The 144,179-nt window shown below is 35.3% G+C and overlaps 1 protein-coding gene and 1 long non-coding RNA gene across 2 annotated transcripts; both read right to left on the bottom strand.

Annotated features, from left to right (window-relative positions):
- Positions 1 to 58,342: 58,342 nt before the first annotated feature.
- On the bottom strand, positions 58,343 to 133,241 carry LOC149552984 (uncharacterized). Its single transcript, XM_089788508.1, has 6 exons — positions 132,699 to 133,241; positions 91,506 to 91,665; positions 90,732 to 90,908; positions 90,563 to 90,646; positions 59,103 to 59,184; positions 58,343 to 58,986 (listed from the first exon to the last, which is right to left on the bottom strand). Exons 1-6 carry the CDS (start codon positions 133,058 to 133,060, stop codon positions 58,550 to 58,552), a joined length of 1,302 nt encoding a protein of 433 aa, XP_089644634.1. The 5' UTR covers positions 133,061 to 133,241; the 3' UTR covers positions 58,343 to 58,549.
- Positions 73,595 to 74,053, bottom strand: LOC149552985 (uncharacterized). Its single transcript, XR_016353001.1, has 2 exons — positions 73,925 to 74,053; positions 73,595 to 73,791 (listed from the first exon to the last, which is right to left on the bottom strand). It is a non-coding gene; the product is annotated as an uncharacterized LOC149552985 (long non-coding RNA).
- Positions 133,242 to 144,179: the final 10,938 nt, after the last annotated feature.

Genomic DNA, 144,179 nt, shown 5'->3' with positions numbered 1-144,179 from the left:
ACATTTCTGAATGGAGAACTTGAAGAAGAGGTATACATTAAGTGGCTTGAAGGATATCCTCTAATAGATGACAAGGACATAGTATGTAGACTAATCAACGTATTGTATGGACTAAAACAAGCACCTAGAACCTGGAATGAAAGGTTGGACAAACATTTGACAAAACTTGGATACAACAAAGGTATGGAAAATAGTAATCTATATTGGAAAGAAATTAATGATGGTTTGATGATTTTGGTAATATTTTTTGATGATGTCATATTTAAAGGAAATGATGAAGAAAGTGAAAAGTTTTCTAAGGAGATGAAGAAAGAATTTGAAATGAGTATGATAGGAGAGATGAAATATTTCCCAAGATTGCAGATTGCACAGAATAAAGAAGGAATCTTTATATCTCAAAATAAGTACTTGAAAGATTTACTTAAAAAGTTTGGTTTGGAAACATGCAAATGCATTGGAATACCTATGGTAACTGGACACAATTTATCTACAAAGAATGAGACACCTATTGTTGAGCAAAATAAGTATAGATCTATGATCGAAGGATTGCAATATCGAACTCACATAAGACTGGATATAGAAAATGTAGTTGGAATTGTTTTGAGATTCCAAGCTAATCCTAGAGAAGCACATTATGCAGCAGTCAAAAGGATATTTGAATATCTAAAGGGAACATCAAAGTTTTGATTGTTCTATAATAGATCTAATGATTTTACTCTAAATGCTTATACTAATGCAAATTGGGTAGGCAGTATGGATGACAAAAAAAGCACCAGTGGAGGAGCCTTCTTTCTTGGAGGAAGATTGGTATCTTGGTTAAGCAAGAAGAAGGATTGTACATCACAAAGTACAGCAAAAGTAGAGTATGTTGTAGTAGTAAATAATTGCAATCAAGTCATTTGGATAAAATAGATGCTAAAGGATATAAGGATAAAAATCAATGAACCTATTGTCATACATTGTGACAACACAAGCATGGTAAATATGTCTAAGAATCCACTATTGCATTCTAAGGCAGAGCACATTTCTGATAAGTATCACATTTTGAGAGAGAAAGTTGCAGAAAAGGAAATCACATTGGAGTATGTGAACACTAAATAGCATATTGTAGATATATTCACTAAGCCTCTTCCCAAAGAGACTTTTTAGTATTTGTGAGGTATGCTAGGGGTTATGCCCCTACCTACATCAAAGTATAAGCTGCAAGAGCACATCAGTCCAATGTAACAGATTACCATTATTTTTTGGACTGAATGTTGATGGTTCCTGTATGGGGGAGTATCTGTGATGGACAAAGTCATCTAGGACTCTTTTTGGATGTTTTTTTGAATAGTTCCTTTTGACACTCGAGCTAAGTAAGTATCAATTGTTTGATGCAGAGATGTTGGTTGCTAAAACCTTTGATGTTGATTTCAATGGGGGAGAATATTGCATTAAAAAAATTATGCTAAGGAAGATGTTCAGCATGAGTACAGTATGTTTGGCATAAGCACAGTATAGAATGATAGTTGGAAAAAATTACATTGAGGTATATCAATGGGGGAGAATGATTGATAAAGGGGATTTGAAAAGATGAACATTCTTTTGTTGGTATTATTGGAACTAGATGTCTTTTATCTATGTTGCCATCAATGCCAAAGGGGGAGATTGTTAGATGATTGGTTGGAAGCATGAATGTTGATGTTATTCCTATGAGGGAGTACTTTAAATATGTTACTATGATGATATGTTACATTTATGACTGAGTTTTTCATTGATGTCAACATAGCAATTTTTTGTGGTATCTGATAGAAGAGCAGCGAAAAGATCAAGTTGGTACAAATGGTCAATTGAGTACTCTAACTACTTGAGGTTATGGGAGATACTTCTAAGTACCTTGTATATGTAGTTAACATCAAAAGATGAAAGGATGAATCTAGAAGAAGTTATGTAATTTTTGGTGATGTCTATTTTGAGACTGAGTTTACAGAGGCATGTTCTGGTAAACTTGTTATATCTCTTAGCAGGTTTGATATTATGAGATTGAGGTTGAGGACATGAAGAAGACATGTTGATGATGATGTTTCTAAGTCTTCTCATCATAATATTCCATGTATGGAAATTTATTCAAGTTGCAAGGTGAAAGATTAATGTTATCACTAAGTGTAACATGTTCTTTATGTGGTCCTATAATAATTAATTGAGGTCTAACTACCGACTTATAGAATTGTTTTGAGAACTTGGTATAAATGTAGTAAATTTTCCTTTATCAAGTATGACATGGAGTATATTGATGATAAGAAGTAGAGAGTGCAGAATGCAAAGTTGAGTAGAGTAGTGTAGAAGTGAAGAAAACTTCATTGTCGAGGTTTTTCTGAGTGATCTAAGGTTTGATATTTGGATTTGAGGTTCATGACCTAGTCTACAAGGCCTAATAATGATGGGTCTAGTTGATAGGATAGAGAAAAGAGATAACAGTAAATTACTTGTTTGAGCAGTGAGCTCTTCTTGTAGTTGAAATTGCATGTTTGGGGAGTGGGCTCATCTTGCATACATTGTAGTACAATTCTGAATAGGGTTGACACAACTCCTAATAGGGTTGGAATCTCCTAACAAGGATTCAAAGTCTCTTAATAGGGACTCTATGTATTAAATGTTGTAATAGACTCCTAATAGGGTCCATCCTCTAATAAGGAATATTTATATTAGTATATCATCTTGTGGACATCATTCCCATCGAGGTTTTCCCTTTGATCAAGGATTTCCCTAGTCAACATATCTGGTGTAATTGTCTATGTGCATTTTATTATGGTTGTTGTTTATTTTGATTGAATGGTTATATTTTTTTTAAGAAGATAAATGTTTTAATTATTAGATAATTGGTTAAATCACCCCCCCACCCCCAATTATCTCAGTGGACTATTGTTTCTAACATCATGCACAAACCCACTAGAGACAACTTGTTTGAAGCACTCATCATACATGGTGTAATTCTAGACCCCAAAGCCTCATGGAGACTTTGTAGTATGAAGAAACATCATAATGAAAATACATGGTAATGTGATGCAATTTTGGGATTTAGAGTGTTGAATAAACAATGTAACATGAGAAAACCTCAAAATGGAAATGCATGGAAGCATCATATGTTTTTCCTTTTGACAAAATAGACGATGATCTTTTAATATTATGTTGAATCTTTGTCGTAAATCTACACATGTGCATGTTGGACTATTGTTTCTAACATCATGCACGAACCCACTAGAGACAACTTGTTTGAAGCACTCATCATACATAGTGTAATTCCAAACCCCAAAGCCTCGTAGAGACTTTTTAGTATGAAGAAACATCGTAATGACAATACATGGTAATGTGATCTAATTTTGGGATTCAGAGTGTTGAATAAATAGTGTAACGTGAGAAAACCTCAAAATGGAAATGCATGGAAGCATCATATGTTTTTCCTTTTGACAAAATAGATGATGATCTTTTAATATTATGTTGAATCTTTTTCATAAATCTACGCATGTTGTTGGGTTAACAAGAAAGTATTAGAGATGGGACCCTCCACCACATGGCACAATTTTGGACTTCAGAGCCTTGCAGAGACTCTACAACATAAAGAAATGCCAAAATGGTTATGCATGGCAGCATCTCATCTGCATGTGTCAAAATGAGCAAGAGAAAACTAAGACAACTCAGTCAATGAAGAGACTAAGCTAACATGAAATGTTAACTGCCAATTTTAGCATGAGGTTAACCTTCTAGAAAGAACTTATTCATTTAAGGTTTCTTTGATCAAATATTAGTGATGAGCTAAATGGGGGATAAAAATGGCCAACAATAACCATGCTCCTCGAGGCATCATGGGGGATACCCTATTGCTTAGATGGGTACCCCTAACCTAAATCGAAAAAGGGTGTCCCCATTTTCAACTCAAAAATGGGGTGAGTTGTGAAGCCACAACAAATATCCTCAATAAAAAGAAGAAATGACCAAGGCATTTATTTATTAGCAAGCAATCTTTAGATGTGCATCAAGCTTAGACTTGGTTCCTGATGTCATAAAAGCTTGTTTGAAGACCTCAACTTGAAAATTCATACTTTTTACCATCATGTTTAGTGTGTTCTTAGTGTCTTAATCATTTTGACTTTATTGACTACTTGTCACCATAAGAATTCAGTTGGTTCAAATAGTATGTCACTAACTGGTATTAATTTTAAGAATTTCCCTATGAATAAAAATTCAATCCCTATATGACCAGATGTGAGAATCTATATAGAGGGCTCTTGATAGGATATCTTTTCTTTGTATATTTAGATTTCATCAATATTTTGTCAACTTGGGAGAGCTCGTTTGTTTCTACTTGATTCTTCTTTGAAGCTTGACTTTGTTTAGCGAGGCGATAGTTAGGTTATACCAGTCTCGCTTAATCATTATTTGTTTGTCAATGAGGTCCCTTTTGTGATACCATTTCTCACTACCCTTTTTATTTTATTTTCATTTTTACCTTGGAGCATGCTTAGATTGTGCATTCAAGGTGTGATATTTTTATATTTCTTGGACTCTTATCTTTTTTATGTCTTTTGTGTTCCTCTTTTAATAAAATTTTGGAAACTCACATGCCAACAAGTGATCTTGGTGTAATCACGAGTTACTATCTATAGTTCCCACCTACTTGAGTTGAAGAAAACTCAGTTAGTTATCTTTATGAGTTATAGTGTTGAGAATGATTGACCTAGTATCTGAATCAGGGTCAAGATTAGTTGGGGAGGTTCACTTCCCTAGGAAACACCCAGACACACTGATTTCTAACTCAGAATAAAATAAGAAAAAAAATCCACCTCCTAAGTCTCAAACAAGACATTTTTCTATTTTATTTTTTGAATAACTCAAGTTTCAAAAAAATATTTAAGGAATTGGTCATTGATTGGCAACGAAATTCATTCCCCTTCAAGTGTGCATAGCCTAAGAGTATTATCCCCTAGAATTTGGAAAATCTAGTAGGGGATGACACATATTCGTTGGAACTAGGTGTGACTCCCTAGTTTCTACTTTTCTTTATTCCACACAAGGATGAGGTCATAGATCCTAAAATCCTTTATTGTGGCTCTTTTGTTTAACTAGAACTTGACAACCATCTAGTGCTTTGAGATGTGTTCTAATGCAGTTATCCTTTTCTCATAAATTTCTAAAAGGTTCATCAATGTGGCTTGGACTTTATCATCATTTTCAACATATCCCCTCATGAATTTCAATATTGGAACCTTGAGATTGAGGGGAAAGGCAAGGTCTTGACTAAAGAACAACAAATAATGGGATGTGCCAAACCATTCTTTACTCTAGCCCTATTATTCCACAAGGATTTAATTTATGTGTGCCAGTCTCTTAGATTCTTTGTAAGTATTTTATGGCATCTATCAAGTTTTTGTTGGTGGACTCAAGAACTCCACTTCCTTTTAGATAGTAGTTGAAAGAAAATGTGATTATCACCTAATTCTCCAAGGCCCATTAGATAAGGAATATTAATACAAAGGAGGATTAATTATCACATGCCAAAAAGAAGCTATCCCAAACCTAGTCATGATATGTTCTTCAAGAAAGTTAGTAACCACTTATGTTGTGTAATTTTGAAATGTTTTAACTTCGGTGCACCATGTGCAATAATCATTACCTATAAATATGAATGCATTCCTTATAGAAGATGGTGGGTTCAAATTCCCAAAAAATACAGTCCCCACTTTAAAAAGGGCATACCTGAAAGGCTTGTTGCAATGACATAGTTAGGTTTCTTTCTCTATTGGCACTCATTTGATAAATATGATAGAAAAAAGCATTCTCATGTGTGTCCTTCTAAAGAGAAGGCCAATAATATCAAGAACTCAAGGTCTAGTGAGCCATAGCTTCTATTGATCCATGGTCAACACCATATTTATCATGAGATAGCTCCAAGACTCATTTGGCTTGCTCATGATTTATGCATTTCAAGTATATATCTTCCTATTTTTTCTTGTAGAGTTTTTCATCTTGGAGCATATAGGATTTGTGTTTCATATTTAAAGCTCTTTGTTGTTGACTTTTCATTCCCCAGGGACATCAGTTTTGTAGGAGGTAATACATAATAAATTGATACCAAATATCAAATATAATCCCCTTATCTATATATATGTAAGAAACTATTCCTAGCTCTCTACTTTCTTCCATATATTGGTCAACCCTTACCCATGTACTAATTTCATAGGTTGGATTTCAACATCAATTTCTTATAAGATAGCCATCTATTTCCCTCTCATTTTACCTAGCTCATTTTTCACCAACAAAGACTTGACTACAGGGTCAGATATGATGACATACACCTTTCTTTGTAGTATATAATGAAAAAGCTTCTTGATTTCCTTTACCAATGGGAATGACTTCTTATCTAAATTGGCATAATTAAAATTTGCATCCTTCAAAGGGAAACTCATGAATGTGATAGGTCTCTTATCTTCATCATCCTTCTTTTGCATGAGAATGCAAATGCACAAATGTTACTAATGCAAAAGAGTAGACCTCGAATTGAAGTTTATCATTCAGACTGACAAGTACTGTAGTGATAGAGATAGCCACTTTGACTTCTTCAAAAGATTTCTTAACTTTAGGATTCCATTCAATGTTTACTCCTTTCTATACTATTTCAGCAAAGCCACTAATGAACTTTGCGTGAAATTGATCTTCCTAGAGAAAGACTTCAATTCTTTGCGGAAGTTGGGTGGAAAAAAATTTAGTTTTACCTCTACCCATCTGGATCAATTGAAATACCAACTTAAAAAATGATGTGTCAGAGGATATTTCTTTTTGTAACTCCAAATGAACATTTTCTTGGGATGGAGGGATATGTCATACTTTCTACATCAATTAAGTACTTTGTATCAAATCTAAAATGTGATTTCTCCTCTCCTTTGAGAAATATGTAAGGTCATGAATGTAGATGACAATGCTCTTGTTCACCAATCCTTTGAATGTCTCATCTATGGCTCATTGAAATGTAGCTCCTACATTGATTAGCCCGAAGGGTATTCACCTATATATGAATGTTTCCCACTTCATGGTGAATGCATTGTTTATTCTATCTTCCTCATCCACCATTACCTAATTAAACCCTAAATACCCATCTAGGAATGACATCATCTTGGATCGATTCATAATTTACAATACTTAATCAATTGAAGGTACTGGGTAATTGTCCTTTTGAGATGCTCGATTCAAATTTCTAAAGTAAACACAAAGCCAAATTTTATTTCTCTTCTTTCTTAGTGGGTTTAGATTGGCAACCCAAGTAGAGTGTCAAACTAGGAAACTGATCTTGACATCCATTACTTTTTTAACCTCTTTCATTATCAATTGTTTGATGGTTGGGTTCAGTGATCATTTCCTATGTTCAAATAGTTTGGCTTCTTTCTTCAGAGGAATATTGTATGTAATGATGTTGGGATTGTATGTTTTGAGCTCTCCATAACTCTAGGTGATAACATCCTTGTATTCTATGAGGAGACATAACTTTTCATCTCTTTCTTGGGTACTACATGCTTTCCCAATGTTGATCATTTTATAATTATCCTTGGTACCCAATTTGTAAGAGTTGCATTCATCACTCCCTTTCTCTTCAAGGGTTCTCTTATGGTGTATGGATTCACTGTGGTTGAAAATACATTCTAATTCCACCATGCATTTGGGAATAGTATTAGTTTTCATATTTAAAATGTCATCCTTATATTCTCCTTCTTATCAGTCTTCTAGGTCTCCCTTGGGCTTGTCATCAATTATTTATCCTTCGAACAAGATAGTACACATGATGAACTCTAGAATGTGTTGATAATCCTAAAAGACCTAAAAATTGGTGAAATTACTTGGGATAGATGGAGCATCCATGAGCTTGATAGAGAACCTTTTGAGTTTATTCTTCTGTATAGGTTGTAATGCATTGGCCAAGATATAAAGTATATCAGTAACCATATTCCTCCTTCTAGGGATACATTTTATATTTAATGCCTCAAAGTCATCCATTAAGTCCTAAACTCTCTTATGATAAGTCATCAACCTCTTGTCATTGCAGGAGTAAATTATGTTGACTTGTTGAATCACTAGTTTTGGATCTCCTTCTACTACGAGGGCTTTGACATTATTCTCAAGTGCAAAAAGGATTCCCCTCATAGGGCCTTGTATTTCACCATTTTTTCATGCATATGAACTGCAAGGGATAGGATGTGTAAAACACATTTTCCTCTAGGATAATTAGCTCAATTCCAACTCCAGTCCCTTATTTGCACTTGTAGCAATCAAACCTGATGGTCTAGACCCCATCTTCTTTGGGTTCCTTTGACTTATATTTATTTACTTAGACCTTTTTCTTTACTTGATCTTTGAAGGAGCTTTTCTTGGGGACCCATTACATATTTTCTCAAGTTGGTTTGTTGCTAGTAGTTGCCTCTAATATGGAGATAACTTGTTCTTGTTATTTATCCTATATTTCTTCAATCAATTCAGTGATCTTGGAAGTTTGGGGTTCAAAATGCACAACCACTAAGACCCAAACTCGTCCATTCATAAAGAATCACCTTCTACAAACTGGGACTATTCCTTTGGGAGGAAAAGATAAGGCTTTTTCATCTGAGGATGTGTTACTGTATGATGCTTTGAGATTCTCTTTAATTTCTTCTATAACGATATTGTTCGTCATGTTATTCTCATATTGGTGAATCTTATTATTATTTGTGATATTTTTAGGAATTTCATTCACTATCTCATTTTTTGTTACCAAAGGTTATCAAGCTTTGCATCTATAGAATGAGACATTTGAATCAACACATGGATGACAACATCTTGGAAACTTGGGCATTCAAACTTGAAATGACTTATGTGATACTATTTGTAAAAATTAGGGAGTATCAAGATACTTGGATTTGCATCTTCTCTAAGGCATTGTAAGTTGGCAACCATGTCCACAAATTGAGTGAAAAGTTCATTTTATGGAGAAAATCTTTTTAGTCCAATAGTGTGACTGACATCAAACATTTCTATTTAAAATACATCAAGTTCCATCACTCTGTAGGATCCCAAGTCAGACATAAGAAACAATACTTCATTAGGGGTTTTATATTATGTGATCATCATCTTCATCTTGGAATTAGTATCAATATTTATTTGGTTGTTCAATCCCTTCCAACAAAACCATGGTTGAGTAAAATATATAGAAAATAATCCTCTCAAACACCAAGTCTATTCCCTTCATATAAGAATTTTCTATATCTTCGAGATGTCTACCATGTGGATATCGATGATATCTTGGATCCTAGGGTCAGTGGTCAATTGGATGTGCACATCTTTCAAGACTCCGGTGACTTTTACTTATGTTTTATCAAGTTGGATTATGACTTAGTAGGTTTTGGAGTGACCCCTAGCCTTTGAGATATTTAGAGTGGCATGCGTTGGAAATATTCTTATAGGCTAAGTTACTGAGAGGGGAGGGGTGAATCAGTAACTTCTAAAACTTTAAACCAATTAACAATTAATCCTTTATATGAAAATTTTGATCTAACTGCATGCATGAGAAATTGAAAACATGAAAGCATACATAACACTTTGACACAAAGATTTGGTGATTCAAAAACCTTCCAAATAGAAAGTAAAACTAGGGTGGGGATGATACCTACAAGCTTTAGTACTATAGTATAAAGTTGGCCTGCTAAGGCTTACATTGATCACTTTTGATGATCTACCCTGTTAGGAGCAATAAGGACTAGTAGGTCCACCTTGTCAAAGGATTTACAACCATACAATGAAGTATGCACTCAATAAAGAGATTTGCATAAGACTATTAGGTCTACCTTGTTAAAGGATTTGACTGATCCACCTATTAGGATGCAACAATAGTTGATCTCTGATATGCAACTTGGTTTGTTGAATGAGATTCATCTAAGTGTACAAATCACCTTGTTGTGATAGATGAATCTTTGTTACTCCTTATACTATTGTAGCCTTTGTGATTTACTCTTTCTGCTCTTCTCTGACTAGATTCAATTACATTATATTCCTCATATATTCCATGCATACATTGTATGTGATACAATACATTACATATATACCAATCCAATAATACAATTACAAAGTCGACCACAATAAAAATTTACACAAATATTACAAAGTTGGCTCAAATGTAGAGACTCAGGTTTTGAAGACTAACTCAGTGAAGTTCTTATACTCAACATCCACTATCACTGCTCAGCATCATCATGCACTCAGTAGACATAGAATCTCAGTCCATACTAATCACTTCCAAGTAGTCTTGAAGTCAGTCTGCACTGGTGACTCGGCGAATACTATGAAACTCGTCATATAAATTAAATCACTTGGTTACCACTACATAGCTTGGTAAACACTATCACCTCAAGCTTGGTATAAACTAAATCACTTGGTTAACACAAAGTAGCTCAGTCAACACTAGACTAGCATCACATCAACTGCAAACTCAGTAACCATTGCACAACTTAGTTTACATCGGTAAACTCGACATACATTGAGATGCTCTATTTACACTGTTGATCTTTACAATAATTGTAACTACTCAGTATACACTAAAATTTGTCCAAAGGACTCAGTAGCAACTATAGAACTTAGTGACAAGTGAAATGCTTGGTTAACATTGTTAACTATACAATAAGCTTAGTAGATACTTACAATCTAAATAAGTGTATGTCACTAATAACAAACTTGATTGATATGTCAACAATATCCCCCTTTGGTATTAGAGGGAAAAACACTTATTATCCAAAACTGAATTCAAAAAGTTTCTTGAATACCTTTATCCATCACCTTGTGATTCTAGCTCGGTAGAGGATACTATTTTTGAGGTTTTTCAAAATTAATTTTGTAAGATATAGTTTTGTACATGGTAAGGCTCCTATAAAATATATTGTACATTTGAATACATCTCCTTTCTATATACAATATACACTTGCTATACATTCTTCTTTGAATCCTTATTTACATTTATCTCACATCTATCTCCCCCATTTCCTTTTCAATTTATGAGTCAATTCTTACATCTTTCTCCCCCATAACTCATCATTCCCATATCTTCTCCCCCTTTTTGACAATAATGCCAAAGATTTATTCTATATATTTACATATTGATGTCAAAATGAGACAAAAAGTCTGAATGTACCTTGAGTATGATAGCCAAAGTTTTGTCCCAATTATCCTACAAGACCTTACATATGTGTAGTACAATTTGCACTTCTGCTAACAACTCAATCATGTGGTCTGCTATGGAGAAGTTGTTGTCATGGATGAGGGTTTTTTCATGAGCAATATATTTTTGTAGTGCATCCATGTTAGGGAGAATCATATTCTGAATATCTACCAATGTAGATCTGATTCTTGCTTCTTCTCTAAGCAATTCTACCTACATATCCATTCGAAATCTAATCTTATTGAAATGAGCAAAGCTTGAACTAGGGTCAAGCTGCAATTGTTGAGCACTCGCCTTGAGATCTTCATTAATCTTGGACAATTAGTCCTTTATTTCCTTTGTGAAATTTGAAACATCACATAACTTACCAAAAAGTGATGATACATTAGTACAAGAGGTTTTGAGAGAGCCCAAAATGGTAGAGTTTTACTTGGTAGATGGCAATCTATTGAGCAATGTGCTCTAACACTTTATTCTCAAATTTCTTCTTTTCCTTTTGTAATAGTTTATCCTATCCATCTGAATCTTCATTGAACTTCTAGATTGCTTCTGCCAACTAAAACAAAACTAGTTGAGATGAATCAACCTCTATACCTATAGCCTCTACCAAAATATTCTTGGCATTCTCAATGATTTTAAATTCTTTGTCTCCTTCCTCTCTTAGCCTTTGCTACTTGGCTTTGTTTTGGATAATTTCACTGAATTTCTACATTTGATCTAGATTGAGTTTGGATATGTCCCAATTTGGGAATACGATATCCTTATCAAGATCTATTTTCTCCTCCTTTTCTTTTCCTTTACCCAAAAATTGTGTGCTTAGTTGAGGCTTGATCTCAATTGTCTCTACACTTATTTCTTGCTTACTAGAAATAGAAACAATAGTAGACATAATAGGACTAGCCACAAAAATTGATACTACACTTATTGTAGAAGTACTAGGAAAAATACCTGTAGTAGCCAATATTGATGTATCCAAAATTGATGTGTCCAAAACTATTGTACCCAACATGGTAGAAGAGGGGAGAGTCTGTAGCTCGGTAGATGAAGTGGAGGTCACTTCAGTCAATGATGTGCTGAGCTAAACTAGTGCAAAGATTTATTAGCTGTTAGTGTTGTCATTGGTAATCACAATCAATCATGTTGAGGTTGTCTCCATGCTTGATGTTATCACTATTTTACTTGGAGAGTGAGGGAGTGAGGTAATAATTGTTGTAGCAATCTTAACTGGGTCAGTTTCCTCATCATCCTGCATTCTTTCCTTGATAGCCTCTTGCTCCTATTCCTCTTCATTATCAAAATGTGTTGTCTCTTCACCATTTCCTTATTCATATTTTTCTTCTTTATCATCATCATCGTCATCTTTCACATCAACAGAAAAATCACTCAGTTTATGAAACATTCTTCTATGTATTTGTTGCATTCCTTACAACATGCTCAATGTCTTTCATCAGTAGTAGACAAGTGTTAAATTTTAGAGTTAATTTCTCTTCATTTTTCTTTAAGGATTCCTTAACCTCCTTGTCTAATAAGCTTGGCATAAGTTGCCTCAAGGTTTTCCCATAGATGTCTTTTAGAGTTTGCATGGAAAATTCCCATCTTGGCTTAATCTTATCCATCAAAATATTAGGAATCTTAGAAGTAAGCTAGTCAGGTGAGTATTTCCACTTACCCATTTTATCCAGTACCAGATCTTCAATTTACTTTTGTTATTCCTCAGTCCTAATTTCATACTCTAATGCTTTAAAAAAATTTATACCAGCCCTTTCTTGCAAAGCTTTTAATCTTTCTTGGAAGATGGGTTGAGGTTTTTTAAATATTATATCTCCTCCTTCCTTATCAACTTTCTTACTTGAGGATCTCCTAGTAAACACAATAGTGGATGGCTTGGTAGGCTTGGTGATGATTACTTTTCCCTTTTTCTTCAGTGGCTCCTCTTCCTCTGATTCTTCCTCATCCTCTGCTTCTTCATCCTCACCTTTTCCCTCGGTCAACAAAAGAGTAGAACTAGTTTTCAATTTGGAAATTCTTTTCTTGCCTTTATTTACCACCTAAGGGAGCTTGATCTTTAGTTCTATCCTAGCTTTGGCTTCATCATATGTACCAAAATATTCAGCCTTGGGATCAACTGGATCATTTACAAGTGCCTCAATTATATCCTTAACTTCATCTATATTAACCTCATATCAAAGAGGTTTCACCCATGCAATTCTAGGCTAGACTAACTAAATTTATACCTTATCACTATCTACTATGAAACACACATCATCCTTGTAATCTTCAACTAATTTCCTTGGAATCCTATATCTATTATTCATTTTCTCTTTAAATGTATCAAAATAGTTATCCATGATACTATTATAGTTCTCTCTCATCTCATTAATGTACTCATTAATTTGGTAGAGTACTAGCACATATTTTCTCCATACAACTGAATCTTTTGAAGGGAAGAATTTCGTAACATAAAAGAATAAACATGTCAATAGAGAGCCAAACTTACATGGGTTTTTCTTTGACATCTTGATGCTCTCCATGATCGTATTGAACTATTTCAATAGTATCTTGGCAAGGTCAAAAGAAAGATTGTTCTTCACTACCTTGTGTGCAAAGTCAACTATTTCGCACAACACACTATTCAACCTTCTTGAACTATAGACCTTGTGTGCAATGATATGAATACAAAACTTTAATTCCATGTCAATGAAACTACTTATCTTCATGCCTCTATAGTCCCATTCTACTAGGGTTTTATTTTCTAGTTCAACCCAACCTGGGGTTTTGGTCATTTTCGCTTTAGCCAAAATTGGGAGACTAGTGATTCTATGAATCATCTTTTCGGTCATCAAAATTGGTTGTTCCAACCATAACTGTCCATTATACACCCAACTATGAATAAACCTAATCCATTTCACTTGGAATTCACAAGGCATGTGAGGAATATGGGTTAATCCTTTAGTCTCAAGGTGTTGATGCTTGGGTTTCAAGATGCCATTTACACAACTTTTCTAGGGCTTCATCCATTTCCAAAGTACCAATATCTTGAATCATGCATTTAAAATGAGAACGACTATCATTAATCAATAGTATCTTTGGAGGGATTTGTGACTGCACTCCAGTTGGATCTAGGGTTTCAGCGATTACAGGAGTGAGTTTGAAGTTTGGAGCTTTCCATTCTACACCATGAACCAACATATCAAAACCTTGCTTTACCTTGCTACTGTTGGATGCCTTCTTCATTTAGTAGGGTTTGAGAGAATTCTAAAACTTTGATAACAATTTTCTCAAATCACTTGGATGCTCTTGAAGATCGCATTGCACAATAGCCCTTGAAATTTCATGATGAAAATAACTTCAATTTCATTCCTTTTACCAAATTTTACAATAAATGCCTGGTACGAGTGGTAGATCAAATTGACAGACTGTCATCCACTTCCTTTTATTGATTACTCGATAGAGTCTTCCATCATTTGGTAACCATATGAAATTTAGTTACTCCTAATGTCGCTCGGTAAAATCTATGACCCAACCTCACTTGGTAAGAAAAGTAACTCAATAGTAACTGGTACCCTTTTACTCGGTGATCCCTTCATATCTTGAATATAGATATGAATCTTTTGTCCTTTCAACTAGAACTGATCTGGATGTCTTCTTTCGTAGCCTAGTCTCAGTTCTTCTTTGAGAAATCAAGTAGAAATTATGGAGCCACCCAATTCTTGAGTGACTTGTTCATCATTTTTTGGACTTGCATTCTTGGTAGACTTTGGAACCCATTGTTGTCTTATCTATTTTCAGATGTTATCAACCTTTTCCTTCTTTTCATCTTCAATTCTACCAGTATTCATGCAATTCTTAGCAACATGACCAAGTTTGGTACAAATGAAACATCTTTTAGTAGTATCTCTTTTCCTCATATGATGCTTTACACAATTCATTCCAATGTGTCCAAATTCTCCACAGTAATGACATCTGCACTAGGTGTTATAGTCCCAACCAAATATAGCTTTCACAATTTGTTCTGCTAGATTTAATATCTTGGTTTTGCATTCTGATAATTTGTGCCTATGCTTCTTACATTTATGACATTTGCCTTCAAATCTTGGTTTCTCTTTGCATTCATTTCCTCTATGACCATGTTGATTGCAATTGTAGCATTTTCCATCGAATTTTGCTTTACCATTGCTCCAACATTTGTTTAAAGTATAACCTATCTTACCACAGTGATTGCAAGTAGGTCATTGATTCTATTGAACTCCTTATTTGGATGATTCTCCTTTTTCTATATATCCAATTCTTGCTCTCTCCTTTTGTCTATAGAGATTTTTCTCATTCAATTGCTTCATGTCTGCTTGAGATTTCATCATTCTTTCATTGATTTTCCTCTCAAAGTTTAGATCATTCTGTAATCTTTCATTTTCTGATCTCAGGTTCATGATTTCTTCATTTGCATTGTTGAGCTAATCAATGAAGTATGTTTTTTGAAGGGATAGGTGTTGGTTTTCATTGTTCTTTCCTTCGATCTCTTCTCTTATCTTTTTTTCCTCTTCCATAACTTCACATAATCTTACTAACTAAATTTCTTGGTCTCTTCTTAGTTTTCTTACTTCTGCTTGTAGTGAACCATTCTTTTTTAGGAGTTCTTTGATTGTTTCATTGGCTTCATCTAGATTGCTTGAATGAAGGTCTTCAATTCTTTCTTCAATGTAGAGATGATCATTCATTTGAATTACAAGATATTTTCTTCTTTTCAAAGATTGAGAGAGTTGGTCATTTGTTTTCTTGAGTTGGGCAATAGCCATTTCAAATCTAGCTTCTCATTGTCAATAGCCTTGTCAAGTCTGAATATCTCCATGGCCTTTGATCTTTGCTCAAGTTGTTAAACTTTTCTTTGAGAACTAAAAAGCTCTGATACCAATTCTTGGAAATATTTTTAAAGGATAAGTTACTAAGAGGGGAGAGGTGAATCAGTAACTTCTAAAATTTTAAACCAATTAACAATTAATCCTTTATATGAAAATTTTGATCTAACTGCATGCATGAGAAACTAAAAACATGAAAGTATGCATAACACTTTGACACAAGATTTGGTGACTCACAAACCTTCCAAATAGAAAGTAAAACTGGGGTGGGGATGATACCCACAAGCTTTAGTACTACAGTATAAATTTGGCCTGTTAAGGCTTGCATTGATCACTTCTGATGATCTACCCTGTTAGGAGCAATAAGGATTGTTAGGTCAGGATTTAGAAACATACAATGAAGTATGAACTTGGTAAAAAGATTTGCATAAGACTATTAGGTCTACCTTGTTAAAGTATTTGACTGATCCACCTATTAGGATGAAGAAGTAGCTAATCTCTAATCTACAACTTGGTTTGTTGAATGAGATTCCTCTGAGTGTACAAATCACCTCGTTGTGATAGATGAATCTTTGTTGCTCATTATATTGTTGTAGTTGTTGTAATTCACTCTTTTTGCTCTTCTCTAACTAGATTCAATTACATTGTATTCCTCATATATTTCATTCATTCATTAGATGTGATATAGTACATCACATATATACCAATCCAATAATACAATTACAAAGTCAGCCACAATACAAGTTTACACAAATATTACAAAGTCGGCTCAAATGTAGACACTTGATTTTTGAAGACTGACTCGATGAGATTCTGATACTCAGCATCCACTATCACTACTTGGCATCATCATGCACTTGGTAGATGTAGGAGCTTGGTCCATACTGATCACTTCTAAGTAGTCTTGAACTTAGTCTACACTGGTGACTTAGCGAATACTGTGAAAGTCATCATATAAACTATATCACTTGGTTACCACTACATGGCTCAATAAACACTATCACCTCAAGCTTGGTATAAACTAAGTCACTTAGTTAACACTGAGTAGCTCGATCAACACTGGACTAGCATCACATCAACTATAAACTTGCTAACCATTGCACAACTTGGTTTACATTGGTAAACTTGGCATACACTGAGATGCTCGATTTACACTACTGATCTTCACAATAACTATAACTATTCGGTATACACTAAAATTTGTCCAAAGGACTCGATAGCAACTGTAGAACTTGGTGACAATTAAAATGCTTGGTTAGCACTGTTAACCATACAATAAGATTGGTAGATACAATCTGAATAAGTGTACACTAATAACAAACTTGACTAATATGTCAATAGCATGATGTTACATGAGGTGCTTGAATCAATGAGGGTAGTATGAATATTATTTCCAAAAATTTAGATACTAAGTAGATAAGGATGTACTTCTTCCTTATCTTTGAACAAAGTGGGCATAGCTTTGGCAGTAATTGCATGAGAAGTGGTTACCTTTTGAGTGTTGGTGCCAGCATCTTCCATGGTATGATCAAGAGTCTTCAAAAGTGCTTCTCTTTGGCTAGGATAACTTTGTAACATATCATGAATCATGATATTTCCCTTAGTCCTTTTCATATTTTCTATTGCACTATACTTCTATGTTGATCAAGAAGGATTCTTCAGCATGATGGGGACATTTCCTTGTGCCTAAGGTTATTGTGTTTGGGTAGGTGCACATGTAGGCATAGGACTATTTCTTCCCATGGATCAGGAGGAGTAGATTGTAATGCTAGAGGGATTCTATTGGTTAACAATTCCTTCTAGCTATGCAAATTGTAACTATTCCAATTGTCATTGTGAAAAGGTGAACATTTTGGTGGGTTCAGGCTCAACCTCTTGGTTGAATGGGAACACAAATTCTTTAATAGAAAAATCTTCTACATCAGTATGCAGTGGAGTATAATAGGATTTCAATAACATTGTGTTGAACTGAAGGGGAGGCACATCGTTAACATCATGTGAGTTTTGGTTAACATCCTCATTTCATCTTTAAAAAATGTTGTTCTTCTCATTGGGTATAGTTTAGTTCATGTCAACTTGGTTGATTTTCACAAACTGAATAGTGTTGTTGGTATCAGTCAAGATGCTTCCATTGTTTGGGCAAGTATTCCATTGTCATATTTTCCTAAGAAGCCCATTGTTGCGGTCTGATGAGTTGAAATTATTTTTTTGTTGTGTTACTCCCATAGGAATTGAAATTATTTTTAGGGTTTGCATTAGATCGCTAAAAAATTATTTTTTCCTTGTGATAATTGGTGATGGGTGAGCTCATTTTTATTTGTGACATAGTATTCATCATCTACTCTAATTCAACTATCATGTTATTTTCTATCTAAAGGGTTGGTGTAACTTTTTGCTCAAAAAATAATTATTTTGGAGGTCTTTGTCTTGGATAAGTTATGGTAGGGACCAAAATAGCAAGCACCGATTGCACTGGTACATGATTTAGTGGGGGGGATCAATTAGACAACACTTATGTCCCCATGGGATATGGTGGTACCATTGTAGGAGTGTTAACCTGAGGGGTGAGAATCACCATGCTCCCTCCACCATTAGGATTAGCTTATTTGGTGAAAGCAACCACCTCCTCGAAGAATTAATCTAATGTGTTGATGTCTACAACAAAAAGTCTTCATAGAAAGATAGAGGTGAGATTATCTAGTTAGTTTCCAAATTAGAAAATTAGGTTTCCTATGTAATGATGGTCCAATTATGAGAATTTGTAATAGTAATTTAGCAACTAACAAGTTCCACTCCAAATGATTGTGAACCTGTACAATTTTGGCTCTGCATAACCAAAGTTGGTAGGCCTATACCTCACACCATAGAGGCCTTTTAGAGCAGATAATTTGAGGATATTGGGCATTGATTAAAAAGTTGAATAAAAGATAAATGAAGGTTAAAGGTGAATAAAATTCTATATATGTTGTATATATATATGATGTGCAATGATCAGGGATCTTTGTCACCTAGATTTATGCCCTTTTCTGCAATCAGTATGAAAACTCAACCAACAATCATATTTATTGTTGTAGGTTGAAGGTGAGTTTTTGTTACCACCATCAAAAATTATGTCTCATTTGTACCAATAATTATCTACTCTTATGAATCAAAGTGGAATGAAGTATCAGAAAATACATGCATGTCCCAATTATCACATTTTATATGACAAATAACATGAATTTGCAACAAAATGCCCTGATTGTCATATTAGTAGATATCAATCAAATCAAATAACAAAAAAAGTGTCTCACAAGGTTCTTTAGTACATTCTCATTATTCCACATCTTGAACAATTATTTAGGTGCACTAGATTGGCACAATTTATAACCATGCATGCAATAGAAGTCAAGATGACATTATGCAAGTGCCTGTAGACACTTGTGCATTTAAAAATATAGAAGATAGGTGGCCAATATTTAAAGAAAAACCTTGTAATCTAAAGTTTTTATTGGCAAAAAATAGTGTCAATCCATTTGAAGATATGAGATCTCTTTACTCACTATGGCTTATTTTTGTTATTAACAATAACATTCCTCTTTGGATGTCCATAAGAGGGAGCACATAATGTTGTCAATGATTGTACCAAGTATTTTTTTATTTAATATAAGTTCTCTAAATTAATTTATAAATACCAAAAATGGTTATAATAATTATGTAATGTTTTTTATCATTCAACTAGGTAAGTACCAAGTTAAAGATATGAACGTGTATATTGAGCCACTTATTAACAAGTTGTTGAAATTATAGAATGGGTCACTATGTATGATATCTTTAGACCAATAAAACAAAGATAATTTTAATTTCATGCAATGCTTGTATGGACAATACATGATGCCCCTAGGCTAACTCATTTTTATAGTATGTTTTATTGTTAAGGTCAATTATTGTTGGTATGTTATAGTGCGTATACATTATTGTTGCATGTTTAAGTTGCACATGATAATTGTAGATGATCTTTTGGGTCTTCAGAAAAAGCAAAAACTTGCATGTCTAGTTTGTGGTTCGAAGATGAAATCTCATCATTCAAAAAGTTTACGAAAGTAGGTTTTCAATGAGTTTAGGCACTTTCTCTATGATAATCATTAGTATCAAATTAATAAAAAAAATTAATAGGAAAGAAGAGACAACATCAAGGCCACAAAGAATGACACCTCATCTAGGAAAGTTGGAATACAATAGACTAAATCATTGAGGTAATATCATTCCATCTTATGTTTTTTGTTTAAAATTTATATTTTGATATTATCTTTTATTTAGTAATGATGTGATTGATGCTCATGAAGGTCCTCAAGGCATCAATGACCAACTTCTTAGAGGAATAAAAAGTTATGTGACTCAATTTAGTAGGTTGTTGTACTACAAGGATCTCTCAATTGTGCATTTATTTGATGCTATGCATATTGGAAAGAATGTAACAAAGACACTATAGAAAATATTGGATGGAAGGCATGACACAGAAAAATTGCTAAATTTTATAATGACATTCATGAATCCAATTATGCACTAAAAAAATTCATTGAGTCAAACAGTAGTGGAGACCACATAAATACGATTGTCCTTCCTTGGTTATTCATAGAGTAGCAAAGTGATGCATTAAAAGAAGTCATAAAAGAATATCCTATGGGATTTGCTACAAATATAAGCAGTCTTGTATCAAAGAAAGGTGATTTTGGGTCAAGGTTGAAAACACATGATTGGCATACCTTCGTCAAGGTAAGTCATGTTGTCTATTTATAACATATTTGTAAAATTGCATGTATTTTTTATTGCATTATTTTATAATATATTGAAAAGATTATTTTTTAATTATTGTAGTACGTCCTACCTCTATCCCTCCCACACCACTTTGACAATAGTGTTAAACAAATTATATATGATTTTAAAAAATAAATGAGGTTAGAAGTGTTATTTCTTATATCTGTTGTACATATACTATATTTACAACTTGTTTTACTTTTTATATAATTTATTTATTTATTTATTCTAAAATATCATTTATATGTTCTTGTGTGTTGAATCTCTTTTAGGTGGTTATCATCTAAAGAAATTGATAAAAATGATATAAAATATTGAAAGAGAAAAATTCTCCAACTTATGTGTGAAATGTAAAAGTGTCTATCTTCATTTTTTTTCAATGCTCAAGAACACTACTTTATACATCAAGTTGAGGATATTGAATTGTGTAGGTTTGTACAAACTAGGTCAATGTGGATGGTTGAGAAGCAATTGAAATTTATGAACGATTCGGTTCGACAAAGAGCAGGTCTTGAGGTTTCTATAGTGGAGGGATATATGGTATACCATAGTGTTTTTTAGTGAATATCTTCCCAAGTTTCTAGTAGATATCCATGTAGATTGCATTTGGGATCCCAACTCTATTAACAAATTTGAAGGGGAGTACTTAATGGGGAAAGGTAGATTGAGGAAAGTGAAAGGTAATTAAAATATGTTATTGTAGTTTATTAATTCTTATAAATATTCAATATAAGTTATTTCTAAGTGGTCTATTTATTTCTTTTACAGTTGGTTGTGAGTGGGATGCACTACATTAATATATTGCAAAAAATCTTGATTGGATGATGGTATGGATTCAACAATCTCAAGAAAATAGTCACTCATTAACATGGGATGGTGTTGCATCATTGGCTAAAGAAGTTCATCGTAATAGAGATCTCAATATTACACCAATGGTTCTTGATCTAGCATATGGTTTAAGAGGTAAAAAGGTATGTATAAGATAACTAATCATGACCCATAAGTTTAATATCAACTCATGAGAAAATAACCTTGACATGTTTGAATCATTGCACATCAAACTCCACAAAGCTATGTACTACTATGGTCATAAAGTTCACATACAAACATTTAGACAAAATGAAGAAAACTTATGATTCTAAAATAAGTGTAGTCTTCAAGGTCACTAATATTTCATCTAGAAATAGCATACATCTTCAACAATATGAAAATTGATATTATAGCATTTTAAATGATTTACTTGAGTGTGACTTTAACTCATTCAAATTAGTTCTATTTGTTGTCAAATGGTACAAGCTATGGCTGAATCAAAATAATCTTGATAGGATTGTTATTGATCATGATTGTAGAATTACAATGATTAATACAAGATCATTTGAGCTAGTTCGAGATGAGCCCTATGTTCTTCCAAGACAATGTGAGCAAGTGTTTTACTTTAGCATTCCACGTAAATTGGATTGGTCATTTGTTGTTAGACATTATCCAAGATGAAGGTCCATAAAGTATAATATGATGGAAGAACAAGATACTGAAGAATCAGAAGATGAAGTAAATGATAATCACAAATGATTGTTACACAATAATGATGAAGAAGAAGAAGATGGTAATGATTTTGGTGATGTTGATGATGATGGTGATCATGATCATGATCATGTTGATGAAGAGGGTGATGATCAAGGCAATTATGATCATGATGATGATGGTCATGATAATAGTGATGAAGATGATGATGATGATGGTGATGAAGATGGTGGTGGTGTTGGTGTTGGTCACGATGATGATGACAATGACAACGATGATAGAGACAAGTACTATGATGGTGGTGATGATGATGATAGTCACAATGATGACATGGATAAAGAGGATTATCAATGAAATGTATGTCGAGGCATGATCAATGTCACGTATGAAGTATTTATTTATTCATAGAAATTTGTATAACTTGTATGTTTTTATAATTAATTTATTATTTTTTGACCTCTAATGTCATGGAATATATACGATGATTTTGCATAGGTACCACACATAAAGTAGAGGTAACATACATATCATGTAATATTTGGCTAACTTAAGATAAATGATTTATATATGCAAGGAATTTAACACCTTTGACTAGGATCATACATAGTGACATGGATTGATGATAGGTATAAGCCAATAGACCCTATAGATACAATTTATTATTTTTGGTAGACTCTGTATGATCCACATCAACTGTAGTCCTACTATGTCTCTCATTAGATAAATTGCAAGTAGCACCAAATAGGTATTTTTTTATGTCTTCCTTGAGTGAGAAAAATGCAGTAATAGAAAACAAAAGTGAGACATATAGTAGATCTAAAATAGGGAGATCAACTAGAGGTCAAAACATTAGAAAAAAATTAGTAAACAAATGCAATTTTCCCTTGTTGAGGGGGGATCATGTTCTTATGATAATGAGACCAAAGGTGACAGGAAGGTTCCCTTAAGGTACACACATCTTCAGAAAGAATGGGTACCTAAGGAACTACCTCCAATTAAAACTAATTTTTATGTTAACGAAAGGATATATCGCATAGCTCTATCTTCATTACATGGTTTGGGCTTATTTTTCATGGATGCCATAAAGGTCAATTATAATAAAGTTGTTGAATCGATGGAGTTGTTGAAAATAGATTGAAAAAATTTGTTAAAGAGGGAGATTTTTGAAAACAGATTGAAGAAGACTATTAAAGAGGGAGATTGTTGAAAACAGATTGATATAAGTATGATCAATATGCTTCAATCATTATTTTTTCACTGATGTCAAACCGGCTATTTTCTGGTAAGACAATTGCTTATATGATTTAAGTACAATCACTTATTTGATTGATGAAGAGGATTTGTTCAAAAGATGTTACAATAGCACTTAGAAGAAAGGTTGAGTTATGATTATGTAAAGAAGTACAAGAATCAGTTAAAACAGTGATAACATGATGTGTTGATAATCTACTTAAGGTTACAAAGGTTGGTTACACTAAGAAAGTTCAGAAGAACAAGTTACACAAAGTTTGTCTGCCAAGCTTAACCGAATGGATAGTTGGAGCCGAGCAAAGTCAGTGTAAGCTGAGTAGAAAATTAGTTGGATCCGAGTAGAAGTCTATTCTAGTGTATGTCGAGTAAAACTATGGATGTTGAGTAAATTTTAGTTAATGTCGAGCACTAGTAAACTTTAGTTTGTGCCAAGTGATTTTATAGAGGATGTCAAGCAACACAATATGTGTCGAGCATCAAAAGCTAGATAATGCCAAGTGGTTGCATTATTTGAAAGATCATGAATTCAATAGATTTAAGCTGACAAGTTTGTTTTCTTAGATTGTGTGAACTAGGTGGAAGATAAGATTAATGATTTGTTGACATAAAATTCAAGGTAAACCATTTTTAGAAGAATTTAAAGAGGATTCAAGAAGAAGTTTTTAGAGGAGATATGAAATATGCGGTAGATTCATTGTATCCTACCTAATTTGTCCTAACCCTAAATTTGATGATGGAGAATGAGTGGCAAAAGATCTTAATTTCCTATTTATAGGAATGGCTAGTCAGAAGAAAAGGTTAACATGTGTGAGAACTTAAGGAAGACACGGAGTTAAAGGTTTTGCTTCATCAAGTGACCTAAGAGAAGAGTCTGCATTGGCATGTTAAGCAAGAAGGCTTAAGGGTATGAATGCTTGAAGGGTGAACAAGCTATCAGAGCTGAAATGTATGAAGGCCAAGTAAAATGGAAGACTAAAATAGAGATTTGTAATCTGCAAATAGAGTTGTAAATTGTTATTAGATCAAGTCTTATTGTTACTCTCTAATAATTGTATCAATCTAGGGTAAATCTTTTGGATTAAGGTTGACCTAACAATCCTTTAACTGGGTGACATTCAAAGTAAATGATCTAAAGTCCTCTAACAAGTCTCACTCCTAATAGGGTGATTGAAATCCTTTAATAGTGTGTATTGTAACCTTTAACAGGATTAGCCTTTCACAGGGCATCACTTCATAAGAGTGAAAAAGAGTAGCATGTTACTGGTGGTTTTTCTCAAATTGAATTTTCACATAAATCATTGTGTCAAATGTGTTTGTAAATTTGTTATGTTTCATGTTTACATTTCTGCAAGTTGATTTTACAATAACCTACAAGTTTTAAGTGATTGCATAATTTTATTGATGCATGCATGATGATAAATGTTTTATGGATTCACTAAGCTGTGAAAAGTTTTATTTATATATATGGACCTTGGATAACTAATTCACCTCCTCCCCTTAGTTATTCTAAAAGTATTCTAACAATTGTTATCAGAGCCATCTACTTAAGAGGACTAGTTTGAAGGTAGAAGCTACTACTAAGCACGTTGATCCTACTAGAGCCTCAATTGCTGAGGATATGAAAAAGAAGAAAGAACACAACCAGACAATGCTTGAGATTGCCTCTGCCCTAAGATATGTCAAGTTTGATGATATCAAAGGTATTGACAGTGCAAAAAAAAGTGGGATGCCTTAGCCACCATTTATGGAGGAGACGCTAATGTTCTATGAGCCAAAGTTGAAAGTCTTGGAGGTAAGTTTGATGATATAAGAATGGAAGAAGGTGAAAATATTACTCAATATGTTGTGAGGATAGGATAATTTTTTAATGCAATAAAAGGATCTGCTAATAAAATAAATGATGATATTGTACTAAACAAAGTTTTAAGGACACTTCTGCCTATATATGCTATTAGAGTTTCTATAATTCAAGAACTAAAATGCATACCAAAATATAATCTATCACTTGAAGGTCTAGTAGGTAGACTCACTACTTTTGAGCTATCTAGCTTTGATAATTACAAACCTGAGAATATTGAATTTGCTTTCAAAGCTAAGGTGCATTGAAAGAACCTGATGAGAAGAAGATAAAGATAAAGATAATATGTGTCTAGTAATAGTGATATGGATGAAAAGCATGTATAACAGCTTGAAGCACTACTGGCAAGAAGATTCCACAAAGGTAAAGGAAAGTTCAAAGGTAAATTACCTATCATTTGTTTCAATTGCAATGAAGTTGGTCATATTGTTGCTAGATGTCTGGAGAAGGAAAACTATAGAGGTGGTGACAAATACAAAAATAGGAGAGATGAAGACAGCAAGGACTACAAAGACAAAGGCAAAAAGTCATGCTACATTGTTGAAGAGGAAACACTAGATGAATTTGATGAACATGATGATCAAGTGTTGTATATTGATTTCAAGGATGAATTTGATGAAGATGAGGCAACTACACTTGTGACCTATGTAAACAAGAATGACAGATGGATCATTGGTAGTGGGTGTTCACATCACATGACTGGAGACAAAAGTAAGTTCATTACCCTTAATTGTTATGATGGAAATAGTGTAAGATTTGGTAATGATGCACCATGTTTGATAAAAGGAAAAGGTTCTATCAAACTCATAGATAAGATTTTATTTAACAATGCTTACTATGTTGATGGATTTAACTATAATCTCTTGAGTGTTTCACAACTGAATAATTTAGGATGTAAGGTTGAGTTTGAGACAAAGATTGCTAAGATATATGACACAGATGGAAAGTCTATTAGAAAGGGTGATAAGACTAGGAATAATCTATTCTATCTGGATACAGAGGATGCTACTTGTCTAGTTGTAAAATTTGATGATGTGTGGTTGTGGTACAAACGGTTATGTCCTATTAATTTTGATAACCTGGTCAGTATCAGTTACATGAGAAAAGTTATACATTTTCCTAACTTGAAAAAGCCTAATAATATAATGTGCAAAAAATGTCACTTAGGAAAAATTACATAGTCAAATTTTAAGAGTAAAGCTCATACCTCTAAAAGTATACTAGAGATTGTTCATACTAACTTGTGTGGACCAATTGAGGTGCAAAGTTACAAAGGAGATAAGAAAATTATGTTGTTTGTTGATGACTATTCTAGAATGATGACAGTTATGTTTTTGAAACAGAAATCTGATATTTTTCAAATGTTTAAGTGGTACTTAGCAAGAGTTGAGAAGGAAATAGGTAAAAGTCTGAAGTGTCTGAGATCTAACAGGGGAGGAGAATTCACATCAAATGAGTTTGAGATATTATGTAATGACAAAGGAATCAAAAGACAAACATCTACACCTAGAACCCCTCCACAAAATGGAATTACTGAAAGAAGGAACAAATCTATAATAGAATGTGCTAGAACACTCATGATGGAGAGAAATGTTGCTTTGAAATACTGGAGAGAAGTTTTAAGTATGGTTGTCTATACCTTGAATTGTGTACAAGTCAAGAATAGTACTCATTCAACACATTTTGAAATATGGTATAGATACTCACCCAATGTAAAATATTTTAAAGTATTTGGAAGCAAATGTTACATTCTTAAGGACTTCAAGAATGGTAAACTAGATGCAAAAAGTGAAGGTATATTCCTAAAATATTTCACAAGAAGTAAAGCTTATAAGTGTTTAAATACTAAGACTAACAAAGTTGTGGAAAGTGCAAATGTGAATTTCGATGAGTGTACAAAAGAACATGAGGCTAAACCTATGAAAGAACCAGAAGAATAGAAATCATTTGTATACTCTTCTGAAGGTATGCCTACTAAAGAAGATGTAGCAAATCAAGCTACAAACCAACAACAAGTTTTAGTGGCTGCCAAGTCACATACTATGAATGTCAAGTTACATTCAGGAACTGAGCTATATCCAGATGTCGAATTATAGAATGAAGTTGAAACACATTCAAATTTTGATATTAGTGGAGATGTTGAGCTACCTGGTAGAGATGTACATAGTGACTCTAAATTTGAATGATCAAATGAAGAAACTAGAACTGAACCAAGATTGTTCAAATATGTCAAGAGACATCATCTTGTTGCACAAATTATTGGAGATAAAGATGCTAGACCAATGACAAGAAACAAATTGAGAAATGATACATGTTTACTAAGATTGAAGGAACCTAAATCAGTAAGAAATGCATTAGAAGATGTGGACTAGAGTAAAGCCATGGAAGAAGAGATTGAACAAATTGAGAAAAAAAAAATGGACTCTAGTTCCTAGACCAAAAGACAAAAATGTGATTGACACCAAGCAGGTATTCGAAAACAAGCTAGATGAGAATGGTGAAGTCACAAGAAATAAAGCAAGATTAGTCTGCAAAGGATATGCACAAGAAGAAGGAATTGACTACAGAGAGACATTTGCCCCTGTTGCTAGATTGGAAGGAGTAAGAACTCTACTTGCTTATTCTACATACAAAAGTTTCAAAGTTAATCAAATGGATGTTAAATCTATATTTCTGAATGGCATATTAGAGGAAGAAGTTTACATAGAATAGCCAGAAGGTTTTGTTGATGTTAACAATAAGAACATGGTATGTAGATTACACAAAGCTCTATGTGGTTTGAAACAAGTATCAAGAGCATGCTATGAGAGACTTCATAAGCATCTTGTGAAGATTGGATTTGAAAGGACTGATGATAACAGCAATCTATACATAAAGACAGAAAAAGGCAAAGGTATTTTGTTATTTGAATTTTTTGTTGATGATATCATATTTGGAGGTCAAGATTCTTTATGTAAGGCTTTTGCAAATGAAATGAAGCAAAAATTCGAAATGTCTATGTTTAGAGAGACCAAAATCTTTGTGGGTTTGCAAGTATAACAGATGAAATATGGTATATACATCACTCAGTCAAAATATGTCAAGAAAATACTGAAAAATTTTGGACTAGAAGATTCCAAACCAGAAAGTACACCTATGGTGATAGGACACAAGTTGTCAAAGATTGATGATTCAGTTGGGGTGAATCAAACGTTATACAGGTCTATGATTCACAAATTACAATATGTAGTAGATAGCAGACTTGATATAGCATTATCTGTAGGTATAGTTACAAGATTCTTTGTCAATTCTAGAGAGAATCATTTGATGGATGTAAAAAGAATAATGAGATATCTGAAAGGAATAGAGGAGTATGGTCTATACTATAATAAAAATGAGAAATTTGAATTAAGAGCTTATATTGATTTTGATTGGGATGGAAACATTGATGACAGAAAGAGCACTAGTGGAAGAGCATTTTTCTTAGGCAAAAGGTTGGTTACATGGACTAGCAAGAAACAAAATTGCACTTCACAATCTATTGATGAAGCTTAATATGTTGTTGTTGTAAATTGTACAAACATTGTATGGATCAAACAACTACTCAAAGGAATGAAGGAAGAGATCATAGAACCAGTAACACTTTATTGTGACAATACAAGTGCTATCAATATATAAAATAAGCATGTGATGCACACAAAGACTAAGCACATTGCAATCAAGTATCATTACTTGAGAGAATTAGTTCAAGATAAAGAGGTGAAGATGGAATATGTTAACACAAAAGAGCAAGTCGCTGATATTTTTACAAAAGCATTACCTAAGGATGCTCATGAGTATCTAAGAGGTAAACTAGGGGTGATACCCCTATTAAAGGTTGTCTGAGTAACAAAAGGAGTGGCCTACATCAAACAAGCTACTTTTCAGATACTACAAATCGATGTAGAGGATCTTACATTAGGAGTTGCCTAAAGTAATCAAAGAACTGACACTTCAAATCAGTTATAAGCAAGGTGAAAAAGGAAGAAATTAAAGAAGCCTATATTAGGATGTTAAATATGACAAGTCTTTGGTATTATTATCAAAGAGGGAGATAGTTACTAATCAAAGAAAATGCAAGAAAGGGGGAGATAGTTATTGATCAGGAATTATCCAAGAGATTTGAAATTTAACAAAGAGGGAGAAATCCTATACATCTACCTAGTAAGAGGGAGATACATAAAGAAATTCAGAGGGAGATATAAGGAAGAGTTTTGTAACCTATTCAGAAGATGGAAGTTGTTGATAGAGGGAGAGATTTCAATACAACGAATTATTTTCTTTATGGTATTTTGATTGGTCTTAGTATTTTAACCTAGTCAATTTGGTTGTTTAGTTTGGTTTTTTATCAATGCCAAAGAGGGATATTGTTGAAAACAAATTGAAGAACATTGTTAAAAAGGGAGATTGTTCAAAATAGATTGAAGAAGACTATTAAAGAGGGAGATTATTGAGAACAGATTGATATAAGTATGATCAATATGCTTCAATCATTGTTTTGTCACTGATGTCAAACCTATTATTTGCTAGTAAGACAACTGCTTATATGATTTAAGTATTATCGCTTATTTGATTGATGAAGAGGATTTGATCAAAATATGTAACAATAGCACCTAGAGAAAAGGTTGAGTTATGATTATGTAAAGAAGTACAAGAATCAGTTAAGACTGTGATAACATGATGTATTGATAATCTACTTAAGGTTACAAAGGATGGTTATACTTAGAAATTTTAGAAGAACAAGTTACACAAAGTTTGTCTACCAAGTTTGACCAAGTGGATACTTGGAGCCAAGCAAAGTCAGTGCAGGCCGAGTAGAAAATCAGTTGGAGCCAAGTAAAAGTCTATTCTAGTGTATGTCGAGAAAAATAGTCGATGCTAAGTAAATTTTAGTTGATGTTGAGCACCAATAAACTTTAGTTTGTGCTAAGTGATTTTATAGAGGATGTCGAGCAACACAGTATGTGTAGAGCATCAGAAGCAAAATAATGTCAAGTGGCTGCATTATTTGAAAGATCGTCAATTCGATGGATTAAAGCTGACAAGTTTGTTTTCTTGGATTATGTGAACTATGTGGAAGGTAAGATTGATGAGCTGGTGGCACAAAATTCAAGGTAAATTATTTTTAGGTGAATTCAAAGAGGATTCAAGAAAAAGTTTCTAAAGGAGATATGAAATATGGGATAGATTCATTGTATCCTACCTAATATGTCCTAACCCTAAATTGGATGATAGAGAATGAGCTAAAAAAAGATCTTAATTTCCTATTTATAGGAATGGCTAGTCAGAAGCAAAGGTTGCCCTGTGTTAGAACCTAAGGAAGACAAGGAGTCAAGGGTTTTGCTGCATCAAGTGACCTAAGAGAAGAGTTTGCATTGGCATATTAAGCAAGAAGGCTTAAGGGTATGAATGCTTGAAGGGTGAACAAGATAACTAATTCACCCCTCCCTCTCCTTAGTTATTTTTAAAGTATTCCAATAAGAGTATGTAGGATCTTGTTACAATTACAATAATTGGATGCAGGTTGTGCAATATAAAAAAGTATGCATAGGTATGCATTGTCAGCAAATTATATATAATGTAAAGAAAATGATCAAAGTAAAAGGCTCTCTATGTATATTGATGGAAGGCCAAAAGAAACAAGGAATATTGCAAGTTTTATAAATAGTTCTCAACTTGTGTCAACTAATAAATGTTCAAATTTTATATTTGAGGCACGCGAGGGAAATCGTGTTTTTGTATGTGTGATGAAATCAATAAGTGCAAGGGAAGAGCTGCTGATAGATTACAATTTTAATCGTATAGATACAAAAAAAAAAAATTACTATCATAGGACTGGTAAGTATAACATATCTTAAACCAATTCCCTCCAATTAATATTGACTCCAATATACAATCTATTGTTTTACTTTTTAAAAAAAATTGGTAAGTCTATTACTTTCATTTCGTTGTTGATTGCTATGAATTACTAATCTTTTTCATAGGGCAACATGGATCGACCACAAGGTACAGGCGGGATGTTCCTCACACACCTTCAACAAAGGTAAACCTTAATTATTGTAATTGTGCAAATTATATAGAAATAAATGTCATATTATTATGTTCTTTTCTTTATGACTTAAATTGGATTTATTTTGATAGAATTTTACTGATATTGATGTCACAACTTGATATTTATTGATAGGGAAAAGAAAAAATGACAACAAATCAAATGTGATTTGGAATTGAGGTAGCATTTTTAGATGACATCGCATGTAGCATTGACCCCGGCCTCATGGCTAATAAGATTATAAATAAATTTAATAAAGAAATTCTTACCCTTGTCATGAAACAAAACAAAATTGAGGAGACAAAGGCACTCAAAGATGAATTGATACATAGAGTCAACTATATGAAGGTAAGTATTAATTAATCTTCAGCAATAATACAAGTTCAATAGATGTTTATATATTATACTATCTTATGGATCATGATCTAAAATATGATGTGTTCTTCTTACAGGAATGTTTTACACTTGTGAAACATGGTCAACATGGTGAGGGTTGTAGCGGTGCACAACCTTCATGTAAATAATCCTTAAACCTTTAACCATTCATTTAACCTTTGCATGCACTATTGACTCAACTTATGTTTGGGATGCTTCTAGTACCCCATTTGATCTTTATCCATTGCAAATGTCTACGCTAACAATGTATTCTTCAGCTCATGATGAAGTGTGGATGCCTCCTTTGATAACCACTCCGATATTGCCAACTACAATGTCGATAACAAGGAGGTTGCAGACATCTTCGTCTTTACCAAGTACAACTAGTAAAACCTTGTTTTTCTATATTTTGTTATGTTCTAATCATGCATTGATTTTTTTGTTGGCTGCATTTTATTCTTGTGGACCTATTTTGTGCACTAATATATACACGTACAATTGATACAAGAACGGAGACCACTACTACTGAAGTTGAACTATTTCCTAAATCTGTTGAAATAATTTAGATCATTTTTGCAAATGTATTTTCATTGCCATTGTAATTAATGATTTCCAAATGCAGATATGGATCTCATATATGTATAATATGAGAGGAGGAGACATGTCTCTATAGTTAATCACCATTTAGTTTATAAATAACTATATGCATATCTCATCTTATATATATAATATTAATATATTAACCATATATGTAATATAATATAATATTATTAATAATATATAATGCATAATATATATAATACATATTATATAACATATATCATATATTATATATATATATATAAGATATATAATGTATAATATATATTATATATTATATTACATATATAATATATATTATATATATAAGAATCACCAATAACAATTTATTTGAAAAACATAGACATAGATTAATATATCAAATAATTAATGTTTTACTTCTACTGGTGCTAAAACATTAACACTCCCTCTTTAGCAAGGAAGAAGTAAAACATCGTTAGGTTAGAATCAGAATCATTATGCATTCAACACAATGTCACAATGTATACTAAAATCTGTTAGCAACATAAAGTATTTTGTATGATCTCTACTTGCACTTAAGCAATGTCTAGAGATGTCCATGACACACTTGTAGTTCATGATCTCTACTTGCACTTAAGCAATGTCTAGAGATGTTCATGACACAATCATCATCTCTACTTGGACTTAAGCAATGTCTAGAGATGCCCATAACACATTCATGATCTCTAGTTGCACTTAAGCAATGTCTAGAGATGCCCATAACACACTCGTGATCTCTACTTGCACTTAAGCAATGTTTAGAGATGCCCATAACACATTCACGATCTCTAATTGCGCTTAAGCAATGTCTAGAGATGTTCATGATATACATAATAGATTTGTTACCCATGATCTCTAATTGTCTGAAAACAATATCTAGAGATGTTCATGATAACAAGACTATCATTTGTAAGATCGTCACCTTACAAAGATTACCTTCTATTTGTTTGTTATCATGGTGTCCGACAGATTCCGGCCCAAAGAACCATGATAACAGGCCTATCATTTGTAAGATCGTCACCTTACAATGATTACCTTCTATTTATATATGTCAATGAAAGATCGTCACCTTCCATTACATATCTGAAACAACAATTATATAACCAGATATAGATTGAAATCAACATATCAAGTTTTACCTTTAAACTATTTTGATTTAATATTTCCCTTTAGAACTTCTCCTCATAGAGAAGATATCATCCATAAGGGATTGCACCTCAAAATTTCTCCCTCTAAATATTGATCCTAGGATGTCAAGTCCTCTTGTTACTTTCTCAGAAACTCTCTTTTCCCAAGGATGCTTGACAAACTCATCATTCCCTCATGATATACGTAGGAGTAGGCCCATCAACATCATGTAGTCACCCACATGGATTTCTAGACTCCCTCTGAGTATCAATCTTCTAAGCTCTAGTGTTGCCTTCAAAGAAGTGTCACACTTCCTCTTGATGTAGAAGAATCTCATAATTTCAATCATCAAAGATACTTGCATCAAAAGCCACACTTGATCATCAGGGTCTTTGGAACTATTATCATTAGATTTAGTCTACACAATATTTGGTAGCATATTTGAAGTACCAGCCTTCTTTTCCTGTAAGAATATCCTCAAACATAAAGGAAAAGATCAAAGCAAATGACCCTTATAGTATGTATAGAATTACAAATAAATGAATAGATAAATGTAAAAGGTACAAATACTTATCTTCCCATGAGTATCATGGAATATCTCCTTTTCTAAGGATGGTTCAAGTGGGAATGAAACATTGTCTATTATTCTCCCCACAATGTAAAATTCCTACTCTTATATCATTGAAAACTTTTATATCACATCAAATTTGACAACTTTTTTCTAAGTCCCAACTTACTCTTTTTCATTCATTGAAGCTTCAAACATTCATTAAGCTTAATAGTAGAAACTAACACAACCTCATCCATGTGCCACTTGAATGACTCTACAACTCATATATCAAGCTTCATTTATCAAAGAGTGACTTGTAGATAGTTTAATTAAAGTCACAACTTTCTTATGATGTACACAAGGGGTAGGCTCATTCACATAGTTGCATGAATTTTAGTTCTCTTGACTATTACATTTTATCGATCATTGAAGAATTTATCACAACACGATTTACTCCCTCTAAATCAATATGATCGAGATCACCGAAGATTGACTGAATCAAATCATCTATTTGCTCCCTCTCTTTCAAAATTGTCTAAAATAATGTTCTTGAAGGAAAAGATCAAAGCACATAGCTTTTATGTATAGAAATATTAAGTAAGAAAGATATATAATAATTGAAAAATAATTATCTCTTGTAATCAAAGGATAATAATTTTGAGACAATACTTGATCCACTTTAATACTTTTAATTTTCATATATTTTCTTTATTTTCATATATACATATTTCCTTATCAAAATGAATATGAAATCAAAAGATATATATATACCCATCACATATTTTGGTTTATATTATCTCACCATAATATACAAATTAAAAATAAATGATTTTAATGATAATAATCAAAATTAATGTTATTATTCTAATAACAATTATATATCCTTTTAACTATTTACATATATATAATTCTTTCTCCATATATATTCGTAAATGAATACGTTAATGCTATGTTTCTCATAAATTATATATAATGATAAATACCAAACAAGTATTACGATACCTGATTTTACCTTTCTCCATCCACGTGTACCTTGGTGGTTATAATATATCAGCTTTGTTTGCTTCCCACTTGATTTACAAAGGGTCCCGGTTTTAAATATGGCTCAGATGTTTTATATTTCTTCCTTGTCCACATTGTGGCACACTCTTTATTTGCAGACTTTATGAATTATAATACAGAGATCTTCATAGTACATGTAATTTGAGTCACCATCTTCTAAAGAGACGAACATTGTATACTCCAGATGATTCTATCACTGCGCGATATTTCTTACAAGTCTTTGTCTTATCTTGTTTTATCAGGCCTTCTTATTTTAATAGATTCATCATACATATTACTGCTCCATTTATTGTGTTTGACCAGTTTGCTTAATATTGCCCTAAGTCTTGAATATAACACCTTTAATTTGTGATTGCTGTTAACGCTATCTTACAACCTACTATGTTGTTGAGTTTATAAATATATGCCCATTTTCGTTGTTGCTGACTGTGTTCTCTTGTACGGTTTGATTAGATTTTGGATATGGTTGATTCTATTCCCTGATGTGCTGGCAGAATCTACTATCTATATAGCCGATTTATTCAATATCAATATCTATATCTCCTAACTAATGCTTTTCCCTTCAACTTCCTTATTTAACTATATCTGTCGTTGGCTTATGCAAGTATTTTTAATACCATGGATATTGTAATTTCTATGCATCTCCCTGTAAATTTGTAGATATTATAATATTTATTCTAATTTCTTCATATAGTTTGCTTACTTTGTATTTCTTTCCCAAATTATATTCATATACAATCTACAGTACCACGAGCACGCCCTCGCAAAAACTTGGTTTTATTTGTGTGCATCACATTCGGTTTAATAATTTCAAGAGTTTAACCACAAATCCATTCTTTGATAATTCTTCCAATTTTCGCATTCTGTGAGACATAATCTAAGCAGAAGAATTCTATGAAGCTATTTGCGTGTAATGTTTGTGATTCACATTCTATACACGTCTATGCAAGCGGCTACAAATAGAAGAGTTAACAATGTCTTCCGTTCCAACAATCATGCTCTGAGGAACACATGTTCCATATATATTAGATCTCTACACAATCTTGATCCCTCTAAAGTCATCATATTTGCAACTCGCAATGTTGATATAGCTTTATACTCTCAAATTGAAGGAGGGACAATATTTTTGGTTCATACAAACATTGATCCCTCAACATTCGTATATCTGTGCAGATATTGATCATGACAATATTTGCAAATGGCTGCTTTATAACTAGGGGGAATGTTTACTCAGAGTCTCCAATGGTAGTTCTCCTTGAAATATAAGCAGCGTAAAAGATAGCTTGGGCTAGAATCATGTATGGAGTTTATCATTGAACGCTATGACCTTATTTCTATTTGTAATCCTTTCTTCGCTATCACTTCTACAATCTAGCAATAATAATTGGGGCCAGTGTGCACGGGATCCGTGTGATTTCAATCTCTTCCTGGGCAGAGAAACTATTTCCATTGGCAACCACCACAGTTGAAATGTGTATGCAATAGAATATGCATGATCACAACTTACTTAAGGCAGTGGACTCTCCTCTCAACATACTCTTGAACAAGGATCCCAATTAAAAGTTTCTTTGACCTATGCTCACTGTGCACAAGATCTTTGTGGATGTCTCTTATATGTTTCAAAGAACCGTAGATTTTGACATTAGCTTGCCGTGTAACTTTAAATGGTCTTAAAGTTTCTATTGTCCTTTTAACAAAACCATTTTTTGTATTTCTTGCACTTAGATTGAGTATGTTGTTAGTTGCAGAAACCCGCTTTGGTACTATCCATATGGATTACATGTATAAGGAATATGTCATGTAGCTTGAACTTACATCCTTCCAACCACTTAAATCAATTCAATATCTAGACCATACCCCCTCTCTGTGGTACTTACTGGTGACCGAGGATAGCGGAGAACTTTTGCCAACTTGCGATCAAGCCATTTAGTGGTGAGAAACTCTGCAGTTATTCTGGGCCAGTGATTTCTCATATAATTGCGACCATTTCTTGTTCACTACTGAAACTCCAATAGCACATATCGACAACTTGATCTACATTGGCTTCCATTGCATTGATTCAATCCAAATATTGAACGCCAATCTCTTCTTATTCATTTATACATTTGCAAGTAGGCTATGATACCATGTTGAAATAACTTTAGATCATGTCTGCAAATGTATTTTCATTGCCATTGTAATTGATGATTTCCAAATGTAAATTTGGATCTTATATATGTATAACATAAAAGGAGGAGACATGTCTCTATAGTTAATCACTATTTAATTTATAAATAACTATATGCATATCTCATCTTATATATGTAATATTAATATATTAACCATAAATGTAATATAATATAATATTATTAATAATATATAATGCATAATATATAATACATATTATATTACATATATCATATATATTATATATATAAGATATTACATATATAATATATATTATATATTATATATATTATATATATAAGAATCACCAGTAACAATTTATCTGAAAAACATAGACACAGATTAATATTTCAAATAATCAATGTTTTACTTCTATTGACACTAAAACATTAACAAAGTCAACCCGCGTTACTAGTACTGGTTCGTTTGTGGGTCATTGTTGTTGAACAAAAAAATTATATTTCCGTTAAAAGTACCAACGCTTTCAGGTGCTTTAAAATTATTATTATTTACATTGTAATTGTAGTTTACTTATACATAACTCATTTTGAATTGATAATCCCATGATTTTTTGTTGGAAATGATGTTTTTTATGATACTCTTTTTGAAAAACATTGAAGCTATTTGGGCCCACCATATGTAAAAGATATGTAGCTTCATATCAATGGTACAATATTTTCTTTTCTTCCATTTATTGTACTATATTAAAGTTATTGATCTAACAATTTTATTTTTTCAAAAAAGGTAGAATGAATTAGGTCCTAAATTAAAAAATCAGCTCATTACATTTTTTGAGGACTTCTTTGAAAAAAAAAATATTTTTGACAGTGCCCTACTTCTTAAAAGAGCATCCAAACATATAAAGACTATGAGGGACCAATATAGAAGGGCTCTAAAGGTTAACCCAATGTACAAGCATCCTCCTATGATCTCAACGATGGAGTGGAATGAAAGAATAGAAGATGCAAAAGAGAAAAGGCTAGAAGATAAAGGAATTGAACTAGAAGAGGGCAAAAGAAGGTATGTCACGATAGTATTAAGTAGAATGTAATCATGCACTAATTAGTGATCTTTGTAAATATATAGTCTAACATGTTTAAAACTTTTCATAGACTCATGGACACATCAAAAGTTATAGAAGCGAGAGTACAAAAGGTTGTCTAACACAAACTTAGCTCTAGTAGCTATATGAAACTTCACGCTCAACTTGTAAGTAAAAGCAATGGTTTTTCATATCATTTTTTTATATAAGGTTGCAACCAATTTTGTTTAATCAAATCATACATGCAAAAATGACGATATTAAGCAAAAAATATATGGCACAAAATTCAATGTAGATCCCATGGATGAAGACAAAAAATTGCCTTGAAAGAAGGCTATAAAATCGTGGCTGCACGTCTATGCTAAGAATCTAAAGGCCATACCTAAGACTCTAGTGCACCAGATGAGACACAAGTAAATTGGTCAAATGAAAAGTAAATCAAATTGAATAGTTGAGAAATTTCATATTTGGTGTTAATTTCCAATATAAATTGACTATTTTTGTTTTATATATCAAACAAAGATGACAATGTGCATGACATTTCACTACAGCCTTCAAATCTTATCATAGAACCTATGCATGACAAAGGCCATGATGTGCATCACAATGGTGGAGGCATTAATTTTCTATTAGAAATAAATTATGTAATTAGTAATAGAATTAAACATCTTCAATTGCAATTGGTCTTATGTGTAACTTTTTTTTGAATATTTTAGAGCATGTTGAACATCATGGTGAACAAGTGGAGCATGTCCGAAGTGTTCAACATATTGAGGTGGTGGTTGATCAAAATATTATTGTACATGATGTGGCATTGTTAGGTAAAGAAAAATGCATGTTATGTTCTACTGGTTAATGAAATACTTGTAACAATCCAAAAAAAAAAAGTGCAAATTTAACCCATTTAATTGTTATTGCAAGAGACCCCCCTTTAGTGCAGCAGCCTCGTGCTCCTCAAAGCAGGAGGAAGCATCATAATTTGACATTACAACCATGAGAGGAGGAGAATGAGGAAGATATTGATGCTCCTATAAGCCTTTTCCTTAAGAAATCTAAGAAAAACAAAAAACAAAAAAATTGTAAAATGCTTTTTGATAAACCTTGTTTAATAAGCTTTGTTGGATAATGAAAAAATGTTTTTTAAAGTAATCATCTATGAATGTTGTGTAGTAATATTTAATTTTATGTCATGTTAATGAATATTGTTGTCTTGGTGAATTCTTGATTAGTGCTTAGTATTAATAAATTTTATATCATATTAATGAATTTTATGTGATTCGATTGATTGAATCTTATAGTTCATAAATGGATGAATGAAGTATATAATTAGATGTTAATGGGTAATTTAGATTGATGTTAGGGGGGAGGGTGAGTGAGGCTAAATGAGCTTCCACCTTCACGTGGTTGGCCTTGTTAAGTAGAGAATATTAAACTATTTTTAGAACCAAGTGAAGCTCAAACTAACGTACCTTCATTATTTAATCAATTTCATTCATTTTAGGTCTTTGCTCATAAGTGCATTTTGAACGTGTCATTGTCGAACAACTATCAAATAAAAAATTGGAAGGGCCAATACTCAATTTGTCTAGCATGATTTGGCTTCATTTTGTGTAAGTATTCTCCTCTTGAATGTGTCAAATATGTACGATTTATGAATCATTTTAGATCTTATTAGTCTATTTCATTTTTCAAAACTCCCTTTGCTTCTAAAAAGACTAACATTAAAATCATATTATATTTCATATACAAATAAATTAGTATATGGACACATTGACAAGGCTTGCATATAGGGGTACTCTTTGTTTAATATTGAACAAGTAATTTGTGCTTAGTGATGATGCTTGAGTCATTTTATCTAAATTTGACTATATATACTCTATTCACACTTATGCTATATTGAACTAATTTTATTAGCAAATCATATGAATGATGCAAACACCATAGTAGTTTGATAGAGTTTTAGATTTGAGTAGATTAGTTTAGTAGCTACTTTAATCAAAGAATATGTCAAACCAAAATCACAAGAGTCATGAAAGTAGTTTTAGTTCATTCATATTGAAATTTTCATTACATTTGAATTCAAGCACATATATGATAAAATCACTTTCATCTTTGCATATAGGTATTTAATGTAAATTTGAAGCAAGCTGCATGGTTTAGTATTATTCCATGGGGGGCAATGACAGTTGCAAGGTATGGTGTTGGTGTTGTTTTAGACTTTTTGGTTCAATTTGGCTATTCATTCACTATGGTACGCAAAATCATGTACGTCAGTTAAAGCTTATTCTGGTTATAGCTAAATTGCTTATGTATTCATAAGATTTTCAAGTAAAAACCTTAAATTGTGACAATTTTAAATAATGTTTTTGCAATGGGTTTGGTTGATTTACACTGTTTTAAACAAATAGATTAACTTATTTGTTGGATTTCATAAAAAAACATCGGTGAATATTTTATTGATTGGAATTTCACAAAATTTTAAGTATTCATAAAACTCCATGCCTTCAAATCTTATGACTATTTTTAGTTTTTTGAAATTGAGAGCTTCGTTAAATATTTTATACATTTAAAAGTAATGAAGCTGGGAGTAACTTCTCCCATGTCTCCAAAAAATGTAGCATAGGTTAAGGGTCCCTTGGCTCCCAAGAATTCAATTAACCCAATAAGATAGCAATAGAGATTGAGCAATCAATACAAAATTATTGTTTAACAAATACTAAAAAAATTTACAGCATCAATCAATTAAACAATCAATCAGAGTAAACTTGAAGTTTAATCTAACGAACAAGATAAATGAGACAGAGATGATATCACCAAAAGATCAAACGAGAACATATAATCCTTGTATTGAAGTTGATATTGTACACCACAAATACATGTGTTGTTCGTGCATACAAATAACACAATCTAGAGTGGACAAGAAAATCTAGCTTTATATTGAAAAAATGTCTATATGAAAAAATATGGTTGTTTTATCTCCAAATTCGGTCTTTATATTTATAGACAACGAATTGGTTACAATATAAAAAGGCATGACTTATTGTTTACAAAATAAACTAAATCAACTAATTGATAAACCCATAATTATATGCAATTTCATCCCTTGAATAGCGATATGTTTTACTTTTCACACTAATTTCTATAACAATAGCAATAACCCTATCTCTCATCGCTATTTAGGAAATCCCCTTTCTATGACCTCTGATAGGTGTTTTCACTATAGAGTATAGCGATCACAAGTTTCAGTCTTCATTATGATTTTTCATCTTATCGCCATAATACATAGCGATATACAAATGCCCATCGCTCATTGTTATGTCCATTATTCTCCAAATGTGATCTATGATCAACTCTAATCCATCGTAATAGGCAATGGCGACCCCTTCTAAAAATCACACTACTTTATCATTGTAACACAAGGCGATCGACCGATCTTATCGCTAATCGCTACAACACAAACTTCCTTTCTTCGATCACCGAAAGTACTTATCACCACATTATATTGCAAATCAACCCACTTCATCGTTGATCACCAAAAAAATAGCTCAATTCCAACTAGCGATAATGTCATTGCCCATTGTCATAACCAAAACCTCATCTCATCGGTGATCGATGAAGGTTATAGCAATACACCTTTCTTTATCGCTCATCACCACATTGACAATATGTCTTCTCCACATAGTGATAAACTTGATCGCTATATGTTATAGCAATATCTTGCTCGACTTTGAAGATGACCCTATTGCTATCACCACAGTATACACAAATACTTTATGCTTCATCGTTGTAGCTATAGCAATATGTATTTTTTAAACCTTTTATATTCGTCAAAATTTTGACCGATCTGGATCAAAACCTAACAAAGTTTAGTCAAACTTTCGACTAGACATGATTGAACTTCTGACCAACGCACTGATAAGGTCATCGTCGTGGGTTTGGCATCCTAGTCGAATGGGCCACCCTTTTCGACCAACATTGGTGGAAGGTTCAACAACAACATATAGCAAAATGTTGGTGTTAATCTCTCAACCTTAACCAAGGTTGGTCTAAAGCTCAACCAGCCTTTGTCACAATTTTGAAGAAACGACCGACTAGGATACCGTCATCGGTTTGGCATCGTGATTGAATGAGGCACCCGTTTCGACCAGCAATGGTCGAATTTGTGACGATCACAATGGCCAAATGTCAGTGCCAATTTCAACGAGGACTTGTGTCAAAAGTTTGATCTAAACAAGGATTCATCAAAATTGTGATGGGAAAAATAACGACAAGGCCATTTGTGGATCATTCGACCAACTTGGGTAGAAGATTTGACCAATTTTTGACAAAAATAGAGGCCAATTCTACTAGTGTATTGTAGATCTATGTGTTATCTATGTAACCATAAAATTTATTTTGAACTTGGACTATTTTAAGCCTTTCAACTATAATTTATTTTCAATGTATGTCCATTTTCCCTCTAAAACCAACGTGTAGTATTTGGGAGTTAGATTTTAGCTCCTTTGTTCAATTTTGCAGCAAGTTAGTTTTAGAAACTAGACTCCATTCTACACACTTTTTTTTTGAAGTTTTGATTTTTGATTAGTTCTCAATGATTTTTAGGGGGAGCACACAGATATTTCAAATTTTTGAGATGTATTCACTTACAAAAATCGTAAAAAAATGTATACACTAAAAAATTACCTGAATAATATGGGATAAACTACATGGTGCTAGCTAACCTCTAACCAAAGCAATTAAATAATTTCCAAAAAAAAAGGATTTTATGGGGACTGCACTTCGCACTATGTTATGTTTTTACAGAAAAAGAAGTAACGCTTTCTGTGGCCCCCTTTTTTGAGAGCCTTAAACTCCACCATTTAAAAAATATATAGTTTAGAAACTAGATTTGAAGGACCACAACTTTTGTTTTAGTCATATCTTGAAAATTTTAGTGTAACTATCTTCAAATTGTCGTCGAAGTTCAAAAATTGTTGATTTCGAAAAGAAAACAATTGCAATTTATTCCCCCCTTTTGGTACCACTACTCTGTGCATTTACCCACTTGATGACATAAGAAGATATCCAAAAGGAAATTTTGATGATTAGTGGTTATTTAAAGTTGAGGGAGCTTGGCGTTAAAACCCTTATGTGCAAATTGTTCTTTGCTTGTTTATTGTATGGTTGTGTAGTGTCGCATGCTAGCTTTTTTGAAGTGTGATTACTTTTGTCATACAACATTCTATTTTGACAGGGGGAATCTTCTTGTCTTTTTTCCCCTTTCTTGGTTTTTTCTTCGTTATGCCATATTTAGTGGATTCTCTTGAGTATCTTTAGTTATGGTTTTAGGTCCCCACAAAACCTACTTTTCAAAGAGTTTTGGGTCCCTTCAAAAACAAATTTTTCACTTAATCAAAAATATTTTTTAATACTTAATTTTCCAAATAATATTGTAATAGGTAATTTACTATTACAGCATGCATCTTCCTTAGCTTAGTATTCCACATCACTCTTCATGTTCATCTATCCCACCTTGTCATTGCTCATGCAAAATCTCGATCATGTGACGTAGACAACTCAAGATGCATGTGCACCACAGAGACATTTGTGAAGTGCACGCTCGTGTATGAATCTGCAGACATATAGAGTGGCATTGAGGTGTTACAAATCATCACCCTATATTGTAACATCCAATTTCATTGCCTATAGATGCCTAGATTTTCCTTCTAACCTTTATAATCCCATTTTGAATAGTTTCATTTGGTCTTCTTGACAATCTTGGCATTTTTCTTGGTTATTCTCTCATGCATTCTCTATTTTTCACAATCATATCGTTACATTTCTTAGCTTCTCACCACTTTGGGATTGTTTAAACGCATTGGCTTGATCATTTTGTCACTCGACTTCCATCTAAATGAGCTCAAGCTTCCTGATTTGAGAGTCTCTCCACTTCATTTCCATTTGTGCTTTTTCTAGTGTATCACATTCTTTATCGATTTCTACCACTTATTGTTTATCTATCTTTTTTATACATTTATATATTAATTTTGTATCATGTCTATATTAGTTGTTGTGGAAGTGGAAACACCAAAGCAATGATCTAACTATGGTCGGTCTCCAATAATTACCCAACATTTTCATCTATCTTTCTACGCACAGATTTGTAGAAGTATAAGAGTTGGTTGTCAACTTCATAACTTGTAAATGTGGTAAGATCAATTCCTTATATTTTCATAGCATAATCATGTCCTTTTACATTTTGTTATCATAGTTGGTTTCCTATTATCTAGCTTAGATTATTTCTAGCTATATTATTTCTTTCTCATTTTTTTATCGTGATCTCTACACTCTATCAATACAGGACAAATATGCTTCATATATTCATCCTAAATCCACATTGTCTTCATTGACCCACCCTAATAACCGAGGCAATGAGTTTGCAAATTTAGTTGATTAGCTATGCTAATTTTCCTTTTGGTTTTCAATAATCAAAACCTCATTATATGTTAGTCTCTTCTTCATGGGAGAGCCCATCTCTACCCTACCAATAATGTCTCCTTACTAACTGATACATGATTGCTTCTATTCTTTACTTCTCTTCTAACTGATAGCATGAATGTTGATGATATTCCTTTGGGGGAGTATCCTAAGCATTGCTGAAACATTTGGGAGATTAACATATTGCATTCATGATTGTGTTTGTCATTGATGTATACATAGTATTGTTCCTATAAAGACTGGGAAACTAGAAGACAAAGAACGAGGTCATACAGATTGAGTATTGATGATGAGGTCAAGTGCAATTGAGGATATGTTATGTAATGTGTCCTGATGACATGGACAAGTGCACATGCAGGAAGTCAAAGACATGCGAGAATTATTTGTGATTCATAGAAGACACTATGTAGACAGAGTACCTAAGAAGTGGTTTCTAGTGTTCGAATTGTATCTCCTAACAAGGATAGAATCGTGATGAGTGAAGTTAGATAGTGACAATAGACAGTCAGATGATGACATCAATGAATGCACAAGGTCTGAGGTCGCACATGTAAAAATTTATGAAGAAAATGAGCTTACAATGTTTTGTATTTATGAAAAGATGTAATGAATTGTATTATCTTAATGAGGTCCTATTGTAATTAATTGGGAAAGCCTCAAGGCCAACTCAATGAATTATTTTGAAGACATAGTATAAAGGAAAGTTATTTTCCTTGTGATAGAGTATGAAGTATGTGTTGTAAGAGAATTGTATTGGATGTGTGAAGTTGGTAAATAAGAGGTCCTATTATAATTAACTGGGAAAGCCTCAAGGCCAACTCAATGAATTATTTTGAAGGCATAGTATAAAAGAAAATTATTTTCCTTGTGATAGAGTATGAAGTATGTGTTGTAAGAGAATTGTATTGGATGTTTGAAGTTGGTAAATAACAGTAAGTGATCAAAGGGATCATTGTGATGTGAAGTTGGAGATCTTATATTGAGATCTGAGAAGTATTTGGTGCATTATTGGCACAATAAGAGGATAGAGAAAGAGCTTAAGTTGCAGAGATCAATTGCATTTCTATTATTCTAAAAGATGTATACAAAGACCAATTAGACAGTGAGTTCGGCAGTCTTGCCCCTAAAGTTGTTTGGACAATGGGTCTATCTACCTTCTACAACTCCTAACAAGGTTGGCACAACTCCTAACAGGGTTGGAATCTCCTAACAGGGACTAATATGTACTGAATGTATTTCATTGACTCCTAAGAGGTTTCATCCTCTTACAAGGAACTTATTTATTAGTACATCATTTGTGGGTACCATCCCCACTAGGGCTTTCCCTCAGATCAAGGTTTTCCCTAGTTAGCACATCCGGTGTTATTGTGTATGTGTATCTTCTTATGGTTGTTGATCATATTGATCACATATTTATGATTTAATAAAGTTGATAAAACTTATATTGATATAATAACTGATTCACCCCTCCTCGCTCTCAATTGTTTTGGTGAACTTTACTTTCTAACACTAACAACTACTATCATATGTCGAGAGAGAATCTTATGCAGGAGTATCCTAGGCTCTCTTGCAATCTTGCATGTTGGAGGAGTTCTGGTCTGTGATCGTGGACTTGGTCACCAAAGAATGGTGCTCAGTCATTGTTGGGTATAGTTTGTGCCTGGGATCTTGGCATACTCTATGAGCTCCGTTTAAACTATGGAGCCCAGCATGGTCTTGGAGCTCAGCATGGTCTATGGTGCTCAATTTGCACTGTGAGCTTGGCGTCGCTTATGAATTTACTAGTGCTCAGCTTGGTCTTGTTGACACTCAGTTTGGTTTTGGTCCCTGTGGGTGTCAAGTTGTATGTGCGCCGACTTTTGGCATTTAATTTGTGTATGGGTATTTAATTTAGTGTTTTAGTTGACTTGTGGCTCAACTTATATTTAATGTAAGGGATTTAATTTAGTTTGTAATAAATCGGGCCGACTTGTGACTTGGTTGGGCATAAGTTAGGGGTCTTGTAGAGTCTTTAAAAAAAAAATTTGGGAGAGAAGTGTGGTCATCCAGCTTGGAGAAGAGGATGTGAATTTTGAAGAGCTAGGGTTGCGGCTTGAGAACCAAAGGATTACTTGGTGGACCTAAGGGTACAAGTGTGGATTCTTCTTGGTGTTCTTATCCAGTTATGGATCTAGACTAGCTAAGATTGGGATTGGATTATAAGTTGGATCTTGTTGGATCTTGCAAAACTGATTTGTAGTTGTCGTTTGTATTTGGCCTTAACCCAAAAGGCCTTACAACCGGGCATATTGCATGTAATCAATTAGAGCTATGAATAAAGAGTTGTGATTTGGTATCAAATCTTGCATTATTGTTGCATTGTTGTTGTGTTTCATTGTGTGGTTGTTTGTTGGGGGTTTGGACATCTCCTTTGGGGATTCTCATGCCTTGTACTACATCAGAAATAGACAATAGGGTGCTAGGAAGATTCATTGCAACTAAGCCTAGGGGCATGATACAGCACCCCTTTGTCCACACATGGTAGCAACTCTTGTCCATCCAACAATGGGTGGCCTACTTAGATGGGGAACTAGTCACTACCCTCCCAATCATGTCTCCTTTCTAACCCATGTAGGATAATTTCTAATCTTTAGTTTCACTTCCAGCAACCAACCATCGAAGGGGTGGAGAGGAATGCAAGATAGAGTGCCTAAAACATTATCCACAACTAAGCCCAAGAGTATCATATAACACCTATTGGCCCATAAGAATTCTTGTCCATCCAACATGGGGTGGCCTACTTAGATGGGGAACCCATCTCTACCTTCCCAGTCATGTCTCCTTGCTTACCTATACATGATTGCCTCTATTCTTTGGTTTCGCTTACAACAACCATCATAGGGGTAGAAGAGGAATGCATGATAGAATGCTCAAAACATTTGTTGCAACTAAGCGCAAGGGCAAGATATAACACCATTAACTCACAAGTGGAAAGAACTCTTGTCTACTCAACAAGGGGTGGCCTACTTAGCAATGGAACCAATTCTTTCCCTCCCAAAAATATCTTCTTACAAACCCCTACATTATTGTTTACAAAGAATAATAGATTAAATAAATACAAGAATCTAGATAGATTAGCAATTCTCATTATTAACTAGATCAAAATACATAAGAGATTGCATATTAAACAATTGAACTTTTGTTCGTTAATGATTGATGAGTGATAACAGAATGGTTGTTGCTTGATATATTGGTGAATGGTAATTGAATGAATGTTGAGTCAATAAAGAGATACTTGATTGTTGAAATGCTTATTTTCTTGATCCTAGGATGAAGTGATGATTGATGTGGATTTGATGAATGAAGGATTTTTTTTTGATAGATTCATGAATAACGATTGATAAGTGATCCTTCAATGCTTGGAATAAATTCACATTTATAGTAATATTGGTGAAATGGTCACCAACTTCCTTAAGACTTCACCACCTTTGAGATATCCCTCAAATTGATCTCCCTTCTGTCCTTAAATGAAAGCTTCTCATGTTTGTATCTTCCAATGTAAGGGAGGGTTTTTAAACCTTATTATTATATCTTCCAACCCTTCAAAACTAATTATATTCAAAATAATAGCCCTCTTAGAGACAAGGATTCCAATAGTCCTAACAGTGTGATTCTAAGAGTAACTCAAAGATATGCCACTTTTTTAACTCTCTAATGAAGCAGCAGAGATGTGAATATATGATTTTCACTTGTTATATTCAAATGGATATAAAATAGAATAATGTCATAGATTAATATTATATGTAGCTAAATTTGAATGGACCTAAATTACAATTGTTGATCGGACCAATATCCAAATTACTCCCTTAAGCACTTCCCTTCAAATTTTTTGGGTGTCCTTGAACTTCATTGTGAGGAAAGTGTTACAACCTAAAATATCTAAAATACATCTTAAGATATGAGAGTTCAAACACCAACTAAATAATACAAGAAATTAGCCCCAGCCTCGCAACATATGCAGCACGTTTCATGCCTTATCTACACCAATCATGTCTAGAATACCCTCAACATTGGATCATTCAACTAGTGATAGAGGCAAATGCATATTAATAGTATCAGCCTCATTTGCATCAATAGCACCACACAACACAAAAGATATCAGAGGACCTATAGCACCTGCCCACTAAGTTCAAACCACTAAAGATGTTATCATATGGTGTAAATCATTTTATGAGGATCTATCTACTTGAGTATGTTGGTTATCTGTGTGACTATTTTATGATGGTAGAGAAATTGAACCATTCAAAAAATTAATGGCAAGACAAATTTTGGATTCTAATAATTAGCTGCAAAAATTGAATTCAAGAAAGTTAGAAACCATAGGAATCAGAAGGCAAGTAGACAACAAAAAAAGCATATCTTATTGTTGTGCAATGTACTCTTATATATTTGATGCATATGAGAATAACCCAGCATCTTCTTCAATGCGCCCTCAAGATTCAGACTGTGTGTAATTAGAATGCCCAATGTAAACCTCCAAGAATAAATTCTCCTAATCCAAAAAATGTTGCTACTCTCCATAACCAAAAAAATTGTGTGATTACTATATAAGGGCCCATTTGGTAGCGAGGATAGGAATTGACAATTGGGAATTGCTATTCTAGAATTGTTATTTTGGAATAGGAATTTAAATTCTCTATTTCGTTAGACAAAATAGAAATTGGAATTTGATGCAGTCATGTCCCTATCATTTGTGAAGTATAAAAATGAAAAGTTTGTCTATGCATTTCCATGTTGGTCATGGCCATTAGCATCAAAGAAAATCACTTTTATTGTGCCCATAAAAGCAACTCACACTTTTTTGTATTTGAGAGACCCAATGTAATGGGTAACCCTCCATAAGTTGCCCAAACTTTGAGAGAACCAACGTAAATGGAACCAAGAGAATCTTAGACCATATGTAAGCATATCATCAAGCCGAGACAATTTTAGAGGCAAAACCAATTATACAATGTGATTGGTGAAAAAGAGAACATAGAAATTGTTGTGGTTCAAGGGTTGTGTGCATCAGGAAAGAATACCATGAATACCCTGTGAGGCCTCACCTTGACCCATCATAGCTAAATTGTTACTTTTGTTTTAATACATTATGATTCAATATATTGAGATATTAATCAACGGAGTAGACATTGATCCATGTTTTCTTATATCATGTGATGATTGCTCTAGTATGCTTCACTTATGGTGATTTATGGTAGTTTATGTAAATGCATGCATTATGATGATTTGTTTCGGTAATTTAATTCAAACTAGTCAATATGTTCTGGTATTTCAATTATGTAATTAGTTATATTTAATCAATGTGCAGAAAAAGGAAAAGGTTAGTGGAATGAAATTTAGAATGTTTTGGTTAAATTTGATTATGCAAGTTAAGTTTTATATATGTGATTTTTCTCGAACTATTCATATTTGAATTGAGTGTACAGGAAAATTAACCATGGAATTGATTGTACAACCAGGAACCAAACCTATGAGCAAACCGTTAAACCAAGGTTGAATCTAATGAAGAGATTTGAACATCGTTGTCATGTAATTTAATTTGTAATCGTAATTTGAATGTATGTATTAGGTTAATTCATATTGTTATTAGTAACATGTTAATTGTTTTATGTAATGTAATTTGATGGTGTCACCTGACACTTGTCATGTGTATGTGTAAAATGACATGTCAATTAGGGTTGGCAATGTGACCCTTAACATAAAACTAAACTTAATTATAAGCCTAAGTTAATCCTCTTGTTCAAAGATATCTCATGAAGTCTCATCAAAAAATAATTTGGATTCAAATTTTAAAGTCACTTTGAAAGGCCAGAAAGTGGTCCTAAGAGCCAAAATTAATGGAATCTAAGTGCGTAAGTGATAGGGGTATGAGTTGGGACCTAATTAGCACCACTTAAAGGCTCGCATAACTTTACGAACCCTCCAAACTTCTCATTTTCCAGTACCCACACTCATCAAAATGGAGTGGTCTTATGACTTTACCCATACCCACACTCTTGGCCAAACTTGCATTAATGGTATGGGACATGTATGATGGCCAAAGGACTTAGGGTCAACTCAAAAGTTATTGCTTGTAGGTGGTTGGGATTTGGAGGCCTTTTTAGAGGCCCTTGAAGAACTTAGGGGGTGTTCACACACTCTCTATCATTAGAGGCACTAGGGTTTGGAATTGGAGCAACAAAAGGATAGGTCTCTTCTCAACTTTCTATTCCATAACACATTTGAGTGAGGTTGGTCATTTCTTCGACATGGATGTTTTCCAGTCTTGCAATAGAGTAGTTTGTGTTTGAAGTTCTTGTTGTTGCATTCTTTCATTGTATGTATTGTTGTATTATGTTTGTGAGGGTTGGAAAAATGGTGATTTCAACCTTGTTTCTTGTTTTTTCTTGCATGTGCTTGAGGGATTGTCCATGTGTGTGAAGGCATTACTCACCTTTGGATAGGAAAGAAGTGGCCTTGTAGGGTGAAGGGGTTAGTTGTGACTCCATGGAAGTGTAGAGTCTCTTCTTGTGGAGAAGAGGGAAAAAGGCAACGTGTGTATGCTCGTGTTGCCAATGTATTTTGATATTATTTGTCTAAGATAAGGAGAGTATGTTTATGGAAGATGTGTGTAATTATAAGCCTTGTGAAGGCATGTTTTTGTATGCTTGTCATTGGCATCTCCTTCATGGATGTTCCACCTTCACCCTTTGTCATGGGTTTATAAGTGTAACTCATTGTCAAGGCCTTGAATGGGTGTTTCCTGTGATGTTCATGTTTGTAGTTTGAGTTTGAATGTGACTCAGTCGGTATTGGTTCTCCTAGCTTGGTGGGTGCCCCCCTTGAGGCCTAGGTTGGGAGGTGAGTTCTCCATAGTATTGTTCATTTGTATTTGCAAGTTTTGGTGGATTCAAATGTTGGAGAAAGCTTTAAAACTTGATCTATTGTTGGTGTCATTGTGAAGGAGAAAGTTGATGTTTTACCAAGTCTCATTATGTTACCTGTGGATTGGAGAATTCTCTGCTTGTGTCCACCTTGTTGCATTGTTGCATTCTTGTAATTAAAGAAATGATTGTAGGTCCATTGCAATGCATTGGATTGACCAAATATGTATATGCATATCAATTAATAGGAAATGTAGTTCATGTGAAGAAAGTTGTAATGAATTGATAATACTTCTATAAATACCTTTATTGTAATCCTTGATCTCAAGTTGAAATAAAGGGTATGTTTGTTTGAATCTTTGATTTAAATCATTGTGGAAATTCATTCCTTTGCATCTTGTAATGATAATGAAAGAATGAAAGATTGCTCCATTTAGTATCTTATGAATTTCTATTGTAGATTGAAATTTCAAATTTAAATGAGATATAATTCAAGGAATAAACAAAATTGCAATTGTTACATTGCATAGTTTCAATACTATTTAATCCAATAGATTAAATGGATAAACTACTAGTTAATAAGGTTCCTATAAAACATTATGATTATAGCACTTAGCTGACAATACCTAGCCTAATTAGAAATTCAATACATTAACAAATTGAATTGAATATAAGAATACACTCATTTGAAAGCAAAAAGAAACTAGTATATTATCTCCTAATTGAGACCTACAGGAATTTGTATGAAGAAAAATAGATTCCTATCCATACAAATTCCACACAGTCAATTAAATAATATATTTCATAAGCCATGTGTACTATTAAATATTATTTAACCAAATAGTCATTAAGAAAATAAAATAAATCTAATCATTAAAAGAAAATAGGAAGAAGGAATTTCATTCAAAGAAATTTTTTTTAAATAAAAATAAACAAGTGGAGAGTGTGGGATATGACCCATGTGGGGCCCACACCCCCACAACCTCGCCTTTTTCCTAAAACCCATGCAACATTACCCATTTTGAAATGGCATTAAAGTGTGATATTGTTATTTGTGTGATTTTGAGTCGAACTCATTTACCCATGTTTCATGAGTAGTAATTCAACATGAATCCATCGCTCATGAAAATAAATGGAACACTAAGCACTCATTGGATCTAGGTGATGCTCACATGGGTGAAGCATCGAGACTTCCTGAGAGGTCACCCATCCCAGTACTACTCCAACCTGAGCACACTTAACTACAAAGTTTTCTCCATGGTTAAACCCAAAGCTTGCAACCCCATTTGCAAAACCTTCACCAAGTGTTGTGCCTATGAACCATTCATTAGAAAGCCCCTTAAGCTCATCAATTGATAAGTAGGAGATAATTTCCACAACAAGTCAGCTTGTGATATTGCTATCAGGATTTAACTGTGATTTTGAGTCAAACCCATTGACCCATGTTTCATGAGTAGTGATTCAATATGAATCCATCGCTCATGAGAATAAATGGAACACTTAGCACTCATTGGATCTAGGTGAAGCACCAGGACTTCCCAGGAGGTCACCCATCCCAATACTACTCCAACCTAAGCGCACTTAACTACAAAGTTTTCTCCATGGTTGAACCCAAAGCTTGCAACCCCAATTGCAAAACCTTCACTAAGTGTTGTGCCTTGTGAACCATTCATTAGAAAACCCCTTAAGCTCATCAATTGATAAGTAGGAGATAATTTCCACAGTAAGTCAAATCGTGATATTGCTATCAGGATTTAACTATGTGATTTTAAGTCAAACTCATTGAGCCATGTTTCATGAGTAGTGATTCAACATGAATCCATCACTCATAAGAATAAATGGAACACTTAGCACTCATTAGATCTAGGTGATGCTCATAGGAGTGAAGCATCAGGACTTCCTGAGAGGTCACCCATCCCAATACTACTCCAGCCTAAGCACGCTTAACTACAGAGTTTCCTCCATGGTTAAACCCAAAGCTTGCCACCTCATTTGCAAAACCTTCACCAAGTGTTGTGTCTTATGAACCATTCATTAGAAAGCACCTTAAGCTCGTCAATTAATAAGTAGGAGATAATTTCCACAAGAAGTCAAATTGTGATATTGCTATCAGGATTTAACTATGTGATTTTGAGTCAAAATCATTGACCCATGTTTCATGAGTAGTGATTGAACATGAATCCATCGCTCATGAGAATAAATGGAACACTTAGCACTCATTGGATCTAGCTAATGCTCACTGGGGTGAAGCACCAGGACTTCTTGGGAGGTCACCCATCCCAGTACTACTCTAGCCTGAGTGCACTCAACTACGGAGTTTCCTCCATGGTTAAACCCAAAGCTGCAACCCCATTTGCAAAACCTTCACCAAGTGTTGTGCCTTATGAACCATTCATTAGAAAGCTCCTTAAGCTCATCAACTGATAAGTAGGAGATACTTTCCACAGCAAGTCAAAATGTGATATTGCTTTCAGGATTTAACTGTCTGATTTTGAGCCAAACTCATTGACCCATGTTTCATGAGTAGTGATTTAACGTGAATTTGTCGCTCATGAGAATAAATGGAACACTTAGCACTCATTGGATCTAGGTGATGGTCATAGGGGTGAAACATCGGGACTTCTGGGAGGTCACCCATCCCAGTACTACTCCAACCTGAGTGCGCTTAACTACGGAGTTTCCTCCATGGTTAAACCCAAAGCTTGCAACCTCATTTGTAAAACCTTCACCAAGTGTTGTGCCTTATGAACCATTCATTAGAAAGCTCCTTAACTTCATCAATTGAATCACTACTCATGAAACATGGGTCAATGAGTTTAACTCAAAATCACATAGTTAAAATCCTGATAGCAATGTCACAATTTGATTTGTTGTGGAAACTATCTCCTACTTATCAAGGGCATTAAAGTTTTATGCAAAAAAAAATTATGGAGGTGACCCTTCTTGGATGGTACCCAAACTTGTCCCATACTCCTCCCTTCCCTTCCCAAACACACCACCTCCCTTCTCATGCTTTGGGAATACTCATAGCTCAAGTACAAAACATGGCAGTCTTTGGGCAGCACACTTGGGGTTGGTCTACCCACTTGGCAAGTGGGCTAAGGGGAAGGTAAGGACATAGAAGGCAAGGTAGGGTGGATTAGTAGGGGTATTTAGGATATTTAAGTTAGTATATAGTAATTTTATAATTTATTAATTAGGATTTAAGTTATCAGTTAATAGTTAATGATTTTGTTTAGTTGAAAATATATGTTAGTAGAATATAGGTAATTCAGATTTTGTGTTATAGTTAGCTAGGTAAGATTCATTATTTAGTTTGTATGTGTAACTAGGATTTTGAGTATTTAGAGAAACGTGTTTAGAGATGGGTTTTTAGTGTAATAATAAGTAGATTGTTATTACTCATGATCTTTCTCTTCTTCTTTTTGTTAATTAGTAGCTAGAGGATAGGTTTAAGGTATAATGTTTATAGGTTTGAATGGTTAGGATAGTGTATAAAGCACATTAATGTAGTAAAATTATTTATTGGTTATATGACTTAAGCTTAATGTATATAGGCATATGAATAGTCTAATTGGGTTTAAGTAAACTTATTAAAGCCAAATATCTCTCTCTATATTCAAATAGAATTTCTTTTCATAATAGTTAATTATATGTTGATTTGTAGTAAGGTTTATTTAAAGTTAGGACATGTATTCATAATTTGTTGCGAAGCATACATGAACTTAATCTTTTAAATGTTAATCTAGTGGATCGAACATTCTAAAATGAAATTGAAACCTAATTATTTCCTCGTCTTAATGGTGTACATATAATTCAAGACATAATAGTTTAATCAATTAAACCTTAACAACCTGTATCAAGTGTTCATGTAGCAACAACATTATGGTTGTTCCAACTAGTAAAGTATGTCTTCATTATCAACATCAGAATCATAGAGAATGTGTATTTGAGTTAAATAGTATGTAAAACCTAAAAAATCGAGAACGATGTTTTTTTAATCATACCTTAAATTCACCTTGTAACTGTCACCTTTAACGCTGATGCGAATTTGAAACTTAACCCTAAACACTTGATGACCTAATCGTGCAACCTCGAAACTTGAAACTTGTAAACTTTATCATTCCATTATCTTTTCTGCAATCCTTGCAACGTTAACATGTAGACAACTTAGTTATAACCGTCCTTTAAAAAAAAAAAAATTTGTTGCTGTATTTTTGCCCTCATTTTCAGGCATGACATATTTGTCTTGCTTTGAGATGGATGCAAAGCAATATCGGTGGAGTGTGGGTAGTTACCATTGTAATCACTAGGGAACAAAACAGAGCTGGCGATACAAAATTTGTCACCATTGGGGATGACGCTGAAATAAAGAAATAGCGGATGGTGACAATTAACAAAAATGGATGACAAAATGCTTTACAACAATTTAAAAATATTGTTTCTCGGCTACAGCTCTTTCATCAAATGGTTCAGCAGATTTCAGATTTCAATCAAATAATCATAAGTCAAAATGAGAATAGGAATAGCTATTCCAATAACATGTTTTTTTTAGAATGGACATATGCTCATTTTGGGGCTAAAATGGGAATATGTATTCCTAATCTCAATTCTGATTTGGCACATCAAACAGAGAATTTAAAAAAATCATAATTTCCTATTCCTATTCCAGTAACCAAACGGGCCCTAAGGAAGTAAGACAGGATTATAGAAGGTGGAATCATCCGGTTGTCAAGTCCTTGTATGAGCAAGATGTGCTTGACAGTTGAGACAACAAACAACAAAACACCCAACGTACAAAAAATGAACCAGAACTCTCATGACCAAAAAAACCAAACCTCTCATCCAAAAAGAAACTAAACCTCTCATCACAGAAGTCAGGAAGGAAGCATTATAGGATTAAATAGACGAGTCAATTTCTTGTATGAAAACATGCTTGACGGATGTGATGCCTGTAATCTTTACAAGGTGCAAGTAGCAGACGTCTAGGTATAAAACAATATAGATATCCCAGAGGTTGAAAGAATTAGAAAAAATTTAGTTAATAGTAAAGTATTCTCCACAGAAAAATGTGAAAAAGAGATGAAAAAAGCCACCAGATACAAACCATCTAATCCCAGATGCACTTGTGAATTCTATTTACAGAACATAATAACATTATTGCAGGGATCATATACTATCACAAAAAGCAAATGGCTGCCAAGATTAACTAACAATTCAACCCTACTTTACAACAAAAGTTTAGTCACTCGTATGGAAGTAAACAATTTTTCTGGCAATCCCTGTAAGAAATAGCCAAAAGTCTAGTGCCTCAGACGTTTATACATTTTCTGGATTGTTTTGCATAATCCATCAGTTAATTCAGATACATGAGGCATTGTATGTTTTGCTCTCAGAGGTTGTTTGTGCCTCTTCATTTTTTGTGCATTGACCTGTTCTCCATATTTTTCACTCATTTTTCTTTAAGAATTACACAAACCAACCTTGAACTAAATTTTAAGATCCATTGACCTTTGATTTTCTCCTGGTATTAGTGTCTCTAATATTGGTGAAGATTATGTCACGGTGTCTTTTCATCTGCCAGGTTCCGTCTAAGTCTGGATCAAAGGTTTCTTCTGATATTGTTGGGCTTCACTGCAGATTGAAAAGATGTTTGGCATCTAATTTGGAAAGAATTAAGTGGCTTTTGTTCCTGTAGGGAATGGAGTTCACCTCTTACAGAGAAAATAAAGCCATAAAGACATGCATAATAGCATGAAGATTTCCAGAGGGTTTGTTAAGTTTGACTAAAATTAATACATCCTATCAGACAAAACAAGCCCTTTGATTCTGATTGAGGGATGTGTAAATGTTGGCGCTAATAATTGCTATAACTATTGATTCTTCAAGTTCATCATGAGATGACTCAGAAGGTCATCTATTAAAGAAATAAAGGTTACAAATCATGATGCTATTCTCAAGGAAACAATGATTCATCTTATTTGTAGGAAGAAGAAGACAAATTTGGTTGTTTTTCCCCTCAAATTTTCAATCAAGAACCAAATCTAGTTTGTGTGGGAGAAATTTAGATATGAAAAATCAGCGACAGTATGTGGTATAAATAAGGTAAGACATTTCTAGTCCAGTTCGTTATCTATGGTTCCAGTGATTTAAAGACTAGAATAATCTCAACAAGTTGAATCAAATGAGAATTCATCCAGCTATCATTGATTTCTCAGATCAACTATAAGTTGTTCACGGAGAACCCTCAAGTCCTAGAAGCAATTTTCAGTGGTTGCAAGATTTGGGTATTTTTCACTGTAACTATAATGGAGTTTTTAAAATTTGTGATCTATCTAAACCTATGTTACATGATAGTTTAGCTTTTTTTTTCTTTTGTCTGTAGTGTGAAGGGTCAGAATGAGTCAGTTCCCTTCCACTCATGAAATGATATAAAGATATTTTTGTGTTTAATGTAATAAATCAAGGGAAATAAAGACAAAAAAGCTAAAGTACAAAAATGTTTGAGGAGCATCATAAGAAATAAATGAATATCACCTTTCAAGACTTCCCAACATCAGAGGACTAGAAAAGTGGAGATTGTGTTGCATTTTTGGTTCAGATAATGGTTACCTGAACTGCTGATACAATGACCAATATGCTTTACTTTACTAGCATAGAGGATACGGTTGCAAACAAATTTCAAACCAAAATCTCATCGTGACCTTCCAAGATTCCCAAACCTTCTTGCTACTCCAAATATCAATGCTTTACTTACAACTCCTCTATCAAGTCCACATGCAAGAGCCACTGCCCCACCAACAATAACCCATCTCCAAGCAATCCCTCGCCTGTTTTCTGCAGAAGCGTCAACAAGTTCCTCTGCATCTTCTGAGGGAATTTCCAAGGTTTTCAAGTTACTTGGATGCACCTTTGAATTAATTCGGGCCATGAATGCACTTCTTGATAATGGAGCATCTGACTTGCGAGCCATCTGATAGGCACGTACTCCAGGTTCTATCTTCTTGACAGCTCCCCACATGCCCTGGCGAACTCCAATCTTTGCAACTTCCCTTGGGATTCCCATGTCTTCATTGTGAAATAATGTGACCTCACAGGCAGTGAATTGTCCATCACCCTTTCTTGATTCAACTATTGTTTGCACACAATAAGAAGCAACAAATAAGATATGATGTCCAGGAACCCAAAAAGCAATTCTAATCATAACATAAAAACAAGAAAGAAAACAGACAGAGACTCCCAGAAACCTGCTCGTATTCGCCAGCTGGAATGGTATAAATCAACACGTCTTGGCTTATTGTGCCTTGGAATTGATGGGTATGGAACTCCCTGAAGATGTAACCAAAATGCAAGCATCAGTTTGAAAGATGGCACAACAAGGAAAGTTTTTGAAGCATGAAAGGGACTACTACCAATAAGACAAGTAGAATCGGGTTAGAATGATGCAAAGAATAAAGAGTTAAAATAGATTATTTACTGTAAGATAGTCATCCAAAACAAGGATCAAACCCAAAACCATACATATTAATTTTTTCCAGTTTCTATTAATTCTAATTTTATAAGACCAATATATACTCATAAATTGCCCACATAATAATATGCGACTGAGCAGCTAAATGCTCCATGTATTATTGTGGACTTACAAAATCATACACAGACAACTTATAAAATAAATGATTATGTCTAGGATTTGATTTCATTGGTTGTCAGTTAATGTGGAGTAGGATTAAAAACCAAGAAGCTATTGTTTTCTTTGATATCATGGAAAACCTTGCAATAATGAACTGGGATTTCATCAACTCGTACATATTAATAAATGCAGTTATCCTATAAATGTAACATCCTACAGAAGCTTGTCAACATCTATAAAATTTCGTAAATTATAGCCACTATTCAATGATAATTTATTATAATTTCACACTTATGTACATCTGTTGGCCGTTTTTCAGTATTGCCTACTAGCAATACTTTTCTACGGCATCCTCTATGGAGACTCATTGTATTTTGCACTCAATCATGTTACTGTATCAAGGAAAACTGTCTTCCATTATCATCTCTTCTCAGAGATATTTTTATTTTCCAAATGTGCATGATTCCAAGTTACTTAATATTTGGTCATCTATCACATTTAATTGTCCATGCCAAAGCGACTGAATCAGGGGAAAAATAGTTTGTTTCTGGGTACAATTCATCCTGGTATTCGATTTAGGAACAAGTGAACTATGGAATCAGGCATGGTTCAACTTTTTTGGGTCAGAATAATGAAGAGCCATTGACGGACATATCCAAGCAATTCCACATTAAACATGGTGTTTCCAAGACATTTCCAACACAATCCAGCAGCAGGCAGAATTTACATGCTTTTTGAACTTTTTGACCATTTGAAACCGTAAACAACTGTCATTTCATATGCTGGACAACTCATGGGAACAAGAGAATGCTCTGCTTGAACAACAAAGTAGAAAATACCACCCTCTTGCTGCTGAAGCCAGACTCGGAATAAGTAATGAAGCTTGAACTGTAAATTTGCAATTTAATTCATAACATATGGTTTACCACTGCTCGTGATTCACATCAAGCTTTAAGGCAAAAAGGATAAAATCATTGTGATATTGCTATCAGGATTTAGCTGTGTGATTTTGAGTCAAACTCATTGACCCATGTTTCATGAGTAGTGATTCAACATGAATCCATCTCTCATGAGAATAAATGGAACACTTAACACTCATTGGATCTAGGTGATGCTCACAAGGGTGAAGCACCAGGATTTCCCGGGAGGTCACCCACCCCAGTACTACTCCAGCCTGAGTGCGCTTAACTACGGAGTTTCCTCCATGGTTAAACCCAAAGCTTGCAACCCCATTTGCAAAACCTTCACCAAGTGTTGTGTCTTATGAACCATTCATTAGAAAGCCCCTTAAGCTCATCAATTGATAAGTAGGATAAAATCAGCTTAAGGATAAAATCAGTTCAAGCTAAGTTTTTTTTCCTTCAAATCAAGTGTTTTAAGTGGTATTTGTGCTTTACAGTTGAACTCTAAATATTAAAAACTGTTTCCAATTTCAGGATGCCTCTAAAACTATAATTGAAGACAATAGTTTGTTAAAATAGAAAGGAAAGTATTTTGTTATAATTTTAAACTAGAAAACACTGGTAAATACTATATATTAATTTATTTTATATTTTTATTTTTAAATATTATGTTAATGATTTTTTTATGATAACTTATTTATGATTATGGACATACCCAGAGTATATCCAGCCTCCAGAAAAAAAATTGTCCCAGTATACCATACCCACATACCCATATCCATAGGGCCATACCCAGTTCCAATTGCCAACTTTGATTCACTGTCAACACACTTAGAAAGTATTTTGCAACCAAACCTCCTTTCTTATGTACAAGGCAGGTCTACAAGCTGATCCGTTACATATCATTGTCAACATGTATTTCGGTTACCCTCTCAGATATTGCATTCTATAATAATAAAATATTGCTTGCAGTGGAATTTCAAAAAGGCCCCTCAGACACATCTTCCAGCTACCAAGAGATTTGAAGAATGTCACAATTAGTATAAATCTTTTTGTAACAGTATCTGGGTGTGGACAGTCACGTCACCCTGTTCTACACATAACTTTTAGCTAAATAAGAAAAGATTTTCCACTCACAAACATTGATAAATGCCATCCCAGTGACATCTATTGGCATGCAGTGTTAACACAAAATCACTTACATGCCTCTCAGTCATAAAATACTGGATACTATGATGGATCAAGCTTAGAGACATTCTTTTCTTCTTTGGAGTGGCTCACAAGTACCCTTGGAATTGTAAAGAAAATTGCAAGACGCATGAAATCTGAGATGCATCACCACTCACTGGTCAATATACTGCTTGCATTCTAGCCTATATACCTAAGCCATATTCAGAAAAAGACATTCTTAACAATTATTCACAGTATAAGAATTGAATACCTTACCACAAAAATCAGGAAGGCAAATCTTGTTGATTATGATCAAATAAGGTCTTCCCTAGCACTACTCAACATTCATGTTGTTATTCAAAATTTGTTCTCAAAGGTAAGCAAATCTAGAAGAAGTAAATTTCATATGCAACAATCCGTTTCCAAGAGATGGCTCTAAGCAGGAAGAGGAGTGGGGAAGGTATTTCAAAATCTGGTATTGCAGAGGGGGAGGATGTTGAGGATGATGACAATCCTGGTGGCTTGGGGGGTTTGGTTTGGTGGTGGTGGTTTATTGTGTCCCACCTGGACCTCTATGTGCATGCATTGGCTGGTTGTACATGGTTAAGGCTTCTTTGGTCCCAGAGGGATGGTTGTTTACTGCATAGATTAAATGATTAATGCACACAGATAATGAACATGAACAAAAACATTACTCCTTTATTCGCATATGCCAACAGGTTACATACAGAGCATAAGATGATTTACAATGTACCCAGACAGGGTATAAATACTTTCCACCGAACCTTCCCGAAGGGGTCCGTCGGCTACAAAACAAACCTAATCTACCCGTCAACTACCAAATACACAATCTCCGACAGCATAACCCAGTCGGCTACAAATTACAAAATCTGCCGACGACATCATCCCCCCCAAAAGAAAAAATCGTCTCCAGACGACAATTACAAAATACAATTACAACATATCCAAGATAGATTAACAAAAGAGAATACACTAACTAGTCTCCAAAATGTGTTGCATCTATAGCCTCTGCGAACACAATACTGTTCCTTAATCAAGCTGACCTTGATAGCCACCCGTGCTGCTTTCTCTGCTTCCAACTTCTAGGTACCCTGAGCCAAGCATCACTGAACTGCCTTCAACTGGATGATCAACTCCTCCTGAGCTCTTTGTGCATCCACCAAGACAGCCTCACATCCAACACCCACTCCAAGTGCCTCTGGTACATAGACACTCCATGCCTGGAGCAGCTCCAGGTCTCATCAACTGGTCACACTTTCCACGACTAATAACTGCAACGACTGGGGAACACACTATTTTTGCTATTTCTTCTGATCTCACACTCTTTCTGGCAACCACTAATGCTTCCCCTTCCTTTTGGCATCATCCATTACTCATTCCGAACTGCCCCAATCTATTGTCGTTTTTTTTTTTTTTTTAGAAAACCCGTGAGCCCGAAAATAAGTAGTAGAGTGTTGATGGCAAACTTGGAGAAACTGCTGCAACCCGCTCAATATAGCGCCATACATTATAGGCTTGCATCCCCCAGCTTGCTGTTAACTCATCCCATGAACTTCTATCGGCAGTTGCTCAAAAACCAATGAAGAGCAGACTGGAGCCGTGATGTTGGAAAATCAAATGTTGCAACCCGTGGAAGAGGAAAAAAAAATCACGCGCAGGGATATGGACTGGTGAAATCCACAGAAGCCAAACTGTTACGCGGTGATCAATAGAACTAAGCCATGCAAACAAGAAGGCTCCCACGGAAAGATACAAGTTTGCCCTCGGAGGTTAGAGAAGACGCACGGAAGATGAAAGAAGTCGCGCGGAAGAACAAAGAAAACCCGCGAAGAGCCAAAAAAACACGCGGAAAAATGAAGAAGTCCGCAACAAAAATAGACTCCGCGTGCAGAAAAGAAGAAAGTCCATGAGAGAGTAGAATGGGAGGTTCGCGGAAACAAGGGACTCCACAATCGCCGCCTGCGGGAAAGGGAATAGTTCGCGAGGCATCAACCCGTAGTAATGAAATACCCACAGGGCCACCAACAAATCACATCCGCGGAGCATCCTTCCGCGGGGGGTTGCTCGCGAGCACAATTTTTTTTTTTTTTTTTTTTTTGGGGGATAAAAAATACAACTCAATTTTGTCTCCAAACTTCGCCATTCTGCAACAACGAGGGAGTCATTCGAACTTTCTCCAACAACGACGCAATCTTCCTCGTATGGTATATCTTCAACATCGACCCATTGACTGCCTGAGGCACTTCTTGCCCGTCCAAGGTCAACAATTTGATCACTCCATTATCGCCGACCTCCCGAATCTGGTATGGCCCAACCCATCTAACCTTAAACTTTCTCGGCTTGATTTCATTCCGCCCATCATACTTTAGTACCAGCTACCCTGGCTGAAACCTGCTGAGTTTCAGATGCTTATCATGCCAGACCTTATGCCTGTTCTGTGTCACTTTTGTCGCCCATTGCGCCAACAATCGCTTCTCCTCGAGCTTATTCAAATTATGCAGCCGCTCCTTTAAGCTTTCCATGTCACCTAGCTTGTTTTCCAGTGCTATTCTCAGATTCGGGATCATGAATTCCGCTGGTACCACTACCTCCTGTTCGAACATTAATTGGAATGGTGCGTGCCCTGTTGTCACCTTGTACGTCGTGCGGTAAGCCCAAAGGGCGGCGGGTAAGTTTTCCTCCCAATCTGCCCCTTCAACCGCACAAGATCTGTAGATGATTGATACCAGGATTTTATTTGTAGCCTCGGCCTGTCCGTTTGCTCTTGGGTAGTACGGACTCGACAGTGAATGACAAATCTTGAATTCGGTGGTGAGTAGTCGAATAACATGATTAACAAAATGTCCTCCCCTATCACTTGTTAATTGTAACGGAATTCCATACCTGGTGATGATCTGTTCATAAATAAACTTTGTTGTGCTGATGGCCAAGTTATCTAGTAATGCACATGCCTCCGCCCACTTGGTCAGGTACTCCGTTGCGACAATGATGTACCGGCACCATCTAGCCCTGCTCATCTTCAAGGGTCCAATGAAATCCAATCCCCACCGTTCAAAGAATTCTTGTGCGTGGGAGGGATTAAGTGGCATGAAGTCTCTCTTCAGCAGCTTCCAGGCCCGTTGGAAAGTGTCACACCCGACGACCCATTCCAGTGCGTCATTGTACACTGTCGGCCACCAGAGTCCTGCAAGCAATATCTTTCGCACAGTGGTGTCAGGTCCCATGTGTCCTCCTGTTGGACCTTCATGTGCTTCTTTTAACACCCACAGTATCTCTTCCTCTAATACACACTGGTGCAGGATATGATCTGGCCCCATCTTGTAAAGCAATCCGTTGATCAATTGAAAGGTACGGCTCCTAATTATCAACTTGCGCCTATCACTTGGTGGCATCCCAGTGGGAAACTATCCTGTTGACAAGTACTCTCCGATACTCCTGTACCATTCCAGCAGTACTGCAATCTGAAACAGCTGCGCGTCAGGAAAGTCATCATTCACACCCTCCGCCGGTTCCCCTGTTTTGATCTGCAACAGATGGTCGGCACTAACATGTTGCTTCCCTGGCCGTACAATGATTTTGAAGGTAAACTCCTGCAACAAAAGTAGCCATCTGTTGATTCTTCCTTGAATGACAGGTTTATTGATCATGTACAATAGAGCCTGGTGATCAACATAGAATACGAACGGTGTGCCGAGCAAGTAATGACGAAATTTTTGCACAGCGTAGACCATTCCCAATGCTTCCCGTTTGATCGTATTGTAGTTCTCCGCTTTTGATAATAGTCGACTGGCAAAGTATATCGGGTGATCTAACCCGTGGCTGCCTATCGATGCCAGGGTTGCTCCAATCGCATAATTTGAAGCATCAACATGAACATGAAAATCCTTATTCCAATCCGGATACGCCAAGATGGGTGTCGTAGCCAGTCGTACGTTCAACCCTTCAAATGCCTCGTCCTGCTATTTGTCCCATCTGAACGATTCTTCTTTGTAAGTTAACCTGTCTAGTGGTTATGACACCTTGGCAAAATTTTTGATAAATCTTCTGTAATAGCCTATATGTCCGAGGAAAGACTTTACCTCTGTCACATTAGTAGATGGCTGCATTTCCAAGATGACTCTCACTTTGTCTGGGTCAGTCTTCAATCCTTACAGAGAATGTGTTCAAGCAGTCTTCCCTGTGGAACTATGAATCTGCACTTCTTGGGGTTCAACGCCAACCGCACCCTGCGACATCTCTCCATACATTCACTAAGTGCTGCCAAGTGTCTATCTTCCGCGCTAAATACCGACCAATCGTCAAGGAACGCTTTGAAGTTTCCCACGGACATCATGTCAAAGATGTGCAGTATAATCCGTTGGAAGGAGGCCACCGCGTTGCACAAACCAAATGGCATCCGATTGTATGCATAGACCCCATCTTCGACGACAAAAGTGGTCTTCAATTTGTCCTCCTCCGCTATAGAGATCTGATTGTATCCGAAGAACCCATCCATAAAGGAGTAAATTTCATGTTCGGCGACCTCCAGAATGCTGTCTGTGAATGGAATCGGGAAGGGATCCTTGATCGTGACTGCATTGAGGCATCGAAAATCCACACATATCCGGATCTGGGTGGTGTCTTTCTTCAGTGAGATAACTATAGGCGACACCCATTCACTTGTCTGTACCTTGAAAATAATTCCGGCCTCCAACATCCTGTTGATTTCCTCCGTAACCAGTGCCACGTAGTTCTTGTTCATCCTGTAGGGTCGCTTCCATACAGGTACTGCTCTGTCAATCAACGAGATGCGGTGCACACAACTCCAGCGGTACGCCCTTCAGGTCCTTGGATGTCCATGCAAATACATCTTTGTATTCCAAGAATATCTTGAATGCTGTCGTTTTAAGTACTGGGTCCCAATTATCTCCAACTAATATGTTCTTCGGCTCTGCCTCATCCCCCAAATTCATTGTTTGCAGCGTGGCTTCATTATACTTAATTATCTCCCCCTTACTGAATGTATGAGTAGGTGTAACATCCAACGGTGCCTCCCCCTCCTTTACCTCAGTAAACTCCTTCGAGAATTCATTCCCCCTCGGACCTTCCTCAATTGACAGTACATTGCAGCTGTGAAACAATTCGTAGTCCTCCATCTACCAGTGGAAGAGACCATTCACTGAGTCTAGATCGTCATCTGTTGAGCCTCCGTCCAATTGCAAGACTCCCTCCTGATCTGGTTCCATATGTTGTCTGCCTTCATCCTCCTCTTCTTTGGAATCTAATGATAGGGCCTCTTCCCCGACCATTTGAGTGTGCAAATCAATGACAAATCGGGGGCCTTTACTTTCCAATGATAAGGTGTTCTTCCAGTCGTGTCTGACTCTTGCTTGAATAAGCCATCCACGGCCCAGGATGGTGTCGTGTCCTCTTCTCTTCAACCGAATCACGACGAAGTCCAACAATGACTGTGTGTCGATCGTCACCGGCTAAGCCATCATGACGCCTAGGGGTTTAATGCTATGTTGATCCGCTGTCAACAACTGAAATTTAGGAGGCCACAACGTCAGTTGTCCCAGTTTTTTCCAGGTCTCCGGTAAGACATTTACGCCAGACCCTCCGTCGACTATTGTGTCCGTGAGAACATGCCCGAGGATCCCCATCTCGACAACCATTGGATGTCGTCCGGATGTGAGGACCACCAACAATTGGTCTTCCTCGCCTGTGGTAATTTCCTTCCCTCGACTTGGTTCTCCCGATAACTTAGGAACTGGTGTAATATTTGTGAGGGCGGATCGGAGCTGAGGCATCGTGAGAAGCAAATCATTTATTTTGACCGGTACCTCCGTCTGCAAAATTTGCCCTATTATGTTTTGTTCTGCGGAGTTCCTCGCCGACGTGGCGATGGTGTCCTTCAACTAAGATGTTTCCGCCTACGATGCCTTTTCAATCTCCGCCCGTGCTTCCGCAAATTTCCTCTTTTCTTCGGTAGGGTCCGAGTATTCTTTTGCTTGCTTCCGCGTAATTGCCAAAACCTCTTTAATTGCCAAAACCTCTTCCTCATCCATCCCGACAGTGATCAAGTTTACTCCGAATTATGGACACTTGGAATTTTCATGATCGTCGAGTCCGCACCATCTACATAATAGTTTGGGTGTATTCGCTGTTGGACACTCCCACACAAAGTGCCCCCACAAATTACATGCGTGGCATTGTACGATCGGCCGTCCATTCGCATCATACTGGATTCGGCTTCTGCTGGTATTGTTATTGTTATTGTTTGCATTGTTATTGTTGTTTTGCCCACATCTATTATTCCTGTATCCTCCGGATGTGGCACCTGCATTATTGGTGTTCCCGCTACTGCCCAACGGGGAAGCCTCCTGTGCAAGAAGCACCTGCGGATATCCTCTGGTTTTCATGTTAAAAGGGCATTCCTTTGTCGAATAGCCCATGCTCTAACAAATGTCGCAGAATTGGTTCTTTGGACAGGATCCTCTAGTATGACCATCTGTCTTACACTCCATGCACCACAACTCACTGCCCTTTGTCTCCTGCATATTTTTAAACTCCATCATGCGAATCATGTCCTTCTGTAGGGCGCGGACATTTTTGCTGCTGCCTTCATCATCGCTACTATCTTCTCCGGAAGGCTCGTCATCATCAGAATCAAATAAGCTAGTCTTCTTCTTCTGTCTTCTGCTCACTTTCAAGGTTCAATGCTCTGTTATAAGCTTCCGTGTATGACGGCGGCACAATTTTCATTTTCTTCCGCAAGTTTGGTTGTAGACCTTCCACAAACCATCTTTTCTGAAGTCCATCCGCTGGCTTATTTTCCATTTTGTTTATCAAGTCTTTTAATTTCCTGGTGTAGACGCGGACAGTTTCATTCTTCCCCTGCTTAGTATTGAAGATCTCTGCTACAATTTCATTATCATCGCGCAACAATTGAAATTCTGCCAAAAACTCCTTTTTAATATAATCCCAACTGTTCAACTTTTGTGGATCTGTACTAGTAAACCAATCAATTGCCGCACCCCGTAGGGTTGCCAAAAATTGCCTCATCCAGTCGTCTTCATCAGTTATGCCATTTGCCCTCCAGATCGTTTCACATGTTCTACAGTGTTGAATGGGATCGGCCGTACCATCGCCATCGAACTTCGGCAACTTTTCTTTTAATCCCGCCATCACTCCTGGATTTTGTACACAAGCGTTGTTTGTTCCTGCAAGACTGGCGCTATTCACTCCCACACCATGGCTTTGCACTCCCACATCGGCAATCTAGATTCCCACACTGACGGTCTGCACTCCCACACCGGCGATCTATTCTCCCACACTGGCGGTCTCAACAGCTGTGAACGTTAGTGAAGAAGGATCTTCGAAAGTTGTCCCATGCGGAAGTGTATCCCGGATGAAGAGGTCACTCCATGCTCGTGCTCCCTTGGCACTCCGAGCCATGTGAGTCGATGCTCTTCCGTCTGGATTCTCTTCCCTCGGCGAACACCAATTCAAAAACTCCTCCTGTGCTTCTTCCACCAACTCCACCCGCTATCGAGTCTCCAACAATTCCTCCATGCCCCTATTTCCGTCGGCAATCTTCTGGAATCTCCTTCGGCACTCTGCCTGCTGTGCCAAAATTAAATTACCCTGAGCTGTGCGAATTTCATCTTTGTCCTTCACCTTGTTCTTATTTTTATTCAGCTGATTCAGCATTTAGTCTTCATCCGTCTGTCGTTGTACCAAGTCCATCAAGCAACGGCACCAAATGTTTACCGCATAGATTAAATGATTCAATAATTAATGCACACAAATAATGAACACGAACAGCAACAGTACTCCTTTATTCGCATATGCCAACAAGTTACATACAGAACATAAGATGATTTACAATGTACCCAGACGGGGTATAAATACTTTCCGCCAAAGCTTCCCGAAGGGGTCCGTTGGCTACAAAACAATCCTAATCTACCCGTCAGCTACCAAATACACAATCTCCGACGGCATAACCCAGTCGGCTACAAATTACAAAATCTATCGACGACAATGGGGTCTGGGGTTTCACTGTTGCAAATGATCATGATGAAGTTGGCATATTCCTGCTATTTGTGTTTTGGCTATGGTTGCTTCAGATTGGCTTCATCTGGAAGTCAAAATATTCGCGAAAGGGTGATTTGGGACTCTGTCTGGTGCCCTTTCTACCTTCTGCGACAGCTCCCTCTTGATTTTGTCAAAAGGTTTGTGTGCAGCAGATCCCTTCTGTCATTAGAACTCCATTTGGCTGGTTGTACATGGTTAAGGCTTCTTTGGTCCCAAAGGGATGGGGTCTAGGGTTTCACTATTGCAAATGATCATGATGAAGTTGGCATTCCTGATGTTTGTGTTCTGGCTATGGTCGCTTCGGATTGGCTTCATCTGAAGTCAAAATATTCGCAAAAGTGTGATTTGGGCTTCTGTCTAGTGCCCTTTCTACCTTCTAGGATGGCTCCCTCTTGATTTTGTCAAAAGGTTTGTGTGCAGCAGATCCCTTCTGTCATTAGAACTCCATCGTCTCTTTGAGGATTCTCTCTCTTGTAGTCGTTTATGTGTTTCGGTGGGATGGGGGTTTTGGATACCTTTGTGCTTGGAACGGATTGATGGGTGGACGGCTCGTGTGTGGAGGTTTCTACTAATCACTCCCTCATCATTGCTTCTAAGCTCTCTTTCAAATGGAGGCGATACCTTGGACGATGCCCTGTGTCTGTGCACTTAAGACGCCCTATGTCTGCGAATGGTTTTGCTGACTTGTCGTTTGTTTGGTTTGCTACAGCTATTGCCCCTATTGTGGATGATGCTTAAGTTGGTGCCAGATGTGTCCCTGCCATGGGCTTGTGTTGTGGAAGAGGCTTGTTATAGTTTGCTTCATTGTTCACGCAGCCTGCACTGGTCACCCAGTTTCTCTTTTCTGTTCTGTTCACTAGGGTGGAAGAGGCTCCTGTGGACCGTGCCTTTGTTCTTTTGGATGCGGTTGTTCTCAGACCATTTTCTTGGCCTTCTCAGTGTGCTTTTTTTCTGCATTCTATGAGGTTTACTAGGCTCTTGTTCTGCCTGGGGATGTGGTTTGGGTGCCAGTTAACATATCATGTGGCCCCTACTGTTGATCTCAACTTCTACCCCATCCTCCTCTAGCTACGGCGTTAGAAGTAGACTCTCAATGAAAGGTTGCAATCTTCTTTGTTCCATAACAAATTTAGTGTTTTCCCGTCCTTTGATTTTGGTGAGAGACACTCACTATGTGAGCTTCCCTACAGAGGTGGGCGGGGTTTTTCTTGGTGCATTGGTTTTTTTCGGTTGGCAGATCACCATTCTGCTTGTAAGCCCATTAAAATGGTAGGCTATTTGCAGCTTGAGTGTACGTTCTTCCCTCAGCATGTGAGGGTGACTTTGGTCTTCAACGGCTGTATGTTGTGGATAAGCCTTTGGATCCTGTCAGGTTTTTGCTAATGGAAGCCTACAGTCTGAGTGTGCACTTGTCCCTCAATCTATTGGAGTTTTGTGGAGTTTCATTGCTGGTATTTTGTGCCTGCCCCTCTTTCATTTTGCCACACGTCTGGGCACTTGTTGACTGTTGTTAACGGCGTCCTTTGGCCTCTGTACTATAAGTGACCAGTGTTGGCCATTTGTTCTTTAATAGGCCTTTTTAAAGAAGGCAGGTAAATCTATTGACACTGTGCCCTTTGTGGCCTTGACATGTAGCAGCCAGCACCTTTTGTAATGTGTTGTTGATCTTTTGACAGCCCTTGGGCTGTTGTTGTGTAAAAGGTCAGCCACTTGTGGCTGCTGATTAAATAGAAAAAAACATGCTCATGAAACAAGTAAAAAACACCAGCATCAGAAATTATTACATAAGTGATGGAAATACATTGGGTTATACAATCACAGTACCATGAAAGATAACATATTCATATCACAAAGGAATATGAGTTGTGCACATACATACACCATAAATAATAACAACTTAACATTCTTGTTTATCTGTCTCCAAATTGCAAAAATCCATATTAAATAGAGAAACAGCCATAACAAAGCTTGTAAGGAATTGAATGTTGCAACATTCATCAAATACCTATTGCGTGCATGCAAACGAATGTGGTGAGAGAGAATTTAAGCATAGAATTCCATACAAATCTACAACTGGATCTACATAGTGTTCAAAATGTGGATCTACCTCAGTTAGACTATTTCTTTAGGAACCTTGCCCTAATACCAATTGTTGAAAACGTCTAATATGAGATCAGGTGCATCAGCAAATATTAAAACTTAACCATTTAATAACCATTCATTCCAATTAACACACGTAGATGTAAATAACTGAAACAGAAAGAACACACAACACCAAGCATTTACATGGAAAACTCAATGTGGGAATGACCATTGTTTAAAACTCTCACTAAACAAAAATTCGAATACAATGTTTTGGGTTCTTAGCCAAAGGCGCTAACCGCTCTTCATCTAGACCTGCAAGCTTAGGCGCACAGCCCTAGGGCAAGATGACTTGTGATTTCATTCGTTCCATAGTATCCAAATCTTTCTCAGATTCAAACACTGTTCAAAACATGCATCTACGTTAACTGTTAGACTATTTCTTTAAGAGCCTTGCCCTAATGCCAATTGTTGAACACTTGTAATATGAGATAGGGGGTGACTCAGCAACTATTAAAACGTAACCATTCATTCCAATTAACACATGTAGAAGTAAATGATTGAAACAAAAAGAGAAACACACCACACCAAGATTTTTACATAGAAAATACAATGTGGGAAAAACCATGGTGAAAACTATCTCATTGCAGAAGAAGATTGAATATTATTTTTTGGGTTCTTGGCCAAGGATACCAACTGCTCTTCCTCTGGACTTGCAAGCTTAGACACGCAAAATTAGGGCAAGATGACTTGTAAAACACTAAAGATCATTTCTTTAGGCCAAGATACACTAGGTTTGATTACAATGCATTATTGTTGTAGAACTGAATAGAAGGGCATCCTCTCTAATGATGATTATTGTTCATTGTTCTAAACATCTGAAACTGACTTCAATACTGCTCATCTACACTCTTGCACCTTCGAACTTAATAAATCACATTTGCAATGTCTTTTATTCTAAGGAGTCAGATGCTGATTCCAAAGAGGTGACTTCATCTCATATGAGTGTAGGTAACCTAAAAGAGGCCTTTGTTCAGTCGTGCTTAGCTGACTTTGATGACAAAAGAGAACCTACACTGGGTGTTCTCCAAACAGCTAAAGCCGAATCTCTCTATTACTTCAGGCTGGACAGGTGGATTTTTCATGAAATCAAGAGCCTTAACCTGAAGTATTGTGCCTTGTCTGCTAAATTTAAGAATCTGCAGCAACGCATTGATAACAGTGGTAATGTTCCTTTGACTTCTCCTGATAACTTTGGTCCTTAGAGGAAAAAAAAGAATGGTGTTGGACCATTTATCTGCAGAGAGAAACGTTCTGGAAGAGAAGCCGGAGAATCTGAACAGCAAGGTGGAGAAAATGGGCACTACTCTAAGGAAGATTCTCCAGCATAGTCATGAAAGCATTAAGGTCTCGGCGGATCATCTAAAAGATCTTGTTGCTAGCCTGGAATGCACTTGTCAGCATAAGGCCATTGTCAATGTTGATCCTGATACTGAGGTAGTTGGTCTGATTGTTGGACCGGGCAAAAGAACCCGGGCAAGTCTCAAGAAGAAAGCTGCTACTATCCTGAAGTATATCCAGGAGCTGAAGGCCACAGTTCAGAAAATGAGCACCCTGGAAGAAGATTCCTCAGTGACCTTCAAAGATCTCCTAGGCTTATTCTGTTGTGTGTCTCTTGTCCTATCTCTTGCTAAGTTGTGTTGTTTTTTGTTGTGTTGATTTTTTTTTGGTCTCTTGTTGGTCTGTTGGTCTTCCAGCAGTGTTTTGTGATGTGGAACTTAATGCTTTATCTTTTCTAAGCTGGTTGTAAAGGGTTTCGGGTCCCTTCAAAACCTGTTTTTGCAATTAAAAAAAAGTCTTCTATTATTTGAAATATCTTTTGTATTATTTATCCTCCTCAACACATAATAACATCAATTAGGTCAGCATAATTAGATGTAATGTGCAAAACATTAACAGTCATCCCCAAATTCTTTCTCCAATACATGCAGAATGAAAACAAGATGTGTGAAGCATTGCACCATGTATCTTGATCCTAAATCAACAGCATCAACTCTGCAGACATCAGCACAGATCAAAACAACTCAAGTCAGCTCCGGAAGATAGTACCACTAATGCAAGCCAACCAAACATACTTAAAATTTGATCAAAGCTCCACAATGCCTATACATGCACAATGTAGCATCACCTTACACCAAGAAAGCTATATCAGAGAGCTATAACACCAAATCTGCTGAAGGTGGCGAATACAAACCACTCCTACAAACTGATGCACCATCTCTGCTTGACCAAAACTTAGATCATCACCAAATTAGCTGCAAATCATATGGGAACATGAAACCTGAGATCTAACATTCTTCTACATCCACCAACATCGCATTACACCAGCAAGATAAAATGAATCAATGTGCCACAATGCAGACCAAAATACAGAACCCTGTCTTATAGATTGTTCCCCAGAACAGATTGTTCCCCAGAACAGTTGGCCAACTTCTGCAGCAGACACCTGAATACTTCTCCAATGCTCCTAAATAGACCTAAAACATCTATATAGGAGCATTGCAAACTTACAAGAGCAGAATATTTATCACTACCCAAAATTTAGGGGAGATGAGCATCTTTGTAGCCTGGAATATTCAATGCCAACAATACCCTGTGAGCCCTCTTCCATCGACAGAGAAGAAAAAATTTGTTGAAAAATGTTCCAGAGTACAATGATGAAGGGAACATACATGCACTGCTCAAGCTTTGTGGTGGTGGTCTGCTTCTGCTGGAAATAATTGGTTCCCAATTGGCCACTATTAGAAATGCAAATAATATAGTGATACTACAGATGATTAGGGAAGGGGAGAAGGTAGAAGACGAAGATATCAGCGACCGAATAGTTGATTTTAAACCATCTACAATCGTCTCCAACAAAGATTCACAAACTCCTAATACTGCATCACTTCAGAACAGACAAGAACACCAATGAACTCAATTTTCAAGCCATATCAACATCAACAACACAGCTCATATTTGCAACCAGAAGCATATGTGTCTAATGTTCAGCATATTGTAATTATGGTACCTAATTTTTCAGAAAAAAAGAATTGCATTCCTCTTTGTTGAGGATTTAGTTTAGCCTCTCAAAGAAAATGTGGAGGAATTTGCAACCGCAACATTGCAAGAAGCCATTAAGAGGGTGTTAACCATGGAACCATTTGTAAAAAAGTGTGCTCTCTCTCATCATTCTAAGGAATAAGAATTTCAAGGAAATGCCCCAGCTTGGAAAGGTCCACACTGCCATTTGCAACGAAGGTCAATGAAAAGAAGAATGATCTTCAGAGAAAGCATTTATGTTTTTATTGGAGAGAGCCAAGGACTCCAAGACATAGATGCCTAGGTAAAGGACAGTACATAATGTTGAAATGGCATCAAGTAGAGATTCAAACTCAGAGGGTGAAGCTGAGGAATTTGAGATTCAGTCGAGCATGAAATTGACAAGGTAAAGAATGAAATTGCAAAAGAGAGCACACTTGTTGCTCTTTCAAGAGTGAAGTGTTATCTGATAGCAGATGACTGGGAGCTTTTGTATGGACTGGAGATGCTCAGACAACTTTTGATTAGCTTAAGGATGTAAAAAGCTTGTCCCCTGTACTTCCTATTCCTGAATTTTCAATGTATTTTATTTGCCAAGTGCAATGCATCTAGAGAAGGCAGTTCTCGTGAATTGTAACCCAAAGGGAGCATCCAATTCCATTTGAGAGCAGAAAACTTAGTAAACTGCAAAAATGTTATTCCATTTATGACAAGGAAATGTTGACAATGATGCACGCAATAGAAAGGTTTAAACAATTCTTGGTTTGTGTCAGATTTGTAGTGAAGACTAATTACAAGTCTTATATTCTTTCTCAACCAAAAAGGCAAACAATTTCCGGCTAAAGTGGGTGAGCCAGTTGCAAGCTTATAGCTTTGAATAGAATAAGTGAAAGGTAAGCAAATGATAGTGGTTGCTCTTTTAAAGAGGCTTACCGTATGCTCACTTCTACTGCTTCTACTGATTGGAAAGTTTCCATTATCGCAAAGTATGCTAAGCATAAATTTTCTGCTGCTATCCTTGATGAGGTTATTGAGATGACAGGTAAGTTTTGATGAAGAGGCTAAACCTCTGCAAACAAGTCTTTTTGGTAGTTAGGTTTAAGATTAAGGAAAAGATTCTGAAAACCTTTGATGATACCCCATTAACAAGACATCAAAGGTAATATAAAAATGATGGGAAGATTCATGAGAGGTTTACATGGAAGGGATTGAAGGAGGATATCCACAAGCGTATCAGCCAGTGCATGACTTTCCAAAAGGACAAGAGAGAATAAATCTTTCCAGCAGACTTACTCCTGCAACTACTGATTCCTTACAAAAATGGTAGAGCTTATCCATGGATTTATCACAGGATTAGGTACAAGGTAGAGACCATATTTATCATGTGGTTGACAGCTTGACAAAGTATGCACATTTCAGTGCTATGGCTTCAGATTTTGAGGCACCTCATGTAGCAAATATATTCTTCAATAGAGACATCCATGTTGCATAAATTGCTCAAGAACATTGTCACTGATAAGTACATATTTCTCAGTTATTTTGGCAAGAATTGTTTCACTTGACAGGTAGAGAACTTACACCAAGTACTAGCCACCATCAACAAACTAATGGTCAAACAGCAAAAGAGAATAACTGGATTGAAGGTTGCTTGAGGAATTATGTTTTAGATTAGTTGCTCCAATACTTTGCACATGTCAAATTGGGATATCAATTTTAGAGCACTCTACGGTTATGATGCACTTTCTTTTCCTTGTTTATTACAACAGGTAACTAGATTCATCAAAGTCGAGAGATATTGAGAGCAATAAAAAACAATTTGCAGTAAGCATAAAATCAAAGAAAGACTTAAGCAAAGAACAAAGATCATTTAAGCAGGAGACTTAGTTTTCTTGACCATATAAGCAGACTTCTATTAAGAAGGGTGGAGTTGAAAAGTTCAAAGCCCAATACAATGGACCTTAAAAGTTGCAAAGAGAACCAGTGAAGTGGCCTACAAGTTGGAGCTTCCACTAACTGACAAGATTTATTATTTTTTACATGTCTTGTTTGAAGAAATTCCTTGGTCAACATATTATTTCTTCGAAGGAGTCGCCACCCTTATACAATGAGCAATTTTAATTCCAAAAGAGGTTCTGGATACCAAGTCAAAAACTTGAGAAACAGCAGCATTACAAAATATAAAATTAAATAAAAGAATTAGCAACTGAAGATGTCACTTAGGAAGGACCTAAGATATTTGAGCATTCCAATTTGTGTTGCTTAAGGACAAGCAATCTTGAGGAGGGTGGATTCCCATGTCTACTTTCCAAATAATTGAGCAAACTTACAGAGTTGTCAAGGATCAAAGATTGGAGCTACCACTTGGTCTGTTCGGAAGACAAAAGACCAGAGTGGATTTAGAGAGTTGTCAAGGGATCAAAGATACTGCCTAACCCATGCCCAAGCAAAAAAACTCAGGCAGAATCAGGGAGTTGTCAAGGATAGGAGATCAAAGCTACCACTTGACATGTGCCAAGGCAGAAGACTGAAGCAGCTTCAAAGAGTTCTGAAGGACCGAAGTTCAAAGATACTGCCCAACATATGCCAAAGTAGAAGGCTGGATTAGAACTCAAGGATATGCCAAGGGTTGAGGATGAAAGATATTGCCTAACATGTGCCACGGTCAAAGATTGAGGTGAACTAGTGTTGTGAGGTTTTCACACCATCGCCCCAAAACTTTTGGGGACCCCCTTTTTCTGGATCGCCTTCGCAAATTGTTTTTGGAGTTGTCCAAAAGTTTTCAATTTGAAAATTGTACACTTTGGACGCCTTCAAGCCAGGAGGGATGTAGTGGATTTCTTTTTTTTTCACCTGATCTTAACTTGATTTTCTGGAGCATGTAATTTTATCCTTAAGCCAAACAAATTTCAAAAACAACAGTTTCGATGGTTAGAACAATATCCACCCGGATAAATTTGCAAAATTTTGGACTCAGATGGATTTTGAAAATTTGATATAATTGTATAGACTTGAGCATATTTTCAAAATGAAATTTTTTTTTAAGATTTAATTGTTTTGGAAAATCTTGAATTTTTCGGTGAAAAAGAAATTTTTGATAGTGAGATTAAAAATTGGAAAATCAATTTTGGATGCTAGAAAAATGATTTATTCTGGTTAAAATTAAAAGTAAATTAAATTGCAAAATTTCATTAAATTGGTTGAAATATTGCTTAGGAGATTTTTTAAATATTAAAAGAGATTGGTAAATTAATAATTGAAAATCGATTTTGACTTGCTAAATTCGATTTTAATGATACTTTAACTACCAAAACGTTTTTAAATGAAAAAGTTTGGCATCTCCTAGGCTTTCCTTGTTTTATTTTGCAATTTTTTATCACAACCGGCAATTAAATGGGCTAATTTCACTTTGAGCTAAGTAATTTTAGCATAGCATTTAAATATGTGCCATTAATAAAGATGCTAATTTAATTTTGCTTTCCTCCAGGGCAAGTCGGCCAGCTTGGAGGGACAAGGAAATTTTGGTATGAGGGGCTCCCTCTCTCTTATTTCCTCATTCCATCTTCCTCCTTCCTTAGTGAGCGATTTCTCTTGGAGAGGCAATTTGCAGATTTGGGCGATTTTCTTGGGCAGATTTTTCCTTGCTTGGTTTCTCTTGGACGAATTTATGCCCTAGGTAAGATTTTGGAGCAGATCTGAATTTTTCTTGCTTAGGCGATTTTTGTTGAGGCCTAATTTTCTTTCCAAAGACTACGATTTCAACTTCCAATTTTGGGCAATTTTGCTTGGTGAAGGAGATACATGATCCAAGGTCTGATTTTTGGCCAATGTGGGCAATTTCAAGGGGTCAAAATTCTGATTTTTGCTAGGGCATCGTTATTTGCAAGAAGGATTGAATTTTTTAAGATCTGATCTGAACTTCAAGAGGGCCCTATTATTGGTAAAGACAAAATTAAGGTAAAATTCTACTCATTTTTAGTGGTGAAGATTGGTTTAAAGGCGGATTCCACTACTTGTTCTTGCTTGGTTCGTTTCCCTTATATTCTTCTTGTATTCATCATCCACCACTTCATCATTCCATTAATATGTTGAAGTTTGGAGAGATAAGTGTAGATTTCATGATAGGACACTTGGCGAGGCAAAAATAAGCTAGACCACCCTAGATTGAAGTTGGGAGATATAGGTGTAGTCCATCCTAAGGTAACGACGAGGCAGAAATAAGCTTGATTCCATCGATAGATATAAGGTTGGAGATTGATAAGTGTAGCCCATATCATCTAGAACGAAGGGGCAGAAATAAGTGTTTAGGATGGTAGACGTTAGTGCAAGCAAGAACCCAAAGGGAACTAACACCGAAAAAGACAAGGAAGACATGATGCCTAAGACCACCTTCTTCTTGAAAGTAAGGCAAATAAGTGATACCAATATCGGTACAGTGAACATGATATAGTTAAAGGACAGATCGAAGGAAGGACAATCCCCCATGACAAAGAAGATCTACAAGAGCAGAATTGTACACGCGGTGGCTTTCCCTCTTACCTTGCCTTGTGCGGAATTGGTAATGGAGTGTGCATCCTGGTCTGATATTGTTACCAAATCCATAATTTTTGATGAAAGGAAGAAAGTGTCAGCCAACATTGGCGGACAAGTGGTTGAAGAAACATTTAATATCCCCCAGTACAAAGGCATGACAGTGGTAATGATGGATCAAGCAGCCAAGTCATTTCACGATAATCAGGAGGCTTTCTTCATTCACCTAAAGCAAAATTGGTTACACGAAGGCAAGAAAGGAGTTACCAGATCATCAAGGCTCACTGTGTCAGATTTCAAATCAGAGTATGGCGATCTCATTGTGCTTCTCAGCCGGATCATGAGCTTCACTCAAGGTATGCAATTTGAAAACTAGATGTATTATTTTATTGATGAAATTGAAAATGGAAAAAGAAGATTTGATTGGGCTAGGATTATAAGCGAGAATTTAGAATTGCAACTTAGGACCGTACAAAATCAAAAGCAATTCTATATGGGGTCCTATCTTTTCTATCTAATTGCAAAATTATATGAAAATCCTAGACTTAAGGCCTTAGGAGTAATTGGCAATGGGTCGAGGCAATGTTTGGTGCATGAGTGCTATTCACAACTTCATTTGCACAACACCAAGGATTATAAGATGTTTTGTGACACCTTTGCCATGAAGACAGTAAGGATATTACAAGGGACACCTACTAAGAGGCTCTCATCGGAAGCAAAAGCAAAAGTCAAGAAGTATGAGAGTTGGTTCATCCAATTACAGCAATTCACTTATATTAGAGTAGTAGGAAGTACAATTTGCCCCAAGAGACTTCCAAGGTACCCATCGGACAAGGTAGTTTTGATGGAATTGGCTAGGCAACTGGAACATAATGACAAAATGATTAAACTTAAAGGTGAGACAGGGATTACCTTCTCATTTGGAATTGGCAATGATAGTTGCCCCAGTCCTATTACCTTTGCAGCTACGGAGAAAGAATTAGAATGGTATCATCTAGCATGGTATAGAGCAAGGCAAGGATTTGATCCTAATGGTCTTATAAAGGCATCTCATGGAAATACATTCAAACATGTTCCTACTATAGAGGATTTATGAGCCAATGCACGAGATGACTTTCACGTGAGAAAGCTAGCTTTCTCAAGATTGTCAGTGAGCATGATGAGGGCAATCAGATGGAGAGGCCTTGATATTCCCGATCAACTGGAAGATGATGAAAATGTGCTGAGAGAAGATTATGATATAGTGGATGGGACAGAGTTGAATCCAGTGGATTGGAATGATCACCAAGATCCTTCCTTGGAAATAGTCACAAGGACAGTTGATCTGTACACCAAGTTGTACTACAATGGGAAGTTAAGGAAATTACAAAGTCAGAGGGTAACCTTACTTATGAGAAGATGAAACCAAAAGAAGGTCCAGCAGAATCAGTCGGACAGAAAGGTGAGGGCAGTAGCCAGCAACAAAGAACAGTTAAGAATAGGAAGAGAAGTTTGGAGGTCGAGAAAAGTAAAGAACATCAAGAACCTCCAGCAAAGAGACAAAAGCCAACAAGATAATACAAGAGAGAGCATAATTGAGACTAGAAGCCAAGAAGATAATACAAGTGGGCAAGGGGCTGTTGTAGAGGTGAGCTCTAATTCAGAATCAAGTGGTTACAGCAATAGCACCGAGTACCCTCTTCTCTCGAAGAACCAACATGGAGAAGATGTGACAGTCACTAGTGAAGAAGAAGATAGGCCAATTGATCTTGAGGAAATAAGCTAGGCACCCGAGGCCATTGCTGATGCTTTGCTAGTCGAACCAAATCCAAATTTGGGGAGATGCACTACACCACTATGGTTGAGGCAAATGCTTATGCCAAGAGGTGAGGTGGTGACTATCCGAACAGTTGAAGACATCCAAGGATTAGTAGAAAAGGGTGATAGTGAGAACTAGAAACAAATTGCAAAAATGATGACAAAGGTAGTCAAGAGCGACAATGATGGTCACTGAAAATTCAGATTGCTATACCAACGGTTAACAAGGCATTGGATGAGATTGTAGCTCAGGAATATGAGATAGTTAAACATAACTTGGGAAGAATCATGGATGACATGGAATGTGAGGAGATCTAGGAAGGCGTCGTTTCAATTAGAGAAAGATTGAGGAAGGCATACGAAAGGATTGTAAAGTTGGAGGCTGAGAACAATTATTGGAGAGATTGCCAGCCTATCCAACAGTTCCACCAAGCAGCCCTTCCACAAGACAGCGGGAGCAACACAGAAGAGATATCGGTTCAACTGCGTGAAGTCAAGGATTGGATCCATGATACAATCCAAGATGGGAAAAAAAATTTGCCTTCCTTTGTCTCGACATTCAAGTCATTAGTGGTTATTAGAGATAAATTTAGAATATTTTAAAGTGAATGGAAGGATTTCCATCCAGTCAAGGACTTAGCCATTCCCAAGCTATAGGGATTCATTGAGCTACCGGAGAAATATTTGGAAAGAGCCAAGTTGGTAGATGGAGGATTGAGTACGATGGAGTCTTGGTTTGTTGCCTTGACTATCAGATTGAGAATACTTGAAGAGGTACAGAACAAGATTGCACAGCACAGCCCAAGCATTGACACTTCCATTTCAACCATGATGAGCGACGTTGGGGCTGCGCTTGATTTTGAAGATATCAAAGAGGAGAACATCAATGAGACAGATTTTGAATCGAGATTGGATGAGTTGGGGAAGGTTGTCATCAAGAAGAAACATTTGGGCACCCTTGCCTCCCTCAATGCCTTTATCGGATATGCAAAAGAGTATGAGAAGGACCATGAGAAGACACTTGTAATGTCCCCATTTTAGCAATTGACCAAGTGTGTGTGCGTTAGCCTTGTTCTACATGGTCCCGAGGGCTAATGGAGGGTTTAATGGGATCCTGGAGTGTTTTGGCCTAGTCATTTCCAGTTTGGGCCAAAACGAAGTTGATTTACTTAGTTTCAGGCATACTTACTATTTTTAGTAAGTCGACAGGACACAGTGCAGGTCAATTTTGGTGATTGGATTCGATACTCCTCGGTGAAAGCTTTCCGATGAGCTATCACTCGCATTATTCGGAGTCCAATTGCTAATACATTTTAATGTCTGAAGTTTTATTAAAGTAACGTCTAATTTAATTGTAAAATATTAAAGTGTTACTTTAATATTTATTTTATGGTGATGTGTACCCAAGGGAGACATAAGGGGTATTTTAATATATGTTTTATATATTACACATCTTTTATCCCACATTGCCCATATGAGTTGAGCGGACCCTTGGAAATAGAATAAAAGGAAGCATCTGTGGCTTCATTAGGCAGGTTGAATATGAGAAGAAATTGGTGTGTGAGTTGCAGCTCCGTTCTTGGCATTTGAGGACGTCTATCCTCTCTTGTAACATTCTAGACGTCATCCCCTTGGGGTTTGGCCTTTGGAATTCTTTGTTATTGGCTTCATTATCAGGCAGTTTAGTTGCATTTCCAGATATCTTCTTCACTACTTGTCCAACACTTATGCCGCTTTGAGGGAATGGTATTATGAAGGTAGTGGACTGATTGAAGGACAAAGTATTGTAGCAGCAAGTTCGAAAGCATGGGTTGGAGTATTATGTCAATACTGCTGAAGTAATTAGTGAGTAGATAAATCTGCCATGTATTTGGTTTTATGAATTCTGAAAATAACATTTTATTAGCAACAGTTCATTTCCACTTTGCATATTATTGTAGTTTCTTTCTTGTTTATGTTGTATAATACCAATTCCATGCACGAAACAAATAAACGTTTGATTTCCGGAGTTATAAGGGGTTTAAAACATTAAATGGAGAAATAAGAAGTTGAATGCAAACTGTTTGACATAATTCCTTTCAGCAATTTGGTTTAGTTTTTTTGGGACATCCATGGGTGCCCATTACAACACTGCAAGCAGCAAGCAACATAATGAATTCAACTGAGCTCAAGATGAAAACATACACCTTGCCCTCCCATGAAGGAAGTCAACGACAAGCTAGCCAAGTTCATCATTTTGGCTAAAACGATGAAAGAAAAGGGTAGAACTATATTAGAAGATCATTTGATGTAAGCCCAAGTGGCAAATTCTCCTTCTTCTTGGGTAGGATAGGTGTCTGATTTCGATTGGCTACCATTTTGGTGCCTTCTCATTGGTTGCCACTTTTCCTTTTTTCATTGGTCCATTGATGAGGTCGCATCTTCTCATTGGCCGATGGGGTGGCAACCCTAATTAGAGTTTCTAGGATCCAATTTAAATCGTTGGTTTTGCCTCTTTATCTCTACTGTCGGTTGTAATTTTGGGCCTCTATATAAGGCCATTTGCTCTCATTTGTAAAGGGTCGGAGAATATTGTTGCTAAAATAATACCAAAATTGCCTCTCTTTATCATTGTTGTGACTTGCATGGTGATTAAGAACATTTGGTGTTATCGCATGGTTTCTACTTCCAATAGTTAAAGTTAGATTTCCTTTGAAGTTGTTAAAGTAGATTTCATTTCAAGAAGTTGTCAAGTAAGAGTAATAGTAGATGGATAGTTGCATGGTGATATTAGTGGATATTTGATAGGGATCTATAACTAGGCCACTAGCATCCTAGCAGCTTGTTGGGAAGCCTTGTGTGGTAAACTAGTCATTTTCCCTTGAATCATTGCATCTATGGAGGTAGAGCCACTAGTTAGTTTTCATCATATTCGATCCCCGTCCATTTGCTAATATTTTCATTCATAGGAGTAGGAGTAGAGCAGCAAGTACTTTAGTAGTTAGAGTTTTGAATAAGAAAGTTAGGAAAGCATAAGTCATTTGAACACACCCTCCATCATCACCATCATCAACATCATCTGGCACTCATACAAAATCATCACCACCACAATGAGAGCCCAAGTTATCTTTGAATGAACAACGTAAGGCCACCTACATGATTGCCAGCAAATCACATCAATAACTGAGTTAGTATCCACAGGTGTAATGAAGACTGGAGTTTTTCTCATGTCTTCATGAGTATTAACTTTTCAAGAGAGGAATTGAGTGTTTGATATCCCATATCAAGTGTTCAATTGCTATATGTTATTAGTGGTACAAAACTGACATCAACAACTAGGGGATATGTCTGGGGTAGGAGATTAAAGATACCATCTAACCCATGTCAAAACAAAAAGCTAAATTTTGATCTAGAAGTTTGTAAGGCCTTTATGATTGCCCTGTTATATAACGTGTTAATTTCGAATTTGGGCCTTCTCACCAATTTAGGTTTTGGCTGACTAGCTTCATCATTTGGATTTGCAGCATACATAAGGACAAAACCCCGTAGAACATTATGATCAATGGACAAAAACACATTGGTAGCTGGAGCCAATGATGCCTTTCCTTTTGTACTTCATAGTTAATTCTGCAATGTACAAGGCAATAATAGAACCCAAAGACTCAAATCATCCTCATTCACTGAATTGTAGATTTAGCACTACTTCCAGTTCTTTATAGACTTCACAAGTATGATGGTATTACAAATGCTCGCTTTAAGTCCAATGTACAGTTAATTTGCAAGATGTGGACTCTATGTAAGCACCAAGATGGAATATAAAAAGCTGATTAAAGCATAAACAAAACAATAGTTATGCAGAAAGATAGTTCATATGGAACCAATGAATTTTATTTTTATTTTTTTCTCAGGAAGTGCATTGACCTAGGCATATGTCTGCATCTACATATTTTAAAAGAGTATATACATTAATGGTTCTGCTTGTCTATAGGCTTGCAATGTATGTTTGATAATTTAATATGAGATACTGTTCTTCTTTAAGAGTATTTTATTTTAATTAATAAAACATTACTCTACAATGTGTGTGATGTATAATTACTAATTATACTTTTAATTATTGTGGTTCTCCCCAACCACTGTTACTTGGAGTGACTAGTTGAAATTTAATTATTATTATCTAGTATCTCCTTTCCAATATGGACTTTATTGGGATAACTGCCAGAATCATCAAGGCTATATCAATAGGCTTCACTCATGTCACAACAATATCTTTATAGTTGAAAACTGGGCTTTGATTTGAGCTTTCCATGTCCTGGGCCACTTTCACTCACTGGATCCCCAGCTCATTATTTTCTGTTCAGGTGGCTTTATATAAAACTGAAAGGTCATCCAAAAAGCCAAGTAAACGGCTTTTGTAACACTCTAAGCTATAATCTTGTGCAAAGACAAAAATACAACAAAATAAATAGAGCTGAAACAGCAATAATTTGCTAATTGAATATTCATATAAAAAATTAAAGTTCCAAGAAACTGCAGTTCATTCCATAGGGAAAAAAGGAACCGAAGCCAGGAAATGATTTCATTGCAAAGCAAATCCACAGGACACTAAATTTACCCTGCAGGAAAAAAATACAAGAAATCCATATAGTTTATTTGTTCAGATGTCTAAAAAACATATGGATATGGCTCACTCTCACAAGCTTGAAACCTCTTTGCTCTTCTCCATACTGTTTGCAAATACATGATGTAGAAAAACATAGGAACTCTGGGACACTTTTCAAATCCTTGCAAGTCAATTTAATAGATTTCTTGTGTTGCCTGGCCTTCCCAATTCAGTGTATATCATTTCAGTATTGGGGTGAGAACCTTACACTGAACTGAGCATGCAAAATCACAATTTACACCACACACCCTGTTAGACAAAATTCAAAATGTCATCTCGTACAGCTCCTCCAGCTGGTGAATCCATATGATGAAATCCCTCAAAATTCAAGGAAGAAAATGTCCAACTTGCTTGTTCCTGAGTTAAGTATTCAGAAGTATGGATTCACAGGCCAGAAAATCTTTACTCATGTACTCTTTATTTGCCAAGCCATCTACTGCTCACCGTTGAACAGTCAGCTTCTTTTCTTATAAGTGTTATGCACTAACACAGTCACTAGGTTCATCTAGGCATCATTGCTGAAACTAGAATTTATTTAGATTCATTTTGGATTGAATCAACTCATTTCAAAACATGTTATAGACAAGTGAGGAGTTCAATCAATGTGTACTATCTTTCTGGCAAACATAATTTGTAATATAAAATAAATTGTTTTCTGGATTTGATTGTGTGTGTGTTTTTACACATCAACGTTTCGGATCATACTACATGATCTATCATCAGGATGAGAAAGTGCAGGATAGTAAAGATACGCAAACTGAACCTTTCTCAGGAGCTATAAGAAGAGAAGGGGAGAGCACGCACACAATCATGCAAAGAATAAAAGAACAAATAAGAATAATGGATTCACATATCATTGGTCTTTTATTCTTTACATGATTGTGTGTGTGCTCTCCCCTTCTCTTCTTATAGCTCTTGAGAAAGGTCCAGTCTGCATATCTTTACCGTCCTACACTTTCTCATCCTGATGATGGATCATGTAGTATGATCCAAAACATTGATGTTAAAAAACAGACACAATTGAATCCAAAAAACAATTTATTTCATTTTACAAATGGATTGTGGAAGTCTGATAATGTTAAATAATTTGTAATGTCTCCATTTTTAGCAAGTTCCTACAATTGGCTTGGTTAGTTCACTATCGGGACCCTCGTGAGCCTTATAAAAGTGGGATTTGAGGGTCCAAGTTGTCAGGTTATATGCTTTCTAGTAGCCTGTGGTGTGTTTTGGCTCCATTTGAGGACTTACTATTTATAGCAAGTCAAAATTGGTTTTGATGAGCTCAATTGAGTTAGAGGAGTTGAGTGATGCCCTCGATTTTTATTTTGGGCTTCTGGTCTGGGCTCCAAGAAGCTTGAAGGGAGCGTCTATTACTAGTAAGTCACTCCGTCAGGTTCATTCATTATCTTTCTTCATCAGGATTACTCTGGTGTTGTCAGATTTCGATTATGATGCTTCTTCAGTTGTTTTCGCAAGACGGGTGAATTATTATTATTGTTCATCTAAATATGTTGAGCTTGTTATTTTTGTTGGTGTTTAATGTCGGTTACCTCAGTATCATAGCTCGTTGGAACCGAGTTGAAAAGTTTAAAATCGTGGGCACAAGAAAAACTGGCCTTGTGTGTTAGAATTTTACGTTATGGTCAAAAAGGTCATTTTTTGAGCCAAAAGAAATTAATAAATTATTTTATAATGGCACTTCATTATATTTTAACATTGTTTGGAGGAACATTCTTAAGTGAATTTCATTTGGGATACTTGTGTCATTTGAAGATTATAAATACAAGGCCATTTGATGGGAAAGGCATCCAATTGATTATTAGCTTTTATTGCCTGTGAAGGAGTTTTCCAAAGTTTGTTCCTATGCCCTTGCTGAAGTATAAGAGTTTGAGTCTAAGAATTGTCTTTGCAATTATCTTGCAAATTGCTGATGTGGTATAGCAATTTTGCCAATTGCTTCTCTGCTGTTTCTCTCTGTATCTGAGAAGTCAATTTGTGTTGGAGAAATTGCCAGTGTTTGGAGGGATAATTAGAGCAGCTAAACTACATCTGTCTGTGAAGTTTGAAGGCAGTTGTGCACATTTGAGAGGCTGCCGTACATTCCTAGGGCTGCGGCTAGCTTGTTTGTGGCCTGCAATCATTCTTTTAGAGCCTGCAATTAAATTAATCAGGCCCATGACTAATTGGTTGAGCACCTGCAGCCATATTGAAAGCCTGCACACAATTGTTGTGGGCAGTAATTCACTGTATGAGGGCTGTGATCAGTAATTCCAGTGGCTTGCTGAAAGGAGCGATTGGGTCTGCTGTTATGGACTATTAAATCTGCATTTAATGAACTTAGATCTTCTGCTATTCGGCATCATTTTGGGACTACTGTAGCATTACATATCTGGGCAGTGATTTGGTGGAGGACCTGGTTACTTATCATGCATATTGAAATCAGGTTCTTAAGTTTGTAATTCAATCTTGGTTTCATGTTTGAAATGCACAGCAGGTTCATTCTTGTAAACAATAATAGTTCTATTGTGATCAAATAAGCAAATCAGTTATAATTGATACCTTCAATTCAGAAATATATATGCAAACACATAAAAAAGAGTTAGATATCGGTTGTTTGGTATTCATCTATGCAAGAGTCTTGAAGTCTGATTTAACTGGTAATAGTGAGTAGTTTATTACACATCCTAGTATTATGTTCAAGATTTTAAATACCAGTGATATCAAATTGCATGCCAACTGTTTGACGAAATGTCCAACTGTTGATGTTTTGGTCGCTTTAGTAGGATAAACCTGTGAGATCAAGTTAATATAATTAAAATGATATATATATATATATATAAAATTAGGTTTGCTATTATATTAATTATCTTAATGAATAGACATGTCCCATCATGGGACATGTCTCTTCTCGATTTATTCCTCATACAAAGAGATCGATGCATTTGGAAAACACATATTGAAGACAGCAGTGCTATTACATTTGCAGCAGATCCTGAGAATCCAACTTGGCATCAGAGCCAAGTGCAAATTTAAGAAAGGAGACTCCATGAACCTTGTTTGATATTATGAAATTTTTTGAAAATTTGGATGTGATTATGAGAGCTCTATAGATGAGCCAGGGTGCAGATTAGCAAGCTACAATGTTTCCCATCGCAATAATTGTGTTAAAGCGAATCAGACAGTGGTAACCGATGTACTTACTAGTGCTACTCCTAATGTAAGCATGGTAAGAAGAGCTATACAGACAAGTCTGGGTACAAGCCCACGCAAATTAGCAGCACTCCTGTGAGAAGGCGACAGACCACAGTTTGAAAACTTGGCACGAGTGCCAGATGATTAGCATTGCTCCTCGTGTTATTAATGTGGCTACCACAAGCCAACACATGATGCGTAGCTGTAATTGTCTACTCTCCTCATCAACTCCACACCACACGCTTGCCTGATTTCCTCGGCATCCCTTGAGTATGTTCGGAATACCATACTCATGGCGAAGACATCATCATTGACGTGATTGACACAGGCATATGGCCTGTGAGCAAGAGCTTCAATGATGAGGAACTTCACGACATTCCGAAAGGATGGAGTGGCATTTGTGACAATGGAGGCGATTTGAGCTTCAAATGCAATAAGAAAATAATCAGTGCTTGATACTACAAGAAAGGCTTTGAAAAGCACTACAAATGTAGCACTGATATTCTTAGGGAGTAAATCCTATCACCTCAAGACAGTAATAGGCATAGGACACACAGCTTCTGCTGCAGGAGTGGAGATGAACAATGCTGACAGTGTGTACAATGGCAGAACAGCGAAAGGGATGACCCCTAAACTGGCCATCTACAAAGCTTACTGGAACGATCATTGCACCCGTGTGACCAACTAAAGAAGATAGATGATGCAAGTTGATGATTGTGTCCACGTCATTTCAAAATCAATCGGTTCAGACAACTTTTTTTTTTTTTTAAAACCATGAGAAGAATATAGTAACCGTTGCAGAGTTTGGGGCTCATCAATCTTACTATTACATGCATCACCATATATTATCAAGTGGAATTATAAGGAGTTTATTATCACGTGCCAATAAGAGGGAATATTTGAATGTTGGCATCAAGTATCACAGCTTCCATTGCATTCCAATGGAGACTTCTAATATTGACCATTGGTAGGAATTTTTTTTTTTGTCATATTTAATGCTATACCAAGGTGGCATACCTGTTATAACAACGATAGTCATCATTTGGAGGATAATGTGTATCAGACTTCATTCTCTATGGATTTGCGACCATAATGACATGTCTCTATACATGCATTGGTATAGTAACTTCAAAGTATTAAAGGTTGCCACAGTGGGCATACGAGGGCAGCATATATATATATATATATATATATAAACTAAAAGGTGAGCAACTAAAAATACCACATTTGTGAGTAGGACCTGCCTCCCAAGCCAGTGAGAGACATCGCATGGAGTAGGGTCATTGCTATGCTGAGATTTGATAACCTGCCACGCGTTTGGACATCCCATGGAAGGATAGACTCGCAAATTTCAACTATCCACACTTTGTGGATTAGGAAGTAGATCAACCAAACTTTAGTCATACACGTGTCAATCTAAAGGATAAGGTCGAGCAAATTAATCATAAAATGAACTGAGACTTCAACAGCTTGCATTGAGGTCGGTTTCCATGAATTTGAGAATCTCTAACCCAGCAATAAAGGTAACATAAATCAGAAAGGAAATAAAATAAGATGGTTTTTGTAAGAAAAAATCAGCACCAGATGTACCTTTGTAACACAAAAGTATGTCCTTCCGGACTCCCAAATTCGGCGGCCAATGATATATTCACGATCACTACAGAAAAAGGGAAACTGCAATTTACAGCATATATCAATATCAGAGACCAAAATATATATAAAGGGATTTCAATTTACATTTAAAGAAGACAAATATTACCTTTCTAATCCAGTGGACTATCATGGTTCCTGTTACTGGGCACTCCTCCAGAGTCTTAAAATAAATAAGCATGTTATCCCACTTGGGTCGGAAATTATCATCCCAGAAGAAATCTCTCATTATCTCTGGAGTCACATCATCAATTACCGTCCTGCTACAGTATGCAGTAGGACCAATCTAGGTAATGGGATTGTGATTGGCACGTAATAGAGAGTCAGTATGCATGTTATTCAATAGCATCGGTTGATAAATATACCTAAATATTGTTAACAAGCATACAATTAAAAATTGAAATATATAACTAACAATTGTTAACATGCATATACATGATGTTTATACAAGAATTTTAAACCGTACGCTTTCAAATGTTCAAGTTGGCAGCTCCAAAATCAAATGAATTATCATCAGCAAGTTGTTTTAAACCATAAATTCAACCATTGGTTACCCTACCAAATCCTAAACACATAAAGAAGAGATCAGGATGAAGATGCTAATTACTATCATGCAATACTTTTTAGTGAAATGACTCATCAAAGAGAATTTACTTAATGAAATGATTCATCAAAGAGAATTTACTTAATGAAATGACAATTCAAATATGTGCCTGTTTTTAATAATACACCATTTTTGGGAGATCTTAACTCATTAGTGCTGGTGAGCCACAACATCCAAGGGATGTTATTAAGAGTTTCAATTGACTCCATCTTACAGTCCCATTTTGTCTTCCAAAAGACCAGTGAAATACTATGATCTTATAAAGCGATGAACAGGTACCTCTGGTTCATAACGCCATGCTTGGTAGGTCATCTTCGGTGTTGATCGGTTCATTATTTCTTGCCATGCAGGACCTCCATCTTTTATTTCCAGCAAATGGCACAAGTTCTCTAAGTCCTTGTTAGTGACGACGACCTCCTCCTTTCCAACAAATGATGTGCTGCAAGTGCATATCAATCGTCAGATGGAAATGAAAGGATCTATGCCAGTGCACTTATTAAAAAAGTAGAGACTGATATCTACATATTTCGAAAATGAAATATTGTATGAGCATCAGAGGGGCATAACTTTTAACAAGCCTGGATACATTAGAAAAATTGTATAATTGATAATATGAAAGGGGTGTAAAAACTTGCTTCCAAAAACCAAATCCAATTCAGTGAAGGAATCAGAAAAATCACTGTGCTTTATGCTTATCTCATAGTTAAAAAATTTAAAATTTAAAAGATTTAAATACCAACCAGCTTGAAAGCATAACTTTGCAATACAACCCTTAACAATTCAGATAGCAAATAGATGTAAAAGATAAAAAAATCAGAATGGCTGAGACTAGAGCAAAAGCATAATAAGTTATTAATAACAGTGACAACTTTGAATATCTATTCCAGCAATAAGGGGTCTCTATAGCTATATGAGTTGGGTTATCTCAAAAATATGGTGTCCTATTCTAAACCAGTATTTGCAGCCCATACATATCCCATTACCTAGATTGGTCCTTAAGGTACTGATTAATCAGAGTCCTCCGATCAATAACATGGACATTAAGGTACTGATTAATCAGAGTCCTCCGATCATCTTTCCAATCTGCATCATATTTTATATTTTTGTTATCATAGCTCCATAAGTTTTAAATTTCTGAACAGCCAACCCTTTTGCCCACAAAAAGAAAGCTCAAAGGGCCAGCTCTACAACCACTGATACATATTACATATAGAGAAAGGACATTTACAAACTAAACCCAAAAAATTAACAATCTTCAAATACTGAAATTCAAATGAGGTGAAAATGATTTCCCAAAGAAATTATTAGGGAAAATCCATGCATCTCCATCCAATCACAATAATTTGGAAAAAGGAGAGGGTTGAAACAACATTTTCCACCTGCAAAAGCAAGTTATGGGAATCATGATCTGTAGTTGCTTTGGAAGTTGCTTTGGAATTACCACAACAAATCACCAACGCAGATCTTAAAGTGCTCTTTACCACTGTTACACCAAGCAAAATGCTTAGTGAAAAATAAGCTAAAATTACACTCCAGTTCACAGTAACACAAGCGGAAACAATCGAAACATACATGAAAAAAATCAATTCTATAAAATATAAACCATGATAGCTCATAATCATACCTAATTGAGGAAGACACTGGCAAGAAGACAATTGTGCCTTATCTTTCCACCAGTATGATTGCTATTTACAGGACAAAATACAGAAGAGAAGCTCTCCAATGGAATAATAAATCAATTTGCCCCTCACCAATAACAATCCAGTGTAACACCTGCACTGGAGTGCATCAGGACACTAGGACACTAGGACGAGTTTTCAGGCTGGGGGGACAAAGGGCCTCAATTTCGGGATGCCAGGGGGATGGCTTGGGGGGGTGCTGTATACTATACATATAGAACTTCAAATGCTAGTTATAAAATTATTTCAGCATAACCTGCCTAATTGAAATACTTGAACATAGCAAAATTGCAACAAGAACCAAAACCATTGAACTGTTAATTCTGTAACTCTGATGTATCATACTGGTCTGATTACAGATTGTACGAATTTGTTCTTGCATGAAATTCCTTATTAAATGAAGGCCTATATATAATTGTATTTATCCTAGTGGTGATTGGCGTCTCCTAGAGTCATTGTTGTTAAAGATTAATCTTGATCATTTTAGTTTGTTTGTTCACTAACTGAAGTCTTCTCCATTAGGGGCCGATTTCAAGGAAAAAAATTAGAGGCTGACCTAAAGAGGGACATGTCCTTTCTAAGGACATGCCCCTTAGTTGCTATATTTATAGGGTGTGATTGTGGATAAAGGACACACATTGAAACTAAGTCTGCTCCTTTAGCATTCATTGCCTCGTACAAATTATAGCAAATATAAATATTTTCTTGCAGAACTGTATATCCAAGAAGACAACTCAATATACCGTCCAGTATTGTTAAAGACCGTCTTCAACAAGATAGAAAGGCATTATATATCTGTTTGATTGTTCAGAATTTGCAGAAACTTTACCTGGTATCAGAGCTTTGGTAGTAGAACCTAGGCTCTGCAAATTGACAATCAGATTTAAATATCTAGCAAACTCCTTCCATGGCTAGCACATTCAGACCCGAATATAGGTTTGATGGAAAAAAACACTTCGTTGCTTGGAAATTCAGAATTATGATGATTCTTGAAGACAATGATGTAATACAGTTTGTTGATAAAGAATTCAAGCGACCTGATGTTGATCCTCATAAAACTATCTAGATTAAAGGAAATAGGAAAGCCATGCAAATCATATTCGATGGAGTTAAAAATGAAATAGTACCTATACTAATGAAGCATCAGACAGCAATTAATATGATGAATACATTATTAAATGCATATGAGGTTAACAGTGCAACTAGAACCCTTGCACTAAAGAGGCAACTAAATCATATATAGATAAAGAAGGGAGAATCTATGAATTCATACTTCCTAAGGGTAGCTAGTCTAAGAGATGAACTTGGAAGTATAGGGACCATAATTGAAGAAAAAGAGCTAACACTTGTGGTTATAGATGGGTTACTGGATTCATGGGAAACATTCTCACAAGGAGTAAGTGTTAAAGACAATCTTCCAGACTTTGATAGACTTAAAGGAGATTGCCTTCAAGAAGAATCTAGGAAACATAAGAAAGGAGGAAAATTGAAAATTGATGATGAAGAACTTCATATTCTCAACACAAATTCCTATAAGGTAAGAAGAAGCACTTCAAGAAGAAGAAGGGTAATCAAAGAAATGACAAACCTAAGAAAGATTTATACAAAATAAAATGCTTCAAATGTGAAAAATTTGGACACTATAGATCTAATTGCCCGAAGAATACAAACCAGCAAGTAAACTATACAAACATTACTACAAAAGAAGAAAACTATGATCTTGAAAATTGTGTATTGTATTTTGCACTACCAAATGAAGTATTAAGCAAAGCATGGGTAATTAATAGTGGATCATCTCAACACATTACAGGATACAAAAAAGTATTAGAGTCAATATCAGAAGAAGTTGATGGTGAAGTTACCACAGGTGATAATTCCTCTCATTCAATCAAAGGAATTGGGAACTACACCTTGAAACTGAAGTCAGGTATTTCTCTACATCTCAAAAGAGTACTCTATGTACCAAGAATAAAGAAGAATTTAGTCTCTGTTACAACACTTGAAGATGATGGACATAATGTTGCATTTATAGATGGTAAAGTAATGACCTAGTCTAAGAACTCTTCATTTAAGAAATCAAAGTTGATTGGTTAAAGAAAAGGATACTTGTATGAATTAAACATAGAACCTATTCAAGCCTTAATTCATGAAGTTGTTGATATAAATGATAATATGGCATAGAAGGTTAGGACATCTAAACTTCAAAACCTTTTTGAATATGGAGAAGATGGTTACCGGTTTACCTAAGTTGAATAAAGATCATTCAAGCATATGCAAAGGATGCGCTCTAGGTAAGAACACCAAAAGTCCATTTCAAGATAGCACTAGAAAAACTAATAATGTTTTGGAATTAGTCCACTCAGATTTATGTGGACCTATGTTTGTTCCTTCTCTTGGAGGATTCTAGTACTATATACTTTTTATAGATGATTTCTCTAGGAAAACATGGATTTATTTCTTAACACGTAAAGAATCAGAAGAAATCCTTAAGAAATTTAAAGAATTCAAAACCTTAACTGAAAACCTATCAGGACACAAAATTAAAACTCTTAGGACTGAAAATGGAGGGGAATATACTTCAAATTTGTTTATAGAATTTTTGTAAATCCTTATAACCCACAATAAAACAAGGTAGTAGAAAGGAAGAATAGAACAATTATAGAAGCAGCAAGAGCTAAGATTTTTTATCAAAATTTAGAATATTATCTTTGGGCAGAAGCCTCTTGTACTGTTGTTTATATTCAAAAGAGAAGTCCTCACTCCCACCTTAGAGATAAAACTCCTGAAGAAGTCTTTTCTAAGGTTAAACCTAATATAAGCCATCTTAGGATATTTGGGTGCCCAGTATACAATCATGTTCCAAAAGAAAAGATAACTATGTTAGAACCCTCCGGGAGGAAAGGTACTTTTTTCGAGTATAGTGAAAATCTAAATCATGAATCTAAGTTTCAGAGGGAGAGCATTGGAGAAATTGAAGATGAAATTCAAAATCTTAATCTTAAGGAAACTCAAAATCCTAAGAAAAGACCACTTTGGGCTATTAAGACTGTAGAGGAAGTACAAGACTTCGTTGCACCATCTAGAACCTTCAAAGAAAGCAAAAGACCTAAAAGATTTTCTAGTTATGCAGCAAACATGAGTGATTTATCTAAATCAGAACCAACCAATGTTTCAGATGCTATTAAACATATAGCTCGAAAAGATGCTATGACGAAAGAATATCAATCCATTATTAAGAATGATGTTTGGGAAATTGTTCCAAGGCCTGAAGGAGAAGTTGTTTCTTCTAAGTGAATATTTAAAATCAAGCATGTTGTTGATGGTAGCATTGAAAAATATAAAGCCAGATTCATAGCCAGGGGATTCTCTTAGAAAGAGGGAATTGGTTATGAAGAAACCTTTGCTCCAATTGCCAGATACAACTCTATAAGAGCAATCCTAGCTATTGCAGCATCGAAGGAATGGAAAGTACATTAAATAAAAACAACATTTCTGGATGGAAAAATTAAAGAAGAGGTATATTTGGAACCACCTGAAGGATTTGAAACTCATAACCCTAAAGTCTTTGTTTGCAGGCTCAAGAAAACTCTCTATGGGCTTAAACAGGCTCCAAGGGCATGGTATGAAAGAATTGATAAGTATCTCTCCAGTTTAGGATTCTCCAAGAATGAACCTGCTCCAAATCTCTATTATAAAAAAGATAAAGATGATATGATAATTTTGATACTATATGTTGATGATTTACTAATAACAAGTGATAATCATCTTATAGATCAATGCGAGAAAGATCTACTCAAAGAATTTGAAATGAAAGATTTAGGACTCCTTCATTACTTTCTAGGACTAGAAGTATGGCAGAATTCAGACAATATCATACTTAATCAAGGAAAGTATGCATTAGACATCTTGAAGAGATTTGGAATGTGGAACTGCAGACCTATGTCTTCTCCAATGGAGACTAATCTACACAAACTTAAGGAAGCAGCTGCAGAATCACCCTCCATAGATTCTACTCTTTACAGATAGATGATTGGGTCTCTTATGTACTTGGTAAATACAAGACTTGATATTTGCCATGTTGTTAATGCTTTAAGTCAGTTTATGTGTGAGCCAAAGGAGATTCACCTAGTTGCAGCCAAACGCATTATAAGATACAAGGCACTCTTAATATTAGGCTCAAGTATGAAAAAGTTGATTTGGACTTACATGGGTACACAGACTCAGATTGTGCTGGAAGTGTTACTGATGGGAAAAGCACTTCAGGATGTTGTTTAAGTTTAGGCTCAACGATGATATCTTGGATATGCAGAAAACAGACATCAGTAGCACAAAGTTTCACAGAAGCTTAATACATTATCACAGCAATGGCCTCTCGAGAGGTAGTTTGGCTTAGAAAGTTACTTCTGGGATTATTTGGTCAACCCATGAATCCTACTATTATTCATTATTATAATCAAAGTTCCATTAAGCTTTCCGTAAATCCAATTTTTCATAACAAGTCCAAGCATATTTTAATTCCTTACCATTATGTAAGAGATGTGGTAGATAGGAATACTGTAAAGTTAGAATAGATGTGCACTGCAGATCAAATAGCAGATATTCTTACCAAACCTCTCTCTCAAGTGAAGATGGATCACTTCAGAAAAAGACTTGGTATGGTTGAATTATAATACATTTGTATTCTTCCATTATTAATGAAATAATTTTGAAATAAAATTATTATTGTCAGGCTATTGATTGTTATGGGCTTCACCATTTGTATTCATTATCTAAGAGGTGACGATCTCTAAGATAATGAACACTTATATAAAAGACATTATGAGAGATGATGATCTTATAGATAATGTGTTGAACAGTGGAGAACTATTGTTAGATTTGGATGAGTTCAAAATCATATTGTGATGTAGACATTTCTATGACTGAGTCACAACTTGGATAAAGGAAGAATTTAATCATTCTTCGGATTTTATCCTATGCACTCATAGATCTTAACTCAAGATCATATTTTGATATAGGCCTACCAATACTTATGAGTCACAACTTGGATAAAGGAAGAATTTAATCATTCTCCAAATTTATATTATATATTGCATTCCATGCAATACTGTTATCAAGAGTATCAATCTATGCTTATTCATCTTAATTGATGTTGGTAGATATGTTATCTCTCAGTATGATTATCAAGTTAAGAGGGAGTGTTAATTCTATAACTCTGATATATCATACTGGTCTGATTACAGATCGTACGAATTTGGTCTTGCATGAAATTCCTTATTGAATGAAGGCCTATATATAATTGTATTTATCCTAGTGGTAATTGGCGTCTCCTAGAGGCATTGTTGTTAAAGATTAATCTTGATCATTTTAGTTAGTTTGTTCACTAACTAAAGTCTTCTCCATTAGGCATCGATTTCAAGGAAACAATTAGAGGCCGACCTAGAGAGGGGCATGTCCTTTCTAAGGAGATGCCCCTTAGTTGCTATATTTATAGGGTGTGATTGTGGATAAAGGACACACATTGAATCTAAGTCTGTTCCTTTAGCATTCATTGCCTCATACGAATTATAGCAGATATAAATATTTTATTGCAGAAGTGTATATCACACGAAGAAGACTCAATATACCGTCCAGTATTGTTAAAGACCATCTTCAGCAAGATAGAAAGGCATTATATCTGTTTGATTGTTCAGAATTTGCAAAAACTTTACATGAACATTCAACATAGTAACATAATACATACCCAAGAGTATCATTCAAAATTCAAAATTCAAATAGAAATTCAAGTACCCATCTTGGTGGCGGCATGGTGCGGAATAGCGGAGGTACCCGTCACTTCCCTCTAAAACTACAGTTGATTCCCAAACTCCAATTGAACCTCAACAGATCTTTAAAAAGATGCTCCTTTAAATTTAAAAATATGTGGTTAAGGGAGCCATATAAAGGACTCAGTTGCAGCATGGCAGAGTAAAGTCAGGTTGGGCAATAAATCTTGGTTATATCTTGTCCCAAATCAAGAATAATCCAAAAGTTTGGAACAAGACACATTTCAAGGACATTTTTACACAAACAGAGGACTGAAAGCAAATTAGTGGAGCAAAATGCAGAAATCACAAGATAGCATGAGTTCTAATGATTTTTGAGAAAGCAAAAGATCTAAACCAAAAACTATCTGATATTATATCAAGAAGAGGTGTCTTGGAGGCAAAAATCTAGGGAGATTTGGTTGCAGGACGGAGAAAGAAATACAAAGTTCTTTCATTGATCGACCATTGAAACTAGAAGCAGGAATAGGATCTCAGAGATCCGAAAAGAAGAGATTAATTGATATTTGGAGCAAATAAATAAGGAAGTGGTCAAATTCTTTGAAACATAATTGAACAAAGATGAGGTAACTAGTGAGGAGGAGAAAGCCCAAGAGCAAGAGAAGATCTTGGGCAATATTCCAAGGATCAACATGCCCAAACAAAAAAATTGACTTATAAAGCTGCCATACTAGAAGAGGTCAACAAAGCTACTTTCAAGCTCAATCTAGACTAGGCTCCAGGGCCAAAAGGTTTTCTTGTTGACTTTTCCATAAATGTTGGGATATAGTTGAACAATATCAATCTAATGCAGTTGAGGAATCAAGGAAAAAATGACAATGCTAGGATATTTAAACCACACTTTTGTGGCTTTAATCCCTAAGAAAAATGAAGCACAAGCCATTAGCAATTGTAGAATTATAGCTTTGTGCAATACGGTATATAAGTAAACCACTAAAATAATGGCAAACACATTGAAGGAGGTATTAGAGGTCGTCATATCAGCAAAGCATAGAGGATTTTATCCTGGAAGATCAATTGTATAAGGTATTATTGGTCATGAGGCTATACACTCAGCAAGGAAGGCAAGTTCAGCAAGTACGAGTAGTAAAGTTAGATATTTAAAAGCTTATGATATGGTCAGCAGGCAATTTCTTTTGGAAGTATTGAGAATGTTTAGTTTGATGATAAGTGGGTAGTGGGTGAGCAGTTGCATTTCAAGCCCTAAGTTTTTAGTAGTATTTAATGGCTCTCAGCAAGACTTGTTGGCAGTGCATGAAGAAGTAGGCAAGGATTATAAGAGCACTACCAGATGCATATTGTGCGGTGTCTAGGATGCAAATTAATCAGAATATTGGAGGTTTCCTTTCTTAGCACAACCTAGATAGCAAAAGGGTATAGCCAGTATATGAGAACTTTGGATAGCCAACTTTCTTGTTTGGTTTTTACGTATGCCACTATCTGCAGGAGTTAACAAGAACTGTTATTGGAAAATTTCTGATAAACAGTTGCAATAATAGATTGGAGTCATGGAAAGGGAAATGGCTCACATGAGCTGAGAGAATATTGATGCTAGGGTTTGTTTTATCACCCATTCCTATTTATTCTATGTCATGTCTGAGGATTCCTATAGCAATTGACGATATACAGACACAGATCATGCAAAGCTTCTTCTGGAGTGGAACAGCAGAAAAAAAAATCCCCCAAATTTCCCAGGGAAAGGTCTTCTCTCTGAAAGAAGCTAGGAGAACAAGTTTTAGACAAATGAAAATCATGAATCATGGGTGCAAACTTGTTTCAGCTTTGTATACTAAAATAAAATCAGAAATGAGTCAAGATTTTCAGAAGAAAATATATTGTACTCACCCTACCTATACTGGATTGTAGAGACCATCACCAAGCATGTAACCTGGGAAGCTAGGGATGGAAGAAGTACTTCATTTTTAAATCTGGGCAATAATCAGAATTTGGAAGCAGTCGTGGAGGCAACATGTAGAGCTTGGGGACATAAGATCAGAGATTATAATATTACATAGAAGAGTCAAGGGGGCAGGGGCGGGGGCTGGGGGTGGAGTGGACAGGGGATCTGTCACTGAAAATGGAGATCTCTACAAGGCATTGAAACCCTGGAAGAGCAAAAGAAACATCTTATGAGGTTTTTGAAGGATAAGGCTTTAATTCCCTCAAGTGAGGAGGATGTCGTTAGGTGGAGCAGCTCTAAATCAGGTTACTATCAGCTCTAAATCAGGTTACTATAAGGTTAAGATCGGATCTAAGATAAAAGAGGCAGTCTTAACCAAGCAAAATTGGTCTCTCCAAGAACAAAAAGGTATTGCCAAAGGCAAGAGTTTTCTCTTGGTTTGCAGTATGAAAGAAGATACTCACAGAAGATCAATTTAGAAAGCTTTGCATTACGGGTCCAAGTAGGTTTGTGTTATGCAAAGAGAGTGGAAAAGATAGCTGAGCATCTTCTCCTTAACTATCCTTGTGCTACATACTATTAGAACTACTTTATGAATAAGCTTAATTGTCAAGGACCTTGTTGTGAGGTTTACACACCATCGCCCCAAAATTTTTGGGGACCCCCTTTTTCAGGCAAGCCTTGGCCATTTTCACAGACTTTTGGAATATTTTTTTCAGTTGCCTTAGCAAATTTTTCGGAGTTGTTCAAAAAAAATTCGATTTAGAAAATTTTACAATTTGGATGCCTTTCGGCCAAGAGGGAAGTCTCTGGATTTCTTTCTTCACCTAGTCTTAGCTTGATTTTCCAAAACTTGTAATTTTTTCCATAGGCCAAACAAATTTCAAAGATAACAATTTTTTTTTTCAATGGTTAAAACAATACTCAACAAGATAAATTTACAAATTTTTGGGACTTAAACGAATTATAAAAATTGGATATAATTGTATAGACTTGAACATTTCCAAAACGAAATTTTTAGATTTAATTGTTTTGGAAAGTTTTGAATTTTTGAGTGAAAAGAGAAAATTTTGTGATAGTGAAGTTAATTGGAAAAATCAATTTTGAATGCTAAAAAAATTGTCTATTTTTGGTAAAAAATTGAAATTGCATTGCAAAATCGAAATGGACTTAATTGCAAAATTTTGCGTTAAATTGGTTAAAATTGCCTTGAAAATTTTTAAAATATTAAAAAAAAGATTGGTAAATTAAAGTTGAAAATCGATTTTAGCTTGCTAAATCCGGTTTTAAATGATTTTTTAATTACTAAAACGTTATTAAATGAAAATTTTAACATCTCCAAGGCTTTCTTAATTTTATTTTGCAATTTTTGGTCCTAACCAACAATTAAATGTGCAAATTTCACTATAGGCAAAATTAATTTTGGCTTGGCATTTGAATTGGGACCATTTATGAGACATTAATTTAATTGTTTTCTCCTATAAGTGCTGGTCGGCCAGCTTGGAGGAGTAAAGGGAAAGTGGTATAAGAGGGCTCCTCCCTCTCCCATTTCTCCATTCCATTACAGCCTTCTTCTCTTTGGCCATTTTTTTCCCTTGGAGCAGCCTTCATGCTTAGTGATTTTCTCTTTAAAGAGCAGATTTTCTATGCTTTGGTGATTTTGCAAGGGCAGATTTTGGTGCTTAGCGATTTTTTGCGCAGATTTCAAGTGTTTGGAGATTTTCCAAAAGAGAGCAGATCTGCATATTTTCTGCCCTAGGTGATTTTTTGGAGCAAATTCAGATTTTTTCTTGCTTGGGCGAATTTTGTGGAGGCCTGATTTTCTCTAGAATGGCTGCGAATTTTGCACCAGATCTGGGTAATTTTATTTGGCAGAGGATATGTGATCAAAAGTCTGATTATTGGTAAAGTGTGGGCAGTTTTAAAGAGATTAAAATTCTCATATTTTTTCCAAAAGGCTTGATTTCCTAAAGTCTGATCCAAATTCAAAGAAAGCCCGGCTATTGGTAGAGGTAAAATTCAATTCATTTTAGAACTGAAGGTTGGTTTAAAGGTGGATTCAACTCCTTGTTCTTGCTCGGTTTTGTTTGACCTATGTTTTTCTTGCATTCATCATCCACCACTTCATCATCCCATCTATAGGTTGAAGTTTGGAGAGATAAGTGTAGATTTCATGATAGGACACTTGGAGAGGCAAAAATAAGCTAGACCACCCGAAGAATGAAGTTGGGAGATATAAGTGTAGTCCATCCTAAGGTAACGAAGAGGTAGAAATAAGTGGTAGTCCCACCCTAAGTTGAAGATTGGAGATTGATAAGTGTAGTGATAGGACTTGGCGAGGCAAAAATAAATTAGAATCTATCTATAGAAAGAAGGTTGGAGATCGATAAGGGTAGTTCATATCACTTAGAAAGAAGGGGCAAAAATAAGTGTTTAGGATGGTAGATGTTAGTGCAAGCAAGAACTCTAAGGGAATGAATACTAAAAAAGACAAGGAAGAGATGATGTCTAAGACCACCTTTTTCTCGAAAGTGAGGCGAATAACCGATACCAATATCGGTACAGTGAACATGATACAGCTAAAGGACAGACTGAAGGAAGGACAATCCCCTATGGCACAGAAGATTTTACAAAAGCGGAATTGTACACGCGGCGGCCTTCCCTCCTACCTTAACTTGTCCAAAATTGGTAAATGTTTGATTTGGTTAGTAAATCCATCATTTTTTATGAAGGGAAGAGAGTGTTAGCAAACATTGGTGGACAAGTGGTCCAAGAAGCATTTAATATTCCCCAGCATAAAAGCATGACAGTGGTTATGATGGATCAGGCGGCTAAGTTATTTCAGGATAATCAGGAGGCTTACTTCATTCCTCTAAAGCAGAATTGCTTACACGAAGGCAAGAAGGGAGTTACCAGGTCGTCAAAGCTCACCAAGTCGGACTTCAAATCAGAGTACGGCGATCTCATTGTGCTTCTCAGTCGGATCATGGGCTTAGCTCAAGGTATCCAATTTGAAAACTGGATGTACTTCTTTGTTGATGGAATTGAAAATGGAAAAAGAAGATTTGATTGGGCTAGAATCATAAGCGAAAATTTAGAATTGCAACTTAGGACCGTGCAAAATCAGAAGCAATTCTATATGGGGTCCTATCTTTTCTATCTGATAGCGAGATTGTACGAAAATCCTAGACTTAAGGCCTTAAGAGTAATTGGCAATGGGTCGAGGCAATGTTTGGTGTACAAGTGCTACCCACAGCTTCATTTGCACAACACCAAAGATTATAAGATGTTTTGTGACGCCTTTGCCATGAAAACGGTAAGGATATTGCAAGGGACACCTGCTAAGAGACTCTCAATGGAAGCAGAAGCAAAAGTCAAGAATTGGTTCATCCAATTTCCGCAATTCACTTATATTAGAGTGGCAGGAAGCACAGCTTGTCCCAAGAGACTTCCAAGGTACCCACCCGACAACGTAGTTTTGATGGAATTGGCTAGGCAACTTGAGCATTATGACAAAATGATGAAACTTAAAGGTGAGATAGGCATTACCTTCTCATTTGGAATTGGCAATGATAATTGCCCAAATCCTATCACTTTTGCAGCTACAGAGAAAGAATTGGAATGGTATCATCTAGGATGGTACAGAGCAAGGCAAGGATTCAATCCTAATGGTCTTATCAAGGCATCTCATAGAAATACGTTCAAACATGTTCCTACTATAGAAGATTTCTGGGCCAATGCATAGGATGACTTTCACATGAGGAAGCTAGCTTTCTCAAGATTGTCGGTGAACATGATGAGGGCGATCAGATGGAGAGGCCTTGATATTCTTGATCAACTGGAGGATGATGAAAATGTGTTGAGAGAAGATTATAATACAGTGAAGGGAACAGAGTTGAATCCAATGGATTGGAATGATCACCAGGATCCTCCCTTGGAGGCAGTCACAAGAGCAGTTGATTTGCACACCGAGTCATAGTACAAACTTGGGAAGAAACACGGATGACATGGAATGTGAGGAGATCCAGGACGGCATAGTTTCAATCAAAGAAAGGTTGAGGAAGGCAAATGAAAGGATTGTAAAGTTGGAGGCCGAGAACAAGTACTGGAGAGATTGTCAACCTATCCAACAGTTGCACCAAGCAGCCCTTCCTCAAGACAACGGGAGCAACATGGAAGAGATATCGGCTCAGCTGTGTGAAGTCAAGGATTGGATCCATGATACGATCCAAGATGGACAAAATTTCTTGCCTTCCTTTGTCTTGACATTCAGGTCACTAGTGGCTATTAGAGATAAATTCAGAATATTTGAAGGTGAATGGAAGGGTTTCCTTCCAATCAAGGATTTAGCTATTCCCAAACTACAGGCATTCATTGAGCTCCCAAAGAAATATTTGGAAAGGGCCAAGTTGATTGATGAAGGGGGATTGAGTACGGTAGAGTCTTGGTTTGTTGCCTTGACTACCAGATTGAGAATACTTGAAGAGGTACAGAGCAAGATTGCACAGCATACCCCAGGTGTTGACACTTCCATTTCAACCATGATGAGCGACGTTGGGGCTGCACTTGATTTTGAAGATATCAAAGAGGAGAACATCAATGAGACAGATTTTGGATCGAGATTGGATGAGTTGGGGAAGGTTGTCATCAAGAAGAAACATTTGGGCACCCTTGCCTCCCTCAATGCCTTTATCGGATATGCAAAAGAGTATGAGAAGGACCATGAGAAGACACTGCAAGCGGCATGATGAATTCAACTGAGCTCAAGATGAAACACACACCTTGTCCTCCCATGAAGGAAGTTAATGACAAGCTAGCCAAGTTCATTACTTTGGCTAAAAAGATGAAAAAAAAGGGTAGAACTATATTAGAAGAATATTTGATGTAAGCCCAAATGGCAATTTCTCTTTCTTCTTGGATAGGACAAGTGTCTAATTCTAATTGGCTACCATTTTAGTGCCTTCTCATTGGTTGCCACTTTTCCTTTTTTTCATTGGTCCATTGATGAGGTGGCTTCTTTTCATTGGCCAATGGGGTGGCAACCCTAATTAGGGTTTCTAGGATCCAATTTGGATCATTGGATTTGCCTCTTAATCTCTACCATTGGTTGTAATTTTGGCCTCTATATAAGGCCATTTGCTCTCATTTGTAAAGGGTCGAAGAAAATTGTTGCTAAGATAATACCAAAATTGCTTATCTTTATCATTGTTGTGATTTGCATGGTGATTAAGAACATTTGGTGTTATTGCATGGTTTCTACTTCCAATAGTTAAAGTTAGATTTCCTTTGAAGTTGTTAAATAGATTTTATTTTGAGAAGGTTGCTAAGTATGAGTAAGAAGTAGATGGATAGTTGCATGGTAACATTAGTGGATGTTTGATAGGGATCTATAAACAAGGCCACTAGCATCCTAGCAGCTTGCTGGGAAGCCTTGTGTGGTAAACTAGTTCTTTTCCTTTGAACCATTGCATCTATGGAGGTGGAGTCGCCGGTTAGCTTTCATTAGATTCGATCCCCGTCTATTCGCTAATCTTTCCATTCATAAGAGGACTAGAATAGCAAGCAGTTGAGTAATTGAATTTCACTCTAGAAAATTAGGAAGATAAAAGTCATTAGAAGCATTACTGCCTCCTTACACAATCAACATTATCTGGCACTATACCCATCATCACCATCACCATCTCCACCAAGATCATTTGGAACCCATATAAAACCATCGTCACCACCATCCCACCAAAAGTCCAAGTTGTCTTCAAACAAATAGCGTAATGTCGCCTATGTGATTACCAGCAAATCACATCGATATACTGAGTTAGTATCCACAGGTGTAAGGAACATTGGAGTTTTGCTTATGTTCGCATGAGTATTAACTTTTCAAGAGACGAATTGGAGATTTGATATTCATATCAAGTGTTCAATTGCTATATGTTATGTAGTGGTACAAAACTGACATCAACAGACCTCTTCCTCAAAACATCAAAAACTAGTTTCAAACGTGGTCTATCATCAAGAAAAAGGTTATTTGGTGGCATATGGACTATCTTCCCATCTAGCATAATCTAGGAAATTTGTAAAGATAGAAATGTCTAAGATTTTTGGTGGAGAAGGTTGAAGCATTGGTTGTTGAGTTGGCTAATGTAGCAATGAAAATTGTGAAACTGAGCAAAAAACTTTTCACTAGTTGGGATTATGAAGTGACCAGGACATTCTTTAGCCTAAAAGCTACCCCCATGAATGGGTTGGGAAGGTTGATCGTACTACAAACCCCTGGGAAGGAGTAGTTTGAAAAAATCTGGGTGGGTAAATATCAATTTTGATGGCCCCTGCAAAGGTAATGTTGGCTTAACTAGAGCAAGCAAGTGTATTAAGGGACCACAATGGAGTGGTTCTTGATTGGAGATTAGTATGTTTAGGAATAACAGCAAATAACAAAATAGAATTTAGGGCAGCTTTCATTGTACTGAAGTATGGACTAGAATTTAAAAAAATCTCGGGTGAATTTGAAGGGTGTCTCTCAAAGGAGGGGCAACTATTTCATGGTTTGTGTGGCCAAGGTGATCATCAAATCGATATCCTTCAAATTTGGTGAGCTTTGAATGAACAGTTACACCCACAAAGTTTTTCTCAATTTCCATTACCATGAGGGTGTAGGATCCATAACACCACTACACAGATGATATGTATTGTTTAATATTTTTGTCAAGAATGAAGTTAGCTTTACAATGGAAATTTCCTCTTCAAATATACATATACCAGGAGTAGTTAGAAGACCAGAATCAAACTTGTATGGATTCAAGTATATAATCAAGAAAGGATTAAGCATTGAGAAAGACAAGCATGAAGAAAATATGTTGCTCCCTTATCAGAACACACGATACATTACATCCAAAATTCAATTGTCTATCATGCTAGGATATCATCAAGCAAGCCTAGAGTGGATTGAGATGGTCCAAGCAATTAAATATATGTAATGAAGAATTGTCAAAAGGAATGCATTACAACATCATCTTGTAGTGAAGGAAATGCATTACAAAAAGGTAGCATGGTTGAGCATTGCAATCAAGTGGAGGATGATTTCTCAAGTGTTGCACGAAAGGAATTATGGTTTGATGCAGAAGTCAAAATGGAAGTCCTTCAATCGAGTGAAGTTGTGGCGAGTGAAGATTGATGCTTGGAAACGTTAGAGAACGAAGAACCACAAGAAGCTGTCATGAGGGAAGGCCATCAAGGATTTGAATAGAAAGATTCAGCACAAGAAGGAAGTGATGCAAAGAATTGTCAAGATTCATCGAACAAGGAAAATCCTTGGCAAATGTTCAACTATAGCACAAAAAGAGGATCCTGTAATGACCCCATCTTTTAGCCTTCACGTTCTCCAAAGTCTAAGTGGAGCATAAGAGGAAATTAAATTAATTTCTTATAAAGTCATTAAATAAATTAAAATTAAATATTTTAAGGTAACTTTATATTTAATTAATTATTGTATTACAAGGGAGAAGCTTCTAGAGTGTATTAATTATTAGAAAGGCGGAAGCCTCTAGTAATTTAATTTTCTAGAAGCACAATTAATTATTGTATTGCAAGGGAGGAATTTCTAAAGAGTGCATTAATTATTGGAAGGGGGAAGCTTCTAGCACTTGCAATTAATTAATGTTTTAGTTCCTTCTAGAAGGGTGAAGGAAAAGGATAAATAGGGGTGAGAGTCTCATTGTTGAGCATGGGATTTTTGTGAATGACATTTGATAAGAGCTTGTATGTGTGAATCACATATCTTTCTTGGCAATAGAGGATGTTCATCCTCTCATGTAACATTATAGACGTCATTCCCTTGGGGTTTGGCCTTTGGAATACATTGCTTTGTACTTGATTTCATCATTTTGAGAATTAATATAATTTCAACATCAATTTAATCTTCAGTTTGCATAAAAAATCTATTTCAGCAATTGGTTCAGTTTTTGGGCATTCCAAGGTGCCCATTACAAATCCAAATGGAGAATTTCAAGCCATCCTAAGAGAAGCAATTTCAAGCCTTGGAGATGAACAAGTTGACATATAAGACGATGAGGAAGATGTCGCAATGGAAGTAAAGAATGTAAAACAATTTGGTTTGGCGCTACAATTGGATATTGTATTTGAAGAAAAACTCAAGGAAGTATTTTAAAATCAACATAACAAAGAGTCCTTGGTTCGAAAATATATTCTTATAGAGATGCACAAAGATGCATTGTTATGCAACATGAATATAGACAAAAGAGAGAGATGTTCGGTGTACCTAAGTTCAATATTGATCATGCATTATTCACTCATAGATATAATGCTACTACAAGTGGGATGATACACCATCAACTTCGACCTCCTAACAATCAACAAGAATTTCCATTCAAGGACAAAGCACACCAGGTTGTTTCTTTCTCTAGTCTAAATTTTTCAAGGTTATCAAATTTGATTATGGAAATCTAGGAAAGACAACTTGTGTATGAATAGATCACTGGCCTAATGAATTGCCTCAATTGTTGATTATGCATGAGATATTTCATGAAAATGAAAGAGGGGGTAAAAAAATTCTCCAAGTATAAGGACAAGTTTGCAAGATTTTGACCCATGACTAATACCTTGAAAATAGTTAGAGTAGGTTTGCCTTGAGTCATTTGGTTCAAGTTTTAGTTGTTTGTTTAATTTGCTTTGGATTTGCCTAGAGTCATTTGAATCTAGTCATTAGTTTGGTTTCCTCGACTTAGTTGTTATCGCTTGGTTTTAGTTGTTTTGTGGGATCCCTATTTTTGAGAAAGGAGTCGTGTTGTCTCAACTATAGTTGGCATAATCAGCGATTTTCAACTAATCGGCAAGCTTTTGCCAAAAAAAATCTCGACTCATCTGAAGGAAAAAAAATCACCGAGTTTTTATGTTTTCAAGTACAACGAACAAACCAGCGATATAGGCAAAAGAAGTTCATTTTTTCTTTACCAGTTTGTGTTTCAGCATTTGGAGGTTTGAGGCGTGGAGAGAAAAAGAGTTCCAAGGCATCCTTAGGCAATAGAAAGCTATTAAAGGTGGATTTGAATGGATTTCAAGAGGATTTCAACTGGTTTTAGAAGAAAAATCTCTTTCCCAGATAGGTTTGTTGAGATTGCTTTTATACTTTTAAAAAATGTTATTGTTTTTTTGTTGCATGTAAATGAATCCAAATCATTTTAAAGCATTTCAACTTATGTTTGAACCTTGAAAGCATTTCAACTCTAAGTTTGACCAAAAAAAAAATTAAATCTATTGCTTTTTTTCTGAAGAATATGTAGCTTTTTTCTAAAAACAAACCCTAGCAATTTTTGTAGTTAATGTTTATCTTTGAATGATGTCTAAAAACAATCAAATTAATTTAATAGTTTTTCTTTCTAAGTTCTAACTTTGTTTAATTATTTTTCTATAAATTTTAATTTGTACTGTAAATTTATGTATAGGGCAGCGTTTAAGCATTAAATAAGCATGGCAAGTTTAGAGGAAGAGTGGCCACAAACACCATGCCCATCCGGATATACAAGCACTCGGCCTAGGAATGCAAGAGATAAGGCATGGCGGTATGCCTATGAAGCTCCAAATGATGTTGGGAAGGTTCTATGCATTCCATGTGAAAAAATTATTTCTAGAGGCATAAACCGCTTCAAATACCACCTTGCAGGCATAAAGAAACATTATTCAACTCCTTGGTGCAAGGTAACTAAAGAAGAAAAAAGATTCATTAATGCCCTACTTGCAATTGCCGAAAAGAAAAAATTGAATAGGGAAAGGGGAAAATTAGCTACAAGGACAGCAATAGCTAAATCTCAAGGAGCTTCTATTGATATTGACGAAGAAGCAGCACTTGAGAATATTGTGGGATCTCTTCGTGGCCCGTAGATCCGCAAACAAAGTGCCTCTTTTGTTGATTCCACTCCCTCTTCTACAGCACCTAATTCTTGACCACTATCAGCATCAGGGATACGTAGCTGCTTTGTGCCCAAGAACACTGTTGGAGCACAACCATCATTAGAGGCCACTAAATGGAACAAGGAGGCGCATGAGCAAATTGATATTGCATGTGCTATTTTTTGTTATTTCAACAATCTCTCAATGTATGTGGCTGATAGTCCCTATTGGCTGAATTTGGAGACCACATTGACAGTTTCAGGCAAAGTGTACAAGGCCCCTTCTCACAAGGATTTGAGTGGAAAGTTAGTAACTGTAAATAATTGAAATCCACTTGAGTTAAATTTAATATTTTAAATTTAGTAGTTATTTCCTAATTACTCAGTTATCAATACTTGTTGGTTTAGCCTGGAAACAAAAGCAAATGCGGATGTAGGCATCGACACGAACGGAAGCTGAGTAGGTGCCGCCCGGATGCCACCCACAAGGATCCAGATGCTTTTGAAAGCATTCGAAAGGCTTATGAGTGGCATCTAGGCAGCACCCTCAAGGCATTCGAGGGCTTCCAAATGCCTCCACGGGCTGATGCCCCAAAAAAAAAAAAAAAAAACGTCATTTCACTTAAAAGAACTTTAAAACATGTGCATGTTTGCACTTTTAAAACATCTGTCTATTTGCCAAACCCGAAAACGGCCTAATAGAAGCGTCGACACGAACGGAAGCTGAGTGGATGCCACCCACAGGCATCCATGCATTTGGAAGCATTCGCAAGCCTATGAGTGGCATCTGGGTGGCACCCTCAAGGCATCGGGGGGCTTCCAAACGCCTCTATGGGCTGACGCCCAAAAAAACAAAAAAAAAAATGTCATTTCACTTAAAAGAACTTTAAAACATGTGCATGTTTGCACCTTTAAAACATTTGTTTATTTGCCAAACCCTAAAGCGGCCCTAATAGAGGCCTTTCAACCAAAGTAACGAGACTCGGACCTAGCTCTGACTCAGCAAGGGCAATTTGACTCGTGACCTGGCTCGGACTCAGTCATGACTAGGCAGTGACTCAGCAAGCCAAGGTATATTAATAGAAATACCTTATAGAAATAAAAAATATTTGATGACTTAGCAGGTCAAGGTCACGGGTCATTTTGACGCGGCATGGGTAACCCAACTTGCCAACCTGGGTGACTCGCGGCGAGTCTCGTTACTATGCTTTCAACCATTCAATCATCATTTTGTTTGCAGTTGGGTTTGCTCTTCTCATTTCGCTTCCATTTTGGCATTTTGAAGACAACTTGATTAATTTTGAAGAGGATCGAGTGTAAGGCGAGAATTGGCTTCCACAAAGGAGTTTTAAACTTAGAGGTAAGCATTTGATCCCATTCTTGAGTGAATTAATGATTTTTTTAGAGATTTTTATGAATATTTTCAAGTTTGTGAAAAAAAAAAAGATCATGTTTTTTTCAAAAAAATTGAGACAAATAAAGAAACAAGTCTAGGTATTTGTTTTAATGGTTTTTTACTTGTATGTTTGATATTCATAGTTTTTATATTGATTTAAATTTATTTAATTTCATGTTTTTTAAATTTTATTTTTGGAAAAACTACATAAAGCAAGAAGTTTAGCAATCTATTTAAGTAGTTTTCTATCATTTTTTTGCACTTATATGCTTGATGTTGATAGTTTTACTTTTTTTTAATTTAAATTTATTTAATTTCTTATAGATGGTCGCCACTAGTAGATATACGGATTCCAAATGATAAACATTGAATGATGAACTATATTTTTATTTTGAAGTTGATAATAAGCTATATTTTGATTATGTAGTTGTAATGATTTGCTAAAATCATGAACATAGATACATATGATATTCATATCATTGAACCAATTTACATTTTATAATCTTATTGAGTATTTGAATATGCATTGGTGAAGTTACAAGCTATCAAATGTTTTAATTTTGAATATTTTGTTCATTTCTTTGCATATACATAGTATAATTGTGTGTGTGTGTGTATATATATATATATACACACACACATATATATACACATCTATAAGCATTTGCATCCCCCAAAAAAAATCCCACAACCCGCATCCACTTTTGGATCCACTTCCGAATCGGCATCTTAGCCTTATTTATTACTAGCACTTGATATCATTTTAATTTTTTAGGTTGCTTGACAATGCAATTGATAGGGCAAGAGCAGTGGTGGAAGAGCAAAAGAAAGCGTGGAAGAAATATGGCTGCACCATTTTATTTGATAGGTGGACAGATGGAAGAAGTAGAACCATTATCAATTCCTTGGTTGCTTGCAAAGATGATGTGGTGTTTTGGAAATCTGTTGATGCCTCTAATAAAGTGAAAAATGCACACACATTGGCTTTAATGTTGGAGAATGTTGTCACGGAGGTGGGAATATAGAATGTCGTGCTCATCACAGATTATGCAATAACATATGTGGCAGCAGGTAATTTTAATTTTTTATGTTCAATATGAATCATGAATATAATTCTTATTACGAAGTAATTGGAAAATGTTTGCTTGTTATTAACAAAGAGCAAAAAGTCATTATATACAAAAGAATAAAACGATGTTTCCTTAGGAAACGATCGTAAAGAATAGAAACATTCTATTCTAACAAAGAAAGCTAAAAAAACGAAAGCTAACTTTAAGCTAACTAGATATTTACAATAGATTACCATTAACTAATAATAGAAAATTATCTATTGTTGTAATACCCTCCCTGAATGGTTAATCTATCTAGAACACCAAGTTGTCCTCTGAATTTGACAAACTTATCAGGATCAAGAGGCTTGGTGAAAATGTCTCCAGTCTGATCTGTGGTAGGAAATCTATAGTCCCATCTTCAACTAGTTATCGCATGTAATGACAGTGAACATCCACATGCTTGGTTCGCTCATGGAAGACTGGATTTCGTGCTAACTTGATAATGCCTTCATTATCAAAAAAGTAGTCGGTCCTGCTAGTGACATCTCATATCCCCAAGCATTCCATGAAGCCAAACAGCTTCACATCTTGCCTTAACAATCCCTCTGTATTTGGCCTCTGTAGAGGAGAGAGAAACTGCCTGCTCCTTCTTACTGGTCCATGTGACTGCACTGGATCCCAAACTGAACACATATCCAAAAGTTGACTTTTTATCATCAACAGACCCTGCCCAATCTGAATCTGTGAACCCACTGAGTTTAGGATTAGAACTTCAAGAGTACAGAAGTCCATAATCTAAAGTGCCCTTCACATAATGAAGTACACGCTTTGCTGTCATTCAATGATCAGCCTTAGGAGTTATCATAAAGCGTGAAATATAGTTGACCGCAAAGCTGATATCAGACCTAGTAGCAAAGAGGTAGATGAGGTTGCCTACTAGTTGTATGTATGTAGTATCATCAACAGAAGGAGAATCAAACTTTGATGATAACTTGAGACCTTTCTCCATAGGTGTAGATGCAGGCTTGCAATCTTGCATACAGAATTTGTCTAACAGGGCCCTGACATATTTGGATTGAGAGATGAATATACTAAAAGATTGTTGCCAAACTTCAACACCAGGCAATAATGCATGAGCCCAAGGTCAGTCATATCAAAAGACCAGCATAAATTCTGTTTGATTCCCTAAATCAAAGATGTCGAACTGCCAGTGATGATTAAATCATCCACATAAATAACCAGAAGGATGATGTCACTGTCAATAGTTGTTTTGTACAGATTTGAGTCTAAAGAACTCCTCTTGAAGCCTTGATCACTAAGGTACTTATCAATTTTTATGTACCATGCCCGAGGGGCCTGCTTCAAACCATAGAGAGCTTATACTAATCTGAGACCCTGGTGGTCTTTACCAACAACCTTGAAACCAGGAGATTGCATCCTATAAAACTCTTGATGGAGATCATCATTCAAAAAAGCACTCTTGAGGTTCGTCTGATGGACCTTCCAACCAAAGTGTGCTACCATGGCTAGGACTACTCTGATGGTGCTCATCTTTGCAGTAGGAGCAAAGGTCTCCTCATAATCAATGCCCTGACGCTGAGAAAAGCCCTTTGCCACTAAATGACCTTTGCACTTATCCAAAGTACCATCCAATTTGATCTTGTAGATTCATTTGCAGCCAATGGGTTTCTTCCATGGTAGAAGATCGGAAAGGACCCAGGTGTTGTTCTTCAACAGACTCTGTTGTTTGGATGTCATGCCCTATTCCCACTCTGGAATTTCTTTAGCCTCAGAATATGTTTGAGGTTCAAACACACTGTAAATGTTGACCATGAGAGCAAAGTTAATTTACTCTGTAGTTTTGCTCTTTTTCCGAGCAGTTCTCCCATCTATGGGCTCATCATCACGAAGATTAACTAGTGTCTTAGCCCACCACTTAGACAGGACAGGAGAATGACCAACATTAAAATCAGTAGATGTGTGATGATTAGGTTACTCATCAGAAGAATTTGGATCAAACTCAGGTGAAGCATCTACAACTAGAGGTGATCTTGCAGGAGAAGCCCAAGGTGTCTGTACAAGGATCACTGGTATAACTGGAGTTGCAGAAGCTACTAGAGCCCTCCCATCATGCGGACCTAATGGAAGCCAAACTCCCAAATCATGAGCCTTCATAGGCTGGCTTATTGGATCAAGAATAGGAGAAACATGCATGAATGGTCCTCATTGTTCATCAAAGACTACATCACGATTGTAGATGAGACAAGGTGTCTCAACATCGATCAGGTGGTAGGCTTTATGAAGACTATTGTATCCAGCAAGCATGAGTTTCTAACTCTTGACATCCAACTTGGTGCGTGACGCAACAAGGATCCAAACAAAAGAAAGGGAGCCAAAAACCTTCAGGTGACTGATTCTGGGCTTGTGACCTAACCAGGCCTCTTTCGGAATTTTACCTTTGACCGCCACTGTGGGTGACCGATTCAACAAATAAACTACAGTGTTAACTGCTTTTGCCCAAAACTTCTTCGGAACATGTCTATGTTCAAGCATGGATCGAGCCATCTAGGGTGATTGTCATGTTCCAACATTCAACTACATTGTTCTGTTGTGGCGTGTGGGGTCTGGATAATTGACGTTTGATGTCATGTATATCCAAGAAGTTGGAGAAAACATTAGAACAAAATTCCCCACCAATGTCTGATCTAAGAGTAATAATAGATTTCCCAGACTCTTTTTCAACTAAAGGTTTGAACTTGTGAAATACAAGAAATGCATTTGATTTCTTTTTAAGGAAAATACACCAACATTTTTCTACTGAAATCATCAACAAACAACATAAAATACCTACACCCAAGAACATAAGGAGTGGCCATAGGGCCGCAAATATCGACAGGAACAAGCTGAAGTACCTGAGAAACTCACCATGAATCGCCACTGGTGAAAGGTGTGTGATGTTGCTTCCCAGCCTGGTATGCATCACAAACTCCAAGCTATTGAGTCTAAATCTCTGGCAATCCGAGAACAAGCTCATCCCGAGCAAGCTCTGAGAGATAATGCACATTTAAGTGCCCATATCGCTGATGCCAAAGTGTGCTGAATAGAGACCGTCAAGCAGCCATAGCTAAGTCTCGACAATCACCAGAATCAATAAGTTTGAAAAGACCATGACCCTCAAGACCCATTGCAATTGTAGACTAAGTTGCCCGATCAATGATGGTGCACTAATGTGAACTGAAGGTGACATCCATGTGTGGAGAATGTCGCAGCAACTGACTGACTGAGAGTAGATTTAGTTTCATCCCTGGAAAGTAGTACAAATATGAGATTCCTCCCAGCAAACTAAATACAAATGTTGCCTTTGCCAACAATCGTGTATTCTTCTCCGCCACCAAAAATAACAAACTCTAAATAAGGCTGGTAATCAATAAACCAGTCTTTGCAGTGAGTGAAATGACAACTTCAATGTACCAAGTAGACAACTTCACATTCTCTGCAAGTTTTTTAGCCATGAAGGCGTAAAAGGCAGACTATGTCTGTTCAGTGTGCTCTGCATTGTTCGCTTTGGGCTGTGAACCTGACTGCTTAGATTGTGCAGTTAAGTGTTTCCGACATTCAACCTTCATGTGTCCAAACTTGTAGCAGTAGTTGCACTGAATGTTCTTCTTTCGAGAACCATCTAATGGTGGAGTTGAAGACTTCTGCTAAGATGGTTGTTGAAGCTTGCCTTTATCCTTCTAAAAGGATCTCGCAACAAAGGCTTGCTCTGTGGAGGTGGAACTAGAGCTACTACCAAACTGTTGTTTCCACTAATCTTGTTGAAGCAGCAGTGTGCAGAGATCAGTGAACTTCAAATCAACACCAGAAGATGTAATCTTAAGAGTCTCGATAAAATGCTCATAGGATTTTGGTAAACTCCGAAGAGTGATAACCACAATATCCTCTTCCTCCATCTTGCGACCGATGGCAAATAACTGATCATGGATTTCCTGAATCCAATTCAGGTGTGCCTGGAGCGAGATGCACTCATCCATGAGTCATGACAATAGAAAACAGAGTGTTTTCTCAGAAAGAAAGCTCTGCTTTTGTCAGAAGTCTTATGAAGACCTTTGAGATGTGTCCAGCTCTGAGCAGTTGTCTTGCTAAATGGAATCTGAGAAAGTTGATCATCAACCACAGATAATTTGAGAAGCATCACTACCTCCCGATTATTCAGATCCCATGTATCCTAATTAGAATCAAGAGCAGTTGGAAGTTTCGTAACACCCAGAACAAGTTGATTGGTGTTCCGATATTCAAAAATGGGGATGATCCGCTGCTTCCAAGTGCATTAATTTTGACCATTGAATTTTGAGTTGTGCTTGAACAAAATGTTTGTCACCGATGCTCCAGAAGAGAGCTCGAAAAAACAAAAATTTTAAGAGTGACCTAGAAGAGAGCTCGAAAATCCTAGAAGGAAAATGTTGAAATTTTTTGGATCTGTTGGCTCGAAAATCAAGGCACAAAAAATGAGGCACCCAGAAAAAAACGAACAACCCAGTTGAGCTCTTGAAAAACCCACCAAGAATATGTGATCAAGAAAAAAATTCGAGCCCAAAAATTAGGGTTTCGAAGAAAACCCTAGTTGGCAACTATTAATGGTCAAAATTGCAGAAAAAAGGGGTTTTGCAGGCAAAAAGATGGCCGATTTTATTCAGAACTGAGTCGTTTTGGCTAAGACAATAGAGAGGATGAGGAAACAGCACCAAAAACGCTCAAGAAATCGTTGATTTGCAGATTGCGATTTTCAAAAGAAAAAAAAGTCCAAAAAATACGCTTTTTTTCCAGACGAATTCCCAGATCTTTGTCTTTGAAACCCTAGTCGTGACTAGGTATTAGGAAGCAAGTAAATCCAGGTAAGGATTAATTTCAAAAAATAAAAAACCAAAAATTTCTATAAGAAATTATTTTTGGAAAAAAATCCAACTATGCTTTGATACCATATTATGAAGTAATTGAAAAATATTTGCTTGTTTTTAACAGAGACCGAAAGGTCATTATATAAAAAAGAATAAAGGAAATGATCGTAAAGAATAGAAACATTCTATTCTAACACAGAAAGCTAAAAAAGCGAAAGCTAACTTAAAGCTAACTAGATATTTACAATAGATTACCATTAACTAATAATAGACGATTATCTATTATCGTAGTAATTTTATGGTATCATTCAATTTAGCTTTGATGTGAATATGGAAAGTTTGCAACTAATTATTGAGTTTTTACTAATATGTTAGGTAGAATCCTCCAAGAGAGGCACCCCACACTTTTTTGGTCACCTTGTGAGCACTTGATTACCCGAATCCAGTTGTGGAAGATGCAAGGCAAGTCACCAAGTTTATCTATAATCACCCATGGGTTCTAAGTTTGATGAGAAAGATCACTAAAGACAGAGATTAGTGAGACCCGCTATCACAAGTTTTGCAATGGTGTTCTTGACGTTGCAAAGTATTATCAACACAATATTGCCTCTAAAACAAATGTTTTTGTGTCCTGATTGGATTGATTCACCTTACACAAAGAAACATGACGTAGAGGTTGTGACACGGATAGTCTTTGATGGAAGTTTTTTGAAAAGACTACTGAAATTGTGAAGGTAACTTCAAATTCAAAACATTAATTTTTTAGTTGATTCAAGTTTCATTATTACTTTGTAGTTACTACATTAGTAACTAATTTGTATTTTTCAAATTTCAATTGTAGATGTCTATGCCCCTGGTTAGAGTCCTGCGCATATGTGATGGGAAACAATCCCCAATGGGATGTCTTTATAAGGCCGTGGATAACGCCAAAGAGGCTGTTAAAAATTACTACAATGGGGACAGACTCAAATTTGATCCCATTTGGAAAATAATTTGTTAATGTTAGTATAGTTTCCGTCGGATAAAACTCGCTAAAGGTATGTGTATGAGATATATACTTAATTTAATATATATTAGATATATGAGATATATTATATATTATATTATATACATATATATATATATAGTTAAATAATTGATTATTTTATTAAATAATAATGAAGAGACATGTCTCATCCTTAATATAAGAGAGAGATTGTTGCTATTTGGAAAATATATACCTTACAGGCAATGCTATTACATTTGCAACGATCCTTAGAAAGTTAACATGGTATCACAGCCAAAATGTGAATGTAATAAAGCGATCAAAATCATGGTAGTTGATGAGAACAAATTACAACCTATTTAATGGCATATTTTAATCTGTTTCATTTAGTTTCATACTCATTTCCATATTCCATTTCAACCCATTTTACTATTTTACGTTGCATATGATTTAATATATATAAGCAGTATTTAATGAGGTTTTGGGATTAAAATATGGAAAATGCATTATTGATTTGTTTTACTAATTGTTATAATTACAGCATGTTGATTTATGAGTGTAGATGTTCCTGTCACCTATTTTACAAGCTCTTCATTTTGCAGTTGGCGAAAGAACCAATGATCATTTCTATTTACCACATTATCTTGGTGCTACAGCTACATTTATTAATGCATCATCAAAATCATCTACATAGCTGCATTTATCAGCTTAGTTACCATTAAAAGATGATCTTACCATCTTATGTTTATGGTTAAGAAATTTGCACAGTATTCCTACTCTGAGATTTAAGGGAGTTATTTTATCTTTCAAATTATTAAACTCCTCTTATACCTAATTCAAGGAGGAGAATTGGATTAGATGTTGCTGTAAAGTGGAGAAGGTAAAACCGGTTTTGTGTCTAAATCTGCTATTTCATACATCCAGCCGAAACCATCAAGTATTTCAGTTTCATACTTACGGTTTCAATTTGCATAGTTTGTTGGCCTCCAACCAAATATAGACCACGTTTTTTTGTATGCACTTTGTACGTGATATCTATATAAGAAGTGTGATATAGAGATGTAAAGACAATTCTGTACTATTCCTTTGAGAAATAAAAGACTGTCTATTGTGCTGATGAACCCCATGCTCAATGTGTCCTATCTCACCACCTGACGGACTGAGGAGGGGACCCACTTCTCGGGACGTCTGGTGTGTTGTCTGGTTTTTATTTCAATGTGGTACGTTTGTATTTCATTAATATCAAGTTTCATTTGAATTAGTAATTGATTTGATTATTGTTTCTGTATTAGTTGGTAATCTGATTTGTATTAATATGATATGCTTGTTGTTCCTGTAGCAGTTTGTAATCTGATTTTGCATTGGTATAATATGATTACTGTTTTCTTATAATTTGAATTACTAATGTTTTATCATAGTTTTGATTCAGTGAATAAAATTAATTATATTGTTATTGCTGGTAGAAAGACGTTTTAGTTTCTAAAGTTTTTATTGTCCAAATCATTTTAGCAGGTTTCAGTCAAGTTCCTGTCGCAGTTTGATTTCAGTTTTTCATAGATTCATTTGTCGCAGTTTTATTTCAGTTTTCCATAGGTTCACTTTCATGTGTTTTAGCTGCATCCATAATCGCTCAAATTTCAACTATCATCCCTTAATAGCATATTGCTCAAACACCTTTCGCAAGCTTACGCTCTCGGATTGACACATATAGACCAGCCGAACTTCATCTTAAATTGTTAATTCTTTCATAATATTTGCCCTTGATAGCATATTGCTTGGACACCTTTTGCAAACTTACGCTCTTAGATTGACACATATAGACCAGCCGAACTTCATCTTAAATTGTTAATTCTTTCATAATGTTTGCCCCAGTGTTGGCCTATCAGTAGTAAGATTTCATGTCCTATAATAAAAGATATGGAGTCAGCTTACAAAGTCAAACAATCAGAAAATTCACCAAGGAAGAGTAATTGTTTAGAACTCTAAACCAAGTCGCATCCTTGATTGCTTCTATTTTTTGATTCAGTTCGGTCGGTCAACATGTATGAATCTTTGTGGATTTGGCTTAATGGTGAAGCCTAGAAAACCCCTGATACATTAGAAAAAGTTGTTTTCAGCACTAGATATATTTATGGGCAAAATACCTGAAGTAGCAGCACTTGTGTTACATCTCCTGATTGTGTTTGGAGTATGTGGTAGTCGAGCATTCCAAGCAAGGAGAATAAGTTAGATCTGAGTGCCCGACATGCATAATGGGTGGAAACAAATAGATTATCAAACTGATATCGAGAGAGCAAATGGCTTGGGTCTATCACAGGGAATCATTTTTTCAGCATCTTCTCAGCATTCCCATATTAAGACATTTGCGAATGATAACCACGACGAAGTTGTTGGCCAGTGACACGATATTCTCCAATATTAACATCCAATGTAAAAGGCTTAGGTTGTAGGTTTGTAACCAAATACTGTCAAGAATTTGCGTTATGAGCATTTGATGAGAAGTATTATATTTGGGTCCAATACTGTATCATCTATTGATGCTAACATACATCAGATAATACCAATTGAAAACATGGTTCAGTCTCTAGATTGTTTGGTGAGGATACATTAGCACGGAGCGGATTTCATGGGGCAGGCGTTTACATATGGAATAAAATGACATTTATAAGCAAGACTGCACGATAACATTTGTCACAGTAGCATTCATTTTTCACTGAGAATGTGGCTATGCACATTGGATGATTCTCAACTTCAAGGAAATGGAGGGTTGGGAGATTGATGGTTATCACCTTCCCAGTAGGTGTCATATTACTGTGAATGTATAGGCGGACAAGTAAAGTGAACAAAAATGAGGTAGGACACACACTCAATTCATCACGTCCCCGGCAAATTACTATAACGAAAAACTTTGCATTAAATCAAGATGGCTCCTGAGATAAGGAAGGCACATAAGTATCATAGGGTACGTGGAGTACGTCCCGCCATGTGCTTATATTGTGATGTCAGCACAGGTAATAATAAAGTGTAAGCACATACACATAACCAAGGTATTTAATTAGAACATGGAAACATATATACTAGTATAAAGAGATAATGATAAGTTATATGGAAAGTGATAAAAATAATGAGATGAGTATTTTTATTATATATTTAATATTGTTGTTATTACTTTAGTGGTCAACCTCTTATTTGGAATTCTATATGTACTATAAGAGCTATTTGCCTTGATCTTTCTCTCCAAGGATGCTCTTGCAGGAAGAGGAAGATTGATATTAAGAGGGAGTCTTGACACTTTATCAAAGGCAACACTGAATAGGGAGTTCAAAAGATTTGATATTTGATGGGGATCTGAAAATCCATGTGTGTGACTACATGATCTTAATGGGCCTCCCCTTTTGTACATCATGAGGAAGTGACGACTTCCAAATGATTACCACTTGTATTTGCAGAAGTTATTGAAAGGTGACGATCTTACAATAACTTGATTTTCTAGTATGATGGATATCTTACAATTTCTATGTAGGTCATGATAGATTATACTTTGCATGGTGAATTAAGTACCTCAAACAGACCATGGATGCTTATATGGTATGGTACGCATTATGAGAATGCGTGTGCACATACCTTATAAACATTTCTTGAGTACATGGTGAATATTATGCAAATTGATGTTCAAGAGGCCATTACATAGAGTACTTAGTGAATATCATGCAACTTGATGTTCAGAAGGCCATTACTCACAATACTTGGTGAATATCTTTCAACTCGACATTCATAAGGCCATTACTCACAATACTTGGTAAATATCTTTCAACTCGACATTCAGAAGGCTAGTACTCAAAGAGTACTTAGTGAATGTCATGTGAGTTGACATTCATGAGGCCATTGCTCTTAATACCATTACTCAAAGTATTTGGTGAATATCATGTGTTGATATTCTGGAGACCAATACTCATGATATCAAAAGTGATATCAAACTAGTGGAGATCTTTTGATCAAAGATATCCTTAAAATTTGCCATTCCTAATATACCAATGGTGTAATATCTATATAATGTTTATCCTCCCTAACTAAGAGGGAGTGTTAATGTTAGTATAGTTTCAATCAGATAAAACTCACTATATATATATATATATATATATATATATATATATATATATATATATGTGGAATATATTATATATATAGATATATTTATGTAGTTAAATAATTAATTATTATATTAAATAATAACGAAGAGACACGTCCCATGAAGGAACATGTCTCTCCATGTCTCATCCTCAATATAAGAGAGAGATTCTTGCCATTTGGAAAATATATACCTTACAAGCAATACTATTACATTTGCAACGAGTCTCAAAAGTTAACATAATTGATAGGAGGTGGAACAATATGCTCCACCAACCCATTCATGCAGCAGGCTACTTCCTCGACCCTTGTTTCAAATACTAAGATTTTCCTTGAGATTTTACTAAGACTTCATTTTACTTTATTTAAGGTTGTGTACTAAGACTTGATTTCATTTTTTGATTGTTTTAGGGCTAATGATTCCTGTTCAGATTCTAATGGAGAGGTCATGGAGGATCTCTCTAGATGCATTAAGAGGATGATATCCGATGAAGCAGAGAGAGGCCTTGTGTGACCGAACAAGTCTATGGAATCAAGTGGTAATTTGTTCTCTTCTATGCCAGAAAAGAGAGCAAGAGGCACTCAATCCCTAGGTAAACTATAAAAGTTTAAAACATTTACAATTTGATAAGTTATGTTTTCTCATTATCCTTTTTCAATTCTCTATAACTTATTATATTTTGTTTTGCAGATGCCTGGCAAGCAACTTGGGGTGGCAATACCCACAATTTAAAGAATTTTGCTCTCAGAGCCTTGTGCCAGCCTTGTAGTTCATCTCACGCAGTTGGAGCTTATTCAAGTCCATCCACACAAAGAAAAGAAACAGGTTGACTCAAAAACGGCTCAATGACCTTGTTTAAGTGCAATATAATTTTAAGTTGTGTATAAAAAGGGGACAAAATTTAGTACCTAGTCTACTTGATTTGGATGATTCACACATAAATAATTGCTATAAGTCATTGAGATTTCTTAGGAGAAGTCATGGCTAGTGAAAAATATTAAATCTACTTCAAAGCCACTGTAATTCTCAAAGCCATTATAAGTTTCATTTCTTATAAGCCAAAGAGAAAACATGAAAAAATAAATATATATAAATATATATATATATATATATATATCAAAAAAGAGAAGAAAAATGAAATGAAACGAAATATCAATCAAAGTATTTGGCTTTGGGAAGTTCTAAATATCTCTATCGCAGGGTCTTGATGCTTAGGTAGCAATAGAGCAATGTGGGAATTACAGTGATAACCTCATCGGGGGCTATGGATGCTTGATTGGTAGGGAGGTAAAATCCAATACGCTTTTGAAGTACGACAACTCACATAGGTCGTTCTTGCGAGGTGTAATGAAGACATTTGCACAAACTTAGGTGATAGAAGACGAAGTGTTTTGATCCAAATTTATGATTCTTCTTTTCCTTGATTATATTTTCAAGTTGATTGATAGGTTGGAGACAATTATTCAAAGGTTCTAAGTGTGCAATAAGTTATCATCTTTGAAATGTGCAAGAACATTTTTTTACGAATTGGCACTAATGTTGTGCTGTAAACACACACGCCCCATTACAAATGAGCACCCCCTCTCTTTTCACTTGCTAGCTTAGTGTAATGCAAGTGGTTTAGTATTGGTCTAGCTTGGCAATACTTTTGGTCACTTAGTCTCCTAAACAATTGAGAAGTCTTGCCAAGTCCAAGAGGAATTGTTACCAGTTCTCAAAGTGAAGTGTGAAGTTGAAAGGTTTGGATTGCGAAGTGTAAAAGTTGTCAAAATGGTGTTTAAGTTGTGTAAAAGTTGGGGATCAAGGTCTAAAGTGTGAAATAAGAATGCTAAAGTGGAAATCAAGAGTTGAACAACTAAGTAAAGATAAAGATAAATCCTAAGTCCTTAGTCAAGAACGACAAAATTGTGAAGAACAAAATAAGGAATCTCAAGTCAAGATTTTAGAGCTACAAGGTTAACTTCCACCAAGACATCTAAAATTAGCCCTTGCAACATGCATTTCCACCTAAAATGTTGATTTACAACCTCAAGCCTTGGACCTTCCACCTAGAATGAGGATTGTCCACCTCAAGGCAACAACATTTCCAGGTCCATCATGAAATTCTGCCCAAGAGACATAGAGGAAAATCACATGATTATAGTGATTTGGGAATAGAAATGAGAGAATCTTTTCAATTTAAGATATAATCTTTTGGGTTTATAAGTTGAGTTCTAAGGAGTTAAAGGGAAAATTTATGTCCAAATCTTCATGTTTTGAACAAGGAAGTGAAATAATTTAAAAATCCAAGTGGAATTTAATTATAAAGCTAGATTTTTTTTGCTCATTTATAGATCCTGGCTGGAATTTCGACATCCTTTCAGAAGCATTTCCAGCTCCTTGTCTAAATTCTGACCTTGACATTTTTCATTTCCACCTAAAAGTGTAATTTCTGCCCTTGAGATAAGATTGAAATTCAAGGTTTTAAACATGCAAGGGTGAAGAAAATAGGGTTTAAGTGATTAAAATCCCAGGCAAATGATTATTTGAATCTAAAACCAGAAGCAAGGCAATACAGGCAAATCAAATCCCTATCAGTTGCAAATTAAGGTTGACCCGAAATGCAATTTTCAGCAGATGCAAGAGTGATATTTTAGATTGAATGCACAGCCAATGCAGATCCAATGTGGAAGTGTAAAATCAGAACAATTTCAAGGCGAATATTATTGTTGAACTTTCAATCAGAAAGGCAAAATTTAAGAGGGTGGTGAATTAGCGGGTCAATCAAGTCAGATACAACAAAGCAAAATCAGATTTAGGAAGATGCTTTCCAGATTAATGGTAAGTCTTTCAAAAGGATTTTAAAAATAAATTGGCAAGATTATCAGGGAAGAAATCTGATTCTAAACCTAAACTAAACATTCTAAACCCAAAATAACATTCCCTTTAGTGACTAGTCAAGGAGTCCAAATTCAAATTCAAAAGATCCTCCTTCAATTCTGAATCTAGCCACAAGCCCTCACTTTGAGAAAATGTTTATCAAGAAAATACTTTACACTTCAATTATTCTTCAAGATTTTGATCCAAAGTGTTTCTCTTTCTTTTGTAGGATTGATTGCATGGAATGGTGGAGAAGCATACATTTCAGCATCAGAAAGGTAGTCAAGGTCAAGGAATTCACTAAGAGATTAAAGAAGATGAACAAAAAAAGAATATTACAACATGAAGGATACAATTATTACAATCACAAGCAGTTTCAAGACCAAGGAAGGATTACTCTACAAGTGAGGAAAGTTATTTTAACCTTGGATTTCCTTTGTAAATCCAAGATCAATAAGAAGGAAACCTAGTCATCAACAAGAAGATCAAGATATCAAGATGAGCAACTTCAAGAACAATTCAAGGAGAAGATTTCCAAAACAGAAAGGATGAAGGACATTTGTGGAAGGCATTTAATGTGTTATTGCAAGCAATTTTCTTATTGGTTAATCCTTAAAAGGATATGTATTCCAAAGTAATGTAATCATCTTATTGGATGACATTTAATGTTTGTTAGTAGCTGCAACAAACCTTAATTAGGGTTTCAATTGAATTCCCTTGGCCTTTCATTCCAAATTAATATGGACCCTTCATTGTAGTTGAGAAGTGTATAAAAGGCTATGTGACTATGTTTGAATTCAATATGTGACTTTCATTGATGATATGATGAGCTTTAATGTGTTATTTTCACATGTTGCATGGTTTCTATTTCTCCAAGTTGAAGTTGAAGTTCATTGATTGCAATGGAGAAATGTGAAGATGCATGATGAATTCCAAGCTTGTGTCATTTGTTGTTTGTGATTGCAAACCACAATGTATGATTAATCTAAACTCGCTTTAAAGCATTAAGTTTGATTGTGGATGTACATTTGGATTACGCCAGTATTGGGTATTTGGATGAAAGATTACAATATGAATACCGTTTTTTACCTTTAGAGATTGCATTTATCTTTGTATAGTTGTTTCATTTGGTGAAGCTTAGTTAAGGAATTCACTCATCTATTTACCATCCGTTGGTATCATTGTCCTTAGGTGTTAGCTTAGAAGTCTTAATTTCAAGTTCAAGCCAGTTTGGTTCAAGTTCAAGCCAGTTTGGTTCAAGTTCCCCCTACTTTAAAGGGAAAATACGATTAGGTCCAACAACATTTACGTAAGTTGCCTCATGATTACCAATACAATCACATCATATTCACTGAGTTATATGCAACATAAAGCCACTAGTACACATTGTAAACCTTGGAGTTGTCTTAGTTGATCCCATAATGCCAAATTGTTTAGCATCTACAATTTCCTTGTTCAAGAGGATAAGTAGTATTTTATTCTACATGTTGGAGTGGTCACAAAACTCACATCAACACTTTTCAATTCTTATTTCAGATCCCTCCTTATACTTCTAAATCTGCTCTAGATCTCCTCCACTCCCCTTTCCCATTCCATTTGATCCTCCTTCTCCTTTATATCTTTTGTGAGGAAGGGTCACACCTCTTCAACATCTCTACCCTTTTCAATAGTCACACCCTTCCACAATCACTGCATTTTGAAAGAGTTACAACCCTTCATCTTTTAAAAGAGTCGCTTCCTTATTTTCTCTTTACTTCCCTCTTCCCTTAATCTTTATGCTCTGTCTTCTTCTTCTCTTCTCTCCCTTTTATACCTCATGTTTGAGGGAGACAAAACTTTTCCCAAATTGCTTTTTGACCATTCTAGGAAATGGAAGGAGCAAAACCTCAAAATAGAACAAGGGGCGGGAATTCTATAGCCCATTGCTCCTAGTACTGAATGTATCTTATGTCAATTGAATTTGGCCTTGGTAGTATTCTACTGAAAAAACAACTCCCAATTAAACCTAGCAACCATGTGACTTAAGATGAATTTGTTGATTTTTTTTGCTATGTGCTATTGTACATTACATTAAGGATTAAATCTGGCAAAAGTTTGAATCCCCAACAAGTATTTTGGTTTAGGTATGGGCATTGAATAAAATCTAGAGCCTGGCATAACAATACGTCAAAATCGAAATGAAGCTCTGCAGTATTAAAATAACCTTCATGTTTCTTTTTAATGCTCACTATTATATCTTATTATATCACTATAAATATTAGAATGTTTCTAATATTTAGGTGTAGTCTAGAATAGAATGTTTATATTCTATTCGACTCCCCTCTTTGTATATATAGATCAGTTTGATCTCTGATTAATTCATTCAAGTATTCCACCATTTACATTTGTAACATGGTATCAGAGCTAGGGTTTAAACCCTCTGTGCAAATCGATTGAAAAATTGTGTCTTCAGCTACTGGCGTTCTTGGAAACCCATAGCTTAGTCTGTAAGTCACAAATCTGAAGGTCGTTTTTTCAAATCTGGAGGTCATTTTTTCAAATCTGTTCACATCCAGATCTCAAAAAGTGGGATTTTTTGGTTTTTTTTTTTCAAAAACGGGTCTGTCTATCCCTGTTGGATATTTTGCTCGCGTTTCAGCTGCTGGGTTTTGTTGTTTTTTTCACCTGCAAACATCTTTTTTCTGCCTTTTTGACCTTTTTGGCCGCCGACTGTTATTCTGCTCAAAACCCTAGTTTTTGACTTCGGAAAAATTTTCTGAGCACATATTCTTGGTGGGTTTTTTGAAATCTCAAATGGGTCTTCATCAAATTTTTGTGGGTGCCTTGTTTTTTGTGCCTCGATTTTCGAGCCAGCGGATCCGGATTTCGACAACATTTTATTTCTGGGTTTTTCGAGCTCTTTTCTGGTTACTTCTCCAATTTTTCTGGGTCTTTCATTTTCTCACCTCGAAGTTTGTGCCATTTGAAATATTCACATATTATAAGCATCTGTATCAGCAGCATCAAAAGTTGGACTCAATTAAACAGCACGCCAATGCTGCCCAACACTCAGAGCAGAAAGAATCTATCTACCATGCCTTTATGGCCAGCATACCTGCAAATCATGTGAAATCTTCTGCTTGGTACATCGATTCTGGTGCCTCCCGACATTTCACTCATAGGCGTGATTGGTTTGTTGAATTCACTCCCTATTCTGACTCAGTAATCTTTGAAGGCGGTGAAGAATACAATATTGTCGGCAAGGGCAATGTTCAGATTCAGTTTGGAGGAAGAAAACTCATGTTTCTCAATGTATGTTATGTTCCTCGCATGAAACATAATCTTCTGTCTGTTAGTCAGATTATGAAGCACTCTCCTCAGTTGGATGTAGTTTTCAGTGGAAATAAGTGTTCGATTATTGATCGTGTTTCCCGCACTACCCTTGCTTTCGGTCTTGAGGATCATGGTATTTATAGGCTTGTAGATTCAGGCGATTCCCTTGAGCATGCCTTCATCGCCAAATCATCTGCTCTCAGCAGTCTCTGGCATCAACGATACGGTCATCTGAACATTCAATATCTAGCACAACTTGCTCGAGATAATTTAGTCGATGGCCTACCTAATATTCAGACCCAGAACCATCGCGTTTGCGGAGCTTGCCAAGCAGGGAAGCAACATAGGACACCATTTAAGAATGGTGAATCATGGCGGGCATACAGAGTACTCCAGCTAGTCCATGCTGATGTATGTGGTCCTATGAATACTCCTATTACTGGGAACAGGTATTTTGTACTCTTTGTGGATGATTTCAGTCACAAAATGTGGGTATATTTTCTTAAGCAAAAATCAGATGCCTTTCTTGTATTTCAGCAGTTTAAAGCTCTAGTAAAAAAAGAGTCTGGTTCCTCCATCCGTACTCTTAGGACCGATAATGGGGGGGAATTCTGTTCTTCTGCTTTCTCTGCCTTCTGTACTACTCATGGCATTAGACGTCAGTTCACCACACCTCACACCCCTCAGCAAAATGGTGTTGTAGAGCGTCGAAACCGTACCATCACAAAAATGGCTAGGACTATGCTAGAACATAGAAATGTTCCCAGAAAATATTGGGCAGAAGCAGTATCCACAGCTGTCTACCTTCTTAACCGGTCACCCACCCTTGCAGTTAACCATAAGACTCCTGAGGAAGCCTAGTCTGGTCGCAAACCTAGGATCAACCATTTGAAAGTTTTTGGCTCTCTGGCATATGTATGGATTCCTGATGCCAAACACACTAAGTTGGATTCCAAAAGCCAGAAACTTATGTTTACAGGATACAGTCACACACATAAGGCCTACAGACTGATTGATATAAATACTGATCGTTTAATCTTCAGTCGTGATGTTGTGTTTGATGAGGAATTTGGACCATTTCCACTCTCTGACTCCCCACCACATTCTGAGATTCAGTCTTCAGCAATCTCTGACTTGGGTTCTTCTATTTTATATGAGTCATCTGATGCTACTGATACACCACCTCAGTCACTTCCAGATAATACAACTCCTGCTCCTGCTTCTCATTCAGCTATTCCGTCAGCATCTGATATTGGCTCCTCGACTCTTCAGCCAAAATGGTGGGCTCAAACGATTAGTGATCTTCGTCCTGATGAACTCATTGAGGGTAGAACCTCCAGAAATAAGAGCCTTCAGCACAACACAGTTAATATAGCTCTTATGGCCAACATCCACAGTATCCTTGAGCCCCAGATATATGCAGAGGCCAAAGGAATTGCAGAATGGGAACAAGCAATGGATTCTGAGCTTCAGAGTCTTCAAAAGAACCACACTTGGGTTCTTTCAGATCTCCCTCCTGGGAAGAAACCCATTAGCTGTAAATGGGTCTATAAGGTCAAGTACCATGCAAATGGTACCTTGGACAAATACAAAGCTAGACTTGTTGCTCGAGGATTCACCCAGCACAAAGGCATTGATTATGAGGAGACATTTGCACCAACAGCCAAGATGAGCACTATTCGCATTCTTCTTGCAATTGCAGCTCAGTATGGTTGGAAAGTTCATCAGATGGATGTGAAGAGCGCCTTTCTCAATGGTGAATTACAGGAAGAAGTCTACATGATGCAGCCCCTAGGTTTTAAGGTTGCCGGTTCAAAACACAAAGTATGTAGACTCCAGAAGGCCCTCTATGGTCTTAAACAGGCCCCTAGGGCTTGGTACATAAAGATTGATCATTACTTGGTTGCTCAAGGATTTCAGCGTAGTCCGTCAGACAGTAATCTATATATTAAACACTCTGGTAATGATATTCTTTTTCTTGTTGTCTATGTGGATGATTTGATCATTACTGGAAATTCAGAACATTTGATTTCAGAAATCAAACAGGATCTATGCAGAACTTTTGATATGACAGATCTCGGATTGCTTCATTATTGTTAAGGTATTGAGGTTTGGCAGACTGACAATAGTATTTTTTTGTCTCAGTCCAAGTATGCCAGAAGTTTGCTTGATAGGTTTCGAATGCAGGATTGCAAATCTGCCTCCACTCCAATGGAGACTGGTCTGAAATTGTCCGCACAATTTGTTTCTCCTCCTGTAGATGAAACACTCTTCAGGCAGCTAGTAGGTAGTCTCAGCTACCTTACTACTACTAGACCTGATCTCAGTTTTGCAGTCAGCTACATCTCACGGTTCATGACAAACCCCAAGACTGATCATTGGATTGCAGCGAAACGTGTGTTACGCTATGTACATGGTACTTTAGATTATGGTCTTCTTTACACAAGGAGTACTACTCCTCAGCTCAGTGGATTCACTGATTCCGATTGGGCCGGCTCAGTTGATGATAGGAAATCTACTTCTGGCTATGTGTTTAGTATCGGATCTGCAGCAGTTACTTGGACCAGTAAGAAGCAACAAGCACATGCACTCTCCTCTACAGAAGCAGAATATAGAGGAGCTGTCAAGGCAGCTTGTGAAGCAATTTGGCTCCGGCAGATGCTTGCAGATATGCATATTCCTCAAGCAGGTTCGACTTCTTTGTTTTCAGACAATCAGGGCGTACTCAAACTTGCCAAGAACCCAGTGTTTCATGAACGAACCAAGCACATAGAGCTTCATTGCCATTACATCCGACAATTAGTAGAAGATGGATCTATTCAGTTACGCTATGTTCCTACCTCAGAGCAATCAGCAGATATTTTCACTAAACCCCTTGGTCCTGACAAGTTTGTTAAATTCAGGGGATCTATTGGTCTAGTAAATAGATTGAGCATTAAGGGGGGGTATTAAAATAACCTTCATGTTTCTTTTTAATGCTCACTATTATATCTTATTATATCTCTGTAAATATTAGAATGTTTCTAATATTTAGGTGTAGTCTAGAATAGAATGTTTCTATTCTATTCAACTCCCCTCTTTGTATATATAGATCAGTTTGATCTCTGATTAATTCATTCAAGTATTCCGCCATTTACATTTGTAACATGCAGTTGCATTATATATTACAAATAGTCAAAAAGGCAATCAATGTTAAGCCATGTTAGCACAATTGAGCAGAGAGGATTCTAAAACATCAACCTAACAATCTGGGTTTGCACCCCAAAGTCTGGTTCCAGATTGGCAACGCTGTGCGTTCAAAAATGTGCTTGATGAACCTTCCCGTTCTCTCAGTCATTATCCAAGTGAAGTAAGCTCAAATACCCAACAGTATATTTTTTCCCATTTTCACATTCTACCTAGATGATAGAACATAAATTAAAAACGGCAAGAGTTGAGTTCGCTTCTCACGATTCCCCAATAATGTTGATTGAAAGCACCAATAAAAACACAGAAACGTCGATTCTAACCCCAAAATAGAAAGTAGATGCACTGTGATTACCTTTCCTCGGGACTAGAATCCGTGGATTTTGAATCCGGCATAGCAGAGTCTTCATCCTTGGTCTTCGCATCGTTGAAATTAGACCACAGCTTTTTCAAGACAGGGTAAGCCGAGAGTGCAGTAATAGCAAACCAAAGACGGCGAGCACCGAAGCCAGGAGGAGCAGTCCAGGCGAATCGAACCTTAGACCTCATTCCAAGACAAATCAGGCCAGCCCACTTGGGTTTCCACGACCAACCGACAATAAGACCTATCATGACGGCTAGCCATAAGGGCACCAGACATAATATCACATCCAAAAATGTCTCCAAAACTGCAGGCTTCCTGAAAAAATTGTGTACGCTGAACCCCATTTGATCCATCCCCAAGACCCAATTCTCTAATTCTGCTGCGCCTGTACGGTTCGGATGCCAAGCTCTGTCTCGGGCTATTCAACCTCTTTAAATTCCTTCGAATTTTAACACCTTATGTCCCGTGGGATGCTGAGATTTGGTCGCAGGGCACAAGATTCGGATCGAAAAAAAGAAGTTCGCTATATCCCCTCTGTCCACTGGTAACAGACAAACTCGTAAATACCTTCTCCTGATGACATGGCTTCCACTGAGGACCGGTAGGTCACATGCTGCTAAGTACGCAGAACCGACGGCCCTTAAGGACAGGTGCTTAAGCGCGATTGGTAAATCCTTCAGAAACTAAAGTTTGCCCGTTGATGGACTAATCAAGTGCGGGCTACGATGGTAGCATACACCTTGACGTCTTCTGAGTTCTCATCATTAGGGCGACGCTTAGATCTTTTTGGGGGAATATATAAATTGATTGAGATTACCATCAAATAGATTTAAACCGTTCAATTTGTAAGGAACATATGATTTTATTCCAAAAACCTTGTCATTTTATTATATATATACATATATATAAAAGAAATCTACGAGTTTTCTTGACTAAAAATAGAATCTTTTATTCGATTCTTCCATAATAAAATAACAAAAATATCTTATTTCATTCAAATTTTATATTTTTTTAGGAAGTTTTTATTTATTCAATTTTAATAAATTTAAATAATTTGACTTTAAAATAGAATCTTTTATTCGATTCTTTCATAATAAAATAATTAAAGTATCTAATTTCATATAATTTTTTAAACTATCATTCTTTATCAAATTTCATATATTTTTAGGAGCTTTTTATTTATTCAATTTTAATAAATTAAAAAATTATTTAATGAAATTGTTAGTTTAGTAACAAAAAGTGTTTGTCCTCACAAGAAGATGATTTTTTCATTAAGTCAAATTGTAATATTGCTATTAGGATATAATTGTATAATCTTTGAGTCAAACCATGTTTCATGAGACGTAGTACACAATAACCCTTTTCTCATGAGAATGAATAGAATACTTAGCACTCATTACATTTAGGTGATGCTCACATAGGTGAAGCATTAAGACTTTCTAGGAGGTCACTCATCTTGATACTACTCCAACTCAAATGTGCTTAACCACAAAATCTCCTTTCCAACTCAAGCAGACTTCAATAATCCATTGTTTTCTTACTTTTTTTTGGTCTATTGTTGATGGGGTTATAATAATAAAAGCAAGACCATGGAAAGTGGGGGATAATTATTCACACCATCCATCGTGAATAATAATTTTTTGGTGTGAATTTCTTATCCAAATATTAAGGGGCTCCCCTATTTGTGGACCTAAGAAAAATGCATCATTGGGATGAAGTTATTAATACATCTCAGTCAAAGGCAAATTTTTGGAAGAATAAATTGTTATTCCGAGAGGGAAAAAGTTTTAATGATAAAATATGTATTGTTGGCAATTCCTATATATATGTTGTCTTGTTTTAGACTCACTCACAAAGTCTTTTCTTTTCTTTTTTTAATCAATGACAAGACATTGGCCTTTTTAGTTACAAAAGTAAAATTTATCATATGAATTCATAATTTGCTCAGTTTAGGAGAGACCGTCATTTCAATAAAGTAGCCTATGCTTTCACCCAATCCTTCCAAGATTAAAATCAAATCCCTACTTAAGATCCTAATATTTGCAAAAATCACCTTCTATCTTGCCAACACAGAGTTAGAAGTATTGTGAAAAAACTAAATACAATGAAGCAATCAATCATCCTTGTGACTAAAAATATAATTTATAATTCCTTAAAAGACATAAAATTCACAATTGGACCACTCACCAAAATTCAAAGTTTATTTCGCTATCTATAAGGAGTATTCCCCAAGTTAAACATGATTACACATGTGGAAATTTTGAGATGAAATCGTTACTAAGCCATCTACCCTAAAAAAATTTAAAACTATCCTTCATTAAAGGTTTGTGAAAAATAATTAAAGTCTTAGTATGTAATAAATGTTAATATTTTAATAGCTTCTGTCAGATAAAACATAAGAACATATATTTATACATACATATATATAATTGTGTATCTTAATATTTTTATCTACTATGATGTGATTATAAATCAAAATTATGTGTTTACAAATCTTAATGTCCTTCTACCTTTTTAGGGATGTTGCTCATCTATGAGCTAACGTGTGCAACACCTTGTACCTACAAAGACTACATTTGGTTTTACTAAATCACTTGTACACACATGTGTTTAGATGTTCTTCCATTATCTATCTTCAATGTACACTCATCGTATTCTTTGACCCACCTTGGCTCTTGAAAGATTACATTTAACTCTTTGACTATCCTTGTTACCGATCGATGTGGTATGTAAATGAAGGGGTGTATTGTTACAATTAAACCTCAGACAGAAATATCAATTACATGCAAATATAAACAATAGCGAAAAATAATAGATCACATAGAAAAGAACACAAGACACCAAGATTTAACTTGGTTCACCCAAACGTTGGGCTACGTCCACCAAACGACAAGTCCAATATTATTACGATCCAGTGATTACAATCTGTAATACCTTACAGCTCAATACTGCCACAAGAACAAATTTTTGCATCACACCTTATTAAACATTCCTTAATCATAATCCCTTTTATACAATTACTTGTGTCGCTTTAGGGTTAAAACTAGTTACAACATGTCGGCCATAAATTTGCGAATATAAGCAATAGCCAATTGGCAAATAGTAGCCCAAAAAAAATCAAAGAATTTATGAAGTATGTACAGTACTTTCCTGATCAGTCACCACAAACTAACCCACCCAACCCCCCCCCCCCCCATCACCGCTTCTTTCATTCATATATATATATATATATATATATATATATATATATATATATATATATATATATATATATATATATATATATATATATATATATATATATATATATATATATATATATATATATATATATATATATATATATATATATATATATATATATATATATATATATATATATATATATATATATATATATATATATATATATATATATATATATGAGTTTTATCATCCTCAACTTATCACATTCTACGAATATCCAATTTTGTCATAAATTGGTGAACTAACATATTCAAATAAGTAATCAAAATTACATCTGACATCAAACCCTCCATCATGTGAATGAATTCATATTGAACACAATTGCACATAAGTGAATATTAAGGTGGTGATATATCAAAGATATTATATGTCCAAAAATCAATTGATATAATATAAAAGAAATTATATTAAAGGATATCCACATAAAGAAAATCACTAGAGAATATTTATATAAGTAAAATTAAATATAAATCTAATTGAGAAACATCAACATGGTATCAGAGCAGGTTTAAGAGACGATCCCAATTATATTTATTTATGCAGTGCACTAAAATTATTTTCAATTTTCTTATTAATTAAAATGGTAAGTGGTATCAAAGTCAAGGATAGACTTGATGGTGATTCAAATAATGCAACATGGAAACTATGAACAAAGTTGACCTTAAAGGATAATGACCTCAAACAATTCATTGACAAATCTGACCAACCACCAAAGGGGAATGATGAATTGAATAAATGGGAAAAAGATAACACTAGAACCATGAAATTAATTGTGGATAGTGTTAGGGATCATCTACTCATGTTATCTCTGAATTAGACACAGCACACAAAATGCTTAAAACTCTTGAAGAAATATTTGAGATAAACAATACAATGAGAATTATAACCTTGAAAGACAATCTTTCCAACATTAAAATGAACAAAGGAGAATCCATTGCTTCATATTTATTAAGGATAACAGAACTAAGGAATCAACTCTCCAAAATTGGCCAGATTTATGATGAAAAATAATTAACCATGATAGATCTAAAAGGACTTCCATCTTTGTGGAAATATTTTAGTCAAGGGGTATGTGCTCGATCAAGGCTTCCTAAACTTGCTCGACTAAAGGATGGATGCATACAAGAGGAGGGCATGTAAATATCTCAAGGCAATATTCCTGTTGGAGGTGATATTTAGGCTCTCGCTACTCAAGTTGATAAAAATAAGAAAACTAAATTCAAAAGGAAAAGAAGACATGTGGATTACTCAAAAATGCAATGCTTTTAATGTGACAACTATGGTCACTCAACACTCAAATGCCTTGATCGATTGAAACATCAAGCAACTTTTGCCAAAGTCAGTAATTTTGATGTAGATCTAGAGAAATGTCCATTCTAAAGAAACTTCAGAATATCCATAACGTGTGTGAAGTGTTGGATTAAGAGGGAGTTCTTTAATATGTTCATTGAAATGTAAAATAAGCTTGTTAAAATTTCTAAAGATGGAGTCTTAAAATATCAAATTATTGTACTATATTATGTATGTACATTTATTGTTTTAAATTAGAGCTATGTGCTTTGACCTTTCTATTTTGAGAATGTTATTATAGGAAGAGGGAGTTAATGAGGAGCTCTGATGATTGTTATTCAAAGGGAGTTGAAAACATCCTTATATATGACAATAATGGGCCTTACCCTGTATACATCATGAGGAAGTGACGACTTCCAAAAAGATGTCACTTGTATTTGCAAAAGTTATTGTAAGGTGATGATCTTACAATAACTTGTATTATGAGATCGAACAAATTGAGTATATGGTGAATGTCTTGCATCTCAACATTCTAGGAGGCCATTACTCAAATAGTACTTGTTGAATATCATTGATATTCTAGGAGGCCAATACTCTTGATATCAAATGTGATATCAAAACTTTTGAGTATTTGATGAATATCATCCAATATTCTAGGAGATCAATACTCTTGATATGAAATGTGATATCGAAATCTTTTGAGTATTTGGTCAATATCTTTGATATTCTGGGAGACCAATACTCTTGATATCAAACGTGATATCAAAACTTTTTGAGTACCTGATGAATATCATGTGTTAATATTTTTATGAGACCAATACTCTTGATACCATATGTGATATCAAAGCTTTTGAGTATTTCAAAAGACCTATACTTTGGTATCAAATGCGATATCAAATGGTAGAAATATTTTGAGATATCCTTAAAATTATTCTTGTAATTTATGTTCTTGTGTTTATCTACCCTGGCTAAGAGGGAGTGTTAATGTTTTAATAGCTTATGTTAGATAAAACATAAGAACATTTCATTGATACACACACACACACACACACATCTATATACATATATACATATATACACATACATGTATATATATACATATGTATATATATGTATCTATATATGTACATACATGTATGTATATACATATGTACATACATGTATGTACATATATAGATACATATATATACATATGTATATATATACATGTATGTGTATATATGTATATATGTATATATACATATATATGTTTATATATATACATATATGTATATGTATATACATATATGTATATGTATATACATATATGTATATGTATATACATATATGTATATGTATATACATATATGTATATGTATATACATATATCTATATATGTATACATACATATATACATATACATATATAGATATATGTATATCTATATACATATGTATGCATATATATACATATATGTATATATATATATATATGTACATATATAGATATATGTATCTATATGTATATATACATATATGTATCTATATGTATATATACATATATGTATATATGTACATATAGATACATATATCTATATATGTACATATAGATACATATATCTATATATGTACATATATATATATATATATATATATATATATATATATATATATATATATATATATATATATGTATATGTATATGTATACATACATATGTATATATATATATACATATACATATATATATACATATACATGTATATACATATGTATGTATAGATATACATATGAATGTATATACATATGTGTATATACATGTACATATATGTATATACATTCATATGTATATCTATACATACATATGTATATACATATGTATATGTATATACGTATATACATCATATGTATGTATATACATACATATGTATATACATATATGTACATGTATATACATGTATGTATACGTACATACATGTATATATGTATATACATGTACATATATGTATATACATATACATATGTATGTATACATATACATATATGTATGTAATATACATGTACATATATGTATATACATATACATATGTATGTATACATATACATATATGTATGTATGTACATGTATATACATGTACATATATGTATATACATATGTATATATATACATATATGAATATAATTATACATATCTGTATATACATATATGTATATAATTATATATAATTATATACATATATGTATGTGTGTGTGTGTGTGTGTGTATCTTAATATTTTTATCTACTATGATGTGATTATAAATCAAAATTATGTGTTTACATATCTTAATGTCCTTCTACCTCTTTAGGGATGTTTCTTATCTATGAGCTGATGTGTGCAACACATCGTACCTACAAAGACTGTATCAAGTTTTACCACATCACTTGTACCCACACATGATTATATGTTCTTCCATCACCTATCTTCAATGTATACTCATCATGTTCTTTGACCTGCCTTGGCTCCTGAAAGGTTACCTTTAACTCTTTGACTATCCCTATTACCGATCAATGTGGCATGTACATGAAGGGGTGTACATGGGGTCACATCTCTTTTTGCTTCTCCCCCTCCCCCCCCCCTAATGTTCTCTCTCTCTCTCTCTCTCTCTCTCTCTCTCTCTCTCTCTCTCTCTCTCTCTCTCTCTCACACACACACACACACACACACACACACACACACACACACACGTCATACCCAAAATATAGGGCAAAAACACACTAACAAATTTTTATTTATTTATTTATTTTTAAAGTGATAATATGATTAAATGTAATACATAAGTGTGCACACTAACATGGATGTATCAACTAACATGAGAAATCACATAAGTTAAAACTTGAATCTTTCATATAACTAACTGTTTAATTCATTTCTACTCACATTTAATCATCAGAAATCACATAATAAATATAACATAACTTATTCATTAATTCAAATTAAAATACTAGAATAATCATCGTTAGGCATGCATATACCTAGACATCATAACATCACCATTAGGGTATACTGAACCATCTGAATTGCATATAACCCAATCATCAAGGTACCATGATCAACATCATCATCATTGGATGAAAACACCTCATATCATCGTTAGTGAAATTTTAAAGTTTTAAAAAGTCGAGATAATGTAGTAGCTTTTGAATCACTGGGTATTAAAACATGGATGTATCAACTGATCTCATTTTTCATTAGGGCATTCACAACATAAAACATTACTTCATATCCATTTCAATCTCCTATAACATTTTTAACAGAGAATTCATATTTGATAATTACATACGAGGAGGGATCTTACAATATATATAAATACATACATACATATCTCTCTCTCTCTCTCTCTCTATATATATATATATGTGTGTGTGTGTGTGTATGTATATATATATATATATACATTCATACATATATATACATATATATATACACATATATATACACACACACATATATATACATATGTATACATATACATATATACATATATATATGTATATATATACATATATAAGTTTTTATCATCCTTGACTTATCATGTTCTATGAATATCCAATTCTATCATAAATTGGTGAAGTAATATATTCAAATAAGTAATCGTAATTGTTGAGAATTGTGTCTCAACCTTGCAAGTTTTTTGCAAAAAATTCTAGAATTTGTTTGTGGTAGTTTTCCAGATGTTGATGAGTTGGAAAAAGGTGTATGAGTTGTTAAAAATGTGTCTTCTCCCTAGTACAATATAAGAGGGTTGTTTTTAGAGTATAAACGACTCATTATATGACTTTTATGGGGGTTTAAACTAGATGACAAAATTATGGACGAAAATGCTATTCTTGGAGTTACAAATTACAAGTGGGTAACATGTGGCATAGTTGTTTTGGCCATGGTTTTGTAAGACCACAAATAGTTTCCAAGTTCTAAATCACTATAAAAGAAGGACTTGGGGAGGTGTTTGAATCATTAAGTTATGTTTGCAAGACTAGGTGTTAGAAGGAGTCTCTCTAAGTCTGAGTCCAAGTTTGAGTTATGTTGATGCGTTCTTGTAAGAACTTGCATTGCAAGTGTATTGCAATATTCCTGTTGGAGGTGATATTTAGGCTCTCACTACTCAAGTTGATAAAAATAAGAAAACTAAATTCAAAAGGAAAAGAAGACATGTGGATTACTCGAAAATGCAATGTTTTTAATGTGACAACTATGGTCACGCAGCATTCAAATGCCTTGATAGATTGAAACATCAAGCAACTTTCGCCAAAGTCAGTAATTTTGATGTAGATCTAGAGAAATGTCCATTCTAAAGAAACTTTAGAATATCCATAATGTGTGTGAAGTATTGGATTAAGAGGGAGTTCTGTAATATGTTCATTGAAATATAAAATAAGCTTGTTAAAATTTCTAAGATGGAGTCTTAAAATATCAAATTATTGTACTATATTATGTATGTACATTTATTGTTTTAAATTAGAGCTATGTGCCTTGACCTTTCTATTTTGAGAATGTTATTATAGGAAGAGGGAGTTAATGAGGAGCGATGATGATTGTTATTCAGAGGAGTTGAAAACGTCCTTATATATGACAATAATGGGCCTTACCCTGTATACATCATGAGGGAGTGACGACTTCCAAAATGATGTCACTTGTATTTGCAGAAGTTATTGTAAGGCGACGATCTTACAATAACTTGTATTACGAGATCAAAAGATATTGAGTATATGGTGAATGTCTTGCATCTCAACATTCGAAGAGGCCATTACTCAAATAGTACTTGTTGAATATCATTGATATTTTGGGAGGCCAATACTCTTGATATCAAAACTTTTGAGTATTTGATGAATATCATCTAGTATTCTAAGAGATCAATACTCTTGATATCAAATGTGATATCGAAATCTTTTAAGTATTTGGTGAATATCTTTGATATTCTGGGAGACCAATACTCTTGATATCAAATGTGATATCAAAACTTTTTGAGTACCTGATGAATATCATGTGTTAATATTTTTGGGAGACCAATACTCTTGATACCATATGTGATATCAAAACCTTTGAGTATTTCAGAAGACCTATACTTTGGTATCAAATGAGATATCAAATGGTAGAAATATTTTGAGATATCCTTAAAATTATTCTTGTAATTTGTGTTCTTGCGTTTGTCTACCCTAGCTAAGAGGGAGTGTTAATGTTTTAATAGCTTATGTCAGATAAAACATAAGAACATTTCGTTGATATATATATATATATATATATATATATATATATATATATATATATATATATATATATATATATATATATATATATATATATATATATATATATATATGTATGTAATATTTTTATCTACTATGATGTGATTATAAATCAAAATTATGTGTTTACATATCTTAATGTCCTTCTACCTCTTTAGGGATGTTGCTCATCTATGAGCTAAAGTGTGCAACACATTGTACCTACAAAGACTATATCGAGTTTTACCACATCACTTGTACCCACACATGATTATATGTTCTTCTATCACCTATCTTCAATGTATACTCGTCATGTTCTTTGACCTGCCTTGACTCTTGAAAGATTACCTTTAACTCTTTGACTATCCCTATTACCGATTGATGTGGCATGTAAATGAAGGGTTGTACATGGGGTCACATCTCTTTGTGCTTCTCCCCCTCCCCCCCACAATGTTTTCACACACACGTGTGTGTGTGTGTGTGTGTGTGTGTGTGTGTAGATATGTAGATATATGTATATATATATATATATATATATATGTAGATATATATATATATATGTAGATATATATATATATATATATATATATATGTAGATATATATATATATATATGTAGATATATATATATATATATATATATGTAGATATATATATATATATATGTAGATATATATATATATATACGTAGATATATATATATATATATGTAGATATATATATATATATATATATGTAGATATATATATATATATATATATGTAGATATATATATATATATATATATATGTAGATATATATATATATATATGTAGATATATATATATATATATGTAGATATATATATATATATATATGTAGATATATCTATATATATATAACTACATATGTATATATATATGTATATGCATATGTATATGTATATGTATACATATGCATATGCATATGTATATTTATATGTATATATATATATATATGTATACATATATATGTATATGTATACATATACATATATATGTATACATATATATATGCATATGCATATGCATATGAATATGTATATATACATATACATATACATATATATAGATATACATATGTATGTATATGTATATGTATATACATATACATATACATATATATACATATACATATATATGTGTATGTATATGTATATACATATACATATACATATACATATATATGTATATGTATGTATATGTATATATATGTATATACATATACATATATATGTATATGTATATGTATATATATGTATATACATATATATACATATACATGTATATGTGTATGTATATGTATATACATATATATACATATACATATACATATATATGTATATGTATATGTATATGTATATACATATATATACATATACATATACATAGATATATGTATATGTATATATATGTATATACATATACATACACATATATATGTATATCTATATATATGTATATGTATATATGCATATGCATATACATACATACATACATACATACATATATATATATATCAGTTTTATCATTCTTGACTTATCATGTTCTGCAAATATTCAATTCTATCATAAATTGGTGAAGTAATATATTCAAATAAGTAATCGTAATTGTTGAGAATTGTGTCTCAACCTTGCAAGCTTTTTTCAAAAAATTCTAGAATTTGTTTGTGGTAGTT

Source organism: Cupressus sempervirens, chromosome 6, assembly GCF_028749045.1.
Source record: "Cupressus sempervirens isolate cs-2001-9-10 chromosome 6, ASM2874904v1, whole genome shotgun sequence".
Taxonomy (NCBI): domain Eukaryota; kingdom Viridiplantae; phylum Streptophyta; class Pinopsida; order Cupressales; family Cupressaceae; genus Cupressus; species Cupressus sempervirens.
Note: the sequence above shows the minus strand (reverse complement) of the source record. Positions and strands in the feature narration are given on the sequence as shown.

Coding starts and splice junctions, on each gene's coding strand:
- LOC149552984 (XM_089788508.1), bottom strand. CDS start 133,060: ATGGATCAAATGGGGTTCAGCGTACACAATTTTTTCAGGAAGCCTGCA. Junction 90,909..91,505: donor CATGGCGTTATGAACCAGAG/GTACCTGTTCAT, acceptor CCCATTACCTAG/ATTGGTCCTACTGCATACTG. Junction 59,185..90,562: donor CATACTTTTGTGTTACAAAG/GTACATCTGGTG, acceptor TTACATCTTCAG/GGAGTTCCATACCCATCAAT.